This window comes from Puma concolor, chromosome C1 (genome assembly GCF_028749965.1).
Source record: "Puma concolor isolate L17-30 chromosome C1, mPumCon1.1.hap2, whole genome shotgun sequence".
NCBI lineage: Eukaryota > Metazoa > Chordata > Mammalia > Carnivora > Felidae > Puma > Puma concolor.
The window spans coordinates 17,876,540-18,017,031 of NC_141674.1; the positions used below are offsets into that span (position 1 = coordinate 17,876,540).

The window sequence follows — 140,492 nt, forward strand, 5'->3', positions numbered from 1 at the left end:
GTTAATAATGACACGAAGTTTAAACTCAAGCCCTCTGACTCCTCTCCAGAATTCTTATCCGCTCTTTCCACTGGCTAAGCCAGGTGTGTGTTTGGTGCAATGCTTAACAACTGGCTCCCCAGAGGGGGAACGAAAGGCCTCGATTTGTAGCATTTGTCATTTTCTGCAGTGTCAAGATTTTCACCTTGGCTAATTTCAAGCCACCTATACGGACTCGTTGAACACAAGAGCTGGTCCGAGCAGGCTCCAAATTTCCATGCTCTCTGCTCTCTCTCAGGCTTGTGGTGCTGGAGGCTCCAGCCTCTGAGAGCGTAGCTGTTGCCAGAACGCGCTAAATTCTGGCGATGAAGTGATGCACGCAGCTATAAATAACAATAAAGGATCCCAAAGGGATGACCTGCTGAAAATATGACAAGATGGAAAACGTGTATGAATACAGAGTGTTGTTCATTGTCATGCGTTAGAACCAAAAGCCAGCGATAACCTCCACAAAGATGAGTTAATGAGCCAGAAATACAAGTCCCCCGCAGCTCCTCTTGGTAGATTTTCTGATTTCTCGCAGGCAAAAATAATTCCTCCTTCCTAGGAGTTTCGATATATCTATACTCAGTCGCCTTTTTATTTTTAGAATTGCCTACAGAATATATCCAAACTCCCTCGCTTGGCAGAGGGACCTTTTCCCAAGTAGTTTCAAAGGAGGTGGGGTAGGGTGGCAGGAAGAACACAGGCTTTGGGGCTTGAGCAACTTTGGGTTCAACTCCTGCCCCACTGCTTAGCGCTCTGAGGTCTCAAGCTGGTGTCATAACCTCCCGGCCTCAATTTCCTCATTCTTAGATACCTTCCTGGTAAGGTTCATACAAAAGTGAAACAACATAAGACATGTCAGGTACCTAACACACCACCTGGCATGTGTTAAGGATACAAGAAATACCTGTTCTCTTCTTTTACAGGTGAAGCATTTCCTGCCTGTTCAAATCGTCATTACATTTTTGAAGAGCTTGCTTTCCTGTGAATGAATTAGTTCATGTATTCAGTCTCCTAACAAATACTTGGAGCGAGAGAGTTTCTCTGTGGACTCCATCTCTGGTTCCATTGTCTTTATTATCTAGTGGTTTTGCAGAACTAGGACAGGGGTAAGCTCTTGGGCTCCAGGGTCGGGGAGGCAAGGTAAGATCCAGTGAAAGGTGTTCTTAGATATGGACCAAAGTGCTAAGGGGTGGTAATGAAAAATGTGTTCGTGATTACGTCTCACCAAAGGAGAGCTATAACTGTGAATAACACTAGTGCCCCCACTAAGGGCTGGGGACTTAACCCACAGCCTTAAGCCCACTGCTTTAACCTTCACGCGAACCCCATGGGGGTAGAATTATCCCCATTTTGCTTCAGAGCAGTCCGTGCACTCTATAATGTTCCTTGTGCACCTACCAAGTGCCAGGCACCATTCTAGGCACTGGATGGAGCATAGACAAAACAGACAAAAATCCCCGCCCTCACGGAGCTGATACTAACAAGGCAACAAACAGGATAAACAAGTAAACATGGTGTGTCAGGTGGTGCTTAGCAGCCATGGAGAAAAATCAAGCAGGGCAGGAGTTGAGGGTGGAGGGGAGGCTGCAGTTTGGTCTAAGGTGATCAGGGAAGGTCTCCTGGAGAAGGGGAGACAAGGAGGAGAGGGGAGGGAGTGGGCCATGTGGATAACTGGTTCAGAAACTTGCTGAGATTGCCAGGAAGTGACCTAGGGCACCAGACTCGGTTTGTCAGGCTCAGAAGCCAGTGCTCCTATTGAACCAGTACTCTGTGTGTGTGTGTGTGTGTGTGTGTGTGTGTGTGTGTGTGTGTGTTTGAGAATGTGTTACATTTCCCTGGGCTGATCCTGCTGTTGGGACTCAAGATTCCCTACTGACCCCTTCCAGAGGCTGAGGCCTCCCGCAGTTGATTTTCATGGAAACTTGGCAACTTCCTAGTTGCCCCGCCCAGCCCTGCACCACATTCCTATGGCTTTATTTGTGTGCTTTGGAGCTCTGCCAGGGCTGGGCCTGGGACAGGTTGCCATGGCGATCTCCCACTCTTTCCAGATAGAACTTCTCAGGGATGTTGCCCTTGGGCCTGAAATAGTCCAGGCCTGCTCCCAGCCCTGCTCCCAGCCCACAGCAGGATGAACTTTGGCATGGCGAACTGAGTTAGGAAACTGGGACCCTGGGTGAGAAAGATTTCTGGGGAGTGTGCTGTGGGGCCCCGCAGGTTTAGAGTTGGGGATGGTTTTCCTTAGGCCGCCGGGACAGCTCCTTCTTCCAGTTGTTACATTCCAGGTGTTAGATTCAGAGCCGGCTTCTGAGAGCCCTGCTGAAACAGAAGCTGTTTTAAGAGATCGACCTGGTGGAGGTATGGATCGCACATGATAAAATGCACCCATTTCGAGCGTACAGTTTGATGAGTTTTGACAATGCATACACTGGGGTAATGACCACTACAATGAAGGTATAAAACTTTTCCGTCGACCCCCAACGTTTCTTCTGACGCTTTGCAGTTATACCCCCTCCCCCCCTCCCCCTTGCCACCCCCCCCCCCCCACTCCGGCCATGGCTGATCTGTGGTCTGTCACCACAGATTCTAGAAGCTCTTACAAATGGACTCATCTAGCGCATACACTTGGGTGGTGGGCTTCTTTTCTTAGCGTGTGTTTGAGATTCATCTGAGTGGCCACACTCCACGCTCCACGCCTTTTCATTGCTGGTTCCATTGTGCGGAGTGGCCGCCATTTGTCTGTTCTCTTGTTGATGGGCATTTGGCTTGTTTTCAGGCCTTGGTTACCGCAAATCCGGTTGCCAGGTACATTTGTGTACCAGTCTTTGTGTGAACACATCCTCTCCTCTCATGGCCCTGGGTAATACCCCAAGGAATGGCTGCGTCCATGTGGTGGCAAATGCATACTTACCTTTTTAAGAAGCTGCCAGACAGCATGTGTGGAGGAAGACATGGGGGCAGTTAGGGGTTGCTCCCAGGGACTGGAACAATCAATGGCTCCTGAGTCTGATGCAGGGGGATTCCAAGGCAGCAAGAAGGGAGACTGGGGTCCTTTAATGATAACTTGCCTGTTTACTTGGGGAGGTCCATGAACACCTCTTGGTAGGTGATGAGGTTTTTGGGGTGCTAGTGGGGTTTTGTGGGGTCCAGAGCCAACGGCCAGGAAAGAATTCTTGAAGACGTCTTTGGTGCAAAAAAGGTGATTTTTTTAAAGAACGGGACCGGACCTGTGGGCAGGAAGAGCTACCCGCCTGGGACCACGAGGAGAGACTAGTTATATACTATGGGGTTGGGGGAGGTGAAGTCCAGGGGAAGTTTCCAGTGAGGTTTTCATATGCTAAAGAAGACTCTGGATACTGGAGGCCTAGCTGTTGTCAAGCTAAGGTTGTTTTTTCCTCTAGCAAAGCATTAGCGTTAAGACAGCAGGGAGTTCCTGGAGACTCAAGTAGTTCTCAGTGGGCTGCTGGTTATAAGGAAATTTGATTTTATCTGCCATTTTCTTCTACCTTTGTTTCTCAAATCAGTAGGTAGCTGTGAACAGGGCCAGGTAGGGAAGTGGCCGCAAGAAGTAATGTCTGAAGACAATGGCCCGCGACTGGGTGAAGGGGGGATTGTGGGGAATTTAGAAAGATGTGGTGGGGGGAGCAGGATTCAAGGTCACATACACCAAAATCTCAGCACAACGTCTGGTGTTCAGCTCTTTTCAGGACAGCTTGCTTTTCTGTCCCATTTTTCACTTTGTTCTATCTGCTCTTGTCCAGGAGAAAGGAAGGCAATAGAGCGGAACCCACGTTTGCCACTCGGTGCTGGGTGCTTGACACACCTATTTAATCTTCTCAGTGACTTGGTGGGGTCTGCGGTCTTCTGGTTTTTGAGACCAGCAGTGGTTATAGAGAATTCTCCAAGGAGAGTGCTAGGTGGAGTCATTGTTATTCATAGAAAAGGGGCAGCCGGACCTGGGGGCTAAGGCACCAGGGTAATCAGTAGCTGAGAGAATAAAGAGAGACTGGAAGATGAGAGAGAGAGAGAGACTGAGAGGCAGAGGCAGAGAGAGAGACACACACACACACAGGGAGGGAACAACTGTGGCCACTGCCAAAGGGAGAGAAATTTGAGGAAAGCACTGAAGGCCAGCGCAACATGCTACCCCAATATATGACGGTGGGACCTCAGGACCTTCCACCCTCAAATACGTTGCTTTGGCATATTGATTATTTTGAGCCATAGGCACTTGAAAGACAACACAAGCAGGGAGAGGCTTTCTCTGAACTCTTCTCATCTGCCTGAAACTAAGTCTTCCAAAAGGAACTCAATTGTCGTAAATCCGCTTCCTGGGAGCTCCATCAGTCAGAAAAGATTGAGTGGACTCTTATCACAGGAGAGACTAGAAGTGACATCGCACTAGGAAAGCTAACGCGTCTCCCGTGTGTTCCTCTAAGGGCCCGTTCAGCTTTCTTGAAAATCACCCTCTCTCCTCTCCTACATCCCCTCTCCCCTCTCCCTATTAAGATGGTGTTTAATCCTGAAGTCTAAAGCTAACTCTTTGGTGGCTTTTTTGTCTCGTTAATCTTTCTTGTTAGTCTTTCATTACAGGGATCTCAGCCAAGAATTCAGAAGTGTAAAGGGAAAATTGTTTTTCCTCCCTTACAAAATCAAGATGTTGGGGAAGTTTTCTATGTGATATGTACAGTGATTCCCTCCTCCAGGTAGTGAAATAGGACGGAGTAGTGAAATAGGAAAAAACACTGAATTCAGAAAATTGAGTTCAAATCTGGATCCAGGGGTACCTGACTGGTTCAGTCGGTAGAACATGTGAGTCTTGATTTCAGGGTCATGTGTTTGGGTCCCACATTGGGTGTAGAATTTACTTACAAAAAATTTTTTAAATACAATCTTTTTAAAAAAATCTGGATCCAGATGTGGGATCTTGGGCACTTGAAGGAAAAACAGGACCACATTATTCATCTTTGCCTTTGCAGTTGTGTGTGTGTGTGTGTGTGTGTGTGTGTGAACATTTAAATTTTTAAAAATGTTTATTTATCTTTGAGAGAGAGAAAAAGAGAGAGAGAGAGAGCAAGTGGGGGAGGAGCAGAGAGAGACAGAGACATAGAATCCAAAGTAGGCTCCAGGCTCTGAGCTGTCAGCACAGAGCCCAATGTAGGGCTCGAACTCATGAACCATAAAATCATGACCTGAGCCAAAGTTGATGCTTAACCAACTGAGCCACCCAGGCACCCCTTAATGTGATTACATGTGGGATTGACTTTAAGTCTTGGGTAGGTCCAAGGACGCTTAGTTACATTTGAGTGACATGTCAATGGAGAAACCAGGAATAATTGATTTGAGAGAGAATAATTTGCCCAAGAGCCCACATCTGGATCCAGATTTAAAAAAAAAAGACTTTATTAAAAATTTTTTTGTCAGTAAATTCTACACCCAATGTGGGGCTCAAACCCATGACCCCGAAATCAAGACTCACGTGTTCTACCGACTGAGCCAGCTAGGTATGCCTGGATCCAGATTTGAACTCAATTTTCTGAGTTCAGTATTTTTTTCCTATTTCACTACTCAGTCCTACTAAGAACTTGCCTTGGATGCCAGGGCAAGACACCATCTTCTGTTTCATAATTTCCAAATTTTTCCACGATTCCAACTGCAGGTGCCATGTGGCTGGTCCATATAACCTGTGAAGGACACCAGAATATGTCGCCCTAGAACAAACTGAGGGTTGATGGGGGGTGGGGGACAGGGGAAAGTGGGTGATGGGCACTGAAGAGGGCACTTGTTGGGATGAACACTGGGTGTTGTGTGGAAACCAATTTGACAATAAATTTTATCTATCTATCTATCTATCTATCTATCTATCTATCTATAAAAGAATATGTCACCCTAAAAGATGCCTCTTTCATGTAAGAATTATTTTGCACTAAAGGCAATTAAGAAACCACAAAATCAGGAAAAGTTCTCTATACCTTCCCCTTTTTTGCCTTAAGATAGGATATAAGTTTTCTTTTACTTTAGACTCTTGTCAGCCCAGAGACGGCACCTGAGGAATCCTTACTCTGTTAGTTACTCTTCATTTATTTATCTTCGTACAGTTTGCCACCCTTGGAAGCCTGAAGCCATTTTCCTGTGTCCTGCCATTTCTCTTTGTTGAAGATGCTACATAAGCCTGAGTTCTAAGCCACTCTTTGAGTTACTCAGCCCTGAGTTCCTCCCACATACACATGTTAATAAAGTTCTCTTTGTTTTTCTCTTGTTAATCTGTCTTTTGTTATGGACTTAGAACTTAAAATGGGTAGAGGAAAAACGTTTCCTAGCCTACACCTGACATCAGAAATTCACACATATGGCATCTGAATCACAGAAACACAAAATAGTATTTGCCTGCAGATGTCTGATTAAGAAACTCATATTTTTAGCTCTGCCCACATATTGAGCACCCCCTAAATATGGGGTTAGTTTTGGAATTTGTGCTGTGTGAGAAGTATGCCACCTGTGCAGAGAGAGAGAGAGAAGGTGAAGGTGTAGAGCTTCAGAACTAGAAGTGGCCCTAAGATAATTTAGCTTGATTCCCTCATTTTGGAATGAAGATCCAAAGCCCAGATAGGGAAGTGCCTCCCCCAGACCACCACCCAACTCTCAGGCCCTCTCCCAGTTTGCTCAATCAGGACCTAGTCATTTTTAAGGCTCCCCTGTGGACTATTTCAGTCTGTCCTGTGTTCAGTGTTTTCATTTCCCGCTCTGTCCCATAGCATCAGTCATGTGCTTCTTTTGCCCCTCCCGCCGCCCCCCCCCCCCCCCCAATCACTATCACAGTGTCTGCATGACTCCACTGGTCTGTTTGCATGTCATCACACTCAGGCTTGGAGCTTCCTGAAGGGAGGAATGGTGTCTAGCTCATTTTTGGACCCTAACGCCTAGCATAGTGCCTGGTACATAGCCAAGTACTCAGTGAATCTCCTTTTATTTAAATGTAATGCACATTTGTAAACACCTAAACCTATTGGGAGTGTGCTTACTTCCCCCACAGCTCCCATCTCTAACCTCTGGTCAGTCTCTTACATGATCTTCCAGATATTTTCTCTGCAGATACCCAGAATGCACACCTTTAAAAATAGAAGTCTCATGCTCTAGAAGTGATTATATTATTTATTTCTTTTTCCCACCAATGTTTTGTCCAAATTCACTATATCAGTTATCTGTTTCTGTGTAATCAACCACTCTCAAGCTTTGTGGCTTGTAACAACCATTGTTTTGTTTGCTCTGGCTTCTGTGGGTCGGCTATGTGGCCGGGTAGGGCAGTTCTTCTGCAGGTCTTGCCTGGGATCACTCTACAGCTGCAGTCAGCGGGTGGGTTGCTTGGGCCCTCAGTGAGGATGAATCACTGCTCCTTGTGGTTTTATCCTCAAATAGGCTGCCTGGGCTTCTTGGCATGGCAGGCTGGGGTCCTTGGAAGTCTGCTGCTTTCCCAGGCTCTGCTCAGGAGTGAAGTTCAGGGATCTTCAGGGGAAGATCCTGGAACTTATGCAGTTCTGGGGGCCTTCTCATGAAAATTAAAAAAAAAAATTACTACTATAAAATCAGGCACAGGACCTTGGAAGTCAGGGGCCCAAAAACTTGAGCTTCATGATCCCCTGGTACATCCACTTATGGCCTTCTCTGCTCTTGGGCCCTCAGTGAACCTTTATGGGATTCCACTGTCATTCCCATTCTTGGGAAGGGACCAGAAACTGAGGGTGGCAGGGGGAAGGGCCCCCATACGTTTCCCTGCTGTCCTCGCAACCCTGGGCCTGGAAAAACTTCTCTTACTTTATTTCACATGCTTCTGAATTTCTTGAGATATAAATGTTATGCTCTGAATCTTTCATGACTAAGATTTATTTTTTTTTAAATGTTTCTTTTTGAGACAGAGAGAGACAGAGCATGAGCGGGGGAGGGGCAGAGGCAGAGGGAGACACAGATACCGAGGCAGGCTCCAGGCTCCGAGCCATCAGCACAGAGCCCAGTGTGGGGCTCGAACTCGTCAACAGCGAGATCATGACCTGAGCAGAAGTTGGACGCTCAACTGACTGAGCCACCAGGCGCCCCTTTCATGACCAAGATTTTAAAATTCAACATCCTCTTTCCCTCACCTCCCTCTGCCTGCTTTTTTTTTTTTTCTCCTTCAAATATGGCCTTGGCCATGAATTTCAAGGTCTATTTTGAAACTCGAAAGCTAAGAATGGAGTCTTTGTTCTGCTATATCCTCCATCACTTCCCAGAGGGAGAGCTTCAAATGCCCTGGCTGCTTCTTGCTGAGGGGAAGGATTCAAAGATAAAATCCACATCAGATTACACTGTAAAGTAGGAGGGAAAAAAAAAAAAAAAAAGTACCCGCTGCATGGTTAGAGCTGTTTATGTACGTAGGCCTAGGAGCGCCAAGGGAAATAATTTGAACTTTGCTCTCACTTGGGATAGAATTTGTTTGGGCTTATTTGGTGGGGGTGGGTGGGTGGGTGGAGTGGATTGGCAGGGAGTGGATGAATTCACTGTAGGTGGACTATGTTCCAGGGAGAGAGGTGACAGTGGGGAAGAAGGAATCTGGCCCCTCTGAGCTCAGATTTGGGGCCTTGGGTGGGATGTGAGCAGTGGCTCTCTGCCCAGGCTGAGGCTGTATCTGGAATCCCTTGGTGGTGGCTCCTGGTTACACAGGACAAGGAGAGTGCTCTGGGCAGAAAAGCTGAGAGGGTCGTAGCAACGGGAGGCCAGCCAAGCAACAGAGAAAATGGAGTTCTTCCCCTGCCAGCAGCACACTGGCAACAGCAGAGACAGATGTATAAGTGGCGACTGGTGGTGGTGCATTTGGCACCTTGTAGGCAGGAACAGAGAGAGGTTGGAGGCAGGCAGGCACGTAGCAACAGCAAGGTCCGTAGCCTGAGGGTGAGGATCTGGGTGATGGGTAGTGAGAGTTGCAAGAAATTTTGGCACACGATAGCTCTGTCCAAACCTCTGCACTTTGAGACCTGACCAACCCTAGCAGGGCTTCTAGAAGCCTAAGGTGGAGTCTCTGGGTTGACCCAGCCCCCTTTTGAGGTCCTGTCTGGAAAAACTCAGGGCTGTCAAAAGAAGTTACTGTGTTCTAGCCAGAACCTGGCATAGGCTCTGACCTCTTTCTTAGAGCATTTACTAAAAAGGGCTTAGAAGTCCTTCTTCTGTCCTTTTGAGATGTGTAAGTATTTCCTACAAGTCAGGAGTGGCTTTCCCAAGGTCCCAAGAGCCATTCCTTTGGAAAGTAATTGTCAGGAAGGATAGTGTCCCAGTGTCTTCCCTCCCTACTCCCTCCTCCTTCCTTTAAAACACCCAGTCACCTCTGCACAAATTGGAATAGAGCTCAGAAATTTTCCCGGCTGTCAGTGGTTACTGAATAGACTGTTTTTGCTGCTTTAGCTCATGTCCAGCTTTGTTTGACAGTTGCTAAGGAGGTGGCAATGGTTGTGGAGAACCCAAAGCCAGATAAGGGGCAATCAGAGCTGAGCTGGGTGTTCAAGTCAATGTGACGCCAGTGGGGAGGTGACCAAGGGGACTGGTGCCTTAGGGCAAGAGTGGTTTGGGCAGTGTTGGCGACCACATTAGGGGTCACTACAATGGTGCACAGGGGCTTTGGTCGGAGAGGGGCAGCAAGATGTTCAGTCAGAGAGGCTCGATGTGGGCTGAGGATATGAGAGACACTCCCTGGAGAGATCCAGTAGGGGGCCAGGAGCCCCAGAGAGGAGGAGCTGGCGTCTTGCCCTATCACACGTGTTAGCTGGTGAAACAGCAACCTTTCTATCTGTTGATAGGCCTTCATATGTGCGCACAAACCACAGAAGCAAACCCCCATGTGTCACTGTGGCAATTCTGGGAGATTCCTGTTCACCCATGAATCTCTTTGTTGGGTATCTTTTCTGGAGGTCAGAGTCACTGACCTTTTGACTGAAAGACTTTTTTTTTCTTTTTTTCCAGCAGGAGAGAAAATTTCCTTTTGAGGAGGAAAAAAAAATGGTGAAAAGAAAATTCTAGTAAATGGGAAATGATTTGGAAGGCTTCCTCTGCTCTTGGAAAATATAAGAGGGCTCCCAGGGTGAGGTCAGACTTTTGGGAAATTAAGGAAGTCCCGCCAGGGGGGAAGATAGCTGGAAACAGTATGAAGCCGAGAGCTCAGGATGGTGTGGGGTCTTGTATGGGTTGGAGGGGCCACCAAATGTGGGGTCCTCCAATCAGGTGGAGGCCTGCAGCATGGCAGTGAAAGAATTCACCGGAGGCAGAACAAAAGCAATAGAAGTTTTTGAATACACTGCAAGGGAGCAGAGGGCAGGATAGCAAAGGAGACTATTCACCATGTGGTGGTGGTGAGGGGCTATAGTTATAGGGCAGAGTGGGGGAGTATGGGGACGTATGGAATTTTCTCTTTTTTGGTAATCTTAAGACCTGTGCCTGTCTGTAATTGGTCAGTTAGGGCCTATGGCTATTTTGAGGTGGGTTCCTTAAAGAGCCTGTATGCATTTTGCTAATAGTCACTGTGAATTTGCCTTGCTCTACAGACAGGCAGGAGAGGTCCTTTCCTGCCCTTTGGGGATGAAGAGTGATAATTTCAAGCCTGGATTTCAGTGATCTTCACGTGTTATATGAGGACTTAATGTTTGTGATATTACACAACTAGGTTTCCTTCTATATTTTTGTGCTAGGATGAACTGTTGTTCCAAATATTTTTTCCCAGATAAGTGGAGCTGGGCTCATGCTAAGTGAGTAGGTACCCAAAGTAAATGGTGCTTCGCTGACACAAGGGCTTCTGCTAGAGGAGTTCAGCCAACCTATATTCAAAAGTTAGCTCTGTTTTTTAGATTTAAAAATATATTTAGGGTTGAGGGAAAGAAGCAAGATAAGCACAATTTTGCACTTGATATGAAGTTCAAGAGCAGGTAGAAACTGATATATGGTTGTAAGAGTCCCGAACAGTGTAACCTCTGAAGGGGCTTGACCAGCAAAGGTTCATGAAGTCTCATGAAAAAAACTGGGTTGATAAAAAGGTCCTACTGTTACCCACACCTGGGTTCACCTCTTGGTGGGTGTCGAGCCAAAGACACAACCAAGCCAAAGAATAGGAAAAAGAGGTTTTCCTTGCAACAAAGACCACCAAGGAAATTTCCCAAAGCGGTGTCTCCTCCAACAACAAAACTCGGGAAGGTGCACATGTATTCATGCAGGGGCTGCACGATGGGGAATTCAGCATGGCATTGGGGCGAAAGTCATCTTAAGACGACAGAGTCTAGGTCGAAGTCACAAGGGCAGTAAGGGTCAACACCATCAATTTTCTGGCTTCAGTTGGTCCTGTATCTGAGTACTGAAGGGGGTTTAAATCCTGCAAAGATAACTTAGGAATGTGTTATCAGGTCAACCTTTACTTTTGAATCAGCACTGGGAGTTTTACCACTGACTTACTGTCCCTGATGTGATTAGGTCATCTCTTGGCCTGACAGTGGCTGTTCTTATACTCTTTTGTTCCCTTAAAATCACTGACTCCTGGGATCTATTCTTTTGCAATGTAAACATATCCCAGGAAATTCTGTGCTTTGGGAAAGTAGTGCCGGTCAGGCATAGACCTCTGTAAGATGTCCCAGGGCCTAAAATGACTTCTCTTATGTCAAGAGAGCTATGTCTCATCTTTCTTTTTCTGGGGACTCCTAACCCTTTCTACTTGTTTTTGGTATTGGTATTATTGTTTTATATATTTGTCAAAACTCATCAAACTGTACACTTAAGACCTGTGCATTTTTCTGCGTGCAAATTATACTTCAACAATAATTTTTTAAAAATCTTAAAAAGGGGGCCTGGGTGGCTCAGTCGGTTAAGCGTCTGACTTCAGCTCAGGTCACGATCTCGCGGTCTGTGAGTTCGAGCCCCGCGTCGGGCCCTGGGCTGATGGCTCAGAGCCTGGAGCCTGCTTCCGATTCTGTGTCTCCCTCTCTCTCTGCCCCTTCCCCGTTCATGCTCTGTCTCTCTCTGTCCCAAAAATAAATAAACGTTAAAAATAAAATTAAAAAAAAAAATCTTAAAAGACACAGTGAGCTCCCAAATTTTAAATGGCAAACTAGTTTGGGTTGCCATTGTAACCGAACCCAAGTTCATGAGCCCGATGTGCAGCAAAGCTGATCGCGGAGACGTTGAATGTGCCGCAAGGAAAAAGTTCATTCGAAAGGCTGCCAAATGAATGGGGTGGAGGGGGTGGGGGAGTGTTGAGGACACAAGCCTCAAATCCGCTTCTCCAAAGGGAAGAGTCACGGATTTTTTAAGGGCAAGCAGAAAAGGGTCTGGCTGAAGGGGAGAAGAGCTACTTAATTCAAAATCAGATAAAAGAAGTCACTAAGTAAAAGAGGGTTGATTTCTTTTTTTTGTTCGTTTGTTTTTTGTTTTTTGAGCTCAAAGAGGAGGTCACTGGTCCTGACTGGTTCTGGTTCAGTCTGGCTGCTTCTCCTCCTCCTCCTCCTCCTCCTTCTTCTTCTTCTTCTTCTTCTTCTTCTTCTTCTTCTTCTTCTTCTTCCTCCTCCTCTTCCTCTTCCTCTCCTCCTTCTCCTTCTTTCTCCTTTCCCTCCTCCTCAATACAATGTGGGACATTGTATTGCTTCTTTAAAAATCAAATGCTTTGGGGGCCCCTGGGTGGCTCAGTTGGTTAAGCATTAGACTCTTGATTTCAGCTCAGGTGATGATCTCATGGTTTGTGGGATCAAGCCCTGGGTCGGGCTCTGCTTTGACAGTGCAGATCCTCCTTGGGATTCTCTCTCTTCCTCTCTCTCTCTCTCTCTCTGAATGTGGGGAAACTTGTGTAGCTGACCAGCTGTCTGAAAGATGTTTGCAGTTGAACTGGCTTTTGTCGTCAACTTGGTTAGGGGGCTTCAGATATTTATATCTTATTGTGGAGTCAGAGGAGCATAATTTAAAAAAAATTTTCTTAATCTTTATTTATTTTTGAGAGTGAGAGAAACAGAGCGTGAGCAGGGGCTGGTCAGAGAGAGAGGGAAACACAGAATCCGAAGCAGGCTCCAGGCTCTGAGCTGTCAATACAGAGCCTAATGCAGGGCTTGAACTCACAGACCGTGATATCCGTGACCTGAACTGAAATCGGACGCTTAGCTGACAGAGCCACCCAGGCGCCCTGAGAAGTATAATTTTTGAAATGTTTGCCCAATACCGAGTGCCAAGCAGACCTCCACACTCTCCTCCATTATTCCAAAGAACAATTACCAAATTATAGTTGGATAAGCATTATATCAGAACCATTTCTGCCCCCTTCCCTGTTTGGATTTATGTATATATTTGGTTAACTGCCTTTTCTTTTCTTTTCTTTTCTTTTCTTTTCTTTCTTTCTTTTTTTTTACTGACTTTTTGAGTGGGACCAATTTTATTTGTCCATAGGAAGATTTAGGGCATTGCTATTTGCCATAAAAAAGGAAGGTGGCTCAGTCGGTTAAGCATCAGACTCTCCATCTCAGCTCAGGTCTATGTCTCGGGGTCATGAGTTCAAGCCTCGCCTTGGGCTCCTTGCTGGGTGTGGAGCCTACTTAAAAAAAAAAAAAAAAAAAAAAAAAAAGGAAAGAAAAGAGGAAACAGACATAAAACTAACAGGATACTTTTTAGTACTTTGGGGATTTTTCTTCTTAGCGTCTGTCAGTGGCAACTGTCCAGTTTGTGCAGCTGCCTAGAATAACCTTTAGAGGTTTTACAGCAGCTTGAAATTGTTCTTTATCATTGGCTTTGATGTGTCTATCTTGATTTATGAAGCCACATCATATTTGATAGATTTGATAGATTTAAGCCTGTACTTCTCTTTGAGCAGTCAGCAGATGATTAGACTATTTAATTTCTTACCATGCTTCTTAGGAAGGATGCTGGCCTCCCTCCCTTCCTCTCTTTTTCTTTGTCTTTTTTTTAAGTTTATTTATTTTTGTGAGAGAGAGAGAATAAGAGTGGGGGAGGGGCAAAAAGAGAGGTTGATAGAGGATCTGAAGTGGGATCCTCCCTGACAGCAGAGACCCTGATATGGGACTCGAACTCCCAAACCCTGAGATCATGACCCAAGCCGAAGTCGGACGCCCAACTGACTAAGTCACTCAGGCACCCCTCTTTTTTCTGTTTTCTATAGAGGAATAGCATACGCCTTACAAAGTTCATAGTCTGTACTGACCCTAGGTGCTTAGTGGATTTTTACATATGGACACATCCTTGTCGCCATCACCCAAATGAAAATGGAGAATGTTCCCAGCAACACAGTGAGCTTCCTGTGTTTTTTCCCAGTCTACGCCACCCCACTCCTGGGGCTACCTACAATTCTGACTTCTATCCTGTTTTACCTGTTCTCATGTGTGGACTTTTGTGTGTGGCTCATTTTGCTCAATATTCTGGTTTTGAGATTCATCCATGTTGTTGAGTGTACCCATGGCTGTTGGTTGCCGTTGAGTAGTATTCCCTTGTGTGACTATACCAGTTTCTTTTTTTTTTTTTAATTTTTTTTAATGTTTATTTATTTTTGAGACAGAGAGAGACAGAGTATGAACGGGGGAGGGTCAGAGAGAGGGGGAGACACAGAATCTGAAACAGGCTCCAGGCTCTGAGCTGTCAGCACAGAGCCCGACGCGGGGCTCGAACTCACGGACCGTGAGCTCATGACCTGAGCCGAAGTTGGACGCGTAACCGACGGAGCCACCCAGGCGCCCCATATACAAGTTTCTTATCCATTCATCTGTTGATGCGTTTGAATTGTTTCCGGTCATTGGCTATCAGCATTCAAGCTGTTCGGAACATTCTTTTACGTGTCTTTCTGTGCAGTTACTTCTCCTGGGTGTATACTTAGGATTGGCATTGCGGAATGCGAAGGTAGGCATGTAGTTAGCTCTAGAAAAATCTGCAAAGAGGTTCCCAAAGAGGTTGTAGCATTTTATATTCCCGCCAGCAAGATATGAGCACACCAGTTGTTCTAGGTCCTTGCTAACACTTGTCATTGTCACTCTTTTTGATTTAGCCGTTCTGATGGGTGTGTTATGATACATCCTTGTGGTTTTAATTTGTTTCTCAAGAGGCTACTTGATTCTGTGGCTCATTCTACTCAGGCTTTTACTTTTTGTCTGAAAAGCCTTCACATTTTGTGTAGTGGAATATGCCCATTGTTTAAAATGATTTTGAGATGACTAGACTAATTTACCAATTTGATTATTCCCAGTCTTGACATCAGTATTCTCACAGCCTGAAAATGCATGCATACACACGCGTGTGTGTGTGTGTGTGTGTGTATTTACACCTGGCAAGTCTCTGTTTCTGAGAACAAGCTTTCTCTGGAACGTTCTTGGCGTGTGGAGTCCTGCTGGGTGTTCCTGGAGAGTACCGGACGGTTACCTTGAGGGCATTGTTGTTAGAGTAGTAGTAAATCTCATTACTCTAAATTACACTTCAAGCATCACCTTCTCAATGAGGCCCACCCTGATTGCCCTGTTTATTTATTTATTTTTTTTAAAAAAAATTTTTTTTTCAACGTTTTTATTTTTTATTTTTGGGACAGAGAGAGACAGAGCATGAACGGGGGAGGGGCAGAGAGAGAGGGAGACACAGAATCGGAAACAGGCTCCAGGCTCTGAGCCATCAGCCCAGAGCCTGACGCGGGGCTCGAACTCACGGACTGCGAGATCGTGACCTGGCTGAAGTCGGACGCTTAACCGACTGCGCCACCCAGGCGCCCCGCCCTGTTTAAAAATGTAACCTCGTCCCCCCGCCCCCCACATTCCGGATCCTTTTTCCCTTCCTATATTTCCCCCCCACAGCCCTCACCATTCTGTAACATAATTTACTTACTTATTATTGTGCCAACCCACCTTCCCATATTCTTTCTGCTCTGGGATTCTGAATCAGGAAATTTCTGCTTTGCCAGCTGTTACTCTCTGTGGAAGCTGGAGGGAGGCGGCAGGGGAGGAAGAAGGGATTTGCTGCTGCTGGTTTGTTTCCTGCTCCCATTGTTGGGAAAATAAGTGAAGTTTTGTACCATAAGATGGCTGACGGGACTAAAACAAGCTCTAGTTCCCAGCTTAGAGACTCCTCTTCTGGGTTCTTCCTGCCCTGTTTGCCGCGAAAGCTGTCACGAGTGCAGAAGATGATGCTATAAATTACTCTTCCCACCTACATTCGGGGCTCAGATATTTGGAGAAATGGTCTCCTCTGAGCCCACTGGTGTTAAATAAATCTCCGATCCACCAAGATCTCTGAGGGCCGCTTGGTTTTTCTGCCAGCGTTCCAGACTGGTTCCGTAACACCATGAGCTTCTCCCCAGCAGCAGATCATCACCCGAGTGCAGCAGGTCCTTCGTGGGGCAGGCTTTGGGGTGTTTGTAACCCTTCCAGAAGCAGCTTCACTCACCCCCTCCCAGACCCCAGCACCAGCCTGGTAGCGCCCCATCCTTAGAGGTCTGAGTTTCTGTGCTGTAGGGCCTCCTATAAACCTCTCCAGAGTGATGTCCCAACCTCCTCCCTGTGGCCCCCTGCCCTGGGGGTGGGAGCTGCTTCCCAAAGTTGCAACCTCCACGATATCTTGAAATCCTCTTAGCACTTTAACCCCTTACTGACCTTGACAATGACTTTATACCTAGTTAGCAATTCCTTACATAAGTTCTCTCTTCCAATCTCTGGTGCAGTTTCAGTCTCTTGAAACAATTCAGCATATTGTTTATTGCCTGTCCCCTGCCACCCCCCCCATTATCACCCCACCCCTGCTCCCCACTATAATGGAAGCTTCATAAGAGCAGGGAATATTGTCTTTTTGTTCACTGTTCCAAGCACCTAATAAAGTGCCTGACACTTTGTAAGTGCTCAATAAATATTAAAGGACTGCATGAATGGGTGGGTGGGTGGATAGGTGGATGGTTGTTAGTTTATGATTTTATTTGAATTATTTGTTTGACAGAGCATTCTATTTAGATTTTTGTTAGGTCTGAGCCAAGATTAACTGCAAAATGAGATTTAAATAAGTTATAGTGCTATGTTCTTTTTGGAGGTAGAAACAGTCCCCAGAACTTGAATATTTCGACCTCAGTTTCATCTAGTGAAATTTGGGGAGCCCCCTGGATTGGCAGGTACAGAAGGAGGATAAGACCACTAACGACAGGGACAACAGAACACTACTGTGGTCAGCAGTCAGCTCAGGACATCAATATATTTAACAAAATATGCTTGAGGCAAACATCGGAAACTAGTGCTTTACAGTCTGTGATGTGGAGACTCAGAGCCCAGCGAAACCAGGCTTTCATCAAGGTTCTTGCAAGAGCAGGTGTCTGACAGATACACTCAGGGCACTTACGGCAGACAATTTATTTCCTAGCATGCAAGTCCCTTCTCTGGTTCCTCATTGGCTGAGTGCTACAGAGGTTCCGGCTTTACCTGGACATCGACTATGCCCAGGTAAGGCAAAAAGTAGCCTGTCAGTCCCTCCTCCCTTTGTTCTTTGGCGCGTGCTCATTAGCACAAGTAAGCCCTCTGAACAGGCGAGGGGAAGAAGAACCAAGAAGTGAAGTGTCTAAGGCTTTGGGACTCCATTGTGGGGGTGGGAGGTGGGGGGTCCATCCATGTCTCCAATAGGTTGTAAATCTACTGTTAACTAGACAGTACAGCTTTCACTTGGCATTTCTGAAAATGAATCATCTCCCTCACTGCTCACACAGTCAGGGCAAGATGGCTGTGACAGGCTTCCGGAATAGAGAACAATCTCTTCGGCTAGAACCACCAAGACCTCAAGAAGTCATGGTGGCAATTAGTCCAGTCAACAGACTTAATGCATTGGTTTTCCATGGGATCAGAGAACATGTTGGGTCGTTAAGATCCAAAGGTGTCTTGAAGGGACACTCAGAAAGTCACTGTTTATTGAAATTATTTTTTCACAAGTTTTATAAACACTGTCACAGGCCGCAGGGACAGTTTAGTCTGAAACTACACCACTCACCAGCAGCACAGATCACAGAGTTATTGTTTTAAGTTTCGGCCTCCCGGAGAAAAAATGTGATCACTGAGTGAATTTGGGTCAGTTTTTTTTTGGGGGGGGGGAGGGGGATGGTAAAATTTAACCTAGAGTGAGATTGCATAGATATATGTTCGGTGCACTGTCTTTTATTATTAGGGTTATTATGTCTATTCAATGCTTTAAAAAGAGTCTGGTCCACTGGGTCTTTGTATGGGATAGCTATCTTCTTATGGAGTGACTTGAATAGGCACGCTGTAAAGTCCTGGTGCTTCCGGCAGTTTCTGGGCTCAGGAGAATGAGGTAAGGTCTCTTCCAGGATGAATCTAAAAAAAGTTTTCCTTTAGCAGTCCTGCAAATGGATCTATCAACCAGGGTATAAATTGATGGCAGAGACAGGGAAGGATATATGGAATTGTGCTGTAGTGCTGTGAATAATATTTCACAAAACCCATAAAAACTCGGCAGGAACTTACAACTCCATGAGTGCTTTTGAAGGTCTTTTTGTTTGTTTGTTTGTTTGTGTTTTTGCTTTCTTTTTTAATGATAAGGGTAAGCCAGGGTTATTTTTTATGGGTCTTCTTCTGACAAGAGGGCATGAGCTCAGATTAATTTACCTGTTGGAGTTTCTGCAATATTTATTAGCCAACGGGAAGCAATGTAAGCCATTTGATATTCGTCATGGCAAGTATTTTGGCTAAACTTGTCTTTAAGGAAAAAAAAATTAAATTTCTTCTGAACTCTGAGGATCATAGGGACAATATAACCTATGGTGAATCAGAAAGAATTTTGAGATTTTTGGAAACAATCTTCTGGGACGCCTGGGTGGCTCAGTCGGTTAGACTTCGGCTCAGGTCATGATCTCACGGTTCATGGGTTCGGGCCCCACATCGGGCTCTGTGCTGACAGCTCAGAGCCTGGAGCCTGCTTTGGATTCTGTGTCTCCCTCTCTCTCTGCCCCTCCCCTGTTTGTTCTCTCTCTCTCTCTCTCTCTCTCTCTCTCTCAAAAATAAATAAAACATTAAAAAAATTTTTATTTTATTTTTTTTTTTTAATTTTTTTTTCAACGTTTATTTATTTTTGGGACAGAGAGAGACAGAGCATGAACGGGGGAGGGTCAGAGAGAGGGAGACACAGAATCTGAAACAGGCTCCAGGCTCTGAGCCATCAGCCCAGAGCCCGACGCGGGGCTCGAACTCACGGACCGCGAGATCGTGACCTGGTTGAAGTCGGGCGCTTAACCGACTGCGCCACCCAGGCGCCCCAAACCCCACCTCATTTAATTATGAAAGAGATTGATAGGAATCAGCCTTAGGAAATTGAATAAATGTCATTTGGAGGTGCAGGAAGGGACCAAGAGGCATTATCTCTATGGGCTTAGCCTCATCGTGGGTTTGGCAGATGGGTAATAAAAAGTCTAGTCCAGTCCGATACAAAAACCGCAGACTCTTGTCCAATTTAAAGTTTCTCTTTCCCCAGGCTTGCAATCCTGCAGAGTGGGCAAGGATGTCTGGTAGGCATCTTCTCTCTTTCTTCTCCCACTTCCTTCCTGTTCGCTGGCTGCTGGTTTGGGTCTCTGTATGGTTGGAGCAGGGAGGGGGGAAGGTCTTTCATCCGGAGTTGGTGCCTTTGGGCGGAAGTCCAAGGAGAACTGTCTTGCGAGGCGATTTTGTGGACATTTTTTGAGGTTCTCCATCTACAGTTCCATGGAGAGGAGAACGCCCCCTCTGGCTGGCCACCCCAGCTTGGCTTCCATGTTCGATAGTCCAATATCCAGCCTCTTTCTGCCAATGACACCTGGCTTCTGGCAGGAAACTCTGTCGGTCAGATTTCCTTTTGGGCACCTCACCCCTGGCAGTCCCCTTGGGGTCTGCCCATGGAAAGCATGCCCCTTTACCCTGCTGTACGTTAAATTTCTCTCCTTGGAGATCAATACTTTCTCAGCTTCTTTTCTGTCCTTCTAAGGACAGCCTGTGTTACCGTTTGTGATGCCAGTTAACGATTTATTGTGTCTTAGCACGAAACCCACCCTTTAACGCCCTGCTTTGTGTTACTGAAGCCGGAACCCTGCAACTATTTCTCCTGTGCTGGTGGCCATCATGTGAAGCCTTGTCTGTAGAGTATACTGGAGGGACACTGCCGGGGGAAGGGGACTTCTCGTCCTGATTCCTGTGTTCTTCTTTTCTTGCTCCTGTGATGCATAATGGGCAGCAGTGTTTAGTGGCCACTGGCGTGTGGGACAACCAGGGCTGCTTATGCCTAGTGAGTTTTAGAGTCACCCCCGTGGGCTTCCCAGTGAGTTTCAGGGGCATCTTAAGTGAGTTCTGTTGGCACCTAGCAGGCAGCTTCCCAATGGTTCTTCTCGACAAGCAGTTTCCCCCCCGGGGTTTTGTTGATGCTCAAGAGGGCAGATTTCCACTTGCCAGCCCCGGCCTGTGTCACGTCAACGAACTTCTCTGCCATCTAGTGGGGCAAGCCACATCTTCTCCAATGGGGTCTGAATCTCTTTCAAATTCAATCGTTACCTATAGTAATGCCGGTCTCCTAGGTCAGCTCTTGTTTCATTCTTTCGAGTTCTCTTTACCACTTAGTAACTAACCCCCTGTTATTACTTACTGAGCTTTCCCTGTTCAAATTACTGTGTGGCTTCTGTCCCCTGACCAGACCCTGACTAATACATTTGTCTATTTCCTCCTGATCTTTGGTAATTTTTTGTATATTCAGAATCTTAATGCTATGTTATATATCTGTCATGTATCTTTCCCCAGACTCTCATTTATGTAAAAAGTACACATACGTATAATTTAATTTTTTTTAAATTTATTTTTTATTTTTAAAAATTTACATCCAAATTAGTTAGCATGTAGTGCAACAATGATTTCAGGAGTAGATTCCTTAGTGCCCCTTCCCCATTTAGCCCATCCCCCCTCCCACAACCCCTCCAGTAACCCTAAGTTTGTTCTCCATATTTATGAGTCTCTTCTTTGTCCCCCTCCCTGTTTTTATATTCTTTTTGTTTCCCTTCCCATATGCTCATCTGTTTTGTCTCTTAAAGTCCTCAGATGAGTGAAGTCGTATGATTTTTGTCTTTCTCCAACTAATTTTGCTTAGCATAATACCCTCCAGTTCCATCCACGTAGTTGCAAATGGCAAGATTTCATTCTTTTTGATTGCCGAGTAATACTCCATTGTATGTGTATCCCACATCTTCTTTATCCATTCATCCGTCGATGGACATTTGGGCTCTTTCCATACTTTGGCTATTGTCGATAGTGCGGCTATAAACATGGGGGTGCATGTGTCCCTTCGAAACAGCACACCCGTATCCCGTGGATCAATGCCTAGTAGTGCAATTGCTGGGTCGTAGGGTAGTTCTATTTTTAGTTTTTTGAGGAACCTCCATACTGTCTTCCAGAGTGGCTGCACGAGCTTGCATTCCCACCAACAACGCAAAAGAGATCCTCTTTCTCCGCATCCTCGCCAACATCTGTTGTTGCCTGAGTTGTTAGTGTTTATAATTTATTTTTTATTATTATTTTTTCAATGTTTATTTATTTTTGGGACAGAGAGAGACAGAGCATGAACGGGGGAGGGGCAGAGAGAGAGGGAGACACAGAATCGGAAACAGGCTCCAGGCTCCGAGCCATCAGCCCAGAGCCCGACGCGGGGCTCGAACTCACGGACCGTGAGATCGTGACCTGGCTGAAGTCGGACGCTTAACCGACTGCGCCACCCAGGCGCCCCAGTAGTGTTTATAATTTAATTCTTAACTGTAGAGCCAACTCTTGTGTATCTTCCTACCCTAAGTCAAGAAGTACAACATTGTAAGCACCCCAAAATTCCTCAGCATGCCCCCTCCCATTCACAATTCCGTCTTGCTCTCCCTCCGTCCCGCTCCAGACAACTACCACCTGTATTTATTTATTTATTTAAAGGTTTATTTATTTATTTGTTTTGAGAGAGTATGCACACGACTGTGTATGTGACCTGTGTGTGAGGGTGGGGGAGGGGCAGAGAGAGAGAGAGAGAGAGAGAGAGAGAGAGAGAATCCTAAGCAAGCTCCATGCTTGGAGCAGAACCTGACATAGGGCTCAGTCTCACGAACTGTGAGATCATGGCCTGAGCCAAAATCAAGAGTCAGACACCGAACTGACTGAGCCACCCAGGCGCCCCTGGCCTGACTTTTATAATGATAATATCCTTGCTTTTCTCTGTCGCTTTAGTACATGTTCGCATCCTCAAACGATGTAATCATGTCTATTTTTAATCCTCTATGAACACCGTCTTACTCGATGTGTTCTTCTATAACTTCTGTTTGTGAATTCATTGGCCTCATTGTGTATAGCTCTAACTAGTTTTTTTATGTTGCTGTAAAGTATTTCATCGTGTGAATAGATAACATAGAGTGTATCCGTTTTACTGGTGGTGGACCACAGCCTTGTCCACAGTTTTTGGCTGTTAGGAACTATGCAACTAGGAATGTTTTTGAACAGGTCTCCAGGTATGGCTGGGAAAGCTTTTCTACAGTACATACTTAGAAGTGGAATTTCTGGGTCAAAGGAATAGAATATCTTCAACTTCATAAGATAATTCCTCTTTTCCAAACTGGTTGCACCAGTTTACATTTCCACCAAAAAAGTAGGTGACATTTCTCTTCCTCTACAACCACACCAATACTTGTTATTACCAGATTAAATTTTGTTGTTGTTATTATTATTATTATTATATTTTTGGCTATTTTGGAAAGTATGTAAATAGTATCTCATGGTTTTAACTGGCATTTCTCTGATTACTAATGAGACTGAGACCCTTTTAATCTGTTTATTGGCCATTTGTATTGCCTTTTTGTGTGTGTGTGACATTGTATGAAAAGCTCTTACCTATTTTTCTCCTGGGGTTGTCTGTCATTTTCGTAATGATTTGTGGGATGTATTCATTTATTCTGTGTCCTAGTCTTTGGTGTGTTTTTTTTTGTATTTCAAACACCTTTTTCACTCTGTGGCTTGTCTTTTCACTCCCTGTATTATACGACTTGACAAACAGAAGCTTTACATTTTAGTGTTATCAGATTTATCCATTTTTTTCTTTATGGCTATTGCTCCTTGCGTGTTTTTTAAAGGAATCCTTCATGACCCTGAGGTCATGAAGATATTCTTTCTAAAATCTTTTTCTTTTTTTAAAGGTTTTATTTTTAAGTTGTCTTTACCGCCAACATAGGGCTCGAATTCACAACCCCGAGATTGAGAGTCATATGCTCTACCAACTGAGCTAGCCAGCTAGCCAGGAACTAAAATCCTTATACTGTTTATTTTTCATACTTAGACTTTTTACGAATGCCGTACAGACAGTCAATTGTCTAGCACCATTTATTGAAAGACTGTCTTCCCACTGATGTGTGTTGTCACTTTGTCATCTATTAAGGCTATATGGAAGTTCAAGTATGTTTCCAGGCTCTATAATCTGTTCCATTGGTATGTTTGTCTATTCATGTAGCATCAATTTGTAAATTTTCATTTTCTTATCTTTTTCTTAAAGTATGGTTTATACCCAACGCAGGGCTCAAACTCACAACCCTGAGATCGAGAGCCACATGTTCTACCAACTGAGCCAGCCACGCGCCCCCAAATGGATTTTTGTATATGTATTTTCTATCCAGAGACTTCGCTAAACTTTCTGATTGACTTGAGTAGTTTATTGGAGGTCATTTTGAATTTTCTATGTATTTACAATGTAGACAAATAGACCAATGGAATGGTTTAGAGATCCCAGAAACAGACCTAAGCTTTTATGGACCCTTGATATATGACAGGATTGACAATTTCCAGTCCTTATAAGTCCTATTTCCCTGTTCTGCCTAATTGGCTTACTGCGTTAGCTAAGACCTTCAGTACATCGCTGAAAGGAAATGGTCATCCTGGGCCTCTTGGCCTTCTTCCTGATCTCAAACTTTTCACCGTTGCATATGATTTATGCTGTGGGTTTTGTTTTAAAATAGATATCCACAATCAGATTAAACAAATTGCCTTTTATCATAGCCTGCTAAGAATTTTTACTGTGAAAAGATGTTGACTTTTACCAAATGTATTTTCTGCACCTATTGAGATGATCGTATGACCCCCCCCTCCCAACACGCACACACAAACTTGCTACTTTTTGTACTTCTAGTGCCTAGTAGAGAGTCTGGCACAGAGTGGATATTGAGAAAAATGATATTTGAGTGAAGTAATGAAATACTTGCTGAATAAATTAGGGGACTTGTGACAAGTAAGTAACAGAGCCTTAAGATCTAGGATTTTGGATTTTTAGTCCCAATATAGTTTTTCAACCCCTACCCCTGTCACCACGATTTTCCCGAGGCCTCTCATATCAACCTCCCAGCTGGGGAAAATTGTTAGAAAGGTGACTTTCTTTTTTTTTTTTTTCAACTTTTTTTTTTTTTTTTTTTTTTAATTTATTTTTGGGACAGAGAGAGACCGAGCATGAACGGGGGAGGGGCAGAGAGAGAGGGAGACACAGAATTGGAAACAGGCTCCAGGCTCCGAGCCATCAGTCCAGAGCCTGATGCGGGGCTCGAACTCATGGACCGCGAGATCGTGACTTGGCTGAAGTCGGACGCTTAACCGACTGCGCCACCCAGGCGCCCCAGAAAGGTGACTTTCTAACATGGTCTTAATACTGTGCTCAAAAACCAGTCTAGCCTCAGGAGACATGATACTAAGCTTACCATGGATGATTGGCAAGGCTTTCCTGCTCATATGCTTGCTGTATTTCACTGCAATCTACTTGGTGACTACAAGATCGATGACAGTTGGTGACCCCAAGAAGCTTTATGTCTTCACAGAGAATCTGAAGTTATTTACATAGAGTGTGGGACCTCATGAGGCACGCGGAAAATTATTAATTAAGGAACAATTGGTAAATGACTTTTTAGAAATGGCTAAATTACTTGTAGTTCATTGTGTTTTGTGGAAATATCATCTGGGTTACTTTTCCATTTGTGCCTCAACCCCTGCAGTTTATGATTAGGTTAGATTTTGGATGTAAAGTCACCAGTTATATTTATCTCGGCATATTTCCTTTACCACAAGCCGCGCTGTCACTCAAGGCTCCTCTGTGCTCATGGTACTAGGGCCAGTCAGTTGGCCTAGAACTTGGCCATAGATACTATGGATGCCCAACTCATGTTCTGGACCCAACCTGGAGATGATCTGTAAACCATTACTGCAGGATAAATGGCTTCCTATTTCCCCCACGCCTGAAGATGCCCTCAGGCCTCAGGAACTTGCTTGGCCTGTGCACAGGAATACTAGAAATGGTGGAGAGTTAGTGCCCAAGATGAGGGATGCCCTGGTTAATAAGGGATGGAGTTGGGATGAATACCCCAGCCTTGCCCTTTGGGTGGACAACTCTGTGTGCTACGTAGTCTCTCAGAGGATCTCTCAGAGGGTCCCCGGGTCGGTCCCCACCTGGCCACAGCAGCAACCTGCTCCTTAACGCACCCTTTCTTGGCTTCCTCCCTTCCCTCTCTCACTTGCCCACTCCCCTACTGGTGCTTCCTGCCATCACCTCTCAACTAAACCACTTATACCCAAATTCTTGTCTCACGGGCTGCCTTTGAGGGAACTCAAACTAAGACAAACGTTGTTTGGTCCTTTCCTTCTGCCACTCATGAAACTGCATTGGCTCCTTCCCATCCACCGAGTAGAGTCCAAACTCTGTTCCCTGGGGTTGGATGCCATTTGTGATTGGCCACCTAATGTCGCTTTCAACACTCCCGCACCCCATTCTCCAGTTCAACCACTGATCCCTACCCATGCTGTGCGTGTGCCCATCTCTGTGCCGGAGCTTTCTCTTGTTCCTCGAGGGATGCCTTTTAATCACCTGCCAGTGTTCTTTTCTCTGTCCCGCTGGACACAGCTCCCCAGAGACCAGCACATAGTAGGTATGAAAAGGATTTGTAGAACAAATCCGTTAACGATTGAGATGTCATTTTTAGCCCGTTAGACTACTGAACTATTACAGAGTTTGATAATAACAAGGATTGGTTATTGGTGTTGGGATGTACATATATCCTGTGCTGCAGTAGGGGTATAAATTCGTAAGTCTTTCTTAAAGGACATGTGGCAGTATCCGTCAGAAATGTAAATATGCCTAACATTCAACACAACCGTTCCAGAAATACTTTATCCTGCAGAAATACTCTATTCCTTAGAAATATTGCACGTGAGCCCACTGGTGTGTGAATGAGGGTCACACACCGTGTCTATCATCGTTGTTTGTAAAGATGAAAAAATAAGAAGCTGCCTAAGTGTCACTGATAAAAGAATGGCTGTACATTGTTGAGTTCATGGTATAAAATACTCTACCTCAGTTAAAAAGGATGAGGAACGGTCATTAAAAATCTTTGACACTTATGTTCAAAAAGCAAGTAGAAGATGCATAGCATGATTCTATTTATATAAAAAGAAAGGTACACATGGGCATATTTATATATATATACACATATATATAACATGGGTATATTATATATATGTATATATTATATATTTATATGAATGTACAAAAAGACTGGACAGATACACTCCAAACTGTTAACAGCGTTTACCTCTGGCAAGGGAAGTCTTGCGTGTGTGACCCTGGACAGGGGATGGAAGGGGAGACCTCTGCTTTGAATTTTAGGCATTTTTGTTCTGTTTGCATTTTTTACAGCGAGAACATAGTTTTTCCATTTACAGTTACAGCAGCGGGCCTATAACCTATCTCTTTTAGCCAAGACCCTTGGTGGGACGAAAAAAGATCTCCACTCAGATCCCCTTTGCAAACATTCTAGTAACCAGAGCTTCTGCTAAGCAAACAAATGGTATTTACTTGTGGAAAGATAATAGTCTTTATCTGTAAAATGCATTTCGATCTGCCTAGATGGTTTATTGTGAATAAACCCGGGAGTTATGGGTTTACGAGGGCATAGCTTGGTGGAAAATGTTACCCATGCTGTGTAATTAATGGGTCATAAAAAGAAGATGATGCATAACCAATATGCTCCCTCACGTAAGTGATGGCACGTGCAATTGCTTAATTGCTTAAGCCTTACATGTGAAATCCAAATCACAATGTGTGCCTTGTGGGAGAGGAAGAATTTATGGGGAGCTGTGGAGGTGGTCTCAGACTTCTCCAAGGAAGGGATGTTTTGCCAATGTCTTTCAACTGCTGTAGACTTTGAAATAGTAGTGTTTGGTCCTGAGTAGGCTCTGCGGTGCATGTGAATCTGATTTATAAATCGGCAGATGGAAGTTGGATAACATCAGCAAATAAATGCACTTTAAGGCCACGGAGCTTGGGAGAATAATCTGGGCTGAGGGCATGGATAGGAGAGAGAAGATCTTAGACCACCGGGATAGCCTCTAACCTGGTCTCCTGGCCTCAGGGCTCTTGACCTCTCCCCAACTCATTCTCCACTGCCTGACGTCACCCTTTGAAACTTGGCAGTAGTTTGCCAACACCTTCAGAATAAATACAAAATCCTCACCATGCAAACAGGCTCCTGGTGACTTCTTGGGCTCAACTCCTGGTGCTTACCCCGTGTGTGCCAGTGGCCCTGCTAGCCTGGCCTCCCTCGACTGCCAGAGAGCCTCTCTCTGGCGTTGCCTCTGCCCGCAGGATCCTTCCCCTGGGACATTCTCTGTGTGGCTGGCATCTCTCATGTTTCAAGTCTCAGTTCCAATGTCACCCTCTCAAGACTTGCCTTGATAGGCAACCTAAAATAGCTCCCTTCTCGGCCCCAGTCTCTCATCGCCACTCCGCGTTCACAGGCTGCTATCTGAAATGGTTGTGGCTTTTGGACAGACTTTTTTTTTTATTGTGGTAAACTCTACATAACATCAAATTTACCATTTTCATCACTTTTAAGTCACAGTTCATGGGCGTCATATGTAACATTCACAGTGTTATGTAACCCAACGCCACTATTTTCCAGAACTGTTTTCATCCTCCCCAGCGGAAACTCTGCACCCCATAAACAATAACTTCCCATTTCCTCCTCCTCCCAAGTCTCTGGCCACCTCTAGCCCACTTTTTGATTTTACGATTGCCTATTCTAGGTTCCTCCTGTAAGTGGAGTCATCCAATACTTGTCCTAGCTTACAAGACTCATCTATGTTGTAACAGGTGTCAGAATTTCCTTCCTTTCAAAGCTTGAAGAATATTCCATCGTATGGATAGACCACATCCTGTTTATCCATTCACCTGTTGACGGGCACTCGGGTTCTCTCTACCTTTCAGTTGTCATGAATACTGCTGCTATGAGGCGTACAGGTGTCTGTTTGAGTCCTTGTTTTCTACTGTCTTGGGTATCTACTCAGGAGTGGAATTGGCGGTTTATTATTGTTTATTTGTTCACTTGTTCATTGTCTCCTTTCCACTAGAATACAGACCCCCCCCCCCCCCCCCCCACTGCCCGGAACAGTGCCTGACCCACAGGAGGAGTTTAATACATATTTTCAAAAGGGACATATTTCTCAGGTAAACTGAACAGGGAGTCATAATCATCACCTACTTCATAGGGCTGTTAAGAGGATGAAATGCAGACACTCACGTCCTAGCACGGGGCCCCAGCACCTTGTCACAGTTCAGGGTATGGTGGCTGTAAATGAACACTTCACAGCTCTAGTTCCTGACCTTCATAACTGCTATTTTGGCTCTGATTTATCTTCCCGTGGCCAGCAAAGTGATTTTTTTTTTTTGACATTCTCTAGCTGCCCAATGCCATGAAGGCACTAAACATCACAAGGATCGAGATCTCGCCCCTGTCCTCAAGCAGCTTATAATCTGATTAAACTCAGAATATAGCCTTAAAAGCGGGCACCAGAGGAAACGGTTCGTGGAGCGAAGCGGCTTGTTTCAAATCGCATCCAATTAGTTTCATAATTGACAACGTGACCTGGGAGTCCTATCCAAAATGGGTGAAAAGAAACCGAGAACGAAAAGTCGCCCCCGTGTTTATACGCTTCTGCCGTGTATGATGATCCCAGCAGGACCTGAAGTTCTGGGCTAGAAGCGGGCACCCGCCCTTCAGGTTTTCTCTTCACCTGTTGCGTGTCGGGGGGCAGGAAGCTGCTTAAACGTTCGCCAGCCTATACTCTGATTTCATGCTTCTTGGAATTGTAATATGTGAATCTTTGGGGGCAAGTGGAGAGAGGAAGGAAAAGGACGCGGGAGCTGTTAGTAATGGACTTGAAACAAATATCAAACCACCAGAGGGTTCTTATTAAGTGCTGGCTATGTGCTTCTTACAGTGCAGTGAGAATAGGGGTGGGGGCAGAGGGGAGTTAATTTACTGTCACTTTGTCCTCACAGAGGTTATAGTCAGGAAGGGGCAGGTAGAACTCCTGGCTGAGAAACCCCCACCAGACAGAGTCGTAAGTGCTGAGAGATAAGGGGGTTACAGGTACAAACTTAGACTGTCAAGATGGAAGGGCTCATTGAAATAACGAGCTTGTCCCTCATTTTAGAGGGGAGAAACCGAGACTCAGAGAGGGTAAGTGATTTGCTTAAGGCCACACAGCTAGATGATGTCAAAGGGAAGACTTGAAACTCGGGTCCCCCAACTTCTCCACCACAGTGTTTTTTTCTGTTGTGCCACCGATGACTCAGTGGAACAGTCAAGCTCGGCCGTGTCCAAGTTCTGTAACATGAGCCATATATAGAATTCTAAAATTTTAATGTGGCCACATTAAAAAAAATTACAAAGAGACAGGTAATTTTCGTAATATTTTGTTTAACCCAATGTACTTGAAATATTATCATTTCATGTACAAACAATATACAATTATTAAATGAGATATTTTATAATCTCATTGTATTAAGTCTGAGAGATTGATGTATGCTTTACGTTTTAGTGCATCTTTATTTGGACGAGCCACATGCCAAGTGTATCATAGCCACATGTGGTGAGTGGCTGTTGTGTTGGCCAGGGTTAGCTAGCTATTTGAATTTGCTGATTGATGTGTGACGTTTTCAGGGGAAACATTGAAGAATGTGGAAGGCGTTATGTAGACATCAAGGTGTATAGACGAAAGAGTCTTAAAGTTGGCAGCCTGGGGTTTGGATCTCGATTTAACCTCTGAGGAGCGGAGTAGACTCTTGGCAAATCACTGAACCTCCTTGATCTCCCTTTCCCTAATTGGTTTCTACGCGTCAAAGGGCAATTGTAAAGATCTGTTGAGCAGCATATACGACATATACATGAAAATTATTCGCTAGTATGGCATCTGGTACTCAGAGTATTAGTTTTATTCCCCTAGAATACAAACGATTTTGGAATGCTGTCATGTGGTGAAACAATTTGATCAAGCGTCTTTAGTATCCTGTGAAATCAGTCCAGAAGCAAGCGGGAAGCAACTAAAGATGTCACGGGATGTTGAGCTGGGAAAGCCAGCTCATCCGGTCAAAGTCAGGAGGTGGCAATCTTTCTGAGTCCCCGGTCTGTTTGCCTCCTGGGCCCAACCCCAGATGACAGCCTGTGGAGTCACCACGGTCAGGGAGATCTGAGCTCTTGGGCCGGCAAACCGAATGCTTTTGTAATCTGCTATGTTAACATAGTCACTTAAATTTAGGATGCGGAATTAGATGGGGAAAGTTCTGCTAGAAGCTGAACTGCCTGAGAGCGCAGTCCCAAGCCATTCTCCGATACCGGAGAGCACCCCGGTTATCCAGGTAGGTAAGCATGTTTTCATCACCACTTGGCCCATGAAAATACTGAGTTCTGGAAATTCAGAAAATATTGAGTTCCGCGGTGATTAGGCCAAAACAAACAAGCTGAGATTTGAACCCAGGTAGCCTGCCCCGGAGGCTGCGTTAGGGACCAGAGATGGGTATTAGAGAAATACTAGATGAACTGAATGTGGCGAGTGGCTTTCCCTTCTTCAGAAAGCAATCTGGAGGCACCGCTTTAGTTTTATTTTCTCTTTTTTGACTTTTAATTAGTTAATTAATGAATTCTTTTTTTACCCTAAATATAACTTATCGCCAAGTTAGCTAACATACAGTGTATACAGCGTGCTTTTGGCTTCGGGAGTAGGTTCCCAGGATTCAATGCTTCCATACAACACCCTGTGCTCATCCCAACAGGTGCCCTCCTCAATGCCCATCACCCATTTCCCCCTCTCCCCCGCACCCGCATCCACTCTTAGTTTGTTCTCTGTATTTAAGAGTCTCTTATGGTTTGCCTCCCTCTCTCTTTGAAACTATTTTTTCCCCCTTCCCTTCCCCCATGGTCTTCTGTTAAGTTTCTCAAATTCCACATATGAGTGAAAACATATGGTGTCTCTCTTTCTCTGACTGACTTATTTCACTTAGCATAATACCCTCCGGTTCCATCCACGTTGTTGCAAATGGCAGGATTTCGTTCTTTCTCATCGCCGAGTAGTATTCCGTTGTATATGTAAACAACATCTTCTTTATCCATTCATCAGTCGATGGACATTTGGGCTCTTTCCATAATTTGGCTATTGTCGATAACGCTGCGATACACATTGGGGTACGTGTGGAGGCTCCACTATAAATGAGTCTGTTTTTAGTTCGTTAGTGGCTACCCGTATACCTCTAAAGATAGGTTTGTGTGGTTATTTCTCAATGTATTAATTTTAGACATTCCTATTGACTTCCCATTGTGGGTTATACAACCTCCTTTCCTTCCTTCTCGTTCTTGTGTTGATGCATTACATGCATTTAAGCTTCATAAACCTCTTTCCTTTTCCTCCAGCTTTCCACGGTTACCTTTGGCTTCCAGTAAACAGAGTTTACATATCATCGTCGTGTAAGTAGAGCCCAGTAATGTTCTGACATGGCCTTTCCTCCTCTATTAACTTAATGCCCCCGGAGTCAATTTCAAAAGGATTCCTCTTTCATACACATCGCCAATTGTTTAAAATCATGACATGTTTTACTTTTGGATTATGTCTTTCCCATACCATTTCTTCCCTCTGGCATTTCTGAGCCTCTGTTTTCTTGTTGGGAGCAGCTAGTAAAGATTACTAATCTTTTTTGAGCAATGACATGCTACACACATTACTGAGTGCTCTACACGTAATAATTTAATCCTTGCAGGTACCCAAAGGGGAAGGTGTGAGAGGCCTGAGAAAATTGAAACTTAAAAGCTTAAGTTACGGGAAACTGAAACCTAACCAAGCTTAACCAGCTTGTTCCGCTTCTGTACAATTGCTTGGCGCGCCCATGTATTCCTGATCAATCATTATTGCCTGGCACATCCGTATATTCTTTTTATTTTTTATTTTTTTATTTTATTTTTTTTAAAGGAACCTTTAAGCATTTTATTTATTTATTTTTTTAATTTTTTTTTCAACATTTATTTATTTTTGGGACAGAGAGAGACAGAGCATGAACGGGGGAGGGGCAGAGAGAGAGGGAGACACAGAATCGGAAACAGGCTCCAGGCTCTGAGCCATCAGCCCAGAGCCCGACACGGGGCTCGAACCCACGGACCGCAAGATCGTGACCTGGCCGAAGTCGGACGCTTAACCGACTGCGCCACCCAGGCGCCCCTGAACGTATATTCTTGATCAACCATTGTTACTTGGCACATCCGTGTACTACTGATCAATCATTGTTGCTTGGCACATCCGTGTATTCCTGATCAATCATTGTGATACCTGTACCCCGGTTGTGGTCTGACCTAAAGGCAGGAACCAATCGAATACTGTTAAGTGTCCAACTTTAAACACCAACCAATCGCAGCTCTGTAACTGTGGAAAATTCCTGATTTCCCCATGACTTGTTTGTACCTGTCTATAAAAGGGGTGTAAAAACCTCTCTCAGGGCCTCTTGGCGTCACCGGCAACGGGGGCGCAGAGGTCCAGGTTCGAACCTGCAATAAATGACCCTTGCTGCTTAGCTTTGACTCTGGACTCTGGTGGTTCGTTTTTGGGGGTCCCTTAGACTCTGGGCGTTTTAGGTGCAAGAACGTCCCCATTTTACAGATGAGGAAATTGAACCACAAAGACGTTAAGAGATGAGCTGGGATTTAATGCAGACGGCCTGGCTTTATATGCCTAACCGATACACTCTTCTCAAGGGACACATGCCACTGTCACCACCTCCCTACTCCATTCTCGCCCCCTACTCCTTCTGTGACTTGCTTCCTTGTCTTAATCTAGATCTGTTTCCTTGCATTTAGACCATGTCTTTCTTGTCCAAGTATTACAGCTTGTTTCAAATAGACATCTTTGGGAGTCCATTGCTCTGTTTCCCATACCTGCGGAAGAGGTCCATGTAGGTCCTGGAAGTGAGTTTGGAGACTTTCGGTCAGGGAATTCTGGTTTCTGGATACTGGGTGCATAGTTTACAAAAGAGGGGTATCACAGGCTCTGTGTGGCCATGTTCCCTTGGCTCAAAGGACTCCTTGACCCATAGAGAAGGGTGTAGCCAGCAGAGGGTCAGAGTAGTCACTAAAAAAGCATGGGGCCCACAAAGGAGACCCTCTTGCCTGGGTCTAAGGCCAATACTTTTTTCCCCAAGAGGTTTTTAACAGCTTTGGAAAATAAACCTATCCTCAAAGCTCAGTGATTCACTACCACTGAAATGATTCAAGAGAATGTACCCTAAGTTCTGACTGTCCAGTTGTGGGTGGCCATTTGAGGTCAGACCTGCTAGACAATCTCTCCAGCGCCAAGGCAAAGGGTGCCCAACCCGATCCCAAATCTGTGTTGCAGATCGAAAGGCAGATGTCAGAAATCCCTGGGGCATTTCCCAGAAGGAAGGGCTGCCCTGAGAGGCATGTCCTCTTGGCCACGTGGGCTCATCACCTAGAAGGGGCTACTGAAGATTGAAGAAAGGCCAGCAAGTCACAACGAGGAGCTGCACTTACGGTATGCCCAAGGAAGCTCTAACTAGACTGATGCTCCTGCAGACGGCAGCTATTAACTTCTGCTCTGTGTACCTCGTCCCCACCCCCCAGCCCCCCATTTACCTGAAGCCCTGGAGAATAAGCAAAAACAGGCAGATCCAGGAAAGAAGTTAACACTTGGAAGAAACGAACACAGGATGAGTTTCTAATTATTTTATGGCTTTCAGCATACTGCAGTCAGCACGCTTCAAGGATGGCTAACATCCCAGTAGAAACCCTACAGTGTTTCTGGCCTGAAAACCCAGAGGACAGAGTTGAGGGCATCCACAGCCCCTGGAAAGTGGCTCAGGTGCCTGGGTGGCTGAAGTCAGTTGACTTCAGCTCAAGTCATAGTCTCGTGGTTTGTGGGTTTGAGCCCCACATCGAGCTCTGTGCTGACAGGTCGGAGCCTGGCGCCTGCTTAGGATTCAGTATGTCCTTCCCTCTCTGCCCCTCCCTTACTGCACTCTGTTTCTCTCAAAAATAAATAGACATTGAAAAACAAAGCCCACAAAAACCCAGCTACCATCTCCTTGGATAGCCATCTGTTAAACGGCATTTCCCACGCGGGCAGGCTCCTTGTCTGGTTTGTTCATCACCGTATTGATAGCACCTAGCACATCGCCTGGAGTGAAATAGCTGCTCAATAAAAACATGTGTTGGCTGATCAACTAACTTCTAACCTGTGCCCCTGAGGGGAAGGCCCTGGGTACCATCACTGTTTGCTGGCTTGCATCCTTGCCGTGTGGCTAGTCTGTTTTTGATCCAATAACTTATGCTCTTTGACCAAGCAATTCCTCTTCTAGAATCTGTCTTAAATCTTTTAGAGATGTAGGCAAAGATTTATACATAAGGATGTCCATCCGAATTTTATTTATAAGAGGGAAAATTGAAATAGTTTCCATGATATGGAAATATGGGAATGACACATAACTACATGATGGATAAACACAAATATGGGGTTTTAGAGTGCTTTTTGATAATGTGAAAAAATCCTCACAACGTAATGGCATATGAAAAGCCCAGGATGTAAAATCATAAGATTTCCCAACTCTGTTAAGACTAGCAGGAAAGATACCAAAAAAATATTAACAAATGGTATGTGAATTGGGAAGGCTTTCAGCTCTAAGGAACTCAAATCCTGATGTATGGTGCCTTAAACACAGAGGAGTTTATTTTTCTCTTATAAGCCGTCTAGAGGTTTGAGGAAGTGGAGTTAGCAGTGTGGTGATGTTAGGTATGGCACCCTGTGATTTTTTTTTTTTTCTTTATGGTCACAAGATGGCTGCCACAGCTCCAGGCATCACGTCTACATTTGAGGCAGGAAGGAAGAAGGGGAGTAGCCTGCAGTCTCTGTCCCTTTTATCAGATACATCTAGAGCCCATTGAGGTGCCCCAGCAGATTTTTGCTTAGGTCTCTTTGACCAGAATTGGGTCCTGTGGCTGTCCCCCATCTACAAGGAAGCCCGGGACGGGGAATATTTAGCTTCCAAGTCTCCAGAGTGGAGGCTGCAATGGGGAAGGAGTAAGGATATCTGTTATGTTAATAAACAGTGTCTTTTACGCTGCTTATTTCTGGTTGGTGGGCTTATGGACCTTTTTCCTTCTTTTTGTGGTTCTTTTCAGTCTTGTCCAACTTTTCAATGACCAGCCTCTATAATTTTTATCATTGACAAGAAATACAACAGACACTACTTTAGAAATCCCTTGTGAGTACAGAAAGCATCTGTATTGTCATCAGTCACAAACGTGCAGAAGCAACTGTTGAATTCTGTGGGAGCTGGACTGACCCATCTATTGTCCCACCCAGCAGACTGTGACCCGCCACCCCCCTTTCCCTCCTCCAAATTAGACACTGTGCTAGTTACTCGGCAAGCATCCCTTCACCTAATGCTCACAGCAGCCACCTTTTCCAGAGGAGATGCAGGAAGGTTAAATAATTAAGTCACACAGACTAAAGCAAAGCTGGGTCTCAGAAGATGGCACCGAGCTTTAATTTTGTATGTTCCTGCCACGCCGCAGGCTCAGTAAAGACTGTGTTGAATGAATGCAGAGCAGATGAATCATGGGCATGTGCAATTTTTTAAAAAGATGTTTAATGTTTATTTTTTAGAGAGAGAGAGAGAGAGAGAGCACGAGCAGGGGAGGGGCAGAGAGAGAGAGGGAGACATAGAATCCGGAGCAGGCTCCGGGCTCTGAGCTGTCAGCACAGAGCCTGATGCGGGGCGCAAACCCACAGACCGTGAGATCGTGACCTGAGCGGAAGTCGGAGGCTTAACCAGCTGAGCCACCCAGGCGCCCCTGGATGTGCAATTTTTTTCAACTACAGCTATTACTTGAGAATTATTTCTTGTAGTGCATCTATGTTACCCCTAGCTCTAGCGTGATCGAAAAATAACGGGCTGTTACAAACTGCCTGCAAGAGAGGAGCTCTGCTCATTACCCTGTATTGAATACCCTTGCCTGAGTAGCTGGATAAATAACTTGGTATGACTCCAGGTGAAAAGTCAGCTGAGGATTTATTTCTCGTGGAGCCTTTAAAGAGTTTTATCATGACACGTTTCAAACATAAACAAAAGCAGAGAGAATGGGAATTGAACTGCATGTGCCTAGCACCCAACTTCAAGAATCATCGCTTTGCCAACTTTTTCATTTATCTTCCTCCTTCCACTTACAACAAGACAAAACTGGAGGATTTTATTTTATTTTTTAGTTTTAGCTTTAGTTTTCACTTTTTTAAAACTCACATCCAAATTAGTGAGCCTATAGTGCAACAATGATTTCAGGAGTAGATTCCTTAGTGCCCTTTACCCATTTAGCCCATCCCCCCTCCCACAGCCCCTCCAGGAACCCTCAGTTTGTTCGCCATATTTATGAGTCTCTTCTGTTTGGTCCCCCTTCCTGTTTTTATATTGTTTCCCTTCCCTTATGTTCATCTGTTTTGTCTCCTACAGTCCTCATATGAGTGAAGCCATATGATTTTTGTCTTTCTCTAATTTCACTAAGCATAATACCTTCCAGTTCCATCCACGTAGTTGCAAATGGCAAGATTTCATTCTTTTTGACTGCCGAGTAATACTCCATTGTATATATACCCCACATCTTCTTTATCCATTCATCCGTCGATGGACATTTGGGCTCTTTCCATACTTTGGCTATTGTCGATAGTGTGGCTATAAACACGGGGGTGCATGTGTCCCTTCGAAACAGCACACCCGTATCCCGTGGATCAATGCCTAGTAGTGCAATTGCTGGGTCGTAGGGTAGTTCTATTTTTAGTTTTTCGAGGAACCTCCAGACTGTTTTCCAGAGTGGCTGCACCAGCTTGCATTCCCCAAAACCGGAGTATTTTAAAGCAAACCCAAAGGTTCATTTTATCATGAACATGTCTATAATTGGAATACAAAGGCTTCTGGGTGACCTCGTGTTTCTCTTTCTTTAGATCTGCTCACATGGGAAGCAGTGACATGAACCTCAGCCAGCCCAATGACATTGAAGGGGCCCAGGAGGGACACATTCCTTCCAGGCTGTGCAATTTGCTTTCCCTCCAACCCAGGCCACTCCTTTGCTGAAACTCCTCTGGCCTCAAGATTTATACTTTTCTCAAATGCTGAAAATATCTGGCTTCCTCTAGCTAGAGACATCTGGGGAGTGTGGCTTCTGAAAGTATTTTTGGCATGAAAATGTCACCCAAGTTGCTGGAAGTGATTTGGAGATTTTAAGGTATTGAAAGCATCTGACTGGCGTGGTGGCTGAGGCCAAGTGGGGAGAGGTTAATTGTAATAATGGGCAGTCATTTCTCTTTAGGGCCCTTGCTGCCTATGCTCTCCCTGTTTACAGCTCTTAAAAATAAAAGTTTTTTTAATGTTTATTTTTGAGAGAGAGAGAGAGAGAGAGGGAATGAGCAGGGGAGGGGCAGAGAGAGAGGGAGACAGAGTTCCAGGCTCCAGGCTCTGAGCTGTTAGCACAGAGCCCGACGCGGGGCTCAAACTCACAAACCACAAGATCATGACCTGAACCGAAGCTGGACGCTCAACCAAGCCACCCGGGTGCCCCTCCCTGTTTACAGCTCTTAATGCTTCAGGCCAAGGATTGCACCCAAGGCCGGTATGTGAAAGATGACCGAATAGGTGTAGGGGATGGTGGCTGGTGGGGGGATAAAGGGGGACCCCACTGCTCCCTGGAAGTCTGGCACGTTGGGAGACCCACCGAAGGCTCCTGGGGGATGCTGGGATCACGTGTTTGCTGATGGGCTCCGTCAGATAAGACGGATGAAGCTCTGCCTCTCTGAGTCCCACATAGGGTACCAGGGATCAGGCTAGACCAACAGATGTTTCCCAGGAAGAGCCATTAAAAGAATAATAAGGAGCAAGAGGGAATCGTAACTAAGGAGGAGCCAGAGGGATCCAGGAAGCAGGCGCTGAGAGCAGTCTAGGCTGGGGCAGGAGCAGAGGCCACTGGGAAGGGTAGAAGACGGTGAAAGCCAGCGGTTTGGACATTGCTCAAGGGCAGTGTGGCAGAGCAGAACGTCCTCTGGACCAGGACCCAGGGACTCTTGTTCTTGTCCTGACTCTGCCATTTACCATTTGGGCTCTCATTTGCCCGGTGTGGGAAAATGGAGCCTAGGATGCTGTCCCATTTGATCTGATTAGCAATGAGGTATGAGAATGCTTCATAATCTTTAAAGTGGTTATTTTTAAAATTTTTAAATGTTTATTTTTTGAGAGAGAGAGAGAGAGAGAGAGAGAGAGAGAGGAGCACGCAGGGGAGGGGTAGAGAGAGGGGGAGACATAGAATCTGAAGTAGGCTCCAGGCTCTGAGCGGTCCGCACAGAGCCCGACGTGGGGCTCGAACTCACGAACCGCGAGATCATGATTGGAGCCGAAGTCGGGCGCTTAACCGACTGAGCCACCCGGGCGCCCCTGAAGCGTGGTGTGCGTGCGACCATCGTGATCTCCGCCTACCTCCTCCCTGTGTTGGGATGATCTCGTGAAGGAGAAGTGCTTTGTGTCATGACCCAGGACATACATGAGCAAATGTGAGGCTGTCACAGCTCTAAGCAGAAAGTGCATGGACACTGTGCTTTCTGATTTCTTTGAAGCAGGTGACATTTTGCAGTGACACGTGAAAGAACCCAAGTCCCCGCTCCAAGTACAAGAGCGGGAGCAGGGGCTAGCATACAGCCTTCTCTTCCACCAGTCACGGGGAAAGCCAAGCCAAAGGGAGTTAAGTTCTGGGAGGTAATACAACTCTTAGTGTCAGCCAGAAGGCCTTCAAAAGTGATCTTTCAGCTTTCTCGTGTTACAGATGGGATGCAGAGAGAGGCCCAGAGAAAGGGAAAGAATCGCCCAAGGGCACATGGCCAGCCTGTGGTTTCAAGCCCGGGCGTGTTTGCCTCCAAGATCCGCACAAGATATTCGTTCTCAGCCAGGGACAGTCGCGTTCCCCCTACACCCCATCCCCCCCCCCCCCCCCCCGTTCCCCTTGCCGAACACCCATTCTGATCGCACCACGGAGCCTGGAACGCGAGCCTCTGGGGGGGGGGGGTATAAGTTAAGCCACCCTGCGTGCATGTGTAGGTAGTGGGTGGAGGGGTGATTCGTTTCATCCTGAACTTCAGGAGCCATTTCAGAAATCGGAGGCGGGAGTTATCTCCTGCTGTTGGGAGTGTTGATGATTTTTATTTTCTCCTCTATCATTTTCAGGGTTTTTCCAAAATATTACAACAAGCATCTCATCTATCATTTTATAAACCCCACTCCCTCCACACCTCATTTTTAAAAAAGAAGGAGATTGGAGCGCGGCGACACGACCGGCTCTGTGCTGAGGTCCAGCCGACAAGGCCAACCAGTATGGGCCGCGCCAGGCAGAGGCCCCAAGCTGGAGGAGGTCCCGAGGTTCTCCATCTCTCCAGCCTGGAGGCCAAGGCCACCGAGGCAGCGTCATCCTGAAATGTCCTCCTCTCAATACCGTGGCCAAATTGGACTCACTTTCCAGTGTCCAACTCCAATTCCGCTAGTCCTGTGAAGGTGTTTTAAAGCCCACCTTCCCCCACTGGGACGAACACCTATCTCCCTCCTCTGACCTCTGGGGGCACTTTCTTTGGATCTGTTTTGTCATCCTTCTCTGCCTTGTCCTGGAGTCTTTTATATCCAGGTCTGTCTCTCCTGCTGGGCTAAAGCCTCGAGGGCAGGGCCTGCATCTCAACTATCTTTGTGTTTCCTGGGATATTCTCAGCCTGGCACATAGGGACCTCAGAAGAGTGTTTGTTGAACTTCAGTGAATTGAAACTATAGACCCCTAAGGGGGGACGTGGCGATCTATGGGTTTATGGCAGGACTCATGAACCTTGGCACCACTGTCCTTTGGGGTCTGATAATTGTATGTGGTGGGGGGGGGGGCGGCTGTGGTTTAGCAGCGTCCTTGGCCTCTACCTACTAGATGCCAACAGACGCCCCCGGTTGTGACAACCATAAAGCGTTTTCATAAACAATCCCTCGGAGTAGGAGTTCCCATTTAGCAGATGAGATAGGCAAGGTGCACGGCGAGTTTGGACTTGGAGTGGGGTCTTGTGTGTAATTCTCCACTCCAAGTCCAGTGCCCATCTCGCTACCCCGAGACCCCTCGGGACCCCAGCAAGGTCTTGGCCTCTGCGCTTTAGTGTACCCACTGCACTCACCCCCCCCCCCCCCCCCCGTCCTGGGTTCCACCCTGTCCCCTTCCCCCCTGCCCGGCCCAGGGGCCTGTGCCAGGCTGTGACCCACGGGTTGACCCTCCCGGGCCATGCACACTAGGCCTCAGGCTGTCTCTGAACACGCTCTCTCATTGTCTCTAGCACCTTGGCCTCCTCCCCGTGTTTAAACACGCTGATGGTGACCTGGCCCGTCTCGGAGCCATACTTGTTCTTGACGAAGACGCCGTAACGCCCGCTGTCCTCACTGTTGACTCTTTCGATGGTGATGGTGACCTCCGACCCCTTCACCTCCATGTGGTAGTGGTCAAGGAAGGTGACAGGCTGGTCGTTCTTCAGCCAAGAGATTTCAGGGGTGGGGTCTCCCGAGATGACACAGGTCAGGCACAGGGTCTGGTGGAAAGCACAGGAAGGGAACACTCAGTCTGGCCTCCCCATACTAACACTTGGCGTTCATCTTCACTATCCCCCCCCCCCCCGCCCCACCGGAGAGCTCCCAATACGTTTCTCTTGGTGATAAATGTATTACATGTGTTCTCTTGTGACCCCTAAAAGGATAACAGTAAAATGGGAGAGGCAATGTATTTTAATTCCGCATCCTTCATACCTCAAGTTTTCTACAGGCACATTTACCTGTTGGAATTTCAGACCATTGTTACCCTAGCAAATCTGCCCCAGATTGGCCTGAATTTTGCTTTATTGTTTTTTGTTGCATATCTGCCGTTAGGATTTTACCATGTAAAGAAGACTATACTGCTTTAATACAAAGATTTATGAGTTGGCTTTGAAACTTCTTTTTGTTTTTAAATGTTGATTTATTTGTTTTGGGGGGGAGGGAGAGGGGGAGAGGGAGAGAGAGAGAGAGAGAGGGAGAGAATGAATCAGCGTGGGGCTTGATGTCTCAACTTTGAGACCATGACCTGAGGCAGAATCAGGAATTGGACACTCACTCAGCCAGGCGCCCCTGAAATTCCTTGAACAAGCTCTAACACAGAGCGCTACAGTTTAACAGTCAAACACTCAGTGGGGAGCTGGGCACACATGCAGACTCTGAATCTCAGCCCTGCCCCTTCGAGCCGTGTAACCTTAGGAGAGTCCCTTAACCTCTCTGGGCTTCAGTTTCCTCAGCTACAAAGAGGGACTAGGAATAATCCCGTTTCATGTGGTGCCTTGATGGTTAAACAGACTGAAGTATGTGCACGTAACGGAATAGTGCGTGGCACAAAGTAAGCACCATGAAAACATTAACGATCATTTTCTAGAACACTAGACTTGGGTATTTTCGGGTCTAGAGGGGCTTTTAGGGATCACCAAGTAGAACTATGGAAACAGAAGTTCGCTGACAGAAGGCTGTGACGCCCAGGGCCACCCAGAGAGGTGGGGTGAGCACCCCCACGGGCCCGACACTAGGCTCAGTGTCTCTCCTTTATACTACACGTGCCCAGTAACTGTGGTCACTTGGCCAGACTCGGGTGGATCCGGCTCCTTCGGCTCTTGAATCCACGGTGCTACCTTGTATCAAGATCTGTAATGGATATGAGAGGGGGCATAGCGAGGGACTGCGGGCCACGGGCGGGGGCTCGTCAGTACCTTATCTTCCATGATGGTGGCTACATCTGGCAAGCCCCTCACCACCTTGGCACGATCTGGAAGGGAAAAGAGAGACCCCCGGTGATGAATGCTTTCCTGCCAGCTGCTTCCCGGGATCAGGTTCCACAGAGCAGGGGTTTTATTTTTAAGCAATGTTTCTTTTCTCTATTTTCATCATTTCGGGTAGAAATCTTTAAGTCTGTATTATGTGTTTCTTTGCCTTCACAAACAGAAGACAGGGACACGCTGTGCTTCTGTTATTGACTTGAAGTCACCCTTATGACCGGTGGTGCCTGAAGGTGACAGTGAGGTGCCCCTCCCCCTCCAGAACTGGGGAGGAGGAACGGGCCGGGGTCACCTGATGAAGGTAACGTGTGTGGACTTGGTGGTGGCATCCTTGCTGCTCAGAGGCCAATTCACGTCCCTCTGGGGTTGGGGCTGTGTCCTGGGCTGCAGGAGGCCCCAGTGCCCCAACAGGCAGAACCAGCTTCGGCTTTAAGGCCGTCCCCTCCCCGGCCCTCACCCCTCACCCGGAAAGCCCGCCCAGCCTCCCTCCTGTCTATCCCTGCCTTTCAGGCCCCGGCTGCTGCACCTGCTCAGTCCACACCCACACATCAGGCGTCCGTGGACCCCTTACCCATCCATCTGCCGTCGTGTCCCTGCCGCCCACAGCCACACAGACCCCATGGGCAGCTGGGACCTCAGAGCCCTGCCAGGAGGCACGAACTCACGGGAAGCTGCCCCAAACTCAGACGTGAAAATAACAGAAATACGAGTGGACTTACTCTTCTCGATGATGGCCAAGGCTCTGAAAAACAGACATGGGGAAAAGGCTTGAGTTCCATTTGTTAAAGGACAGGCCTGCCCGGGGTGGGGGTGAGGGGGCGATGAGGGAAAGGCAGAGCTGGCTGAGGCTCCCAGGAAGGGGTCCTGTACCCAGCTCGTGCCAGACCCCAAGGGGCCGATGGTTCACACAAGAAATGCAGGGGGCACTTACTTCAGCCTCTGGTGCTCAGCCAAGGCGTCGTCAAAAGCTGCCGGAAGGAAAGAGAGGGAGGTGGGGGAGGGGGGGAGCGTCAGAGCCTCGGCCCCTGTGACCTGCAGGTTACAGGGCTTAGCGCTGCCTGTTCCTCCACCGTCTTCCCATCCCTGTGTTCTCTCGGGGCAGTGCCAGGATTGGGTGGCGAGATGGGAGTCCCCTGCCCCCAAAAGACCACAGGATTTTCTAAACAGGTTTCTCTGCAGACAGACGGATGGACAGCTCACCTTGTCCCGAGAGATCAGTTGAGAGCTGCCGGGTATCCTTCCCGGCGGCTATCTCCAGGGTGTATTTGCCCTTGTCTGAGTCCTTGGGGTCCAGGATGTGGAGCCAGATCTCATCCAGGGTGGTGCCAGCCCTCACCCGATCACCACTCTCCAGGCGTTTTTCTCTGGATATGAGGGCAAAGAAATGTTGAACACGGCTCAGCCCGTCAGTGCTGCCCTGCTCGTCAGTGCTGGCTGGCTAGGGGTCTACAGGCACCCCCCCCCCCCCGCCCCCGCAAACTCCTCTCCTGGGGTTTTGTTTCCAGATCTGTGGGCTGACCATCCATCATTCATTCATTTATTCGTTCATTCATTCATTCAGCAAATTCATGGCACATCAACCATGTTCCAGTGCTGAGTCTGTATTTGTGATGTGTCCTTCAGCCTGGGACCTTAAAGAAACGGGGCTCTGGGGTCAGTGATCCCCACGTCCTCCACCCCCGGGGATCACTTCCTCACCTCTTCATTTTCCTCAGCTTAAACCCTCCCAGCGTGTCTTCCCACCATCATCCTTCCCTAGTCCTTAAAAACCATATCGACTCCTTCCCTTCTTTACTTGTATTTCATTCCTGGAGATGCCCGGTCCATGTCCTCAATGTTGTGTTGCAGAAGTGACACCTGTGGACCTGGTCACAGGGCTCAGAAACTCTGGCTAGGAAAGGAGCCCTTGGCTTTGACTCTCACTCATTTGACAAACTTGACCAAGTCAGTCTAGCCTTCTCCATAGGATGAGTGCAGCAATGTCTGCTCCACAAGGCTGAGGCATGCAAATGGTAAGCAGCACCGGGAAAATAATGCTCTCAAACTGTCTGCAGTCCCTTAGCTCCCGGCTGAGTTTCTGTGGGTAACTTACCCATCCTGCCTTCTGGCCCTGGCACGCAGTCCGTTGTCAGCCCCACACATCCCTCTGCCTGCACCTATCCCCTCAGCCTGGCTGCCTGAGTTTGCCAAGGCTGCAAAGACCCACAAAGGCGCCGTGACCCACCCGACCATCTGGTCCTCCCTCATTCTGCATCCTTCCAAGATGCTTCTCGAAGACAATGATGCTTCTGTGGCCATGGATGTGCTAGAAAAATGGGTTTACCACCAGGGTTCCTACCTTCCCTGGGGAACCTCCCTTCTGTACCTTTCATTGCTCTTCCCTATCCCTGATTCTCTGTGCACAGCGTGACTAGTGAGAGACCCTGTCTCTGCCACCCCCGTGGGATTGGGCTCTGGGACAGATGCTGTCTGTCCTCCCCCACCCTCTACTCCCCCACCCCCAGAGCTGGGCTAGGGCTCTAGGGAAAGGCCAACTTACTTGTGGAACCAGGTGGTTTTCATGTACTGGATATTGTAGTACTTGACCTTGCTGAAGATCCGGATCCCCTCTTCGGTTCCCTGGATTTTCAGCGGGGTTGCAGAGAGGGCTGGGGAGGCAAAGGAGAAGGCCAAAGCCCTTTGGGCAGCACATCTGGGTGCCAGCCAGCTCCCCCACCCTGCTCTACACGTGCGGCGGGGGAAATGCAGCATTGTGAGGAGGTACGGACTTCTCCGTCGATCTTTGAGGTTGGAAACTAAACCTGTGCCTGGCAGCCAAGGCTGGCTGGAGGTGCGTTGGAGGCTATTTGGCATCAGAACAGGGCTGAAAAAAGGGTGGGGGGGCTTGCTTACCACCAATCCTGCCCAGCTCAGTGTAGATGGCATCCAGGGCTGGAGGGAGACAGAGAGATGGTCAGCTGACATAGGGTCCTTCGAGGGATGTGCCAGGGGTAGGCACGTCCCTGGGAAAGCCTGGTGGACCTCATGAACAGCTCAGGGTACAGGGAGCTCCACAGGATGTCCCCTCACTGGCTTGGATCTGGGGCACAGATTGATGGGACGGGGGGCACCACGGACGGAGGACAAATAGGGCAGCCTGACAATTTTCTTGGAGGCTGAGTCAACCAGCCTGATGGTTGACTGAGCCTGGGGCTCGGTAGGGGGTGGAGGGGTGAACTCCGGCTTCGGGTCTCGAAGCCTAGGCTCACGGCGGTATGCTGCAGAGAACCCGGATTTCGGTATCGCAGACCAGGTCCCTGCCACCCGCCCGCTGTGCAGCCTTGGGCAGGTCCCTTAGCTTCTCTATTGCCCCAAGTGATATGGTGATCTCATAAAATTTTACCCTACAGGTCGTATCACATCTTGTGGTTCTGTGTGATCCCTGGGTCCTCCTGGCCCATCTCTCACATCGCCAGCTCCTACCTTCACCTGTGAGGTCCAGTATGGTGTCATCCTCCCCTCGATTGTCAGAAACCGTTGCTCTATAAATTCCCTTGTCCTCTTTGGACAGCTGGAAAGAAGCATGAGAGAATGAGGGTGTTGGCATAGGTTCTGGAAGGAGTGCCAATCAGCCTGGGCTCCAGGCCTGCCCCTAACTCTCTGTGTGATCGCAGGCAAAAACTCTTCTTCTCTCTGGGCCTCAGTTTACCCATCTGGAATGGGTGATTTCTAAGGTTTCTTCTACCTCTGGAGCTCTTTGATTCCAAGTTCAGGGCTGGTCTGGGCCGGGGGGCAGGTAGCGGGAGGTGGGGGGGGAACTGAGGGCAGAAGCAGACACCCCACCTTTAGATTCACAGGCAGCTGCACCGAGAAGGACATGAGGACCTCTCTTTGCAGGGTTACCTGAGCTGCCCTGCTCCCTGGAGGCCCCGGCTGGAGGGACCCCTCTGCACTTCTCCAGAAGGAAGCGTGCTATCTTTTGGCCAGGACAAGGGGCTCCTTTCTGGCGCGTGCTCGTCAACCCCAAATAAGGCCGAACTGACACTCAGCAAAGCAAGAGCCTGGGTTGGGCTCCTGAAGCAAGGTCCAGCTGTCACAAGTGACCTCTCCTTGCACAGCATCTCCTTCGGGCCCTGGGAGAACTATCTGCTTCCCTGTCCCCCCTCAAAGGGTCTCTCCCACTCCGACCATCTCTCCATAGTGTGTTTTGAGGCAGAATCCAAGGCAGAGACAACCCTTAACCTGGGGATTGGAGAGCTGAACCCCAACAGACCTCTCCTGCTTGGCCCCCTCCTCCCCCAGTGGAGGCTCCAAAGTCCCAGCTAAACCGGGGGCGGGGGAGGGTGATTGTGTCTTTGCACTTAACCCCTCGGAGCCTCCATTTACTCGCCTGTAAGATGGTGGCATAATCCTCGCCCTGGCCATGGGCTGTCGCTACAAAGGGCGGTAACTCTTTGGAAGCCAGAAAGCCAAAGATAATCCAACTGATTATTACAACAAGCCTCGCGAGCTACGAAGCGCCTACTTGCCACCGAGCCCTGTGCCAGGAGCTTGCGCTGTGGCGACAAAGGCCGGTTGTGGCATCATCCTGGCCGGGATTTGGGGAAAGACCCTGAAGTCATTGTTCCCTTCCTGGTCAGCAAACTCACATTTGCTCCACTCCTCCGTGGCACCCCGTGAGGCCACAGAAACCAGCCGCAGGGCAGAGAAGCATCGAAGGTTTGAGCACAGGCCTTGTGTTTCCATCTTAACCAGGCCACCCACCCTCTGAAGGCCAAGTGGGCTGGAGAACGAAGCCTCAGGCCTGCTCTGCTCTGCCCAGACCCGCCTCACATAGCGATCGCCTTCCGGCCCTGAATCCTACACTCTCGGTCGGGGCAGGAACAAATCTTTGACTGAGCGTCCCTTCTGACCCATTCATGTTACAGACGAACGCTGAGCTCAGAGGACAATGACTAGCCCAAGGTCACACTGCTAGTGGCGGGGCCAGAAATGCAATCCAAACAAAAGGAAATATTAGTATCGCTGTTCCTGCCTTTACTTAAAATGCTTCTATTTTCCCCTCCGTGGACTTTTTTTTTCCTTGCATTAATTTTGGTTCAAAAAATACTGCGTGAAATGTTATTTATCTTGATTGCTGAGTTTTTAGTGCCCCTTAAATTCTGTGCTCGAAGTGAGTGTCTCACTGGCCTCATCCTGGTCCCAGCCCCGCTCCTGACTCCGTGCCCAGTGCTCTTGACTGCGTGCCCAGTGCTCCTGGTGCTGCCTGGAGGGTGTGAGACCTGGGGTTGCACCTACCTCCTCGATGCACAGGATTCCCACTCCAGTCTGTGGGTCGTACTGACCGTCCGGTGTCTCTTTCTTCTGGAAGAACCACTGGAAGCAGGTTTCCTTCTTGGTGTTGGTTGCCTGAGGGAGGCAGGGAATGAAGAGGCTCTCTCAGGCTTTCTCTTTTTAAGTAAGAACTCAACTCATCAGATCTCTCCCTCTCTTTTTTTCCCCCCACAAACTTGCGTCTCCCTCACCCCCATACTCGCTCGTAGCTAATTCCTTCTTGGATCTCAACTAGTCCTCCCTTCACGCCGCATGTCCTCTGCTCGCTCCACACTCTGGATTTGATCTCTTCTCTCCTCTATGTTTCCTTGTAAGCGTCTGTGCGTCTTACAGATCCTACCCTTCTCCGGGCATCTAAAGAGGCTGCAGGGTGCTGAGAAGGAGCACCACCCTTGGAGTCAGACTGCGTTAAAACCGCGCTCCAGGGGCGCCTGGGTGGCGCAGCCGGTTAAACGTCCGACTTCAGCCAGGTCACGATCTCGCGGTCCGTGAGTTCGAGCCCCGCGTCGGGCTCTGGGCTGATGGCTCAGAGCCTGGAGCCTGTTTCCGATTCTGTGTCCCCCTCTCTCTCTGCCCCTCCCCCATTCATGCTCTGTCTCTCTCTGTCCCAAAAATAAATAAACGTTGAAAAAAAAAAATTTAAAACCACGCTCCAGACTTCACCTCCTACCCCGTGGTCTTGAGCTGTTTCTCTACTTGTCCTCCAACCCACGCCTGTCTCACAGATGATTGTGAGGCAGATGGGTGCTGAGCACAGGGTCTGGCAAGGCTACTAACAAACATTAGGGAATCCCCCTCCATATATAGACCCCTCACTTGCTCCTGGCCCCCCTGGCCCCACAGAACCCCTTCCTGGAACAGCTGGGAGATCTAGCTGAAGGCTGGTGGGACCCCCACTAATTTGGCTCCTGGGGCTCTTCCAGGGAGTAGCTTTGTTTTCTAGTTACATTGGTCCTCCTGGGGCTACTTCTCCTCGGGATCAGCCAAGCACAGGAATTTGGGAAAGCGGCAAGGACAGCCACCGGGCTGGGGGGGACGAGCCACATGCTCCCCGCACTGGGGAGGGGGGGGCAGGGCTGGAGGCAGGGGCGGGGATTTGCCTTGCATGTCAGCAGCACTTGGCAGTCCTCCGTGACCTTCCACTGCAAGGGCTCCTCGAAATAGGGACCTGCGAGCACAAAACAAACACGCCCACCGTCAGAGCTCCAGGCTCCGCCAGGGCGCCACCTGGTGGTGAGATGGGGGGCAGCCCGCGGGGGAGGGGCAGCTAGAGACCACAGGTCCCTCAGATTCTGCCGCCACCAAGGCAGGGACGGAGGTGAGGCAGGAGAGGTGCCTGGTGCGCCAAATTTAAGCAGGTGTCACTCTCAGGGTTGGGCTTGACCCTCAGGGGTGTTGCTCTGTGTCTTGTTCTTGCACCGGGACAGAGCTGCATTGAATTGCAGTGGCCCTCCCTCGGGGACCCAGTGGGGCTGAGGGACCTGTTAGCCCACCCGTCCCGCAGGTCCCTAGCAGGTCCCCAGCACTGACCGCTGGCTTGGTGGCCACGGCCTCTGAATTTCACCCCAGCAGTTCTTACCCTGTTTTCTCTTCCAGTCTCTCCTCTTAGCGTCCGCTTTCCGCAGAAGTTTGTCAAAATCTGTGAACACATCGGGAGGAAGAGTTGTGAGCCGGGAGGAGCGTGGGGATGGACACAGGCCCCGGAGCTGAGAGGCCAGGTTGGGCGTGTGGGGCGGGCAGGGCGCCGCTGACCGTCATCCACCAGTGCCAGGGTGATCTGGTTTTTGGCTTTTCCATCCTGGAGCTGAGCAGTATAGGATCCTTTGTCATCCTCCGACAAGTTCTGGATGATCACTTCCACCAGGCCCTTCGCTCGGTCAAAATTGATTTTGCGGTTCTGGGGAGAATAAAGCCGGAGAATCTTTTTTGCCCTTTTCCTATCCCAGGGAATTGGTACTGTGGGACACAAATCAGGGCGTACCTGGACTTGAAGGGGTGGGGGGTGCGATATGTGCAGAGTTAGATGCCTTCAGAGACTGGGGAGGAGGCCCTGGGTAACTCTGCTTCTCCTATAGACCCGGGCTGTGTCACACCGGCCCTGGGAACACCCTGGGGCCCAGCGGGCACAGGAGAGTCTTGGGTACTTGAGTTAACGGCAATTAATAATAAGCCCAAACCCCCTGTGCCATATTTTCTACAAATCCCCATACAAGTTTAAAGGATAACATAAAAAATGCCTGTGTGCTTGCTACCCAGAATTAACACTCATTTACATTTTGTCACGTTCTAACAGTTTTTAAAAGTTTTATTTTCCACATTTAGGACTGTCTTCTCTCTGGACTTATTTGTATGTATGATTTGAGGGAGCCATCCAGTTTTATTTTTTTTTTATAATTTTTTTAATGTCTATTTATGTTTTTGAGAGAGAAAGAGACAGAGGGTGAGTAGGGGAGAGGCAGAGAGAGAGGGAGACACAGAATCGGAAGCAGGCTCCAGGCTCTGAGCTGTCAGCACAGAGCCGGATGCGGGGCTCAAACTCACGGAGTGTGAGATCATGGCCTGAGCGGAAGTCGGACGCTTAACCACTGAGCCGCCCAGGTGCTTCCCCCGCCCTTTCTTCTAAGTTTATTTTGAGAGACAGCAAGTGCAAGCAGGGGAGGGGCAGACAGAGAGAGAAGCAGAAGCAGGCCCTGCACACTGTAAGTGTAGAGTCCCACTCTACACGCGGGGCTCGATCTCACGAATAGTTTTATTTTTCTGTAGGGACAACCAATAGTCCCAATGCCATGCACTCAAGAGGGCAGACTTTTTCCACACTTCCTCTACCATGTGCCAAGGTCGCTGTTAATCTTTGTGTAGAACTTTCATGTCTATTTTCTCGTTTGCTTCTTCTGATCCCGGGACAACCAGCCCCGTTGTACAGATACAGAAACGGAGGCACAGAGAGGTGCAGAGGCCTGCCCAAGGGCACACAGCCCACAGGTAGGAGTCCCGACATCCAGCCCTGAGCAGATTCTCCTCTGTCAGAACCAGTGCTCCTTTCTGTAACACATATTGTCTGATGCCCCCTTTGCCATCTGAAAATGCAATTTGCAAACAATATGGCAGCATGATCGAATCTCTCCTGAGACTGAAATTGCCATGTTTGTAAAAACAGTTGACTGTGGGCAACTCATGCTTCAATCTAATACAATCTATCGACAGGCGTGATTTTTTTTTATACCACAACTGTAACGCGAAGAAGAAATAAAAATCATATGCATTTCAATAGTAGATGCTCAGTGATAATCTGTCTTGTTGCACTGATTTATGATGAACTGGTTTGAATTTAAGAGAAGTTCGGTAAAGCAAAAAGATCAAAAGCCATTTTGTACAAAAAAGAACAGGAAAATGAACGAAAGAGTGTAGGGTCAGGTGGCTAACGGAGTAACTTGTCTATTCGGTGTATATTAAAACTGCACAAATACTTTGTATCACAAGGTGAGGGTCTAGGTTCAGAGAACTGTAAGCGTGAATGTAGGTTTTTAATCTTAAGAATGTCTAGTAGGACAATCAAAAGTTGGGGGGGGGGATGGAGAGTCTTTATCCGTGGGAGTGTTTCTCGCACTGGCGGGCCCTAGCCACCAGGTGTCCCCACCCCCATCTCATCGCTGTGACAAAGCATGTGGCCGTTCCTGAAATGTCCACTAGGGGGTGCTGTTGGCCCCGCCAGACGCCGCGTCCCGGACGGGGGGGGGGGGGGGGGGGGGGGGTGGGGGAGGGGGGGGGCACCTCCCCTAAGAAGTCTGAGCCCCCGGTTACCGGTGAGCTGAAGATCTCCTTCTCGTTGAAGATTAGATGCAGCTCAGCGGCGGGAGATAACTTTTCCACTTCCAGCCACAGGCGCACCTCTCCTTGTTCGAGGATGTCAACGTTCCAGCCAGAGATCAGCTTGATCACTGGAAGGCGGAGGACACGAAGGGGGTGGGTGGGGCACCCGGTGGGGCACCCGTCTCCCCTCTCCACTCCCGACCAGCCCCACCGTGAGCACACCCTGGCCATTGAACAGGCAAAGCGCTTCAAGAGTCTGAGGGCCACGCCGCTGGGATGGGGGTCCGGGAACGGTTTCCACATTCAGTCCCTCTAGATGCAATTCATCTCAGAGAAGCGTCCCGTCTCCCTAGGGATCTGAGGCCATGGTTCTCACCCTGGCCGGGCACGGGATCCCTGAGGATTTTTTAAATTTTTTTTTTAATTTTTTTTAACGTTTATTTATTTTTGAGACAGAGAGAGACAGAGCATGAATGGGGGAGGGGCAGAGAGAGAGGGAGACACAGAATCGGAAGCAGGCTCCAGGCTCTGAGCCATCAGCCCAGAGCCCGACGCGGGGCTCGAACTCACAGACCGCGAGCTCGTGACCTGAGCTGAAGTCGGAGGCTTAACCCACCGAGCCACCCAGGCGCCCCACCCTGAGGATTTTTAAAAAGGCGAATGTCTGGCTCCAGCCCCAGAGGTTCTGATTTGTCTAGGGCACGGCCTGGACACTGGGGCTTTAAAAGTTATCAGGGTGACTCCTAGGTGCACCCAGGTGTGTGACCCCTGCTCCGGGGACCACACGCTACTGCTAAGCAACGGAAGAGGGCGGAGGTTGAGATGATCCAAAGTCCACAGGACGGAAGAGCCAATTATAACAATTACAAGAGGACGAAGCCATCTACTCTGCCCTCCTTTGCATTCCATTCCCTTCCCGCCCTGCTGGCCGCCCTTTTCTCCTTTGCGGACCGCAGACTCCCCAGGCCTCTAACCCTGCAGCCCCGTGATGCTCCCGTCCTCTGTCCCCTCTGCTGGGCCCCAGTCAGCTCTGCTCCAGACACCCCCGAGGGCCCAGCCTACCTGGGTTTCTGATCTCATGGCTCAACTTCTTCAGCTTGTTCAACTCTGGGACCGGGAGGCGCAAGGAGAAACAAAACAAAACAAGGAGAGTGAAGTGCCCGGGGCCAGTGGGTTCATGGGAGCCATCCTATAGCGTCCCGTGCTGGGTGAAAGTCCCAAGAGACCCCCACCCCCCCAGCCTGGAGTCACTCGCTACACAGGAGGTGAGGGTGAGGGACAGTGTTGCAGGCCACCTGAGGCATGCTACCTCCTCGGGGAAGTTTTACCCTGTGCCGGGCTCCGCGTGCCCTCACCCGTCCTCACACAGCGCTGTGGGGTGAGCACTACTGTCCCCTCTGACCGCTACAGGCCCACTGGTGGCCGGGGTGGGGCCCACACTTCATTTTCCCTTGTAAGCCCCAGAGCCCTGAGTATGGTGAGTCTCGACTCATGGCAAAGTGAAAACAAACGTGGCTTTCGTTTGCAGACAGTCAATCACCTGACTGTATCCGCATAACATTGTTTCTGCTGGGACAGCCCCGGGGATTATAATCTCCCTTTGCAGACGAGCCAACCGAGGTCCAGAGAGGCGACGTGGCTTGCTCCACCTCAAGCAGCCGGCAGATTCTGGAAGTGGACTCGGAACCCGAGCCTGTGTGGCTTCTGCATCTTAACAAAATCAGAGGGCCTCACGAGCAAGCGCTCAGCCGGGGAGACGGTGGCCCGTCGCCCCTCGTACTCTGGGGACAGCGGAGCCGGAGACTTGTCCGTCAACAGCACTGGCTCCAGTTCTGTCTAAGCCATCAAACGTGGCTGACCCTTGAGACACAGCATCCCCTCTCTGGTTTGCCACAGTCCCCGCTGCTCCCTATCGTCCTGGTTCCTCAGACCAGCGGCCATTTGCAATTTGCCCTCACCCTGCACTGTGGTATTTCTGGGGCGACAGAAGGAGGTGAAATAATTCTGGTACCTTTGCTTTGTATCAAAAGTAGAAAAGGGAAAGAGAGACAAGAAGAACGTGAACTCTGCCGAGCAGGGATTTTTGACTGTTGAGTTCGCAGTGCCCAGGACAGTGTCTGGAGTATGGCGGGTGCTCCACAGATACGCGTCAATGGACTGGCTGACTGAATGGGTGGGTGACGGCCTACTTCTCCGGAAATCGCTGCTTTATCAGTTTTTGTTGCTCCTTGCCAGCCTCTGGGGACATTTGTGTTCGGGACTCTTGATGTGGGCCTGTCTCTCTGGGGGAGGTGGCAGTGGGGCAGGGGCATTACCTTCCTCAGTCAGCGTGTGGCTGGCCGAGATGTCTTCGTCAGCATCGGTGACCACTACTGAGTAGGTGCCCAAATCCTCAAGGCCAGGCTCTTTCAGGATGACCTTGGACCTGGCGGAGAGAGGAGAGCAGAGACTCGGTGAGGAGCCTTGTGCCCTGGAGGCCTGAGAACTGCAAGCCCGGCACCCCAGCCCCACCCCTGGCCACGCCTCCTTACCCCCCCCCCCCCCCCCCGGAGTGCCCTGCCCAGGGTAGCTCTGGCCTGGCACCTTCAATGGCCCCATTAGCCAGGCTTTCTGGCACAGGGTCTTCCTACTGGCCACACTGCCCTCTCTCTTGCCCCCCAGGGCTCAAGCCATCATCTGGACAGGGCCGAAGCCAGAGCTGCTGGGGGTGGGCGAGTGAGACATGGGGACGTTTGACCTCTGGTCCCAACCCCTCTTTTTACACGTGAGGACGCTGAGCCCAGAGAACTTTCGAGAGCAAGCCGCTGGCACCCAGGCTAGAAACCACGTGCTTAGCGTCTCCTTGGCAGCACAATTCCTTGCAGAAGAAGAATCTTTAGTGAATGTTGCCATTTTTGCCCTTAAATGCATCGTCCCCTCATTTCTACCTAAGGTGGCAGCCGGCGTCCTTGGTGAGAGACCAAGCAGCCCCAGCCAGGCCCACTATCGTGAGTTCCCCCCCCCCCCCCCCCCCCCCCCGGTGGCCTTGCCCCTGAACTTCTCCCCACTCGCCTGACAGCCTTTGGGACCTGTGGACTAGTTACACCGCCCCTCTGCCCTCACTTACTTGTTAGCTTTCTCCTCGATCTTGACCCTCTGGGGGTCTGGCGGGCCCTTGTAGTCCTTGGACCACTGAAACTCTGACGAGTCAGGGGCCTCGGGGGCTTCGAAAGCCAAGTAGATAAAGCCCTCTTCATCCACACCAACCTCGATCTCTCGGGCATCTGAGGGCAGGACCCAAGGCAGGGCACCAGACGTTGAGAAGCAATAAACCCAAGTCACTCGCCTTCCTGCTTAACCCTTTCCACGGCTGCCCATTTGCGCTCGAATAAAATGATAAACCCCAGTCTCCTTGCCCGGGTCTCCAAGGCCTTGTGTGATCAGCTCCTTCTCAGCTCTAACGTCACACCTCCTCAGAGAGGCCCTCCCTGACCACCCTGGCTAAAGTAAGCCCCGCCCCACCCCATCCCCCTGTTCATTTCCTTTACAGCACTTACCACCCCTTTAAGTCATCACCTTCGCATAATCCTTTCCTTGTTTACATCCGTCCGGCCCCTCCCCCATGCTAGGGCAGGGGCCCTGTGTCCCCAGTGCAGTGTGGGCATCACCAAATATTTGTGGAATGAACGGAGAATTGAAAGACTGGAAAAAGAATGTGGCTTATAGGCCACAGAGATAAGTGACTCCGTCATGTGCTAGCTGCGTGACCGGACCGGTTAACTTCTGAGCCACGGCAGAATCAGTTGTGAGTGGGGGCAATGATCCCTCACCCAGGGGCCTGTTGGGAGGGCCGGGCCGTGTGAGGACCTAGTGTAGCACCTGGCGTGTGTGGCAGGAGGGGACCTCGGGAGCTGTGGTTGCAAGAGCGACAAAGCCTTGTGTGGTATCTGGGATGGAGCTGGGTGTTAAATATCCACGAGGAGTTGTGGGAGTTTATGCATATGGCACGTGAAAGAATGGAAAACCCCATCGAATAGGAAGCAAACGTATGTTCGTATCTTGGGGTCCCACAGAAATGAGCAGGAGTGGGGAGTGGGCGAGAAACAGGCAAGAGGGAAAGGCGGAGCCGGATGATGTGCAGGGTGGCGGTGGGAGGGGGGCCCTTCCTGCCGCACATCTGCATGCTCCTCCTGACCCTCCGCTCACCTCTGCCTGTCCCTGATGGCACAGCCCGGCCTCGTGGTGCCTGCGCCTCCCCCTGCCCTTACCTGGCTTGTCTTCCAGGAGTATGGGGTCGGTGGGCATGGATGGCTGTCCCGGACCCGCTGAATTCACGGCCTGAACCTGGAACCTGTACCTCTTTCCCGCTTGCAAGCCAGAGACCTGGGGGAGGTGGAGGGGTGGGCCAGGGTGAGCACTGAGGACAGCAAAGACTCTCCCTGGGGTGGGGGGCAGGCCAGGAGCACCCCACTCTCCCGAGTCCCAGTCTGCAGTGGGCTCCTGCACTGGGATTACTTCCCATGCCTGTGACACGTGGAATTCTGCCCACTTAACTCATCACCCGCCTCAACAAGAAAGCACCCCATCTCTTCTCCATCCATCACCCCAGAGAGAAGCCTGGGGATCATCTTTGACATCTTTCTCTTGAGCCCTACACTTCTCATCACTGAGTTCACACTTCCCCAACATTTCTTGAACGTGGCTACTCTTCTCCACGTCCCAGCCGTGGCCCTGATTGAGGCTTTATTTCTCCTCACCTGGATTAGTCCAACAGTTCCCCGAATGGTGTCCCTGACTCTAGATCCTTCTTCCCAGACTTCCCCTCTGCCAGTCCTTCCAAGATGCTGGTCTGATCATGCTTAGCATGCTTAGCGCAACATCTTCCTAATCTGGCCCTAGCCTTCTGTGTCTTCTGTGTTCTTGCCGTTCCGTGTGGCCCCTTCACTCCATGACTCCTTCCGGGTGCCCAGAGTCACCTGATCGGTTTCCCGTTTCACGTCTTCCTGCCTTTGTCCTTGCTGAGCCCTGTGCCTGCAAAGCCCTCCCCTTGTTCTTGGTCTAGCCAACGCCAATTCATCCTTGACCACTCAGCTCAGCTCAGGCAGATTTGAGGACTCCAGGAAGGGTCTCTTACCTTCCTCCTTGGAACCCCCAGAATCCCTTTGGGCCTCCCCCTCAATCATACAATACACGGTAAGGTAACTGCTTGCTGCCCAAAGACCGCGGCTTATTTCGCTCTTTACGTCTAGGATCCGGTTCCAGACCTGGCACTAAGAAGGCACCAAGAGGTGTTCAGTAAACGGCCAACCACCCACAATGCAAAAATGGTGCCAAGTCACCAGGGCCTGCCCAGCCTGGCCTGGGCCAAGCTACGTGGGGAGGCAGAAGGACCGTCCCTCTCGTGTGGCTCTCTGGGACCAGCTGTTCGGTGCTGGCCGACTCTACTGCAGGGGGCCTGACCCCGTGGGGCAGAAACTGCAGAATCGCAGAGCATTCCACTGGCCAAGGCCTGTCCTCCCCGCTCGTTTCCAGTGGCCTTATGGTTATTGTTTCAAAATGAAAGGTTTTAACTGTTTTGATTCTAAAAGAAAGACACACTAGCTGGGAAAATATTAAAGCAATAGAGAAGAATGTAAAATGAAGGGTTAAGCTCTCCTGGCAGTCCCACCCCCACAGACGACCAGAAATAACAATTTTTTTTTTTCCCCAAAACAAATCTGGCTTTACTTTCCAGCGGAAGCCGATCCTAGATCTAACACTGCACAAGGTTTCTTGGACGATGACCAGAGAAGTCCCTTTACACTGCCTCGCTTTGCCAGAGAATCCCCGTGGAAGGCTTCGCCAATCTGCATGTTGTCCTCGTGCTGGGACCATTGCTCATCTTCTCTGATGGTCCCAATTTTAGTATAGGTGCTGCCGAAGCGAGCACCAGAAATAACAATTCTGTAACACTCCATTTGGGCTTTGAAATGCACATAAACCATGTAGAAACACGACAGGCGCCACGTTTGTTAGTTTCGCATTCTTTCCACATTGTTTGGGGCATCATGAACGTGCCTTCCTCTCTCTTGGTGCTAACTGATGGGACGCTAATGTGTGGTCTTGAAAAGTGAGTTGGGGAAGACACATTCCTCCTTTCCCTAGAGCTCCAGAAAATAGAATCTAGTCCACGTCACAGGACTATCCTCACAAATGTTCCTCAAACACAGGAGGCCCCGGGGGGACTTGGTGGCTGCAGAGATGGGCGCTGGGTGTGTGGAAACAGCCTCAGGCACCGGGAAGTCTGGGATTCTGACGGATTGTCTAAGGCAGTGATTTGTGCCCACTGAGAACGCTTCCTTGACACTTTGTTTTCTGGCCTGTCCAATATTGGCCAGTTGGTGGAAGTTCCAATGACCATCACAGGTGAATAAAACCAATGATTCTGCTAGATTTCTTATTTATCCAAAAAGTTTAGAGTTTGTTTCTCATTTAAATTAGGAAATACTGGGGCGCCTGGGTGGCTCAGTCGGCTAGGCATCCCACTTTGGCTTAGGTCATGATCTTGCGGTCTGTGGGTTCGAGGCCTGCCTCGGGCTCTGTGCTGACAGCTCAGAAGCCTGGAGCCTGCTTTGGATGCTGTGTCTCCTTCTCTCTGCCCCTCCCCCATGTGCACTCTGTCTAAGAAAAATAAACATTAAAAAAAAAGAGAAATATATATCTATGTATATGTTTGTTAATGTATAATATTATATATATACATAGTATGTTATCAAACATATAAATATTCTACTTTGTATTCTGCTTTTCTTAGCCACAGATGATGGATCTATTTTCATGTCTGTACATACATGTAGGTACACCTCATTTTTTGTACTATTGTCACTCCTTAAACTATCATCGCCTTTCAACTACCTGGCACAGGATTACACGCTAAGGATACACTGATTGATTTAAGCAAACCCCCTACCAATGGACATTTAAGTTGTTTCCAACTTTTGCCTGTATAGGTCTTTGTGCACTTGCTTAATTATTTCTCTGCAATCCAATCCCAGGGCAGAATTCCTGGCTCAAGGGAAAAGGCCTATCCAATGCTGACATACCTGGATGACTGTGAGTGAGGGTTTAGGGAGGAGTCTGCCCAGCTTGGAGCAGTTTAAGGCAACCGGCCAGCGGGTCAGACTGCCAACTTGCTGTGTGACCCTGGGTATGCGACTCCCCATCTCTGGTCCTGTGCTGACATTAAGTGAGAGCAGTGATCTCTGAGGGTCATCCCAGCTCCGGTGTTCTGTAGTCCTGCTATGTTCAGTGGCAGGGAAGGCTCGGGGTGGGGCAGGGGGTGAAGGGGCAGGGGACTCACCCTCAGGTGGGTGCCAGAGATGCGGTCTGGGGTGACTGGCTGCCACTGTTCAGAGCCTTCTTCCTGGACACTGACGAGGTAGCCTGTGACCGGCCCAGCCCCGGTGTAAAGGGGGGGCTCCCACTTCAGCATCAGGGAGGTGGCCCGCACCTCGAACGCCTGCACGTCATACGGGGGGCCTGTGGGAGGTGGGGTAGAGGAGGAGTCGGCCAGCCAGCCAGCTAGGCAGCGAGCCGGTAGATCTGTCATCAACCTTGTCAATCTGGAAGCGTCTGCTCTGGGCATAGTGGGGACCTGGTAGGACTTGGCTTCATGACAAACTTGGTCTTGGTCTGGGCCCGAGAGAGCGTTAACTTTTCAAAATGTGCTCAGCATCACTTCTTCCGGAAGCATCCACGATCTTCTCCCTCCCTATCCCAGGCAGCAGTAACCCTTCTAATGTCTTTGCTATTTCAATGATTAGTGTAGGGGCTACGGCATGACCCCCAGAGTCAGATCCCCGGGGTTCGGGCCCCAGCTTCAGGCTTTGGGGCCTCTGCTCAAGTTCCTCAACCCCTATGTTCCTGTCTCCTCATCTATAAAATACAGATAATGGTAATTATTATAATCTAGTGTTGCTGTGAGCATGAATGGCATGACTTGTGGGATCTGTCCACACATGGTAAGTACCCAATAAATATCAGTTGTTCATAATTACTGTCTAAAGCATCACGCATACTAATTATCTACCATTTAGTTAAAAATAAAAACCAGCACTGAGCTGAACAGCATGATGGAAGGTTGTGATCCTTCCTTCTTGGGGAGGAGGTGGGGGCTCATCTGAGAGAAAGTTAACGGGGTTGTGGGGAACGGCGTGCAGGGTGTCAGTCACCTTAACAGCGTGCTTCTGGGGTCTGACACTGGCCTGCGGCCAAAATCAGAGCTCAGATGGTGTGCTGAGCTAGGGGATAGTTTATGCGGAGGGTGCAGAGCCAGTTGATGGCCAAGGTCAGGGGTCCTCTAAGGTAAGGTTAAGACTGTCTGTGTCAGAGATTATAGGGTTTGTTGGTGGAAGGGACCAGGGGTCTGAGGTCTGGGGCCAACAGAGCAAGCTTGGATGCACAGAAAGCTTGGTGACACCCATCCCATCTACTGGTTGGATTTGGGGGACGGGGTGAAGGCAGGTGCTGGGCTTCGGCATCTTTAGACCCCTCACCTGGTTGGGGCATCGTCCACTCTTTGCACTCAAACAGGCTGCTGGGCGCCGACAGCTCGCCAACACCTGCCCAGTTTGCCGCCCGGGCACGGAACTCGTAGAAGTGGCCTTCACGAAGGTTACTGATCTTGAAGAGCAGAAACAGACAGTGAAAGCCAAGGCTGAGGCAAAAGGGAAAGGGGTGTGGCAGGGGCAGCACGGAGGTCAGAGCAGGAAGTCCCTGGGGCCTTAAACAAGGTTGGTCAAGTGAGTCTGCATTTGAAAATTAGCCAGATTATTGAGTCCAGGGAACCTGAGGCCTTCTTGGCTTCAGGAGCTCTAACAGTGACCTCTGGTCTCCACCTGCACAGGCCAGGACACGAGGCGGTGGCCACATTCCAGGCTTACCTTGCAGACCCGGGTGGGGATGGGCTGCTGGTTGACCGGGTGCCAGTCCAGCTCCTCTGAGTCGTGCTGGTCCAGGAAGTAGCCCAGGATCTTGCCGCCTCCACGACGCTTGGGGGGCTTCCACCCAATGACCATGTCATTTTTCCCACAGCTCAGGAGCGCGAAATCATATGGGGCAGATGGCGTGGCTACAGGGAGGAGGGAGGTGAGGACAGCCGCTTCCTTAGGGGCGGCCACATTGGGCAGTGGGGCCCGAGGGAGCCAACATGCGTCCTCCAGTGGATGCCCACCTTGCTTTGGGGTACTAATTTAGCCAACAGCATTTGCCGGTAATCCCGACTCCACTCCCTAGAGGGCAGCTGGGCCTCAGAGCTGGTGAGACCTTTGCCCCATAGCCTCAGGCCATTGTCATTTCCTCCCCAAAGGAAAGGCAGGGAGGTGCTGGGGGGGGGGGGGGTCAGCTTTAGTTCCCCTCAGAGGACTTATGCCCCCTTGGTCTCTGGGACTAGACCCTCCAAGATGTGGTCGATAAGCCCCCACTCTCTGCCCCACCCAGGGCTGCCCCCAGGAGACATGCAGACTGGACCTGCCCTTTGGACTTACCCAGAGCCTGCTTGACCCTGATGGGTTCGGTGGTCGCTGAGCTCTCACCTACCCCAGCCTCGCTGACTGATCGGACACAAAACTCGTACTGTTTCCCCGTCCTCAGCCCAGGGACCGTAAACCTGGAAGAGAAATGTGTAAGCTTTCAGGGAGGGTCAAACAACTTGCAGATGTCCTCAACTTTCTAGAACAATCTTGTGGGCTAAGTGGCCACCAGAGGTAGGAGTTGAGGTTTTGGGCCAGTTCTTTGTTTGTTTGTTTTTTTTTTAATTTTTTAAAGTTTATTTTATTTTATTAAAAAATTTTTTTCAATGTTTATTTTTGAGAGAGAGAGAGAGAGACAGAGTGTGAATGGGGGAAAGGCAGAGAGAGAGGGAGACACAGAAGCTAAAACAGTCTCCTGGCTCTGAGCTGTCAGCACAGAGCCTAACGCGGGGCTTGAACTCACGAACTGTGACATCATGACCTGAGCCAAAGTTGGACGCTTAACTGACTGAGTCATCCAGGTGCCCCTTAAGCATATTTTTTATTGATTTTGAGAGAGAGGCAGAGAGAGCGAGTGGGAGGGGGTAGAGAGAGAGGGAGAGAAAGGATCCCAAATAGGCTCCGCACTGTTAGCACAGAGCCCAATGCAGGGCTCGAACCCATGGATCGTGAGATCATGACCTGAGCCGAAATCAAGAGTCAGACGCTTAACTTACTGAGCCACCCCGGCCCCCCTAGGGCCAGTTCATGCCTAAAGATTATTGCCTCTGCCTCCAGAGTGATGCCCGCACCCTGGATGGTGAGTTATTAAGATTTTTAAAGGTTGGAGGAAGGTGGTCAAAAGGTACAAACTTCCAGTTATAAAGTAAATCAGTACTCGGGATGTAATACACAATGTGGGGACCACAGTTATTACCACTGTGTGATATACAGGAAAGTTGTTAAGAGAGTAGGTCCTAAGAGTTCTCATCACAACGAGAAAAATGATTTTTCTTTTTATTGTACCTATAGAAGATGATGGATGTTAACTAAGCCTATGGTGGCAATCATTTCATAACATACGTAAATCAAACCACCATGCTGTCTACCTTGAACTTACACAGACAGTCACGTATGTCTATTATCTCTCGATAAAACTGGGGAAAAAAAAGATGTTAAAGGGTGTGGCTCTTCCAGAGTCCACCATTAAAATGCAGATATGCTGGGAAAGCTACCCCCCGAAGGCCCAGGCAGCCAACCCCTGAACTGTGCTATCTGGTGTATGTCCAGGACTTTGGGCCTCGTCCTTGAAATACAGCAGTGGTTCATATTATCTGCATGGATTCTGTGATTCTAAAACACAGAATCCTTTCAAAGACCCAGAAAGAGGGGCGCCTGGGTGGCGCAGTCGGTTAAGCGTCCGACTTCAGCCAGGTCACGATCTCGCGCTCCCTGAGTTCGAGCCCCGCGTCGGGCTCTGGGCTGATGGCTCAGAGCCTGGAGCCTGTTTCCGATTCTGTGTCTCCCTCTCTCTCTGCCCCTCCCCCGTTCATGCTCTGTCTCTCTCTGTCCCAAAAAAAAATAAATAAAAAAACGTTGAAAAAAAAAAAAAAAATTCAAAGACCCAGAAAGAGAATTGTCATCCAGAGACATACATCCAGAGACACTCTGGTTTAGACAAAAATGCCCCTTCCTGATAAAACCCAAATGGCAGACCCCTTTTTCTCTCTTTCCACTTATCGACAGTTTCCTGTAGCAAATCTTGCTCTACAGGGAGCTTCTCTCAGCCAGCTGTCCCGGATGAGACCTGAGGACCTCAGTCAAGTGTTGACAGCTGACACAGCAGTAAGTTCCCTGCTCAGGGACATGCATGTCTCATGGGGAGCACACCTCAATGAGAGGGATGGAGCATGGAGGGGGGGATGTTGCTCAGGGAGCACCTGGTCAGGGGAGGCTGGGGGTGGCTCCCAGGACCAGCCCCTGCTGACAACAGATGGTGACCATGACAGCAATGACGGCAGCCACGCCCTGGCTTTCCCTATAATCTACGTAATCGCAGGCTCTTGTCACAGCACCCTCAGAAGAAGGTACTGTTGTTACCCCTGTTTTGGAGGTACGGATGAAGTTGAATGTCGGAAAGCGGAGGGGCCCTTACGGATCAAAGGGTCCAATTTCTGCACTTTCCCGGTGGGGAGGGCCTCCCCCAGAAGGAAAGAGGAGAGCCAAGGGCACCCGGCCAATTAGAAACACCACCTGGACCATAGCCCAGGCCTCCTGAGTCCCAGAGCAGAGCCTGCCCATTCGTTAGTCATCCGTTAGGACATTCAGACACGGAGCATACAATGAGCCGGGTTCTGTGGGGCCCGGCGGTATGGCAGACCGGACCCCCACAGTCCAGCGGGGCTCCCTTTATGCCATCACACAAGGCAGCTACTCCTGGGTAGTGGTGGTTAGCCTCTTTCCAGCCATGACATATGTAACCGTCAGCACGCACACGTGTGATGAGTTCTCTGGACGTTCCAGAAGAGTGTGCCACTCCTCATGTGTGACGTGTGTCGCAGATGTGTCAATACCTTGAGTAACTCTCTCACCACCCTTGCCTCCCCTCAGGGAAGCACATCAAATGCAAGTTGAAGGAGAGATATTATTCTAGGGACAACCTGGTCACATTTGTCAAAATTTGTCAAAAATCTGATGGTTCTCCAACTTGGGAAGTTTTAGCCATAACGAATTATGAGTGACCCCTCACAGCTGACCACGAGATACCAAAGACTTGTGGGGGTCCCAGGTCCTGTCCCTTTTTCTGGGTAAGATAATCAAGGGGCTGGTGGCCAAGGGGAGCCCAGCCAGGTGTGCTCAGGGCCCCCAGGCAGTCATCTGATGGAAACGGAGGGGAGCCCCTGACCCCACAGAACCTCAAAACCGACAGAAGTCAGGAGCCCAGAAGCTTCGAGGTTCACTGTGACTGCCAGGACCAGGGCCACCGAGTGAGGAGGGAGCCTCCGCGGAGAGGAGAGTCTGGTCCTACCTGCCCAGATGACGGATGAGGAACCCAGCCTCAGAAGAACGTACGGGTACCCATGCCCGAGCACCAGGCAAGGGAGGGGTGCGTGCAGAATCCGAACCCAGGCCTCCCGGGCTGCACCCTCTGCCTCTCTCTGTCTCTAAGCTCCCGGACAGACGAGACCCAGTCCGTCACCTCTGCAGGCAGCAAGCCCTCAGCCAGCGTTTGCTGAGTAAGAGCCCATCCGGTCAAGTTCCAGTTTTCCACTACTAGCTAAGGGACTTTGACAAGTTACTTAAGAGCTCTATGCCTGAGTTTCTTCATCTGCATAGTGATGAGAAAAACAACAGTCCTAAACTCAGAGCATTGCTGTTAGAATGAACTGACCTAATATAGGAAAAGAGCTTGGAATAGTGCCCAGCGCCCAGTGCCATATTGTGAAACGGCAGGTGCCACGGTCCTTATGGCCCCTCCTTGCAGGAAGGCTGGGGCAAACTCACTTGTTGCCCTGGATGGGTTTGTTGTTAACTGTTTGCCACTCAGATGATCCTGCTTCCCGGGAGTAGATGTAATAGCCCAGGAGCTCTGGGTGGCCTTTCACCGGGTCCCAGGTCAGGGACACAGAGGTCTGCGTGTCTCGGAACGCTTGAACTTGAGCTGGAGGAGGCAGAGTAGCTAAAAAACAGAAACGTGGGTGATGTGATGCTGCGGGGGAGGGGAGGGATGTGGGGAAAGGCTGGGAGGAGCCCCCACCACAATCAAGAGTGGCAGGGGGGTGGCAGTCATGCCCTGGGGCTTTGGGTATTCCCTCCTGGGCCCAGGGGCAGCCCCAGACTATTATTCTCAAGTTCCCTCCCTCTTACCTCCGAACATCTCTGCTTCCTCATGAAAGCCTCCATTCATTAATCCTTAGTCTCCGTTCCCTCCCTCCCTCACCACTGTCTCTCTTTGGCGTGTGTGTGTGTGTGTGTGTGTGTGTGTGTGTCTTCTCATTTGGTATAATAATTTAACTTTTACAATACAGACAAATGCTTTTTTTTCTTCCTCCCTTCCCTCCCCCCTCCCCTCTTTTTCTCTCCTCGCCTTTTCTGAACTATACAGGAACTTTGCCCTGACACTGCCTTCTGGTCCAGAGACTGCTCACATCTGATCACAAACCGCTCACTGGCCAGACTCTGAATCATGTCTACATGTTACCTGGGCCACGACTAAAGAAAAACACCACTTGTCCACCAATCCATCCATACTTGCTATGAGTGTGTGTGTGTGTGTGTGTGTATACACGTATATATATATATATATATACTTCCTAACTTAGTGAAACAGATCAAATCTAGGACTTTGCTATCTTCCCCAAAGGGGCCCTGCAGCACTTCAGGCTTTTATTGGATAGGGCGTGCTGCGGCTGGGTTCCTTAAAGGGCTAGTCAGTCGCGACAGCTGCAGGGAACCTTCTGATCTTATCAAAACCAAAGAACCCCAGAATCCGGGGGCCTCAGAAGAGGGAGGGGCCCTGCGAGGTTGGGACCAGGATGGAGACGCAGCTGGGAGACTCCGAAAGGGGCCGGAGGCGGGAGCGGTACCTAGGCTTTCAGAACACCAGGTTTGGCAGGTGAGGACGCCAAGGCTTGCGGCTAGGAAATGACTTGCCCAGGCCCGTGCTGTGTTGCTGATGAGAGGCGCCCTGCCTGGGGAGCCAGAGCTTGGAGTGGGACAGCGTTAGAACTGAGGGACCACTTGTTCGCACTCAGCTCCTGTGCTGGACCAGCTGGATTCTGCAACCTGTGAATTGCTGATCTGGAAAAAGTCTCCATACTCTCACGAGCTCCCCACCCAGAGAAACGTTGATCCTGATGTTCTGAGATCAGGGCTGAGATCATGCTGCTTGTCAGCTTCGTGATAGGCAGAAGGGGTCAGGGACAGGGAATGGAGCATGGCTTTGTCTCTGCAGCGGTGGAGTCCCCGCTCTGGATGCTGACGGCCTGGCCTGGCTTGGTCTGCCCCCCTCTCCTGCATCACATGGGTACCTGGCTTCCCCTTCAAGGCGATGGGCTCGCTGGGCTCCGATGGATCACTCATGCCATACTGGTTTACTGATCGCACTCTGAAGACATAGGACTTCCCTTTCTCCAGATCCAAAAGGGCGAATCTTGGAGATTTCACAGGAGTTTCTGAGCTGATGGCCTCCCAGGTGCCACTACCTATGACCGACTGTGACAAAGGAAAGAAACCCGCATTAGTTAAGCAGTTGCTTGGGACCGGGCTCTGTGCCCACACAGCTCTCATTAACTTCTAACCCCCGGCCCAGGCTGCCCCTGAACACTGAGTTCTGGATCCCCTATCCCCTCAACATCTCTGCCTGGATGCCTACTGAGCATCTCACCTTCAACATGTCTAGAACTTGCCTCTGGATCTTGCCCCCAAACCCGCCCATATTTGGTTGGTGGGACCCATCCTTCTAATTGCTCAGGCCAAAATCCCTGAAGCCATCCTAGGCTCCTTCCCTCTGACCCTCACGTCCCAAATATGCTCTATCAACAAATTCAGTTGGCTCCCCCTTCAGAATCTATCCAGAAACCAACATGGTGTATCACCTTATTGACCCCTGCTACAGCCTTGATCCAAGCCATCAACATCATCATCATCATCATCACCACCATCATCTCTCACCTGAGCTACGTCACTCTTTTCTCTAAATGACAATCAGAAGGATCCTTTCAGAACACAAGTCAGATCACATCCCCATCTGTCCATCTGACATCTCCCTCAGGGTGGAAGCTTCTTCATGGCCTGACCCTTGCTACCCATCTGGCCACATCCACTTCTCCCTTCCCCCTGAGCCTCCCTGATCTTCCGGATGGCAACAGGCCCAGCTCTTGCCTCTGGGCCTTTGCACTTGCTGGTGTCTTTGCCTGGGATGTTCTTCCCTCCAGAAATCTCTGCTAGTCTCCTCATTTCTTTTAGGCTTTTATTCAAAACTCACCTTCTCAGAGAGGACTCCCCAGCTCCCCATCCAAAAAGTCAGCCAACCCTCCCCCAAATACTTCAACCCCTCTCCCTGCTTTCTGTCTTTCTCCCTAGCACCTACCACTAGTTAATGTGCTAAGTATTTTCCTGATTTATCTTCTTTACCGCCCATCCTGCACCCCCTACTCAAATCTCAGCTCCACGAGCCAGGGGTTTGTCTGTTTTATCCACTGCCAAACCCCCAGGGCCCAGAACAGCACTGGTACATGGGAGGTGCTCAATCTATGTTTGTGGGACCAACAAGTGAGGCAGTGAATACATTCTCACAATAACCCTGCAAGGTACGTGTTAATTTCCCCACCAATGAGAAAACTTGGGTTCAGGGAGTTTCGGTCACTTGACTGAAAGTCACGCATCTAATAACTGGTGTGTCTGAGTGTGGGTGCCTCCAACCTGCTTCCTCTTCACAGCATAAGGCTCCCAAAAGGCAGCCATAGATGCTGCGTCTCTGGGCAGATAGAGGGTGAAGGGCTGAGGGGGGCGGCAGGTGAGTAAGACGCCCAGAGGCCACTACCTCTGGGTATGGCAGTTAAAACCCGGAAGCACTGGGGGAGCTCACTGACTCTGCCCTCTCTGTGCTTTCCCCTCCCAAGGCCCACCTGCCTGTCAGTAGTCCAGAACCCAGCTAGGGGAAAGAAAATCACAATAAAAACCAGGCAATGTTGCTGAGCACCTACTGTGAGCCAGGTTCTATTCTAGTCCTCACGTACTTTAATTAATTTGATCCTCATATTGGTTCTCTAAGGTGCGTACGGTTATTAGCTCTCTTTTACGGAAGAAGAAACTGAGGCACAGAGAGACTAACTAACTTGCCCAAGGTCACACAGCTAGTAAGTAACAGAGACCAGATTTGAACCCAGGCAATCTGACCCCAACATTTTAATCATCACATGGCTAGAGCCTCACAAAGCAAGTCCTCAATGATGCATGGCTTTCCTATGTGGGAAAGACAGGATCACCCGTGCGCGTGCAAAGAGAGGCCCATTTGAACAACCCGAACTTTCGCTAACCCTGTGCTGTCCCCCTACTACATGCCGGGCCGTGTGCAGCAAGTAATGAGAAGGTAATTCTGGTCTCTTCCTTCGGGGGAGTCGGAGTCAAGAACGTGTCCCCGGGACGTGTCTACAGGCCCAGAGCCGCGGGCCCAGCTGTGTGCCGCGTCTTATTTCACCCTCTGTTCGATGCCGGAGGAAACTGAGGCTCAGGGAGCTCAGGAAACTGGCTCACACAGCAGAAGTCAGGATTTGAGTTGATCTTAACACCACGCTGTTTTCCACTCTGCCAGCTGCCTCCCCTCCACTGTGAAATCCACTCCCAATGAGCTGCCCGCATCCCCAGACACCTGCCCCCACTTTGTCTGGCTGAGAACTGCCTCCAGCGCTACCCGCCCCCGCCCTCCCTGCTGAGTGAGTGCGGCTGGCCGTGACCCTGGCTCCAGGGTACCCTCCCCGTGTGGCCCTGGCCAGGAAGAGGGGCTTGACTGGATGTGTGACTCCATGCCAGCCAGACTTGGGGGCGGGGAGCTACCCCGGAAATGGTGGATTGTACTTCTGTTATTGTGGTCTGTGTCCCTTAATTCTGTGTATTTCCATGAACGGCCTCGGGAGCTGCCGCCAGTAACTGGCCTGGGAGGGCTGAGGTCACGTCAAAAGGTCTGCCCCGGTGTAGGGCCAATCTCAGCCCTTCCAGGCAGGGATTCCCTTCTAGGGGACACTGCCTGTGGTCTCTCGGTGCTTCTCCCAGCTCCCCCACACCTCCCCGGGTGACAGCATGCCTACTCTTCAGCCTAGCCTGGGGCTGGGGCCCTTGGAGTCTCCATACCTTCTCCAGAGAGTATGTCAGTGGGGCTTTGCCCCGAGGCCTTGGCTCATCCCAGCCCAGAACCACGTAGGCATCACGGATCTCACTGGCGTGGACATTGGTCGGAGGTAAGGGGATGGTCACAAAGTCTGGAATCAGAGTCATCAAGGGGCGGAGACGGGTGGGCCGTCAGAGACCCCTCGTTTCACAGAGGAGGAAACGGGCCCAGAGAGGGGTAGGAACTTGCTCCAGGTCACCCAGCAAGGCCAGGCACAGCCAGGGGGAGAAGCCAGGTCTCCCAATATCCTCCCCAGGACTTTCCCCAACATGCTACCTCCTCTACAAGGGGCACAGCAAGATGGGCCACCGTCACCTGAGAACATTGGCCTCCTCCGACTGGACCTCACCGCCCTCCCCTCCCCACACCCCACAGGTGGGACAGCTTCTGCCTCTCTGCCAGTTTGTGTCCCAGAGTTTCCAGAACCAAAAGGAAGCTGGAATCGTGAGGCAAAGGGTTAGGAGGTTCACACGTACCTTCAAAATCATCTGTGCTGACCGTGATCTTGTTTCCCAGGTCAAAGGGGATCTCTAGGGTGGAGAATGGAGCACGTTGGGGAATGGAGCATGTTGGGGGAGAAGTAGGGGGTGCAGAGGTTGTGTGTGGCGGGGGGCTAGGGCAGGAGAGGTCAGGGCAGGACCTGCCAACTCTGGGAGCTGATTCCTCGCCCTGTTCCCAGTCCTGGCTTCTGAGCTCCTCCCTGTTTGACCTCAAGCAGGTGCTGTCTGACCCCCAGACTCTCAGGGGTCTAAAGCAGAACACTGCTGTTCTAGACCCTGAGAGGTGCTCTGTCTTCTTGGGGCAAATGGGGACAGAAGGGAAGTAATGTGTCTGGGGTCGGATTCCTAGGGCACGGCGGAGCTGGAGGCAAACCCAAGTCAGACTGACCCCTCAAGGCTGGAAGGGCAGTGGGGGGGCCCCCACCACATGCCCCCAGGCTGACAGCTCCTGAAGCAGGGCTGTTTTCCTCCTTCAGATTAAGGGCATCTGAAGAAGGTGTTGTGGTCCTTCCTCAGTTTAGCATCTCCTGTGGGCAGATTCATGTTCCTTCCATCAGACTAGCTATACCTTCCCCTTTGGGCTAGGGCTTCCTGAGGACAGCACTGCACTTCCTCCAACAGCCTAGGGGTTCCTGAGACTGTGTCTCCTCCAACAGCCTAGGGGTTCCTGAGACTGTGTCTCCTCCATCAGACTAGCAGTTCCTGAGACTGTGTCTCCTCCATCAGACTAGCGGTTCCTGAGACTGTGTCTCCTCCATCAGACTAGCGGTTCCTGAGACTGTGTCTCCTCCATCAGACTAGCGGTTCCTGAGACTGTGTCTCCCCCATCAGACTAGGGGTTCCTGAGACTGTGTCTCCTCCATCAGACTAGCGGTTCCTGAGACTGTGTCTCCTCCATCAGACTAGCAGTTCCTGAGACTGTGTCTCCCCCATCAGACTAGCAGTTCCTGAGGGCTGTGTCATGTCTCCCCCTACCCACCTTGGAACAGGGCTTGGAATGGGGGCTGTGCCACCTGTGTCCTGCATGAGGCAGTCCTCACTATGCCCTGACTGATGCTCTAGAATGTCCCTTCAGGGCCTCTGTACCCACCTTTCTTTCTCCGGGCTTCGTCATGGTCGCCCATGACAACCAGTTCTGAAGCCTTGGAGGGGAGGCTGGCACCCGCTCTGCTGACGGCTCTCACCCGGAACCGATAGCTCTGGCCTTCGATGAGGCCTTGGATAGGGCACCGGCAGGTCCCACTGGGGGCCTCGTGGCAGGGCACCCACTGCCCAGACTCGCCCTGGCACCTGTGGGAGAGAGGCCTCAGCTCCAGCCCCAGCCCATGACTCAACCTTCCCGGTGTGAGCCCCTCCGGAGGCCACTTCTCCACCCCAGACTGCCGGCCCAGCTCACTGCTGCCGGTTCCAGTCCCGCTGTCCGTTCAAAAACCTGGCTCCAACCTCGGGCCCCCAGGAGGACTCGCCACCACCCTCGACACCCTCGACAGCCAGTGCCTCCGTGCAGATTTCCCGTGTGCCTGGAGGTGCACTGCACCCTCACAGCCCTCGGTGTCAGGTGGGATTCCCTTCGCTCTACAGACGGGGGATCCACTCTGGGCTCAGACAGTGGGACAAGCCGTGAGTCATGTGGCTCGGGAGTGGCAGTTAGGATTTCACCCAAGGGCTGTCCCCAGATTTGGAGGCATGGACACCCCTCCCTAGCCCCTAAATTATGCAACCTGGTCTACCTCCTGCCCTGCTCCGAGGCCAAGCATGGGGCTCCCTCTTTCCTGTGGCCCCCACTCTTGTTGTCACAACCAGGCAGAGGTGTCCCTGGGGGCTCTGCCACTCAGGAGGCTGACTCACCGCTCGATGGAGTAGCCGGTGATGGGGCTGCCCCGGGTGTCGCTGGGCGGGGTCCAGGTCAGGATGAGGCAGTCTCTGTTCACATTCAGGCAGCGGACGTTCAGAGGGGAGCCTGGGGCCCCCGGCTTCTCGGCTGCCGCATCTGAAACCCAGAGAGGAGGGTTGGGGGGCGAGGGGAAGACGGGAAGGTTCTTCTAGTCCGCGTCTACTCGGCAACTGACCCCTCCCCCTCCCGTCCAACAACCTCTTCCGCTTGAACCCTCCAGGGCTCGGTTTTGGTTTTGAGGACCAGGACCTGCATAATGATGGTCTCCTCCTTTTGAACAACAGCATCTGGGGGGGCTGTGGGAGTGCCAATTACTAGGGGCCCATTCTACTCCAGGCCCCTGAAGGATCAGTGTAATTAATCCCTGAGCCCCGGGGCATCCCCCCATTTTGTGGACGGGGAAACTGAGCCTCAGAGAGATAAAGCGATTTGCCCGAGGCTACCCAGCTAGTGAAGCGGCAAAGCCAGGATCTGAAACCAGATCGAAGACCAAGAGGCAGAACTTACCAGGCGCTAGAGTCATTCTAGCCCATGCTCAGCCCTCCCTCCACAGCTCCCACTGAGTCTGAGACTCAGCTGTGTCCTAGGGTCACAGGATGTAACAGGGATTCTTAGAGACTCTCACTCAACACCCCTACTTATAACAGGGAAACTGAGACCCCAAGAGGGTGCAAAACTCACCTAAGGTCCCACAGCCAATTTGGTCTCTGGGCTCCAGCTACGCTTCCTACCCACCAAGCCCCTCTCACCTCTCACAAACACGTAGGCGCTCTGATCCTGGGGCCCGAAGGGCGAAGGCACCTGGACGGTATAGAGCCCCTCATCCTCCTTGTAGGCACAGGACACCTTCAGGAATGCCTGGCGGTCTGCGTAGAGGATCTGTCGGCGACCCGAGGGTCTCAGTAGTCTCCCTGAGGAGGGGAGAGGTCCAGTGTGAGCTCTGGCCTCATCTGGGAACCGTTAGGTGGTCTGGGGGTTTAGGCAGAGGCATGGCTGACGTGGCTGGAGTGGCTGTAGCCTGTGGCTTGGCTGGGGACTTGGGGAGGGGGTGGTGGCCTCCAGGGCTCTGCCAAGCTAGCCCTGAACTCTCCTCTGTCTTGGGAGCAGGGCAGGGTCCAGGGAAGGGGCCAGTGGGAATGGGAGTTTAGGGAAGCCGTCGGCGGCTCAGTGAGGCGTTGGAGGTGCTGTGAGGAAACAGGAACAGGAGAGACGGGGCCCTTTGTGAGGCCGGTGTCTCTGCGGGGCAGCTGGGGGCTCATTGTGTGTGTTGGGGGCTCAGTGGGTGGGAGCTGGAGGCTCATTGAGGGAGCCGGGGTGTCCGTGAGGAGGGCAGAGGACTCACTGAGGGGGGTAGGGTCAGTGAAGGGAGCGGGGACTCAGTTGTGTGGCTGTAATGAGAGGGATGGGGCTTCAGCGAAGGCACTCTGGGGCTCAGGGAGGGCGTCTGGCCCCGAGGCCACACTGTCGGGCCATCCTGCTCTCCATGCCTCCCTCCTGTCAGGACCTCTGTTCTAGAAGATATACAGGTTTGGGAAGACATCTCAGCCTTATTGCAACTGTTTCTCAGGGCTTCCTGTGGCTTCCCCACCCTTCCGACCCCCTGCCATCAGCAGGTGCAATCTCCCTAGGGGGGCTTGCTGGGGGCTGTTCTCCTTGACCTGTGGCTGCAGGCCTGGTCACAGGTGGGGAAGGAGGTCCTGCCATCCTTCTCCTCCCTGGCTGTCAACGGGAGTGGCTATGACTGTGCTTCAGCTTCCTCCCTCCTCCTACATGAAGAGTCCCTTGAATTCAGGCACATCTGCCCATTCCTGCCCTGGCACCCAGCACGGGGCCTGGCACCCACAGGTGCTTGCTGACCCTCTGTAGGGTGACCAGATCTGAATCCACCTGCCCTCTGTTCCTGCTTTCTTCTCCTTCTTCAGCACTCATTACTCAGCGTGTACTTGGGCAGGGGCATAGCTCAATTCCTCTCTCCCCTGACCCAGGGACCAGTGTTGGGGTGGAGCCATGGCTCTAGCTCCTCTCTGGCTTCCACGGCGGCGTCCTCACCATCTCGGTACCACTGGATGTTCTGCTCAGCATCTAACACATCATCCGAAAATAAGCAGGACAGGGAGAAGGGTTCCTTCTCTCGGGCAAAGACCGGCTTCAGCACCGATGTGAATTCCACGCTGGGGCCAAACATCAGTCCTGGGGTGGGAACAGAAGTGAGGTCAGCAGCCTTCTGAGGCCACCCGCCTAGCCCGGGACATCCCACTCCTCTGGGTCAGGATTCACAGTCTCCGAGGTGGTCTTAACGAGGAAAGAGAGGCCCGGTCCTGGAGGGTGGTGGAGGTGGGGCAGAGATTTCTCTAGGTGGGATCAGATGAAGCAAAATAGTAACTGGCCAGAGTCATGTCCATTTGTCTGTTTGGCTTTGCCTTTCTCACTCAGCTTTGGCCCCTGGACAGCTCGGCAGCTGGGGGCAGCACCTGGGGACAACGCCCCCCCTCCCCCCCACCAAGTCAATGTGCAAGTATGAACAGCTCATATGCAATGACATGCCTTTGTGGGCAATGGGTGGCTAATTGTCTAAAGGGGGCTTTGGAAGGTCTGACGAGGAGCCCAGACCCCCCCCCCCCGAAGGCCGTCCCACCCTGAGCCTCCTTACTTTTAAAGATCTCCGAATCGAAGCCAGCATCCTTCCCCACGTAGGCTGAAAGTCCAAGGCAAATGGAGTTTGAGAAGGTTCAGACCTCACATTCCTACTAGATTAGAGGTGTGGGTTTGGGTGTGGGTTTGAGTCCTCCTGGTGGGAGGACCCACCTCCTGGTGGGTCCATCTTTGGCTGCTGGAAGTTCTTTCACCCCTGGGCCTCTATATGGGCCTCTATTCCTTTCTTGGTAGAAGGCAGACAGTGGTTCCTAGCTGGTGGTCCTGGGGTTCTGAGTAAGTGAGTTCACATAAACCAAGCCCTCAGCCAGAGCCTGACACATAGCTGGTGCCCAATAAATGGTGGCTTTTTCATCCTCTGCCCAAACTCACTGCCAGGATCACACAGTATTCATCGAAGCCAAGTCTGGTCGGACTGGGATTTCTGGTGCAGTTGGGGACAGTCCGCAGGGGAAGGACAGTGCTCAGAGAGCCATGTGGGGGCTCAAGGGTGAACTCCAAGGTGATGTGACACAGACCACCAGAGGAGAGTAACAGCTCTTGTTCATGTGGGGTGTCTCACGTGCCACATATTAACTCATTACATCCTCACGACACCCTGTCTGTTGATGCCGTTATCATCCCCTCATACAGATGAGGAAACTGAGGTGTAATCACCCTGCAAGTACCCCGGAAGCCTGACGCCATGAGGCAACTGGTCCCCGGTAAGGCCCTTCCTGAGTGAGTCCTGGAGAGGGTCAGGAGGCTGCCCAAAGTCACACAAAGTCAGCGACAGACTCAGGATTAGAACCCAGAGCTCCTACCCCCCAACCCAGGGTCTTCTATCAGTTGCTATGGAGACGACAGCCGGGAAGGGGGTGGGAATGACCGTGAACGGGTGCTCCTAGTAGGTGTCTGGCTGGAGTCTGGGGGCCAAGAAGCTGAGTGGATCCTAGGGTTGCTGGCCTTGAGGGAGGGAGGGTTGGGGGTCTGGAAGAAGTGATGGGAAGGATGGGTGGACAGAGGGAGGCAGGGCCCTGATGCCTGACCTTGGCTTGACTCTAGGCACAGCCTGTAAGGACAGCTCAGATTCTGCAGCCAGCCAGACTGGCAGAGGGGACAATTGCCACCCAAGATCTATTTGGGGAACAGGGCAGAGGGGTGGAGAGGGCTGTGAAGGACAGTTTAACAAGGTCTGGTGAGAGGCAGGGAGGGGGACTGGACTCCAGCCTGTCTACTGACCAGGGAGTGTGTGTGTGTGTGCGTATGTGTGTGCACGCACATGCTCACACATGCAGCCTCTCTCTCAGGGCCCTGAAGGCAAGGCAGCATTCTCCTGGGCCCAGAGCTGTGGCTTCCTGGGTACATGCTGCCCTGGTCATGGGGTGGGGGACACAGTTATCCCTTCCCAAAGCCTCCTACACGCCACGCTTTACCTATACCGTCGCATTTAATCAGCCTAAGCACCTGAGCCATGTAGAAGGCGTCCCCCTTACAGGCCCGGCGGCTCAGAGAAGTGGAGTGAGGTGGCCCAGGCTCACTCAGCCAGTCAGTGGCAGAGCCAGCATATGGACGCGGGTCTGGCTGACTCCTGAGTGTCTCCCCTGCTTTACGCTGTCATTTCAGACGCCCCCGGGGGAACCTCCAGGATTGGGAATCACACCAATTGGGAACTGCACAACTGGGAAATATGCACCAGCACCCAGATGGGGCAGTGAGGTCAAGAGGCGAGTTGGTAGGGCTCAGCCTTTCCCCCTGAGGACCCCTCAGGAGAGCTGGCAGGGCCAGGCCACTCTTCCAGGGGTCCTGAGTTAGATCCGGACCCGAGTCCCACCTAACAAGATGAGCACGCTCTTTGGACACTGTGCAGTCTGAGGGAGGCGACTCTCACTTGCTCCGAAGGCCCCAGGGAAGAGAGTCTCTGTGGCTGCCCAGGTCACCTGATCCCAGGTGACCCCCGTGTCAAGGGCCCTTCCTCAATCTGACCACAGGCACACGTCCTCGTCTGCTCATCCCGGGTTTGCTGTGCGCCAGCCTGGCCGGTTGGAATGGGAATACTTACTTCGGACGAGGACCTTGGCGAAGGAGGAGGCCTGGCCGTATGCATTCTTCACCTTCACTGTGTAGGTGGCTGCGTCCTCAATGGTGCATCTGAAAAGGAGAGAAGACACCCCCCCGCCCCAAGATTGCTGGGCTCCATCGGAAATTCAAGTCCCCACGTATGGGTAGGAAAGGCGGGGATTAACACGAAGCCCTCGCAGGGGAGACTTTAGGCTTTAGTTCAGGCCCCACCTCTGCAAAGCTATGTGCCTTTGGGCTAGCCACTGCCCTTTGGCATGTCTCAATGTCCTTCTCTGAAAAACTAGGGACATAACACCAGCCTAGTCCACCTCAGGTGAAAATATGATTGTTATTACTGACTGTGTAAGATCAGAGAGGTTAAGTGACTTGCCCAGAGTCACACAGCACCCAGAATTCAACCCAGCTTCAAGGTGACAAGCTCTCTTACAAGGCATAGTCTCCTGCCCTGTCAACACCTCCAAATCAGAATCCTGGAGCAGCAGCAGGGCACGGACTTGCCCAGGGCATACTGCCAGGCGGTGCCAGAACTGGGCCAGATGCCCAGGTGTTCTCAATCTCAGGCCTGGGTCTCATCACCAGTCAGGCCAACCCTGTCTGGTTCCCAGCGGAGCTTGGGCTGGCTCCATTCCAGAGCCACGTGGTGACAGAGTCATCGGTAGGACGTGGCACATCTGGTCCCATAAGCAAGCCGAGGGCTCCTGGGTGTCCCCGCTCTTACCCTGGCTGCACGGGGCAGGAATCCCTCTTGCTTCTGGAACCAGTCCCGCCTGCCCCTCCAGGCAACCCCAGCCCTGCATGCCTTCCCTGACTGTACAGCCCCTGGGGCACGTCCCTTTGTGGCACTGAGTGGTCAGACATTTACGTCCACGCATCCCCACTTTGCTTCTGCAGGGTAGGATCGATGTCCTGTCCACAGTCGTATCTCTGAAGTCCAAGTTGGCTGAGATGGAGGGACTGGCGTACTGGAAAGAACCCAGGTGGAGAGAACGGCCTCCAACCCGGGCCCTGCCCTGCACGAGCCGTGCAAGACCCCTGACCCTTGGAGCCTGGATTTCCTGTCCCGTAACATGGACATAACAATGCCTCCCTTCAAGAACAGCGGTGGGCATTATCAATCGTATGCGCACAAACCTAGCGCAGGGCTCAGCACCGGAGGCCACCACGGGGCAGCTCGTGTGAGCACTGTAGCGCCTGCTCTGGGGAGGACTGTGCTCAAATCCCCCGACGGCTTCCCTCCATGCACGCTGCGTCTCCCTCTAAAACCATGCTTACGGCTCACCATCTCCTGATCGGCCCACCTAACTGCTTCCTCTTGTACTCGTGCGTGCGCGTGCACGTGCGTGCGTGCGTGCGGGGACGTGTGATTTCCCTCCTCCAGCGAGGAGCGCCCCCAGCATTCCTAGCTCATCACTCAGTCCTTCCGGCTGGCCCCTGATTCCACGTTACTTCTCGTGTATTACAGGCATCAGAATCACGCGGGACTGTCTGCCAAATACCAATCCCCAGGCCCCACTCCAGATTAAGACGTCCTTAATCTGCCTCCTGGGAGGCAAGAGGAGGGTCCCTCCCGCGAATCAGTGTTTTCATAAGCACCCCAGGTTCTTCCGAAGGTGAGGCCGACTCAGAAATCCTGCTCTGGCTTCGGTGCTGGTGGGGTCTGGGGGTCATGGGTCTCTCTAGACCTCACAGTCTCACCTCCTGATCTCCAGCGTCAGCAGCCCATAGTTGTTGGTGATTCGGTACTTTCCCGCGGGGAAGAGGCGGGGATCGATTCGCATGTCGTTTTTGTACCTGTGGAGACACGGTGGTCTGTGGCAGGCTGGGTGGCTCTGAGCGGGAAGGATCTGGAGCCTCTCAGACCTGGATTCCAACCTCAGCTTTGTGCTCTTTACTTGCTTATGTGACCCGAGGCATCACTTTCACTGCACGGAACCTCAGTTGTCCTCATCTGTGAAATGGGAGTAATGAGAGCACTGACCCTCAAACGGGAGAAGATATGCAAAGCTTTTCTCCTGGGCCCTGGGTACTATAGATGCTCCTGGGAAGCAGAGAAGAGGGAACCTGTAATTAGGGGTAGCTGCCCCTTCCCCTACCAGAGGTACCCCCGGGGACCTGGGCCCAGCTTTTTCCTCCTCTCTGAGGGTGTTGCCAAGGAAAGTGCCCCCATTTCTGCCTCCCTCATCAACCTCTCAGGATGGCAATTCTGTACTTGGCGGTCATTATAATCACCGGAGAGAGCTTTGAAAATCTCCATGCCCAGTTTCTGAACACAAGGCTTGGGAATTCGTATCAGGAGCTGCTCATTGGTCTCCAATAGCCGTTCCCCCTTATTCTAAAGGAACAGGATTCATCACTGGGCCACCCAGTGTGTGACATATTTCCTACCCTCTCTTTCTACTAGGTGTGGCCATGTGACTAAGTCCTGTAAAGGAAGTACAAGTGTCACAAGGCTGCTATCGATGACGCTTTGTCCCCTTTTCTGTCATTTTCCCCTCCATCCTACACCAAGAACGTGGCCCAGGTGGCCGGCATCTCGCATCGGGAAAGACTGGGGCTGCCGGAGTCCCTGAGGGATCTGTGAGCAAAGTCGCCATGGCCGCCCCACCCTGTCTACATCAGGCTCGCAGGTGAAAGAAAAATAAACTTCTTATCTTATGTCAGCCGTTAAAAAAAAATCTCCATGCCCAGGCTGCATCTCAGATCACTCTGGAGTCAGAATTTCTGGGGTGGGGCCCAGGCCAGAAGTATTCTTTCAACTCCCCATGTGACTGCCAAGGGTGGCCCAGCGGATTGCCCCAGCCCACTGCACCCTGGACACGGCCCTATGTTTTCTGTGGACTCTGGTGTCTTGTTCTCCCTGCTGTGGGCACTGGACTGTGAGGTGGCCTCGCCTCTGTCCACAGCCCGTTGCAGGGGTTTGGAGGCCTAAGGGGTCAGGGCTGGCACGTGAAAGTCTGTGAAGGCTGGGAGGCCTGGGTTCTTGACACAGCTGGCTGTGTGACCTTGGGCAAGTCAGTCTCCCTCTCTGGGTCTCTGGGTCAAGAGGCTGCTGCATGGACAGTCAGCCCCCGTGGTGGTTGAGCTTGAAGAGCAGGCTGAAGCCGAGAGAGGGCGCCCCGGCCACAGTCCGACACCTTCCTGGGGCCTGGCTACCCCCGCACCCTGTTTGTGCCCATGGCAACCAAACAGTGCCACACCCACACCCCATCACACAGCCCCTGGGCTGCACCCTCTTCTGAAAGGAGCCCAACTAAGTTTCCTTTGGGGAGAGCAGTGCCTAATCTCGGTACCCAATCTTTTTCCACCTCTCCTAAGCCTGGGGGCCAAAGTCAGGTTTGCCCACCCCCCACCTATCAGGAACTTTCCAGACACCTGGGCCCGGCCAGCTTCCATCTTTCCCAGAAAAAAAAAAAAGCAGCAGCTGCAGCTCTGGGCAAGGCCTGGACAGCCAGAGACCTCAGCGCCCATCTTGCCCTCTCTGGGCTCTGGGCTCCTGCCTGAACGACAGGCCCTCGAAGGCATGGGCTGTGCAGATCTCACTGTAAATGGCAGCCAGTCATAAAACAGCATTAAGTGAGACAACAGAGGCCAGGCGCCCAGCCCAGAGCCTGGCTCAGAGAGGCCCTCATAAAAGAGTGAGATTTTTATTCTTTCTCTAAATGTTCTTTCTTCGCATACTTTGGTATTGGATTTTACTTTTTAAGGCTGCTTGCTTGGCCTGGGAGACGGAGTCTGGTATCAGATAGAATCATGGCCAGGGCCCATGTCTGCAGAGTTAACATGGCTAGACTGGGCTTTGCCTAACTTGTCCTGCTGGTGCCCCTGCATTCAGGAAGTGCTCAATGATTGCTGAATGAATGTACTTGCCTGACCAACCCGGTGTGCCAGGATCTTCCTCTTGAGCTGGGGGCTGGGTGTCTGCCGGGGCCTGGACAGAGCCCCGGAGGCCAGTCCCAGGACAGTGAGTGGCCCTGCCCAAAGTGATCGATGATGAAAAACCAGACCCCCCAAACCAGGAGCACCAGGGGCCACCCGAGTCCCTCCTGCTGGAGGTGGGCCTGGCCTTGCTTCCAGCACTTACCACGCTCAGCTCCCTGTTGTGGCAACATTGCTGGGGGTGGAAATGAGTCCCTTTCCTGAGAAGCTCCCACGGAATGCCTTAGATATGGGCCTAAGTGCCAGGGCAGGGCAGGGCTTGGCTGCCAGGCAGGACAGCTGAGGTACTGAACCCCCCCCCCCCCCCCCCTTAGCCCAGGCCAGCTGGCGGGAGCCGTCCTCCTACCTGACCAGCCACTTACAGGCAGGGACTGCCTCGGTCCCCACAGAAATCCAGCACTCAACACGAATTCTAGCCCCTGGCACACTTTTTTGAATGCATGTCATCTGGCCATGACCAGCCCCGATGCCAACTCCCTTAACGCCTTTCTTGATTGGTCCTGGCCCAAGGGCTTCCCATTTCTCTGACTTCCGAGGAATTATTTGTGCTTCAAGGGAAAATAACAATTGCAAGGATGACTTTCCTACTCTCTAAGCCGACTGGGAGGAGGCTGGGAGGAGATCTGAGTTTGAATTCTGACTTAAACTGGCTGTGTGACCTTAGGAGTAGACAAGTCACATTACCTCTCTGAGCTGCGGGTGGCCACAGGGCTCAAACGAGAAGAAAGTGCTGGGTCAGTAAAAATGGGTTCAAGTATAAGATGTTGCTGTTTCCTTTGTGATCCCTGTCATTTGTGTGCTTATCCCCTCTCTCCTACTAGACCACGGTGTATTCACCCTCAAGATCTGGCTTATGTGTTGCCTCCTCTGAGAAGACTTCCTGGATCCTCAGGAGGAGGGGGGATGGGGGAGGCAGCCACTTCATCACCTTTATCTTTACTCTTATTTCAAATTACACCCATGATGGGGCGCCTGGGTGGCGCAGTCGGTTAAGCATCCGACTTCAGCCAGGTCACGATCTCGCGGTCCGGGAGTTCGAGCCCCGCGTCAGGCTCTGGGCTGATGGCTCGGAGCCTGGAGCCTGTTTCCGATTCTGTGTCTCCCTCTCTCTCTGCCCCTCCCCCGTTCATGCTCTGTCTCTCTGTCCCAAAAATAAATAAACGTTGAAAAAAAAATTAAAAAAAACAAAAACAAAAACAAATTACACCCATGAATGCACTTCTCTCTGAGTTGACATTTCTCTTCTGGGCTGAAAGTTCTTTGAGGGAAGACTGTGTGTGGTTCGGGCCTGGGGCAGATTATGCTCCTGGTAACTATTTGTTGAAATCCTTTCCTTCTCCCCCAGAATGTCTGACTCCCTGCCGAAAGACCTAGGGGGAGCTCAGTAAACAGTGGCTCAGCTGCGTGAACGATCCCTCCGGTTAGGACTGAGGGCCCCCAAGCTGCCACGCCCACCTCCGCCTCCGCCACGCCCACCTCCACCTCCACCACGCCCAGTCCGAGGACACCTCCCACCTCCCCGCCCCTCCCTCTACCAGCAAGGCCTAGACTGTAGCTCTGCTATGGTTACAGTCCCAGGAAGGGCATCTTCTGCTTTCCCAGCACCTTTCAAGTTCTGAGGGCTTCCACGTAGAGGTGGCATTAGATCCTCACCACATGCAGGCTGGGCAGGAGGCCTTCAACCCATTTTACAGAACAGGAAACTGAAGCAGGACCAGAGAGGTTGTGGTGTGACGAGACCACCCACTGAGTTAGTAGAGAGAGCTGGGTCTGGACACAGGGCTCTCACTCCAGGTCTGAGCTCCTGGGGTGGGGGGGGGGGGGCTGCCCTCCCCGCCTCCCCTCCTGCTCCTCTGCCCCCTGCCCTGCCTCCTGCCGTCATCCTCCTACCCCCGAGAGGCCCAGCTCAGAGCAGCTGCCTTCTCATGCCACCAGAATCATATTTTTACAAGTGCTGGCTCCCCGGTGGCCCAGTCTTCCTGCCCCAGGCTGGCTGGGAGGAGGCTAAGAATAACTCGGCCTGAGCCTCCCAGCAGCTGCTGCTCTCTGGGGGGTGGGCAGAGCTCAGGGTCTGTGGGGCTGGGTTCTTCTCAGGCAGCAAGAAGTTCTGGGGGAGGAAGTTCGCTCCTGGGAGAGAGGTGCTGGGCTGTAAAGAACTCACGCTCGCTCGTTTAGCCCTGGAGGCTCGGAGCACGGGGGCAGGGTGAGGACCCCTTCTCTCCTGCCCCGGTGGCTTACCAGGTGACCTGGGGTGGAGGCGAGGCCTGGACAGTGCAGGTCAGCAGAACTGTGGTGTGCTCCCAGACGGCATGGGAGCGCAGAGGGATCCAGAACCAGGGCCCCCGGCCGGAACACAGCTCTCTCAGCTCCTTGGCCTCCCGGACCTTCTCCTCCGTCTGGAGGCGGGAAGGGATCTGTGACTCCCATGAGCCAGGGGATCACATCTCCCCCATCTTTGCTGTCACCTTTCCCCCTGACACTCAGGCTCTGGAGTCACACCCACATGGACTGGAGCCCCCCAGGCACAGGCAGCTGAGAGGCAAGGTGGCACAGAGGGCAGGGGCCTTGGAACAGCTGGCCTGGGGTCAAGGCCAGATTCTGCCACTTCCTACCTGTGAGACCATAGGCAAGTCCTCAGTTTACTCATCTGTAAAATGGGGATGATAACAATATCCCCCCACCTTTCTGTGGGGTTGTAGTGAGGATGAAATGAGCTAATACGTGAAAAAACATGGGCACGGAGAAAGCCCATGTATGTATTAGCTGTGGCTCTCTTGCCCTGGGGAGGGGGCACGGAGAGTGGCTTCAGCTCCCTGATGTTTGTCAGGAATAGTGTGTCCTGAGGCTCCTCTGTGTTCTCGGCACTGGCAAGGTCACTGAACAAGCTTAGTCTTGTTCAATGGCCACCCCCACCCCGAGAATTGATACACCACATACATCAGTTTCACGGATGAGAAAACTGAGGCTCAGCAAGGGGAAGCTGCTTGCCCAGGGTCACACAGCTGGAGGGCTGGGACGCCGGGATTCAAACTGGGTCCAAGACCAGGGCCTAGACTCTTTCCTGAATGTTCAGCTGCCTCTGGAGAAGGGGGTAGATGAGGTGGGCGGCCCGTGATGGGGTGCAGGTCCCAGGACTCCTCACCCGTCGTCTCAGTGCCTTTCGGTCGCGTCTCTGGCGCAGCAGCCACTGGGTCCGAAGGAAGGCGATCTCCGTCCTCTCCCAGTCATTGCCGAAGCCCACCCGCTTCTGCCCTCGCTCCTCCAGCTCCACCGCAGAGGTCTGGCGCCTCAGCTGGGCCTCCCTGTGTGGCAGAGGCCATCAGGGGCCGAGGGCCCGGGGTTCGTGGGGGCACCCCAGCCAGGGCCACCCGTCCTCCCCCACACCCGGCATCACCAGCTGCTCTTTAAGCTTCTTGAGGACAAGAGCGGCTTTTAATCCTCTCTTGCCCCCAAAATACCCGAAATGGGCCCTGCTTACAGTAGGTGCATAATAAGTACTACGGATACCGTTGACAAGGCTCTTTCACAAATTTTTGTTCCTTTTGTCTTCACGACGACCAAGTGGGCAGGAATAGTCCCCCTATTTTACAGAGCAGGGACCTGAGACTTGGTGACTCGGCTAGTACCAGGACCCAGGCCTTCTGGCCCAGGACAGCCTCCCGCTGCTCTCAGGTGAAGCCTCGTGGTGAAGTGGGGACCCCCACCCTCTCCACTGGGGATGGTCCCTCACTACTGCCTGTGGACCCATCCGGAGTGTGGTCTGAGCTCTTGCGCTAGACGTGGAACTTTGGGCAGATTCTTTAAGTCCAGTGTGGCAGTGTAGTGGAGGCAGGGGACTGGCCAGGATGGCCCATTCTCAGCCCAGTGTTCGCCGCAAAGGTCACCTGACTTACCAAGATGTCTCTGAGGAGGCTGTCAGAGCCAGGGCTGCTGCGAGGGCGTAGTCTGCGGCGGTGAACTGAAACTCTTCCTCGCTGTCGTGGGAAAGGGGAGTTAATGGTGCCTGCAGGATTGCCTGGGGATCTGGCTGGGACATCACTGAGATTAGAGCTGCATCTACCTATCCCTGTCTCAGTACACTAGCAGGCATGGCTGTGCCTCCCCACTGGCTGATCTCTACAAAGCAGGGCTGTGCCTCCCCCCTCAGACTGGGACCTCCAAAAGGCAGGGCTGTACCTCCCCCCTCAGACTGGCATCTCCATAAAGTAGGGCTGTACCTCCCCCCTCAGGCTGGCATCTCCATAAAGCAGGGCTGTGCCTCCCCCCTCAGACTGGCATCTCCATAAAGTAGGGCTGTACCTCCCCCCTCAGACTGGCATCTCCATAAAGCAGGGCTGTGCCTCCCCCCTCAGACTGGGATCTGCATAAAGCAGGGGCTGTGCCTCCCCCCTCAGACTGGCATCTCCATAAAGTAGGGCTGTACCTCCCCCCTCAGACTGGCATCTCCATAAAGCAGGGCTGTATCTCCCCCCTCAGACTGGCATCTCCATAAAGCAGGGCTGTGCCTCTCCCCTCAGACTGGGATCTCCATAAAGCAGGGGCTGTACCTCCCCCCTCAGACTGGGATCTGCATAAAGCAGGGGCTGTGCCTCCCCCCTCAGACTGGGATCTCCAAAAGGCAGGGCTGTACCTACCCCCTCAGACTGGCATCTCCATAAAGCAGGGCTGTGTCCCCCCCTCAGACTGGGGACCCCTAGCGGGTAGGGCAATGGCTGGGGTGGGGTCCCTGATGATCCCACCTGGTGCGGAAGGTTCTCCTCCGCACTGAGGAACCCATGTGTAGGTGGTGCTGCCGCTCCTCCTTGTGCGCCTCCTCCTGGCGGTGCTCCAGCCGGTGGACGACCTCCACGGCCTGGGGGGGCCGGGGCTCCCCCACATTTCCGGGGCTGTGGGGCAGAGTCATGGCTGCGAGAGCAACAACCTGTGGAGCCAAGGTGCGCGGTCACACCACCAGGCATCCGCCCGTCCCTTCCCCATGTGGTCGTCCCAGCATCCCTGGGGGGGTGGTTTGTGGGGTGGGCGTTCATGCTCCAGTGGGCAGAGCGGGGCATGGAGGCCGGGGCGGGGCAGGGACCTGGCTAACGGGACAGCGGCAGGCTTCGCACCCTGAGCCTGCCTAACGTCCCGCGTGCAGCTGAGCGAGTGCAGCCCCGCGTCGCGAGCAGCCCCTGGCTTCTAGCTGCAGCCCAGCCTTAGTCTCTCCCGTGACCTGCGCCGAGCCCTCCCTTCTCTGGGCCTCAGTTTCTCAGGTGATGAGCGATCGGACACTGTGATGTCTGAGGGCTGTGCTATGACTCAAGATGGGCAGATGTCCTCACTCTTCCTACCTGTGCCCGCTCAGCCCCACTTTGCCTGCACTGGCGGCCTGGCCTCTCTTGGAGAAACCTCTTCCTCCTGGCCTTCCTAGCCCCACTCAGGCTTCACAGCCCAAGTGGAAAATGCTTCCATTGGCACATTGGTCGCGCGCGGAAACTCTGGGGCGCGGTCCCGCTTCTCATGCCAGTTTCCAAGTGTGTCCCCTTGGGTGAGACTGTGTGACGTGGTTTTCTCATCTGGAAAATGGGTCGACTGGCCTCCCGGGGTGGTTGTCAAGGTTGGATGAGTGCTTGGAGCGTAGTAATTCCCATGTAAATGTTAGACATCAGCATTAGTTTTCTAAGAATCCCTGCTGAAAAACTATAGGCCACCTAGAATTTTCCCTGCTCTAATCCTTGTTATGCTTTTCTATCTCCACTCCAGTTTAGCTCTGATTCAAAGATGCCTCCTCCTCCTATTTAATGACTTCCTATTTATACATCTTGACTCTTCAACAAGATTATAAGTGAATTAAAAGTAATAACAGTGAGAGGCGCCTGGGTGGCTCAGTGGGTTAAGCCTCCAACTCTTGATCTCGGCTCAGGTCACGATCTCTTGGTTCGTGAGATCAAGCCCGGGTCAAGTTCTGCGCTGACAGTGCAGAGCCTGCTTGGGATTCTTTTTCTCCCTCTCTCTCTGCCCTTCCTCTGCTTGCCCGTGCGTACTCCCTCTCTCTCTCTCTCTCTCTCTCTCTCTCTCTTGCTCGCTCTCAAAATAAATAAACATTAAGCAAAAAAAAGTGACACAGTGTTTACTGTGTGCTGTCCCATTGTCACCCCATTTTTTAAAATAACTTTTTTAACGTTTATATTTATTTTTGAGACAGTGAGAGACAGAGCGTGAGCAGGGGTGGGGCAGAGAGAGAGAAGGAGACACAGAATCCGAAGCAGGCTCCAGGCTCTGAGCTGTCAGCACGTGGGGCTCGAATTCGTCAACCGCGAGATCATGACCTGAGCCGAAGTCTGATGCTCAACCGACTGAGCCACCCAGGCGCCCTGCATTATTACCCCATTTTACAGATGAGGAGGGAAAGTGCTTGCTCAAGGTCACCCAGCTGGTGGTGGGGCCATGACTGGCACCCAACTCTGAGCTCTCTTGACCTCTATGTCATGTGTCTACTCAAGGCCAGGCCTTGGCTGTGGCAGGGGACACAGCGGGCCGCACGGCCTTTCTTCTTGTAAGGGGATCACAACCGAGGGATCCCCCTTTTGCATTCTCGAGGCTCAGGTCTGGGCCACAGGTGGTGGCCGGTAGGGTTGGATCATATCGGTGTGGAGGAACCTGTGGGATCAGGGAGCGAATCCATAGGTATGGAGAGGCAGGCAGGGAGAGCAGGAGGCCCATGAGTGAGCTGACTTTGGATTCTCGCGCCAAGTTCTCTCCCAGATCTGGGCCTCGGTGTCACCACCGGGTCTCTGGGTCTCTGAGGGCCCCTCTGATGCTGAAGCTCTAGGATGCTTGATGGAATCCCTGGTGCCTTCCATACCTCCTCCGGGGGGAATTCTGGCGGGCAGGCCACTGACCTGGGAGGGTCCTTGCCGGGCTTAGGCCTGAAGTCACCCGTGGCTCCAGCCTCCCCGGGGGGCCTCCCGGCAGTGGTGGAATGTGTGTGTATGCCGGATTCTGACTTGGGTGGGAACATGGTGCCTGGGAGACCACTTCTCTAGGTCCATAAGCCGGGAGATGGGCCGCCGGCCTCATCGGAGCTCCGTGGCCTGAGGGGCCGGTTATGGGGAGTCAGGGGGGCTCAGGCTGCTGAGGGGCGATCTTAGTGGACCTTTACTCCTCTAGTTCTGAAAAGCTCGTTCCCTTTCAGTGTCTGGATTACTGCAGAATGTCAGTCAGGACCAAGGGCCGCACCGAAACTTCCTTGGCCTCCTGCAGGTGGCCTCAGCAGGACGTCACGGGACCGTCACCCCTTCAGCTTCCCATCTGGCCCCTCCTGAGGAAAAGGGTCTGCTGGCACCCAGAGGATGGCTGGCCCTGCTCGTTCTGCCCCTCCTTCCTCACAGCCCCAGAGGAGAGCTCTGGGTACCACCCAAGGAGGGACACCCTCCCCCCCCCCCCCCCCCCCCCCCGCCACCACCAGCTTTTCTGGGACACCGTGGCCCTGGCCCTAGCAGCTGAGGAACGTTCCCTGGCGTCAGCTGCTGGCTCCCTTCCTCGGATGCTCAGTTCCTGATTAGCACCGTCCAGGGGTGTGTGTGTGTGTGTGTGTGTGTGTGTGTGTGTGTGACTGGCACTCATCCTTGACCTCCTGGGCCTCCCGCAACCAGACCCCCAGCTTTAGTGGATGAGGCATCAGTTCTTTTTAAAGCACTGACTGAGGCTTGGGATTAAGAAGCAGTGGGAGGGCAGCGCCACGAGTGCCTGGCGGGGAGGGGTCGGCGGGGTGTGTGCCCGCAGGGAACCCCCACCCCCACCCCGCCCTCCCCCGGGGGCGCAAGGCCTGGGCTCTTGGTCCCGCAGCACGGCCTCCGCTTTTCTCCCCAGCCCCCGTCTGCTTCCCTCCAGGCCGTCTGACAGGCAATGCGGCCTCTGCCCCTTTCTCAGGAGGGAAAGAGAAGGACACAGAGGCTGAGGGACTCACGGAACCTGATGGCAGAAAGCTGGGTCCTCTGAGTGGGCCGTGCTCCACCAGCTCCCGAGTCCAGAATTCTGACCCTGCCACTGAGTAGCTGGGGCCACCCCTTCCCGGTCTGGGCCTCGGGCTCCTGCCAGAGAGCCCAGGCTGGACGCGTGCCCTCCTGGCCCTGAAATTCGGGCCTTGAGGGCTTACTCCCTTTCCCTGCCCGCCCGGTGGGCCAAGCAGGCCTCCGCCAGCGCTGCTCCGGCTTCGCGGGACCTGCCAGCGCGCCCGGCCCCTTCCACTTGTCAGGCACCCGCGACGGTCTCTTTTCCAGCTTTCACATCACAGAGGGCTCAGGCCAGAGGACCGAGGGCCACGCAGGACAGTGAGAGGGGGCAGGGGTCTCCAGAATCCCCTCCCATTTTTACTCGGAGTGCTGCCTAAGTACGTGTGTACTTTCCAAATCCTCCAGGGTCCTTTCCCAACACACACACACACACACACACACACACCCCACTTGCTAATGGAAAGCTGAGGGTCTTACTTTCTGAAGGCGTCCCTCCCCACCTCTGATCCCTGGAGGTAACTCACAGAAGCAGCTGTGCCCACTTAGGCGTCTCTGGCGAGAAGATTCCAGAGGATGAGAGGGACCTCGGTTCCTTCTTGCCCTGGGCTCAGCGGGGACTGGAAGAAGAATGTGATCCTGGAGCCTGCATGGGCCTTAAATATAGCAGTGCTGAGACAGTTGATGACAATGGATGGGAACTATGGGGGGGGCACAGAGAGGAGGGGCCGTCCCATCAGGCCAGCGCTGCTCAGGCGGCAGCAACAGGTGGAGCTGTCCCCACCCCCACCCCAGCCTCCGCACACAGCTCCTGCCCTCTGCGTGATCCCTTCTGCCCAGTTCTAGCCCCCACCCCCTAAGTGCGGTAGAAAGAAGGTAACAGCTCTGGCCTGGTCACGGGAAAAGCAGATAAGGGCTGGGGCTGCTGGGGGCTCCGACTGGTGCCTCCGACTGGGGGAAGACCCCCAGCTTCTCCGATCTGATCCCCCTGGGAAAAGTGGACACGGTGAGACTGGACACCAGTCATGAAGACAGTGGAAGGAATGTGACCTGAAGCGGGTGTTTCGAGCTTGTACGTTATCACTGGCCGGAATGGAGGCATGTGGCCTCTCATGCCAGCAGCTACTGGCCTGGCCCTGCCCAGCCACGGTCAGCGGGGATGGGGCAAGGCCCGGGAGGGAGAGGAGGGGGAAGCTACCTCTTCCTGCACCGTCCGCGTCTCTCAGGCTTCCAGAGTGGCCACGACAGGACCCGTCTTTCCAGCCTTTGGCACACCCCTCCCGTACCTCGGTTCTTTCCCCCACGTTCATTCACACCCACCCTTCGCCAGGCAGAAGGGAACAACACCCATGATGTGAAGGAATGGGAGGGAAATTTAATCTAGGCGGGAGACAGGCAGTTAGAGCAGGGGGTGAATCGGGAAGGTACACCCGAGCCAGGTCTCAGGGGTTAAGCAGTTTTGAGGAAGCGGGTGCCGGCTCCGTTCCAGAGAGCACAGTTTCCCACCCCGGCCTCCTCCCGGGACCTCAGGGCGGGGTGGGGGGAGGGGGGAGGGCAGCAACACTACATCTGTCACTTTTCCTAGCGTCTCAGGGACTACTCATGTGAAAGGGGAGAGAGAGAGAGAGACAGAATGCAACTGAGCTCTTTAGCTACCATGTTAATCTCCTGCCCTATTTGAAAACCCCTTTCTAGGGGCGCCTGGGTGGCTCAGTCGGTTAAGCGCCCGACTTTGGCTCAGGTCATGATCTTGCAGTCTGAGTTCGAGCCCCGCGTCGGGCTCTGTGCTGACAGCTCGGAGCCTGGAGCCTGCTTCAAAATTCTATGTCTCCCTCTCTCTCTGCTCCTCCCCTGCTCATGCTCTGTTTCTGTCTCCTTAAAAAATAAAAACATTGAGGGGCGCCTGGGTGGCGCAGTCGGTTGAGCGTCCGACTTCAGCCAGGTCACGATCTCGCGGTCCGTGAGTTCGAGCCCCGCGTCAGGCTCTGGGCTGATGGCTCGGAGCCTGGAGCCTGTTTCCGATTCTGTGTCTCCCTCTCTCTCTGCCCCTCCCCCGTTCATGCTCTGTCTCTCTCTGTCCCAAAAATAAATAAAAAAAAGTTGAAAAAAAAAATTAAAAAAAAAAAAAATAAATAAATAAAAACATTGAAAACCCCTTTCTAAGTATGCCTGTGTCCCCCCCTTCCTCCCTGGCTGCAGTGTTAAAAGCATCTTTTGCGGGGAGAACATTTGGTGGCTCTCTTCCATCTTGTACTCAGTCAACCTCAGACGGCCTTCCCAAGACCCACATGTATACATTCTCCGTGAGGTGTGAGAGTGAATCGGACGTAGAGCAGGGGCGGTGTGGGCTTCTAGGCCAGCAGGAGACAGGCATTTAAATTTTTTTTTTTTTTAACGTTTATTTATTTTTTTGGGACAGAGAGAGACAGAGCATGAACGGGGGAGGGGCAGAGAGAGGGAGACACAGAATCAGAAACAGGCTCCAGGCTCTGAGCCATCAGCCCAGAGCCTGACGCGGGGCTCGAACTCACGGACCGCGAGATCGTGACCTGGCTGAAGTCGGACGCTTAACCGACTGCGCCACCCAGGCGCCCCAGGAGACAGGCATTTAAACTGCTCCTGGGGGGCGCCTGGGTGGCGCAGTCGGTTAGGCGTCCGACTTCAGCCAGGTCACGATCTCGCGGTCCGTGAGTTTGAGCCCCGCGTCAGGCTCTGGGCTGATGGCTCGGAGCCTGGAGCCTGTTTCCGATTCTGTGTCTCCCTCTCTCTCTGCCCCTCCCCCGTTCATGCTCTGTCTCTCTCTGTCCCCAAAATAAATAAATTAAAAAAAAAAAATAAAAATAAACTGCTCCTGGAACCCCCTTCCCCCCAAGGCAGCCTGTGGACCAGGTGGCTGTAGGACCTTAGGGACATCAGTTAACCATTCTGGTTCTGTTGCCTATACAGTGGCGTCAACTATGCTGGCCTTGCAGTGTGACTGAGAAGGTTCCGGTAGGGAAGGTGGAGCCGGCAGCACGGTGACTGGCACCCACAGAGGCCTGTGAAACAGGAACTCCACTGATAACTCCACAGCAGTCGGAATGTGGGAGCTCACCCTCCTTCCGTGTGTGGGATTCCCATTCACCCCAGTGATGCCCTCACCCCTCATGGGGCTGTCACCTCAGGGAGAGTCAGATGTGCCGTGAAGTGCACACAGCCAACCCCGCAGGTCACAAGGCTGAGCAGAGGTGAGGCTTGGAATTACATAAACCTGGGTTTGTTTGCTTGTTTATTATTTTAAAAAACGTTTATTTATTTTTGAGAGAGAGAGAGACAGAGCATGAGCAGGAGAGGGGTAGAGAGAGAGGGAGACACAGAATCCGAAACAGGCTCCAGGCTCCGAGCTGTCAGCACACAGCCCGACGCGGGGCTCGAACTCACAAGCTGTGAGATCATGACCTGAGCCGAAATCAGACGCTTAACCCACTGAGCCCCCCAGGCGCCCCTAAACCTTGGTTTAAATCCCGACCTCTGGCACCTGCACTCACTCATGGAGGAACTCTGGCCTCCTCTCTGGGCAATACTTATCCTGCAGAATGATTGTCAGAGTCAAACGGGGTTAAAATGCATACATTGCCCGACAAAGTCCCTGGCTGGCGGCCAGCGCCCCTCCATATTTCCTTCTCTCCTTTCCTTCTCATCTTCCCCCTTTTTTTGCGCTCCCCGGATGTATGAACATTAAGGACAGCCGTTTAAATGCGCCCAGCAGCCACCCTGAACTTCCGTAGCACTTTTTCAGACCACAGCCAAACTGTGGTTTTTGGGGGGGATGGCTTCACCTGGTGGCCAAGCAGAGTGCTGTCTGGCCCCATGCTTTCTCTCACCACCTCCTTTCTGCCCGCTTGTCTCCCATCCCTCCCTCTGTTGTTCTCCTCCCCACCCCCTCAGTTAATTCCAGGTACCGTTCTTGTCACACTTTCGGTCTAAGTGTATCTTCCTTATGCCGCTTCCTCCTTAGAGTGGGAAAGGAAAACGGGCTCAAGCAGCCCAGGGGCTGAGCAGGGGGCTAGGGTCTCAGGGCTGTGACCCACCAGCAACAGCAGGTGAGGCCATTCCTGTCTCTGTCCCACTTTCTGGAAGCTGGGGTGGGGACAGCGACAGGGGACAAGCCTTGGCCCTGACATGTGGTCATAACATCCTTGTTCAGGCTGACACTCAGACCTGGGAGGGGCACAGAGGGATCCAGCCTCGGGGACCCCAGAGGGGTCCAGTCCCAGGGGCCCTATTCTCTGGGTAGGAGACTCAGGCAACCCCTGTATGTTCCTGGGGCCGGGGGCCTTGAGAGGCCAGAGGTCTGCGGACTTCACAGCATGTGCTACCCGAGTAGCCTGGACCCCCACCCCCACCCAGGGGATGGGTGACTCCAGGGAGGTGATTTGAGGCTATGGACAGGGAAACTGGTGGTGTGAGGGCATTGTTCCCTCCACCTGCCCGAGAGGAATCGCCGAAGGTGTTTATTAGAAATACAGATGCCCCAGGAGCGGTGGATTTAGCAGGGCTGGGGTGGGGCTGGGGAAGCTGTGTTTACTCCTGGGCCGGGCTCTGCTGTGAACACTGGGCTAGATGGGGCCAGGCTATGGGGAGTCCTGGTAATGGGGTCAGGGCCTAGGACACTCAGGGATGTCAGTGCCTCATCCCAGCTCCAGGGGGCCTCAGACACTCTGCCTTCTAGCTGCTTCCAGCCCTATCTGCAGGTCTGGGCTGCCTGCTTGGGAGACCAGAGACCTGGTGTCTGTCCCTCAGTGGGGACAGGGCGTCCTGAGGAGGGTCACAGGGCTCAGAGCCATTCATCTCTCTCCTCAGGCACTCAGACGCCACCCTCCGAGAGTCAGGGAGTAGTTGGGACATCTGTCTGTCACCCTGAGTTGCTTAGAGACCTTCACAGCCCGGTGAGTCAGAAGAGGTGTTTACGGCCTAAAAAAATCATCTCTGTGACTCCTCAACCCTCTTACCTGGTGAGAACACTCAAGCTGTTTCTCATTACTGAACAAGGTGAAGAGAGTCAACCTTTGGCCAAGTTCACTTCAAGGGACAGAAAGCAGACTTGTTTGCAGTGTGGGGGGAGGGGAACAATCATTGGAGCCACCTCAGCGGCTGCTGAGAGAGCGGGCTGGGGTCATCAGGAGGGTGGCCCACCCTTCTGTTATGGAGATATTGGGTCTAGACCAGTGACCCCGAAGATGTTAAATATTAATTACAAACAGATAACAGCACCAGCACCTGGTGCTGTGTTGGGGGTGGGGGTGAGGAAGAGGAGGGGAGACATATCCAGGTACAGAGCAGAGAGGACACTATATTCGGGAAGGTCATGCTCAGGCAACCCGACTTTGGCCCTGTTTCTCAGAAATATTCAGAACGGGCTTTGGGACAGGAGGGTGATGACAGGTCCTGGCCCCTTAAGGACCCCATTGGGGCCCCCTTCTTGAATCCCCGTGAGTCTCATCTCTGAGCATCCAAACCAGTGTGGAAAGTTCCTTCTCGTGATAAGGATGAAAAGCACTAGGTTTGAGCTCCAGCTAAGTCATGGTGCCCCTCCCCGAGTCCCTTCTCTCTGGGCCTCGGTTATCTTATCACAGGGCTCATCTGAGAGGGAAATGGGACAAAGGATGTGCCAGCCCCCCGCGGCATGAGCAAGGAGCCCTTTCCTTACGTAGGAGCAGGAGCAGGAACGGCCATGGGGGCAGAAGGGCAAGAGAGATGTTCACTGCCTCTGGTGAGCTGTCCTCTGGGAACGGCACCCCCACCCTTAAACAACTTCCTCCTATAACCTCAGCCAGAAGGTTCCCTTTGTCTTCAGACCCTGTTTCCTTCCACCTCCCCCAGATAGCCCAGCCCCTCTGGCCTGGCCCAGAGCAATCCTGAGAAGATCAGGGTGATGTGAGCCCATGAGAAAATGCCCAGCGTGAAGCCACATCCTGGGGGCGGGGGGGGGGGTGTCACTCACTGTAAAACATCACAACAGGACATTTCCTGGGCACTGTGCATGTGCCAGGCACAATTAAGTACTTTATAGACATTTCGTTAATTAATTTCATCCTCGCCACACCGCCGTGAAGTAGGTGTTATTATCTCCACCTTACAGATGAAGAAACTGAGGTTTCGAGTAGTGATTCATTTGCTTGAAGTCAGACAGCCGGTAAGTGGTAAGGCTGGAATTTGAACCCAGATGAGCTAAGTTTCCAAAGCTGTCAAGTAAGTGCACTTTGTTGTTGTGTCTACTTCAGGGGCCACATGACCCCGTGTTCCTTACAAACCCTGCTCTCAAGACAGGGTCTGAACCCTCGTCGTCCGCCGGCAGGAAAGGCTTGTGTGTGTCCTCCCTCCCTGGGACCTGCATTCCAGGGGAGGGGGGAAGCCCCCCGGCAGGGGGATGAAATTGAGATGGTGTGATTTCAGGCAGTAGCCGGGTTGGAAGGAGCCCCGGGCCGCGCCCCTCCCTCGCGCCACCTCGGCCTTGGCAGAGTGCAGGTTGTTCTGGTTCTGCCCAGCCTGCTATGAGGCGTCCTTCCCAGACTCAGTTTCTCAGGATAGGGGAACCACAGAGGAAGTAGAGACCTCACTCTCTGTCCAACTCGTTTACGAATCTGGCCAGGAACGGGATGGGGAACTTGGTGTCCAGCATCTTAGGAGAGGGGGGCGCTGGAACTCCGTGAAGCCTCCTGCATTAACTCCCCACACTGCTTCTCCCCTCAGGGCTCTGCTTGCACACGCTCATTTGCATACGATGCATACCCAGAACTCCCCGGCTGCAGTCCTTATCATGCCGTTTTGCTCCAACCATAGCTCACCCATGGCAGGGGCCCCGTGTCCTTCTTTCCTTCGGTTCTTTCAAGGGCACTCACCTGCGGCCGGGCTGCATAGTGTGCAGCATGGTCGGGTGTGGGAGTGACAGCCAGTGATGGGAGGTAGGGCGGGGACAGGGAGGAAGCCCCAGGCCCGCCCTGTTCTCCGCTCAGGCCTCCCACTGCACGGTCAGGGCCAGGTCTCTGAAGAGAGAGTCCAGTTCTGTGGGCTGCTTCAGGTCTGATGCCTGAGGGGCCGGGCTCTGGGCCTCAGTCTCAGATACAGGCTCCTCGTCCTTGGGACACACGAGGGACTCCAGCAGGCCCCAGGGACTTGGTTCCTGGTCTGTGGGGGAACAGGGGAGGGAAGGAGTGTTCAAAGGGAGGGATACAGGGTGGCCCTCGATCTGGACAGAGGAGAGGAGGGGGAGCTGGCCCTTCAGGTACGACGGTGTCCCTAGTTCCCCTCTGTGTAGCACACTGGGGTCAGGTACTCTGTCCGTGTGAACTCCCAGATGCTGGTGGAAGGAATTTGCTTCCTGGGGGTCCCCCATATCCAAGGAGGTCATCCCTTGCAGAGAAAGGCCATCGGGGATATACCTTCCAGCTGGTGCCTCTTTCTGAAGCTGACATTTAGGCCTGAGGTGTTTGGGACTAGAGAGTGTCACAGGTGGGGAGTCTTTGCCAGAACCTTCTACACACATCCCATAGGAAGAAGGCCAGCTGTCTGGAGTAGTCTGAGGAGTGTAGGAGGGGGGCTGGACCTCAGAGATGGCCTGTGCCATGTATGATGGAGGTTTAGCTTCGGGGGTTACTTGAGGTGCATAGGGTGGGGGCCTAACTTCCGGGGAAGCCTGGGGCACACAGGACAGTGGAGAGAGTGCCTGGTGAGGCGGCACTCCAGAGGGCCGGAGGACGGAAATGTCTGGCTGCCCGAGGTAGGTGGTCTCAGACAGGCTGTGCAGTGGTGGGGCTCCCGGGGGCTCCCTGGGCCCGGAGACCTTGACTTGAGAGTACTGGACGGGCTGGGCCAGACTGTTGGGGCTGCTCAGGTCAAAGACAGGGATCAGCACGTGCTCCTGGATGAACCGCAGAGGCTGGAAGGTCAGGACTCGCTGGACATTCTGTGCAGGGACGACAACAGTCTACCTGTTAGGGCACGTTCTCAGCTCCCTGAGGGTGCCATGGATGGTTGGGGTTCTCCAAGGAGAGGCAGAGGGGATGGGGTAGACCACCTGAGGCACCATTCAAAATGCACGTGCCACACACCCCCTTGGCTTTCCAGAGATTTCTCTGAATGCTGGGCCTCTGTGAAGGGACAGGGCTCCCAGTTGAGGCTTTAGTGGAGGGCCACTTCTAAAGTCTAGGCTATCTGAAGGAAAGAGAGCGGGGCTGTGCTTTCTCGAGGAAGTAGGTAACTCACATTGGGGGTTACCTTGGGGGTATGCTCTCGAGGTGGTGGCCCACACTGTTCGTCACTCACGAGTCCCCAAGGGCCTGATATAGGGGGCCAGGTGCAAAAGGATGGAGGCAGGGGAATTCTACAGGAAATGGCTCATCTGGGCTTTGACATTGCGAAATGCCCTCAACTCCTCTGTCCCTCGCATAAACGAGAGCCGGCTCCTAGAGCCCCAGACCCATCAGGTCGGGCCTCTGCAGCAGGACCTGTGGCTTTAACAGAGAGCCGGCACTGGCCGCCATATTGGGGCATGACTTGGGGGGGCTTACATAGGGCCTAGAAGCCCTGGCTACACTGGCCCGGATTCCAGGGAGGCCCATTTTGACAGGATGTGAGCTCTAGGGCTCCCCAGAGTGCCCACCCGCTGTCAGCCCCTTGTAGCTGCCTGCTCTCCTAGGTTACCTGCCTGGACGTGGATGCTTTCAAGTCACGTGGGTTTTCTTTACCAAGCCCACTGTCCCCCATCGCCAACCCTTCTCCAATACACCCTGCTGGGCCATGTCTTTGTCGGCTTTAGGTTGGAGAAGAGAAAGGAAGTCTAATTTTCTGCACTATGTGCTTCTCCCTCCCCTTCAGGGAGAGCCAGGGGTCCCTGGGCCCATGCCCCTGCTGCTTTGGGGTCCCCCCTGGACCCCTCCTTCCGGCCCCAGGCGCAACTGCTCACCAGGGAGTTGGGAGGCGGAGGTGGCTTGGTGACATATCTGTAGCTCAGGTAGCAGAGCCCTGCGACGAGGAAGCCCATGGAGAACAGGAAGGCGCCCGAGAAGGAGTATGTCCACGTCCGATCTGGGGGGGGGGGGGGGGGGTGGGTTGGGCAAAGGGGCCAGAGCAGGAAGACTGAGGCTGGGATCTGGTCTGGGCCAGATCCCATGTGGATGCTGCAGGCTGGGTGCTTTCCCTGCCCTGCCCTCTTGGGCCAGGCTTGGGAAGGTCTCTCCTACTCCCAACGTGTGCAGGGCGGGGTCAAGAGCACAAGAAGGGGGCCACATACTAGATGCCTAAGTATCCAGAATTTATAAATCATTCTGACACTAAGTAAAATATGTTGTATGCTCCCACCCCGACGGATATATTTTTCATAACAACCTGGCTCAGCGCAGAGCCTGCTTGGGATTCTCTCTCTCTCTCTCTCTCTCTCTCTCTCCCCCTCTCTCTCTCTCAAATAAAAAGTAAATTAAAAAAATACATAACAACCTGGAAGGCTAGGTTTGAATTTTGGATTCTTAGATTCCTTGGGAGTCCCCGTGCTGAAATGTGGGGGTGCAGGGAGAGCCTGTCACAGGCCCCTGACCCACCCTGGCTCTATCCCTCTCTGGCAGGGGCCTTGTGCACATGGATGTGGACTCCCCAGCCCACACAGCCAAGCTCATCCATGTGCCCCCCCCCCAAACAAATAGCCACAAACAAACGGCCATCCTTTGGGCTAAGGGTCTGCACATCAACAGCGTCTCCTCTTGGGAGGAAGGACGCAAGGAACAGATCCACTAGACTGGACACAGGCTCGCTCAGGGCATTTGTACAGGGGATATTGGGGTCCCAGGTACTCAGAGTGTGGTCTAGGAGGTCACAGGCTCCGGGGGAGAATCTGTGCATTTGGACCTAAGGACTCTTCACCTTGTGGGGAGGGTCATGGCCAGAGTATGGCCGGAGCAGAGCCTTCTAAAGTGACCTCTGTTGCCTGGGTCTGAGGACAGCCCTACCTCCCTAGCAGGGCGCTGGGGGCAGAGGCAGAGGGGGTTGTGTGGGGGGAGGTGGCAATGGGAGGGGCCTGTCCTCTGTGCCTCCCTACAAAGGTAATGGGCTGGGTGTTTGGGAAGCTCTTGCTCAGGAGGGAGCCCGGGAGGGCACCACCCTTTCTAAAAGGGAAAGAGAAGGACGACTAAGGGCTTTAATGTAGAGCCTTCTCCCAGTGGTCCCGCATCTTTGAGACTGATGCTGCCAGTTCTTGGCCTGACACACTTCCTGTCACCAGCCCAGGTGGGACCGGTAGGGGGCGTGGTAAGAAAGCAATAGTTGGGGTTTTGCGAAAACTGGTGATTTGTGTTCTCCAGGGGTTTTGACCCTCCAGGCCACCCTCCTTCCATTCCCCCATGTGGTGGGATGCTGATTGCCAGCTGTCAGTGACCTTGACAATTGCTGTGAACCCTGGGAATCCCTGGAGCCTCCACTTCTAGCCCACTTCTCGCCCTTCCCCAGCTCTGACTGTTGACCTCTCTGGGTCAGCTTCCCACCTCAGTGATAACCCTGTCCCCTGTCACACGGTATTCCTCTTGGTGCTCTGGAATGTGGGGTGTTAGAGGTCTGGCTCAGCCACTGACATGCTGAGAATCCTTCTCTCTGCTGCATGACCCTCTCTGGTCTACTATTTATTTTTATTTTTATTAAAAAACTATTTTTTTCACACTTACTCATTTTTGAGACACAGAGCATGAGTAGGGGAGGGGCAGAGAGAGAGGGAGACACAGAATCCAGAGCCGGCTCCAGGCTCTGAGCTGTCAGCACAGAGCCCGATGTGGGGCTCGAACTCACGGACTGTGAGATCATGACCTGAGCTGAAGTCAGACGCTTAACTGACTGAGCCACCCAGGAGCCCCTCTGGTCTACTATTTATTAAGAATAAGAGCCAGCAATTACTGAACTCTTACTATATGCACGGTGTGGGTGCTCTGCCTATGACATCCTACCAAACATTGAGGGCCAGAGATGCTCCTTTCTTAGGGATAATGAAGCTGAGTCTCAGAAAGGCTAAGTGACTTGGCCAAGGGCACACAGCTGCTCGGTGGAGAACCAGGATTGTCATGTTCAACTACAAAGCTCTCCTCATAGGCACTACACAAAGATGCCTTAAGTTTCCCCATCTGTAAAAATTGGATATGGGGTGAAATGACCCCTAGAGTCCTTTCCAGCATCAAGATGCTCAGATGTTGCTCTGTGACCCTCCCAGACATCCTGAGAAGTAAAGTGGAAATTCTGGACTCTGGGATAAGACAGACTGCGTGATACGGGGTCAAGGGCAGGACATATCACTCTGAAATGGAAATAAGAGACATAAATGTGCAGTAGAGAGGCCTAGCCAAAAACAAAATTGCAAAGTGCTGGTTAGAGCCCAGGCTTCAAGATTAGATGAACTGACCAGCTGTGCAGTTGCTGGTAAGTTGCTTAGCCTCTCTGAGCCAGAGTTCCGCCTCTGTGAAATGGGGGTGAGGCTACCCAACCCACAAGATTGTTATAAAGATTAAATGGGATAATGCATGTAAAGCATTTTACATAGTGCTTGGCAATGGAGTGGGTACTTAACAAATGGCGGGAATTGTTGTTAATATACTTAATTTTGAAGGATAAGGTGACTTCTAGATGTCAGGAAGAAATAGCCAATAAGAAATGTGACTTATGTAAAAGTATCTACGGTCTTAGAAAAAAAATAAAAGGTATCACATCATGACCTAGACCGTGTAAGGACAAGCCAATAGAAGGATAAGGGTAGAGGGGGCTGCACATTGGCAGAAAGTGGGGTGGGGCAGGGGTAGGCCAGGAATGGGGGACATTTGTCTAGTCCATCCAGGGGAAAGAGTCACAAATCATATACATGCCCCCAGCTTGGTGCCTGTACAGTCGGTTTCCTTTTCTAGCTCTGCCCTTGCCAAGTTCTATTCTGGTGTCCCCGTGGCCCTTCCCCAGGAAAGGCTTGCCCCGCGCAAGTGGCCAGTGCTGGCCTTTCGACCAGGCATCTTTTCCCCCGAAAATTAATGCACTGGGACTTGGGTGGAGACAATCAGTCTCTTGTGCATTCTTGGGGCGACTGGTGAGTTGAGTTTCTGAACAACACCGGGGAGGAGAGCTTCCCCGAGGATGATTCTACCCAGCTACAGGCATGCCCTACGGCCCAGCCTCTGGCAGCTGCCTCGCCTCCTCACTAGCACAGAAATCACCTACTGACATCATGAATCTGAACCTGATGACTAAGGAGGAGACTCTTTTTCCAAATCCATCCGACGCCCTCCTATCACTTGCATCTTCTCAACTTGCACCATCTCCCTGAGCCAATGACTCAAAACGATTTCTATAGTAGCGTGGTGATGAGAACATGGTCTCCTGAATTCAGCCTTGTTCTATCCCTCACCGCCTGTGTGCCCTTGTGCAGGTTACTTAACCACTCTGAACTTTAGTGTCTTCAGTAAGACAGGGTGATAATCGTACCTGTCTCATAGGTAGCTCATGAGGATTGTGGTTAGTGGTTCCTGGTCCCTGGCTAGCACTGCAGAATAGCTAGTTCTTGGGGTGCCTGGGTGGCTCTGTCAGTTAGGCGTCCGACTTCAGCTCAGGTCATGATCTCACGGTTTGTGGGTTCGAGCCCCGCATCGGGCTCTGTGCTGACAGCTCAGAGCCTGGAGCCTGCTTCGGATTCTGTGTCTCCCTCTCTCTGCCCCTTCCACACTTGTGCTCTGTCTCTCTCTGTCTTTCAAAAAAAAAAAAAATTAAAAAGAAAAGAAATGCTAGTTCTTATCACTGTTACTGTTCTTTGACTTTGGAAGATACTGAGGGAAGTTTTTATCATCTCTGCTTTCCCTTCTGCAGATTATTTCCCAGTAGATCTCACCTGGGTTAATATTACGGTGGATTTGCCAGGGTATATACAAAGCTGGTCAGAGAGAGGATATCCAGCAGGTTGGAGGGTAGGGATTAAACACGTTTAATGACAGCCCATCAGCTAACTCAATGATGGATAAACAAACATTGACTTTGGCAATACGCTAATAATCCTTCTGTAGTTTTTGGTGGGCCACCAGACCTCACCTTGGTTAGAGGGAAGAAAGCACAGAGTCAAGATTCGAATTCAGGAGTCCCACCTCCCTCTGGCTCCAGTTGAACTTACCTGGCAAGGTCTTCACTCGGCACATGTAGGGGTCGCTCTCTCTGACCAAGGCTGGAACAAAAATCCTGATGGCTCCAAGGAACTCTGTGTCGGGGGTCAGGCCAATGAACTCGTATTCCCTCTGCTTGCCTCCAAGGTGCTGAATTTGATAGAGAACGCAGAGTGACTCCTTGTACACACTAGTCTCCATATGGGGCCCAAGCAAGCCTGTGCACCCCTCTGCCTGGGTTACTGCACTCAGTATGGTCCACCAGCTACCCACACCAAAAGCTGGTGGTTGGTCCGCAATGCTCCATTCCTATTCCCCTACCCTCTGCTTTATCTGCAAACCCAATCGGTCACCGAGCAACACGTGCTTTCACTAGAACAGGGTCTGGCCCACGAAGCACTCTTTTTAGGCTCGCTGCTGTTACCATCACCGCCTCCGCCAACATCACCATTATCTCCCCTTCTCCTAGTTTTTCTCCTCCTCCTCTTCCTCCTTCTTTGTCAAGTATCAAAAACCCTTGAATATCCGTCCCTCTCTTGCCTTCCTCATTGCTTCTGCCTTAATTGGGCCTCAAAAGCTAAGAATTTTCTTCTTCGTTCTTTGCCTTTCAGCTACATCTTCCCCTTTGCAGGCATGTGGAGGCCAGGGTTTAGGGTTATTTTTATGTTTATTTTTGGAGGGGCGTGTAAGTGTGTGAAGGAGTGTACAAACGGATTTTACAACTCACTGTTTTGTGCAACTCATACGGTTGAAATTGCACACGTTAAATATCGTGTGATACAAGTCCAGCAAGTTGCCAAGGCCCAAGATTCCTCCTTCCCCAGATTTTTTTTACTGCCGCTATCGGCACAGAGCCCGACGCGGGCTGTAATCCCAGACCGGGAGATCATGACCTGAGCCGAAGTCGGACGCTTAACCGACTGAGCCACCCAGGCGCCCCATCTCATTCACTTTCGTATTCGATCTCTCTTCTTTTTGCTCCCAGTAATTTATAGCTTCTTTGGACTAACCCTCCCTAAAGCATCAACTGTAAACTCTGGCCAAAATAAAAACCACCTGTAGGCATTAGAGAGTAATCAAAAGCAGGCAGATACTGGAGAAAGCAGAAAAGGAAAGGCATTAGGTGGATTTGTCATTTTTTTAAAATGTCTTTTAGCTTGCGGTGTGGTTTAAACCTAAATAGAAACCTTGTAATCTTACTGGTTTGAATAATAATAAGAGAGAGTTCTGGGCAATCAGAACAGCTAAAAGTGAGGGGAGAGACCGCAGAGAGGACTGGTCCATAGAGAGGCAGGAGGCCCAAGTTCTGAGTGTAAACCTGGCCCAAATCCCCAGCTGGCCCCTAAAGTGAGTAGGATAAACTCCAAGCAGTCCAGGTAAAGGTCAAAGAATGGGACTGACATTTTGGAGTTTGAAGCCCAGCCAAATTACCTGCCTGCTAAAATAAAACAGAACAAGTCAATTACTCTTTGGAAGAAAAGAACAGAATCCAGAGCCCCCCCAGTATACCATTCACAACATCCAGGATACATTCTAAAATTGTTAGACAGGCAGAGTAAGAGAAAATGTGATCCATACTCAGGAGAAAAAACAATCAGTGGTAACCTCCTCCAAGATGACGCAAATCTGGCATTAACAGGCAATGATTTTCAAGCAGCTAGTAGAAATACGCTCAAGGAAGTGAAAGAAAATGTGCTAAAACTGAGTGACTAGGAAGTCTCACCAGAAGAGAAACTATGAAAATTGGAAACTTTAGAACTGAAAAATACAATATTTGAAATAAGAATCGCACTGGAGTGTTCTTAATAGCAGATGGGAGGTGACAAAAGAGTCAGAGAAGTCAAAAACAGATCAATAGGATAAGGAGAATTAGCGTGATGGTCACACAACTTTTTGCATGTATTAAAAGCCATTGAGTTGTACACTTTAAAAGGAATGATTTTATGGTATGTGAATTATATCTCAAGGAAAAGGGCCAAGATGGTCAGAATGCTGTCTTCAAGAGCATTTAAATATGCTCATTAAATATGCTCATTCGGGCGCCTGGGTGGCGCAGTCGGTTAAGCGTCCGACTTCAGCCAGGTCACGATCTCAAGGTCCGTGAGTTCGAGCCCCGCGTCGGGCTCTGGGCTGATGGCTCGGAGCCTGGAGCCTGTTTCCGATTCTGTGTCTCCCTCTCTCTCTGCCCCTCCCCCGTTCATGCTCTGTCTCTCTCTGTCCCAGAAATAAATAAACGTTGAAAAAAAAAATTAAAAAAATAAATAAATAAATAAATATGCTCATTAAATATGCTCATTAAATATGCTCATTAAATATGTCTCATTTAAATATGAGACAGTGAAATTGACAATAAATGGAGGTAAAAGGATATACGAGGGAGATTAAGTATAAGAAAGCTAGAGAGGGGCGCCTGGGTGGCGCAGTCGGTTGGGCGTCCGACTTCAGCCAGGTCATGATCTCGCGGTCCGTGAGTTCGAGCCCCGCGTCAGGCTCTGGGCGGATGGCTCAGAGCCTGGAGCCTGTTTCCGATTCTGTGTCTCCCTCTCTCTCTGCCCCTCGCCCGTTCATGCTCTGTCTCTCTCTGTCCCAAATATAAATAAACGTTGAAAAAAAAAATTAAAAAAAAAAAAAAAGAAAGCTGGAGAGGCTATATGAGTAACAGGTGAAGAAGACTTCAATACAAAGAATCATACTGGGGAGAAAAGGACATTTCATAATGATAAAAGGGTCAATTTAGGCCCCAATGAGGCCGTAACGATCAGAACTGTGTATGTGTTTGATAACGGAGTTTCATGCACACAATGCCTGGCCAGATTGCACAGAGTTAAAGGGAAAATAGACAAATCCACAGTCTTAGGTGGAGGTTTTATTTTTTTGTTTATTAAAAAAAATTTTTTTTAAATCTTTATTTATTTTTGAGAGAGAGAGAGAGACACAGACAGAGCATGAGCAGGGGAGGAACAGAGAGGGAGGGAGACACAGAATCCGAAACAGGCCCTAGGCTCTGAACTGTCAGCACAGAGCCCGACGCCGGGCTCGAACTCATGAACCACGAAAGCCTGACCTGAGCCAAAGTTGGACGCTTAACTCACTGAGCCACCCAGGCACCCCTGGGTGGAGATTTGAATACTCTCAGCAATTAAAAGAACAGTAGACCTTCCCCAATCAGGAAAGACATACAGCATGTAACACTATCAGCTGCCTTTATCTGATATATTTATAGAGCGCTCTACCAAGCAATGGTAAGATACACATTCTTTTCAAGCACACAGGGATCACTCACCCAGATGGGCCATATGCTGAGCCAGAAAACAAGTTTCCATACATTTAAAAGGACCGCAAACACACAGAGTATGTTTTCTGGCCACAAACTGAATTAAGTTGTAAGATATTCAGTAAAAACCCAAATATCTCCCCACAAGGAGCGTGATAAGGACTCTTCCTGCTCAGTAATCTCTAACTGCTCCCCTGACTGTGGAAATAAATAGAACTTCTCTGTCCACCACCCAGGTTTACCTCCCGTGGCTCGTCTACCTCAGTGGTTGTCCCGCTTCAGGGTGGGTAAGAAGCACTTGGGTTGTTCCCTGAAAATTCAGATCCCAGACAGGCAAGTACAGAATTTCAGTGAGTAGATTGGAAGGAGGCTGCATTTTAAATAAATATTGCAGGAGAGTCTGATGCCATCGATTGGGGGCCACGTTTTGAGAAACAGCCCCCGCGCTCCAGCCAAACCAGACAATTTGGTGCCTGTCAGTAGGGCTTTAAGTTTTCTTGCTTCTGTCTCCGGTCATGGTGGGGCAGCCTAGGCCAGTGAAGGGAAAATGTGGGCTCTGAACAGAGCTGGATAGGAATCTTGACTATGGTATTATTTGCTGAACAATCTTGAGTGAGTGCCTGAAACTCTCTGAGCCTCTGTTTTCTCGTTCAGAAAATGGAGATAATAGCACCTACCTCCTAAAGTTATGGTAAAGACTAAGGGACATCAGAAGCATGCATTACTTGGCACATCTCAGAAATTGGCACTGGCACCAGAAAGTTCTGGGAGTTTTTCCAGAACTCTTTGAGCTGCCATTTCCCCCCTCCCCTCCCCACCCCTGCTCCACCACACACGATACCCTTATTTTCCTCTTTCTATAACTATCTGAATTCTTGTTTTTGCTCCTTCTTCATCTACTAGGTTATAAACATCTTGGGTGCAACAATAGTCATTCAATGGAATTATGGACTCGTGGCACCTGCTGGGAGAAAATAACACGTGTTTCCTGGATATAAAAGAAATACCTTGTATGCGATTTGACCCTTTGTACCCTTGCTTTCCACCTTTCCTTGTTAGTGATCTTAAGACACTGCCTGTATCCAGTTACTGAAAATAGAGGAGAACCAGCAAAAAGAACTGCAGCAGTGGAAATAGATTCCAGCATTTTCCAAAGCGGACACCTGAAGATGTTAATAGAGGTTGCTCTCCAGGATGTTATAAGGCATTAGGCAAAAGATAAAGTTAAAAAAAAATCATGCAAAGTAAAAAGAGCTTCTCTGGTCAAGAGATTTGAGAGAAGTTGTATTCAATGAATTAAAACTGAAGACTTGGCTTTGCGGGACTTGTCAGAGACTTTAGTGCTATTGTGTATGTGATCTACAAGAAGGAGGGCTGTGTTTCAGAGAATGCTAAAAAATACATATATATAGAAAACACATCTCCTTTCTACTTAAAGCGATGCAGATCTAATTGAGAGGGAAATGAGTTTCCAAGGCAGGGAAGGACCAGGGAGACATATACACTTACCATCTGGTAGGTGTGGTTGACCTGGAGCTCTAAGTGGTAGGACAGGTCGGGGAAGACGTCCTCCAGGGTTAGCCGGTGACCATCCCCTGTGTGGATAGGCGTGGTGGTGGGATGGACAATCATCTGGATGGATCTCACCTTGGGGATACAGGTCACATTGGGTGGTTTGATGGTAGCTAGAAAGGGGAGAAGGAAACGCAGAAAAGAAAGGGCTAGAACCAGCCAGTAGTGTCTGAGACTGCCCCGGACCCTCGGACGGGACTGACTGCTTCCCTTCTCCTCCCACCCCAACCCCAGCTATGCTCTGAAAGCATCAGCTACACAAACTCGTGAGAAGACAAAAGTTCTGCAAGCAACTGGTGTTTGGGGTTGAGGTTGGCAAAAGGGTGCCCAGGGGTGAGTGGGAAGCACCCAGGGAGAGGGGCAGTGGCCCCCTAGATTAACCATGACCTTACCCCTGCCTTCTCAATCCCCACCTCGAGTCTGGCCAGAGCACCCTTCCCCAAGTCTATCGGCTATGACAGCTTTGGGGACTGATGGCTCAACTACATAACCTAAATAATGTTTGGGGGGCCTCAAATTATTGATTCGGCCTCAAAGGCCAGACCTAAGACTTCAATCTCGTTCAAGACAAAATTTTCCCAATAACCAAATAACCCTTAGGGGTTTACAGACCTCTTTAAGAATTTGATGAACGCTATGGAACTTCTCTTCCCCAAAATGTACCTACAGATACAGATATTTTCCGCTCGATTTTAGGGATTCATGAACCCTACTCCTCCTGAAGCTAACTTATAAAAATCCCTCAAGGGTCCATTGACCCACCAAGATCAAAAACATCTGAACTAGAAGAATGTGAACTTCAGTTTTGTTTATAAAAAACTGGGTTAAAAATCCTCAAAAAGGGAATGAGGGAAGTAAATGAAGACTACCTCCATCGAATAGATCATTTTGCAGCCATGAGGTGTCCACGTCGTGGAAAAATGCTTAACAACACGGGCAAACGTTCCTGATAGCATTCTATGAAAAACACCTACCAACCAGGTTACGAAAGAGTAGAAAGGGTCCCTAGCAACTATGTTTATGTTTAAGTGTTCAGATTCTTTTGGGCTACTTTCATTTTTGTTTGTGGATTTCTATATTTTCCAGATTTTCTGCAGTAAATACGTATTAATTGGACAAGCCAAGAAAAAATAACTTGTTTAATTTTACTTTTTAATTTTCTTGGACAGCCACACGGCTGTTAAGTCAGTAAGTGAACATCACCACCTGCTTAACTTGTGTGGGGAGTTTGGCAACTCCTACTTCATTCATTCATTCATTCATTCATTCATCAGTTATGTATTAATTCCCACATGCCAGGCCCTATGTGAAGGACCGAGAATACAGGGGATTCCACGCCTCCACATGGAGTCCGTGTTTCACTGGGGAAGGCAGATGTTATACACATAAGCAAATGGTGACATGAGCTGTCGAGACAATGAACAGTTGACTGTGGCAGAGAATAACAGGTGGCGATGTAGTGAAATGAGGTCACTGGGGCCTGAGCGGGGACGCCCACTTAGGAGGTGATATTGAGGCAGAGACCAAGACTGAGGACCGGAAAAGAGTCCAGGCCAGAGTAGGGCGCTGAGTTAGGAGGCCTTGGTTGTAGTCAAGAGGCGAGGTGAAGGCGACTGACCTCGGGAGGTCGGGATGGAGCTGGAGGAAGATGAACAGTGCACATGGGATGCTCTGTAGTTGCAGCTACCTTCCCTAAAAGCCACGTCTCTAACGGCCCCCCAGAGCCCTCCTGGGCCGTCCCCCTCCCCTTCCCTGCAGTGAGGGGCGCCCACTCACTGTGATACAGGGAGCTGAACCGGTCGGTCATCTTGGTGGCCGACGGGCCTCCAGCGCTGATAGCAGTTACGCGGGCATAGTAGTGCTCCATGGGGTTGCCCGTCTCCAAGGTCAGGTTGCAGGATTTCCGGGTGATCCGTTGGCAGCCCTCCTTTGCCAGCCACTCTCTCTCTCCGTACCTGGAGGCGAGGGAGGGACCGGGGCACATGTTCAATGAGCGGGCCTGGCACTGGGCCCGTGGTTTATTAATAATGATAACGATATCTAGTATTTACTTTGCATATTCTGTGTCCCAGGCCCCTTATGCGGATGATCTGTGAGTCCTCATGGTGATCCCGTGAGGTTCATATATCATTCTCCCGCCTTTTCGAATAGGGAAGCTGAGGCTTAAAGAGGCAATATCTGGGCAGGTGTTTGGAGCTTACGCCTGGGGAGCTGGGATTTGAACTCAGCCAGCCTGAGTTCATATTCTGGGCTCGTCGTCACCAAAAGCCTTTGAGGAAGGCACTGTTATCCCCGTTTGACAGATGAGGGATCTGAGGCGCAGAGAGGGGAAGTGACTTGCCGCGGGATAAAGTGGCAGGACCGGCAACGGAACCCGGGTTTGCAGACCCCTGAGCTCACGTCAACCTCCTCCCCTGCATGGGAAGGGAGACGGGCAGGAATGAGGGCACGGGCTCGAGGGGGTGGGCATGACTTTCTGTTGAGCTAGTCTCACTGATGAGAATAAAACAACTATTGGTAGCTTATCATTTTCCAGGCACGAGTGTTCGTGGGTCTATCTTAATTAATCTACCTAACAATCCAATGATGAAGGTCCTCTCACTTTACGGATGGGACACAGGCTTGGTGCCCATCGCCCAAGGTTATAAAGGTGAGAGCCGGCCAGTCTGACCCCGGAGCCTGGAATTTTAACAATCACCATATTCTCCCTTTGCAAAAGAAACCACAAAGCAGCAAAGCTCTATCTGGCAGGCGGTGGTGCAGGCTGTATAACATCGGGTGGGGGTGTGGAGACATACCGCACAGGGGGATTTTCTCGGAAGGGTCGGTTTCAGAGCAGAATCAAAAGAGGTCATGTGGAGAGGGAAGCCTACTTTTTATACTCAACACTGTAGACCGTGTCTGGGGCGCTCTCCGGCCTGCTGTCCCACGTCAGGATGTTTTCGAAGTTGCTGGACTGGAATTTTACGTGTTGAAGAAGATCCGAGGTGTCCTCAGCCACGTGAGCTGCAGGAGGTGGGGGAGCAGCGTGAGGAGATGGGCACGAGGACCCTGCCTCCAGCCTTCCAACAAGCCGTCCGATGAGGGGTCCTACTCACCAGAGACTCTGCAACGGACCATCACCGCTCTCCTTCACTTCTTTTTCTATTCTTTACTGAGCTACCTTTATTGTTGTTATTATTATTTATGATTATATTCAGTATTCATTATATATTATTATATTTACTATTTTCATTCTTCACATCCCATAAAATTCGCCGTTTTATTTTCTTAAAAAAATTTTTTTTAATGTTTATTTATTTTCGAGACAGTGCGAGAGACAGAGTGCAAGCCCCGGAGGGGCAGACAGAGGGAGACACAGAATCCGAAGCGGGCTCCAGGCTCCGAGCCGTCAGCCCAGAGCCCGATGAGGGGCTCGAGCTCACGAACTGTGACATCATGACCTGAGCCGAAATCAAGAGTCAGTCGCTTAACTGCCTGAGCCACCCAGGCGCCCCTCAGACAGGTTTCTTTGCTCAGGGTCACAGTTAGTATATGACAGAGCCTGCAGGACTCATCAGAGTGCTAGACTGGTCATGGGGGGATACAGGAGGGCAAGGAGGGGACAGCAAAGGGCCAGAGCCCCAAGAAGAGGACCAGAGAGGGACCACTGCCCCTGAAGCAATTTTTACTATAAATGAGAGCCTTCACTTCCAAAGCTCTTCCCTCAGCCCTCCACGCTTGGTCTGTGGAAAGGAAGAGGGGTGCAGGAAAATGGCAGCCGGAACTGACAGCTGGCTCTGAGCGTGCTCAGAAGGGCCTGGTTGGCTGGGGTGGGAAATAAACAGGTGCCGACCCACTTGCGCCAAGGCCTTGGGGCCTTGTGTACATATGTGTCTTTGATGTGTGTGTGCCTCCACCCACCCTGGACGTGACCATGACCACAACAGGCCCAAGGAGTGGGTTGTTATTTAGTCCCCACTCTGAGTCTACATACGATATTTCTGCAAGAGGGGTTCATGGGCTTAGGAGGCCCCTGAGAGGGTGGGAAAGAGTGTTAGAACAAACCTGACCCTGCTGTGCATCCACTGGCAAGGTCTAAGGACGCATCCCTCTTTGAACCTGGGTTGGTCAGTCCCAGCAGCTATAGAGATCTTTGTGTTCCAGGTTTTTTGGAGCTCTCAGAACAAGGCCTAGGGGTCTGGGGGTGCAGGGGGGTGTCTTACTGCTTCTAGCCAATGTGGCGGCTATGCTATTGGGCCCCAAGGTGTGGCTGACATCTTGTTTGGATCTGAGTCTGGGCAGAATTGGGGTCTGTTCTGGAGGGAGTGAGCGATCCTGGATTCAGGACTGGGTCTTAAGTTGAGGGAGGGAGTCCAATTTGAAGTCAGAACTGAATGGTGCCTTCTGGTGGGGTGGTAAAGGTAGGGCAAGGTGGTAAAGGAGAGAGCGAGGGTGGATTTGAGAGAAGGTCAGGGTCTGTCTGGGGTGTCTAAGCCACCCCTCGTTAGGGGCTACAGTGGAAAGGTTGCTGGCTGGGGTCAGTATGCTGGTGGGCTAGTTGGGTTGGGGGGGAGCCTGGTGGCTGAGGCTGAGACTTGCTTGGGAGGTGAGGGGCCCAGGCTGGGAGGAGGTTGGCACCATTTTTCAGGAGGGAACTGAAGTTGGCTTCCAGAAATGAGGTGGATGGACCTTGGCTGGATTCTTCTTTTAGGGGGGATTGAGGGCTAACAGGATCTCTCCTCTCCTCCTACCTCACTCATTTCTTTTTCTTCTCAACTCCATCATGCGTTCCCCAACCTGTGTTGTGTCTCACTTCCTGGGTGAAAGTCTACATTGTGAAATCCTGGACACCCATGCGTTGTCTAGGAACTCACAGACCAGTAGCCTCTAGAAAAGGAAGTTCCCACGTTTGCTTGGAAAAACAATTTTATGTCAACAAGTCGGAAGCTAAGGAAAAACGAACAAACAAAAACAATTCAAAATATTCTGGAATCAGCCTCAGAATGCTAGGGCAGAGGAGACCTGGGTCCCGGAGAACCTTCTTGGCTCTGAACAACTCCTAAGACTGTTTCCCTTCGGTCCCCATCTGAAAGGGTCAGGAGCTTGTAAGACTTCCAATCAGAATGGAGTCTTCGGGGGAGGCAACAAGTCTTCCCCACTCATCAAGGGCGCAGCGTGTTGGGAATACCCATCTTGATGCCAGAGTTGGACAGACTGGAGGGGCCCAGGCGGCAGCCGGAAGCACTGTGGATCCCACCAGCTTACGCAGGGGACAGGGGACAGCAGCAGAGGGGGCTGGGAAGCCCCGGCTCTTTATGGGCTTTATCCTGCACTTGAGCCAGAAAGGGCCTTGCAGGGACCCTCCCTCCTGCTCTTCAGTCAGCACTATGCATTCACTTCCTGGGAAAGTTCCCTGAATTGTACTACCCCTCTCCTGGAGCAGAGACACAATCTGGGATCTCACGCATCTGTTTGAAATTTCTCTATAACGGTAAATCAAGAAACCGATTTTATTGGGTTTGGAAACCATGCCTTCTAGTTCTGTTGTCAAAGGATGTTTTAAGACCCGTTAACGTGGCAGGCCTGGCCGTTGTGGGACAAAGCGCTCTCTGGGATCTAGAGTGAGGGGCCGGAAGAGCCCCCCAGCCCCAGACGTGAGGAGGGAAACAATGGCCGCACTCGAGTTTTGTCCCTCTGTTGTTCTCCCACCTCCCCTTGTTGGGCCAGTGAAAGCCAGAAGCAGAGGAAGGGACCATACAGCTATCAGAATGATTCGAGTGGTCCAAGGAGGTCTGCCTCCCTCGGGCCAATTCTCTAACCACTGAGGTGAGGGGATCTGGCACCCCCAGTTCAGACAGCTGGCTGCATCCCTGAGTTTAGAGGTTAGTTGAGTCTCCAGAAGAACCCAGGGTCTGAAGGGCCCTCGCATCCTCTCCCCAGTACCCTGAGGTTTCCCCCAGTTCTCCAGGGAAACTTATCATCCAGTTCAGCCCTAGTGGAGGGGAAACCGAAACTGGCTGGGATGGGGGAAAAGACCCCGATCAACCCTCCCGGGTGTCGGGGGAGGGGGGGCGGGGATCTGACCACAGGGTGATGGGCACTCACCGGCCAGGGATCCCGCGGCCAGGATGGTCAGTAGCGTCCTCATGGGGCCGGGCTCAGGGCCCTCTTTTGGCCTCCGCTCTGAGCAGAGCACGGTCGGAAGACTGAGAGGCTTTGCCGCCTTGGCATCGGGCTCCACCCAGGTGCAGGGGTGGGGAAAGATGGGAGGGTGGGGCCAGAGCAGGGGGAACGAGGTGCAAAGGTGTCTGGTCTGTAAGCTTCAGAATTCCAGGTCCTGGGCGGGATCCGAGGGAGTTCCTTTCCTAGTTGCAGAGAACAGTAATAGCGACAGGCCAGCTTGTTTATCTGGTCTGGTGGCTGATTCAACCCAGGCTGTTCAGTGCTTTATCAGGAAGCTAAGAGACAAAAAAAAAAAAAAAAAAAAAAGGCAAAAAGAATCCATGACACGTAGCCCCATCAGACAGCAATTTGGCACTGTGTCTCAAAAACCTGCAACATGCAGGTAACTTTTGCCCCAGAAATTTCCTTCTCAGGAATTTATCCTGAGGACAATCACTGGAGCAGACAAGGAAGGGAACAGGAAATATGTTCCAGAATGTTCCTGGTGGCAAAGGAAAAGCTGTGACTCCTTGGCTTTGTTCTGGCAGGAGGAGACAGAGGAAACCATTTTCTCCTTGTTGCTGGGCCTCAGGGAGGCTGGAGGGACCTGGACGCTGTTCAGGGTGGACCTGATCAGAGATCTGTGCTCCTGGGAAGAGTTTGGCTCTCCCCGGCCACACAGCCGCAGGCCGAGGCCCAGAGCAGGAGAGCTGGCTCCTAAGGCAGCCAGTGGAAGCATCCAGAAGCCTATGGCTTTTGGATGTCGTAGGCTGTGATACCCAGCAATCTGTATTTAAGTTTTTCTTAAAAACAATTGTTAGAATTGTTTCCTTTCTATCAGCTTTGAGTCTTTGGTAAAGTTTATTTGCCAAAATAGCCAAGGGGCGCCTGGGTGGCGCAGTCGGTTAAGCGTCCGACTTCAGCCAGGTCACGATCTCGCGGTCCGTGAGTTCGAGCCCCGCGTCGGGCTCTGGGCTGATGGCTCAGAGCCTGGAACCTGTTTTCGATTCTGTGTCTCCCTCTCTCTCTGCCCCTCCCCCGTTCATGCTCTGTTTCTCTCTGTCCCAAAAATGAACAAACGTTGAAAAAAAAAATTAAAAAAAAAATAGCCAAATCTCAGCAATGTGGGACTATCTAGACTTCATTTCTAATAGGAAATAGTAAAAAAGAAAGAAAGAAAGAAAGAGGAAGAGCCTCCATATGCCCCACAGTAGAGGGCTTTCTAAATGAATAATGATATGTCCGAAAACGCAAGCTGAGCACAACCTCGCATGTGAATGGTGCTGGAGAAGATGTTTGGCGGCTGAAGATTCCCCATATTTTGCCAAATGAGAGCGAGCATGGCCTATACTATGTACGACACAAGCCTGGTTAAAACAAATACACACAGAGAGGGGGAGAAAGTCTTAAATGATATGATTGTAATATGGAAATATTAATGGAATTATCTCTGGGTGGGAGAATTACAGGTGATTCTTATTCTCTTTCCTTTGCTTATCTGCACTTCCTAAAGTGCTTATAGGCAAGATATTTTTTCTTTTTATATTAAGGAAAAGCAAGGCTACTGAGCAAAACAAAAAGACATTAAAGAAATGCGTTGAGCTAGGCTGTACCCACCTTCTGCAATTCCCTTTCCTCTCTCTTGGCCAGACTCCCTCTTCTTCAAAGCCAGCTGGGATGGTTTCCTCTCCTGCAAGATGCTCTTGACAAGTTTAGCTCCCAGCAGGTTCACTTTAAAAAAAAAAAAAATTATTTATTTATTTGAAGAGAGAGAGAGAGAGGGAGGAGCAGAGAGAGAGAGAGAGAGAATCCCAAGCGCAGAGCGTGACATGGGGCTCGAACCCATAAACTGTGATATTATGACCAGAACCGAAGTCATGAGTCAGATGCTTAACCGACTGAGCCACCCAGGCACCCCAACCACAGGCTCACTTTAAAGGTCCCTTTAGGGCTCTGATTCTGCACATTGGCATTGTCCAGTGTTATTCTTCAGGTGTGCTCCTGTTTAAGACTGGAAAGGACAAGGGGCACCTGGGTGGCTCAGTTGGTCAAATGTCAGACTTTGGTCACAATCTCATGGTTCATGGGCTTGAGTCCCATGTCGGGCTCTGTGCTGACAGCTCAGAGCCTGGAGCCTGCTTTGGATTCTGTGTCTCCCTCTCTCCCTGCCCCTCCCCTGCTCATGCTCTCTCTCTCAAAAAAGAATAAACATTAAAAAAAAAAAAAAAGACTGGAAAGGACAACTCAGGTCAGGGCAAGGTGAGACATTAGCACCATCTTTGAAAAACCCTAACTGTAACCCTAACCCTAACCTGTTGCGTGAATAAGAGTCTCCTTTTATGTAACAGGAAAACGGGGGTGGGGAGGGGAAGTGGGAACACATATTAAGGAGACAAATTCTTTTGATTTAAGGAAATAGCTTTCAGTATGGTGGTGTGGCTGATTTTAGGATGGGCTGCTCTTGGTTGCTGGCGGTATTCAGTGAATGGCTGTGACCACTGGTAGATATTTCATCATAATTCCATTCTTTGGTCTTTAAAATTCAAAGGCTTTGTCTTCCCAGTGAGGGAGAAAACCTTCTGAATGCAGAGATCTTCCACGTGGCTGAGTATAGAGCAACTATCCAACATTAAATTGGCCTTTAAAAAAAAAAAAATTAATGGGGCGCCTGGGTGGCTCAGTCGGTTGAGCGGCTGACTTCAGCTCAGGTCACGATCTCACGGTCCGTGAGTTCCAGCCCCGCGTCGGGCTCTGTGCTGACAGCTCGGAGCCTGGAGCCTGTTTCAGATTCTGTGTCTCCTTCTCTCTCTGACCCTCCCCCATTCATGCTCTGTCTCTCTCTGTCCCAAAAATAAATAAACTTAAAATAAAAAAAAAAATTAATGTTTATTTATTTTTGAGAGAGAGAGAGAGAGAGGGAGAGACAGAGAGAGAGTGCCAGGGAGGGGCAGAGAAAGAGGGAGACACAGAATCTAAAGCAGACTCCAGGCACTGAGTTGTCAGCACAGAACCCGATGCGGGGCTTGAACCCACGAACCATGAGACCCTGACCTGAGCCGACGTCGGACACTTAACCAACTGAGCCACCCAGGCGCCCCTAAATTGACCTTTATAGCAGCAGATTCACCCTGCTGGTTCTCTCTGGTTCAGCTTGCCAGAAAAACGCATTCGTTTGCTTTCTAATAAATTTCTCCAATGCACCTTGCATCGTCTTGCCTCTGAGCCTTTATCCAAGCTGTGCTGCTGCCTGGAATACACTTCACACCCCCCTTTTTTCCTAATTCTGGCTCATTCTTCAGACCTCTTCTCAAATTCTCTTCCTCCAGGAAGCCTTCCCTGTGTGAGCCTCTCACCAGGTTGGGTTAGGAGCCCCAGTTGTGTTCCCCTGGCCTCCTGAATCTCACCCGTCCTCATGTATATCACACTGTAGGATTAGTTTCCTGCTGTTGCCAACTGTGGGGACAAAAGGTGTAATTTGCTCCCCTTGATCTCTCAGTGGATCAGCCGAGAGGAAATAGCCGGTAATATTTTCTCAATGAAAAAAAAAAAAAAAGCACATCTTAAAATGACAAATACTCAGGAACGTGAAGTGCCTGCTTCCGTGCTTCTTCCCTTCTTCCCTTCCCTTCCCTTCTTTCAACACCCAGGGATGCCGGAACCAGTTCTGCAGAAGCAAGAGCATCAGAGGGCAGAGGGCTGGGGGAGGGGGGAGTGCTGTTCCCTTGGTTGATGACTCAGCAGTCAGAGAGCCTGAAGGGGGTCCCTGATCCTTCATGGCGGGGAAGAACGAGGCAGGTGCAAAGCCCTGGTGACCTACCCCCAAGCCTCTTCTTAGAGAAAAGCCTGAGAATCAGACTCACTTTGCAGTCCGTGGCTCCAAGTCTCAGCTGTGTCGACTGGGGACATTGACTTAGTGTCCCAGGTCGGGAGCCTGGGTCTGGTCCCAACCTTGCGCCTGACTCTAGGTGACCTTAGTGGGCCTTGTCCCCTCTATGGGCCTCAGTTTCTCTGTCAGTGAGGAGGCTTGGCCCAGAAGGCCTCTAAGAGCTCTTGGAATTTGAATGGCCCCCGTTTCTATGTCATTAAGGGGTTGGAAACCCAAGAATTCCGTTCATGGCTACTGCCAGTGACACACGCACAGATATCAGCTCACGCCAGTCAGAGTGGCCAAAATGAACAAATCAGGAGACTACAGATGCTGGCGAGGATGTGGAGAAACGGGAACCCTCTTGCACTGTTGGTGGGAATGCAAATTGGTGCAGCCACTCTGGAAAACAGGGTGGAGGTTCCTCAGAAAATTAAAAATAGACCTACCCTATGACCCAGCAATAGCACTGCTAGGAATTTACCCAAGGGATACAGGAGTGCTGATGCATAGGGGCACTTGTACCCCAATGTTTATAGCAGCACTCTCAACAATAGCCAAATTATGGAAAGAGCCTAAATGTCCATCAACTGATGGATGGATAAAGAAATTGTGGTGTACATACACAATGGAGTACTACGTGGCAATGAGAAAGCATGAAATATGGCCCTTTGTAGCAACGTGGATGGAACTGGAAAGTGTGATGCTAAGTGAAATAAGCCATACAGAGAAAGACAGATACCATATGTTTTCACTCTCATGTGGATCCTGAGAAACTTAACAGAAACCCATGGGGGAGGGGAAGGAAAAAAAAAAAAGAGGTTAGAGTGGGAGAGAGCCAAAGCATAAGAGACTCTTAAAAACTGAGAACAGGGGGCGCCTGGGTGGCGCAGTCGGTTAAGCGTCTGACTTCAGCCAGGTCACGATCTCGCGGTCCGTGAGTTCGAGCCCCGCGTCGGGCTCTGGGCTGATGGCTCAGAGCCTGGACCCTGTTTCTGATTCTGTGTCTCCCTCTCTCTCTGCCCCTCCCCCGTTCATGCTCTGTCTCTCTCTGTCCCAAAAAAATAAATAAACGTTTAAAAAAAATTTAAATAAAAATAAAAAACTGAGAACAAACTGAGGGTTGATGGGGGGTGGGAGGGAGGGAGGGGAGGGTGGGTGATGGGTATTGAGGAGGGCACCTTTTGGGATGAGCACTGGGTGTTGTATGGAAACCAATTTGACAATAAATTTCATATATTGAAAAAAAACTCGTAGTATTGTACACTTTAACAAGTGAATTTTACTAATGTAGATTATAATGTAATAAAGCTGACTGAAAAAAATTAAAAAAAAAAAACAAAAACAAGATCTGTGTCTCAAGCTAGAACTGGGGGACCAGTTTCACACACGCCGTGGCAGCCAGGAAGTGAACAGAATGTGGGCTTTGGGCAGACAGACCCCAGTTCCAATCGCAGCTCTGAACCTGAGGTGTGCAGGTAGGTCTGTAGACCGTTTCTGAGGAGGGGCTCTCACGTGTCTCCTCTGTTGCAGAAAGAGGAACCAAAGACCAAGGGAAGTCCTTTAAAAACCTTTACAAAAACCTGGACCCCTGGGTGTGTGAGCATGGGGATGGCTGGAGTGATACACATTCCCTCAGGGTCTGAGTTGCCCTAGCTGGGCCCCGGGGATGGACGGGAGCCAGGGTTTATAACTTCTCATCTCGGCAGCTCACCTGGATGCCTCATTCTTGTTTCTTCTGCACACGGTGCTTTCCTGCTCCTTGGAGAGGGAAACAGGGCCATCGCAGGTTGGAATTTACATGTTCTACACCCAGGCAGCCAAGACTTCTGAATTCCCCGGAAAGGGACTTGTTGGATCAGCTCAGCGTGGGTCTAGCACCTGCCCTGGCACTGGTAAATGGTGACAATCTGCAGGTACCGTGCTCGCCAGTTACCAAGTGGCCTTGGGACAGTCACTGGAAGCTGGGAGCTTCTCCTCGGCAGAGATCTACTGGAATGAGTTCGGGTTTGCAAGGCCAGCCACAGAGGATGTTCTGTATCCTTCCACGGACCACTGTTGCAATAGGGTGTGATGTCAGGGTGGTGGACACAGCTTGGGCCTGACTGTAGCTAGCGGTGTGAGTGTCCCACCCCTGCCCCACGGCACTCACCTTTCTCATGCACTCAGCCTGATGGCTTCCAACTGCACATGTCTATGACTTGTGGGAGAGAGTGGCCCTCTGTATAGGGTTGATGGGCATGGTGAATACATTCCCAGGTCCTGCTCCTGCAGAACAAATCTGCAGAGTTCCATACTGAACTCCCAAAGCCCTCCAGGGGGACTGAGTCCCAACTGCCCAGAACAGTGACCTATCTGGTTATGTACCTGAACAGGCTGCTTTCCTTCCCTGCCTGGCTTCCCACTCCCCTCTTGGTGCTTTCTGGAATCCCAAAACTGCCTCTTATTCCCAAATTCCAGTGTCTGGGGCAGCTGCTGGGGACCCCAACCCAAGATCCTTGTGGGATGAGTGGTGAGGACCCTTTGAGAAATAATAGCAGTACATCTCCATTCAATCCTGTCATTTTCTCTAAAAACAGTAGATACTAAAGACCATTAGGGGATTATTTAAATGTGATGTAAACCTAGAACATTAGAAATAGATACAAACACCTAGGTACAATACATAATCTCAGTGCGCTAAAAATTACAATGTTGGGGCACCTGGGCGGCTCAGTTAAGCATGCAATCCTTGATTTTGGCTCAGGTCACGATCCCAGGGTCTTGGCATGGAGCCCTGCGTCAGACTCTGTGTTAAGCAGGGAGCCTGCTTAAGATTCTCCCTCTCCCTCCGCCCCTCTCCCCTGCTTGCACTCTCTCTCTCTCTCTCTTCCAAATAAAATTTTAAACAATTATTTAACAAATTTTTATTCACTTAAAAAAATAATTACAATGTGGCTTTAGCATAAGGCGTCTCCCCCATAACCTTCAACCGAGGCCGCGGCCCCGGGGCTCACTCTATGCACTTCCCGGCCGCCCTGTACATGAGGGCTCTGTAAACAGTTGAGTGCTGAGCATGCCCAACAAATTATTATACTGAACATCATGCTCTCTCCTAATGCTTCCTATGGCTTTTTGTTGATGACTTAATGACTCTAAAAGAGCTGGCATTGAGAATTACTAAAAAAGCTCGGCCTATCTCAGAAATGAAACTTGGAAAACAATGCTTGAAAAAATAACAAGGCTTAAACACACACACACGTACGCACACACAACAGCAGGGTTTAAGGAAAGGGATCGAATGCTTCCTTCTCAGAAGCCCAAGACAATACTGATGATAGCTTTTGGTTTTTTTGAAGTTACCTCCATGAAGCAGCTGGGTCTCAGAAAGAATGTCAGTTAGCAACCGTCTGGGCATTTTCCTGAAGACTTGGCCCTGAGCCACAGCCTTCCCTAGCTCTGTGGCTTTCAGTGTGTTTTCCCTCCTCTGTGCTCAGGGATGTGGACAAGCCCTAACTCCTGCAGAAATGCATACGTGTGGGTGCGTGCATGTGCACATATGTGGGAGCCCCAGCAGTGGTGAAGGCCTCTTGCCAGTTCAGCGCCCCTCGGAAATCCTTGCTGAGACTGACGCGGCCAAGGGCACAGGGGTTGGCCCAGCTGGCCAGAGACCAAAGAGCTCATCTATAGTAAGAGCACATTTCTTTGTTTGAAACAAAAGACAGGTATTCAATCAAACAAGCAGTGTGCTAACTTTTTCTTTAGCAGGGGAACCCCCTCCCCACCGAGCACAGCCTCTCACGGAAGGCCATGGGGTGGAGCGGGACACTGGGAGACTGCTCTGGCTGTCGTGGGGGTCCAGTAGTCCCTGGCAGCCTCCGCCCATGAAACCCAAGACTGTTTGGGAGCGTGGTTGGAGAACCCCTAGACCAGATTCCCTTTTCCGGATCCTTCATTTAATGTCGTGCCTTCTTGTTGCCTTCAGAACAACAAGCTTGTGTGGGTGAAATGGCTACAAAGATGCTTTTTTCACAAACGTCGAAACATAAGTTCTGGCTACACGGCAGGGCCCAGGTCTCGGAGCCATGATTGTTCGGATGCTCAGCCACAAAATGACAAAAAGCTTGGTCCCTATAGGCGAACGCTCAGCTATGCTCGCCCGTACCCTGGTGGGTATAGGTTAACAAGGCAGTTGTTTGAGAACACCTGTCGTTACCCCCCGGGTAAGGCTAGTCACCTTGTAGGAGGGTTGACAACACTGACTCCATCTTTGGCTCTCCATCTTGTTCATGTCTGCTCCACGACCTTCCTCAGGACTATGTGTCCCGGGCCCTCGGAGATTAATAGATATATCTTAGAAATGCCCACCAAGGCCGGGATGGGGGGCGGCTTGTTTTAGCCTCCCACGAATCCGTTAGAGAGAACATAGTCTTTCTCTTTCCTGATGCACAGGATCTAATTAAAGGCTAGCTGTCAACCTGGGGCACGCAAGCCCTTTGAGGTGCAGGCGAACCCTCTGATCTCACTACAACGCCCTTCTGAGTGTCCCCTGGCCCCTTCAAACCTGCAAGCTGAGGTCTGGATTTTGCAGAGAATTCCGATGCAGCTGCGTGGCTTATCCTTCCCCCAACAACGCCCCCTCCCCCCGCCACACCCCATCAGTAAATTACCCTGAACAAAACTCTGTGAAAACTGCACGGAGTCGCCTGCTTCGTTTCCTGGCCTCAAAGCGCCATCTCGGTTTGGGGGATACTTTACCGTCTCTCTGCCACCTTCTAACATACCTGCTTCCAGGAGACACCGAGTCTCATAATTGGAAGGGAAAATGGGACTTCTTTATAACCAGAGGTCTAAAGTGCGGTCTAAAACAGGGATCACAGACCCAGGAGTCCAGTTCTCTGACGGGTCGTTACCCCACCCCCAACAAATCAGACCCCTTGGAGGGTGGATCTCTCGGTTCTTTCTTTTCTGGGAAAGGGGAGAGCGATCCGGGTCCTTGTTGGCTGGGCTTGGACTTCTGAGAGTGAGGTTTCCTGACCAGGAGGAGAGAGTAAGTGAAGGTGGAGGGCAGGAGGTAGACGAAGGGGAGACCAGAGAAAAGTGAATGCTGCTAGTCAAAGTCACGTGACTGGTAAATGGCACGGCTGGGATTTGAAGCCAGGTCTGTCTGATAATAAAAGCTGTGGAGGGGCGCCCGGTTGGCTTCGTTGGTTAAGCGTCCGACTCTTGATTTAAGCTCAGGTCATGATCTCACAGCTCGTGAACGTGAGCCCCGGGTCAGACTCTGTGCTGACCACGCAGAACCTGCTTGGGATTCTCTCTTTCCCTCTGTCTTTGCCCCTCCACTGCTCATGCTCTCTCTCTCTCTCTCTCTCTCTCTCTCTCAAAAAAAAAAAAAGCTGTGTTAATTCTGTAAGTCAGAGACTATCCCCTGCTTTCTGGGTTTTTCTTCACTGAGGCCCACGCTAGAGGACTCATGAACCAGGAGGCTGAGACTCAGGGGAGGCGGGAGCTCAGCAGGTGCCGGAGAAAGGTATGACACTCATAAAGATGTGCTCCAAACCTCCCTCCCCCCAGATCCAGATGGTCCCTTGTGGCGTCAGCCCTTGGTTGTCTACTGTGACCTGACCTTTGACATTGTCCAGAGATGCTTTCTCTAACTGCCCCGTCACCCCAAAGGCAGTGGGGTGATGTGATAGCCAGTCAGCCTCTGACCTCGGCCCATTCTTGTCCTCACCCTTCTTAGAGCTCGGCCCGAAGCCGGCGAGTCAAAGGATGGGGTGGCTGCTGCGGCTGGGGTTTCTAAAGTGCCGTAAGAGCCCTCTATGGACTCAGGCAGGATGCGCCCAGGCTCTCAAGTCCAGGTGGCATCTTGGGTCCTTGGAAAGCTTAGACTTGGAGGGATGCTGAAGAAAGCTTACCTGGCCATGTAATGCCCTAGTGTCCCGCCTCTGACTTCAGCCTTCTGGAGGCTCTCAGCCCTCCAGTTGCCAGTAACGTCACCCTCGATTTCTGATTCCCTCTCCCCTCCTCCTCCTTCTTCTTCCCCCTCCTCCTCCTCTTCCTCCTCAGGGCTGCTGTCCCAGCAAAAGGTCAGTGTGTGAAGAGAAACTGGGGGCTCCCCAGGGACCAGATTCAGCCCTGGTGATGAAAAGCAGCTGGTCCAGGAGGAAAGGTTGTCTTTCAGGGGATCTTCCAGGAAACTCAGGTCCTGGGAGAATTCGTGGAGGAGGAGAGGCTCCTGACACCCATCCCCACCTGGCCCTTGGCCCGATCCCTTCTTGGCTAAACAACAAGACTCAGGCTCATCCCGGGGAGAGGAGCCCCCAGTGCTGGCCCCGCTTCTGTCTGAAGCATCCGCAGCCGAGGAGCCTTCGGCCTGGCTGGGAGGAGTCCAGGTGCCCCCCACCTCCGAGTGCCCCGGGGTCCGGTGGTCCTGCCCCAGGAAGGGCGGTGGTTCAATGTAGGGCTGGAAGCTGACACCGTCATCTGTGTCCTCCTCATCGTCCTTCTCCTCCTCAGCACTGTCCTCCTCTGATCCTGCCTGGACGGTGGCTGGGGTCCTGACACTAGGGCTCGGCCCGACCCTTCTGGTCAGTTCCTTTTGGGGACAGAGGATCAAGGCATCTGGGGACTCAGGGCCACAGGGCTGAAAGGTTGCCACGGGGCGTCTGTGTCCAGTAAAGTCCTGATTTGGGGAGGGGAGAAAAGAAGGGAAAATTTAGGCTTTCCTGAAGCCTGGGTCCCCCCGGAAACAGACCCCGAGACAAAGATTCAAATGTAAATAGTTCTTTTGGGAAGTGATCCCAGGAAACACTAGCAAGGGAGTAGGAAATTTCAGTGGGGCTGGGGAGAGCCGCCCATAAGAGGGTATCATCAGGCAAGTTACCCCTGGGGTAACTGAGCTGGGGGCTCAGGGCACCATTGGGTGAGGGGCGGGGCGGGGTGCAGAAATGTCTAACACAGACGTTGTCATTCAGTTGGGATTTCCCTGCGGGTCCCAGCGCCAGGGACTTTGAAACCACTCCTGTGTGGCCAAGACACTCAGAATCCATCCTCAAAGCCATCCTGACCCAAGTGCCCACCACACCTCACCTATGGCCCAGCCACCCTCAGCAGACCCTCATTTGAACAAATTGGACCCATCTGACCTCTCCAGGCATCCCCCCTGCCCCAATTGGCCCACAGCCTTAAGGAAGTGAGGCAGCAGGCAAGGGAGGGGATCCCAGGGTCAGCCAAGGCAAGACTCACCCTTGGTTAAACCGTGAACTAAGTGTTGGGACCCTTCTAAGATTTTCCCTTTTGATACCACCCTCTCCCCTTCCCCCTTCTGGGCATCTCTCCTGAGTCCCAAGGCTGGTGGCCCTGCTCTCAGTACCTGACAAACCCGATGAAGTTATTTCACTATGGAGACTGAAGGCACTGCTCCCTCCCATTTGAATTTTGGCGAAATTCAATTCAAATTGAATATTTGCCATTTGAATTTGGCGCCAAAGGAATGAATTACTAATGGTGGAAATTTAAACACAAAGACAGGAGACGTTCGCGGTGTGCACTATCTTGATAGTCTGGTCTGTCCGTCTGACCTATGGTCTAAGTCCAGCCCCATTTCCTTACTCTTAAACAAACCTCCCCCTCTGTTGCACATGCCCAGATTTGCCATACCAGGGCCCATGGCATCTTTGCCTGCTGAAACCAGGGGTTGTCTGTGAACCTCCTCCAGATCACATGGCCTATGGCAATGACCAACAGCAGTGGAAGCAGAAGCAGCAGCAACCCCAGGAATACCCAGTTGGCTCCTAAGGAAGGAAGAACAAGAACCACAGAAACAATGACCATGGCTGTCATCTATCAAGTGCACCTGTGCAGCGGGCCTTGCATACATTATCCCACGTGATCCTCATAAGAATATACCGACCCTACAGATTATGGAAGCCAAGATTCAGAGAGGTTATGTAAGCTACCCAAAGACACACAGTGGGTATGGTGAAGCTGGGATTTTAATTGAGGTGAGTCTATCTCTAGACCCATGCTCTTGACCACCTTATGATAAAGATAGTCTGTCCCGGGGTGGGGGGGTGGGGTGGGAAACCTCACTTCTGTACCACTTTGCACTCACCTGGGGCCCCCAGGAAGAAGCAGATAGGCTTAGAGAACCCACTGTACTTAGGATCACCAAAGGTGTAGATGGTTCTGGCACTGAGGCAGTAGGGTCCACTGGTGTCTGGCTGCAGGGGGATCTGGACTGGCTGGCCACGGGGAGTGGCTGGAAATCGTGTCTGTTCGGAGAGAGAACAGGGGTGGGCAGACCTGCTGTGGGGATGGGCTCTGCACAACCGGGACAGGGTGGGGCTGGCAAGATACTGCCGTGCACATCTTTCCCTGCGTTAAAGTTTAAGCATTAAGGGAGCACCTCCCAGCATCATCTGGCTTCTTTTCCACCGAGTCCTGAGGTACAGATGGTCTGAGCTCAGAAGCAGCCCTGCCACTCAAGGTGCCCCTTGTGTGCCGCCCCCCAGGGCCTGCGGGTCCCTCTTTGAAGGGCAGATTCCGCAGGCTGCCTGCGCTCGGAGCCTCACGGTGTATTTGGGGGTAGGGAGCATGATCCAGCCAACACAGACCCGGAAAACGCTAGGCCTTCCCTGCCCAGTCTGGTGTGGGTCACATGTGGTGACTAGCACTTGAAGTGTGACTCGTCCAAACTGAGATGTGCTCCAACTATAAAATACACACGGGCTTCCAAAGACTGGGTGCGGGGCGCCTGGGTGGCTCAGTCGGTTTAGCATCTGACTTCAGCTCAGGTCATGATCTCACGGCTCGTGAGTTTGAGCCCCACGTCGGGCTCTGTGCTGACAGCCCGGAGCCTGGAGTCTGCTTCAGATGCTGTGTCTCCTTCTGTCTCTGCCCCTCCTCTACTCACATTGTGTCTCTCTGTCTCTCTGTCTCTCTCTCAAAAATAAACCTTAAAAAAACCTCAAAGACTAGGTGCAAAAAGTATGTAAAACATGCCAACAGTTTTCATATTATTTACATGTCGAAATGATAACATTTTATGGGATGAGATAAGTTATTAAAATGAAATTAACTTGGTTTTCTTCATTTAATGAGGAACATTTAAAATGACACATGTGGTTCACATTATATTTTTTAAATTGTTTAAAAATTTATTTGTTTATTTGTTTATTTATTTATTTATTTATTTATTTATCTATTTATTGAGAGAGAAAGAAGGCAGAAGTGAGCAAGGGGCAGAGAGAGAGAGAGAGAGAGAGAGAGAGAGAAGTGGGACTTGTGCTCACCCGATGTGGGACTTGAACTCATGAACCGCGAGATCATGACCTGAGCGAAAGTCAGACACTTAACAACTGAGTCACCCGGGCACCCACTCACATTCTACCTCTATTGGACGGGGGTGGTCTAGAATGTTTGAGTTGTTCTTGAAGAAAAAAAAAAATTTTAATCTTTGTTTATTTTTGAGAGAGAGAGAGAGAGCGCGCGCAAGCGGGGGAGGGGCAGAGAGAGAGGGAAACACAGAATCCGAAGCAGGCTCCGGGCTCTGAGCTGTCAGCACAGAGCCCGACGCGGGGCTCGAACCCACGAACCATGAGATCACGACCTGAGCCAAAGTCAGATGCTTAACTGACTGAGCCACCCAGCTGCCCCTAGAATATTTGAGATATCCTTAAAGGCAGGGACCATCTGAAGACGATCTATATCCCTGGGATCCAGAGTACATATGCAGAGTGTCAGGAGTGTGAATGCTGGTTCGGCAAGACAGAAAGAACAAAAACAGGGGACAGTAAACTACACGGGTCAAATGTGGCGTGCCACCATTTTTGTACACGGCGTTTTCCTAGAACACAGCTGTGCCCATTTATAGACCTAGTGTCTATGGCTCCTTCTGTGCAGTAGACGTAGAGTTGACTAGCTGTGAAAGCCCACATGACTCTCAAATTCAAAAACATTTGCTATCTGGCTCTTGACGGGAAAAGTTGGCCGGCCTCTGCCATCAATAAACATGTGCAGACAGGCACATGTTCGTATGTGAGAAACGAGTCTGGAGCTGGGTATTTGTGGTAGTCTCTGGGTACTTTTAGTTTTCTTCCTAGAGCGCATCTGTACTTTCTGATTCTTTGGTAATGAATCCAGGGGCTTGGCAAGCAGGCTTCCTAGCGCCTCTCATGCTTCCATCAGATATCATTGGGAAAAAAAGGATTTCATAATTAAAAATGAAATATATAGGGGCGCCTGGGTGGCGCAGTCGGTTAAGCGTCCGACTTCAGCCAGGTCACGATCTCGCGGTCCGTGAGTTCGAGCCCCGCGTCGGGCTCTGGGCTGATGGCTCGGAGCCTGGAGCCTGTTTCCGATTCTGTGTCTCCCTCTCTCTCTGCCCCTCCCCCGTTCATGCTCTGTCTCTCTCTGTCCCAAAAATAAATAAACGTTGAAAAAAAAAAAAAAAAAAATTAAAAAAAAAAAAATAAAATAAAAATGAAATATATATATGTATATTGGGTAGAAAAACTGTGCTGTTACCACCTATAATGCGAAGGGGCAGGATACCCTGTACTTGGCCTCTTAGGGGGAAAAGGGCAGGGGTGGGCTGCAGGCCAATCGTGCTGCGCAGAGTCAGGGAGTGACTGCCAGGGGTGGGGGTATGTGGGGAAGGCTTCCTGGAGTTGGTGTGCAGAAAGCAGGCAGGGAGGGTGAGAGGCACTGGGTTTTGGTGGGGCAGTAGGGGACGGGGCGGGGGGGGGGGGGGTCCAGCCAGAGGGCAGGAAAGAGGCTTCCTACCTTATTCTTTGTTCCCTCCTTCCAGAAATCCACCTCGTACTTCAGATCCGGTGGGGGCATGCAGTGTGGCAGCTGATATGTGGCATTGATGCTCAGGATCTCCTCCTTCCGGGTGACTACCAGGACGGGTGGGGCTGGCTCCACTGGCAGAAATAGAACCGGACCTGTCAGCATCTATCCCCCTGTCCCCAGGCAGGTCTGCTCCCCCACCCTCCAACCCCCACTCCCCCCAAGCCCCGCCCCCAGCCCAGAGACCGCTCCTAGAAGGGGGAAAATGGCTCTAGTGTTTGCATCAAGAGCCTTCAAGCCATTTGATTGAAGTCTTGCAGTGACCTTGGAAGGGAGCTACCACTATTCCCATCTTACAGAAGAGGCAAACTGAGGCTCGGAGAGGTCAAATGAACAGGCCAAGCTCACAGCTAACCTGCCTTTCCTCATGCTGTCCCTTGCACCTGGGCACCCTTCCCGTATCGCTGGGCTGTCAGAATCTTGCCCACTTGGTGCCATTATCACCACAGAGCAGCTGCAGACAACACACACACATTATCTCGGTTCTGTGGGTCAGAGTCCAGTGGACTCCGATTACATATTAAGCCCTGGGCAGGGAGCTGGAGGGAACGGGGATCTTGACCTCCAGGAGCTGGAGGAAATTCGGGGGAAATGAAGTATGCAAACTACCGAAACTCAAGCGAGAAAATGACCAGGGCCACAGCCGAGGGCAGGAAAAGGCAGGAAAGGTCATTCCGGCATGGAGTGTGCTATGGGAGAATCAGGAGAGCTTTAGGGAGGCGGAGGCAAAGCCAACATTAATACTACTTACAAAAGTAACCTCCTCGACGCGTCTTTCCTTCTAATCTCTTATTCCTGTCCATCCTGTCCATCCGTCCATCCACCTGTTCATCCTTCGCTCTTCTAGCCTGTCTGCCCGCTCGCCTTCCCACCCTTCCTTCCTTCCTTCCTTCCTCTTCCTTTACACTGTCTTCCTGCCTTTAGTCTAGCCAACCACCTGCTCTCCTGCCATCCACCCTCCCCATCCATCCATTCTTCTTCACTTCCCATACATCTTTCCTTCTTGTCTGTCCCCCCTCCCTTGTTCTCCTTTCCTCCTGTCCTTCCGTCCCTTCCCAGGCAGCCAGTCAACCTTCTATTTGCTTCCATCTAGCCCGTGACCCGTCCATCTGCCTTTCCTTCCTGTTCTCCATCTTTCCCATCCACACATACTTCCTTCCTGGTGAGCATGTCTTTCCATGTAGCCTTCTTCCTTCCCCTCCTCCACCGTGTCCTCTGCACCCCCTCCATGCGTCCTTTCTTCTTACCCATCCGTCCTTCTACCCTTTTCATCCATCCACCCAGCCAGCTTGTACCCAAGTCAGTTCTTCTTCCTTCCTACTCTCCCTCCCTGCCACCCTTCATTCAAGCCCTTCCTCCTCTCCATCGGAGCCTTAATTTGCTCGCAAGTATTTTGAGAAGGCTGGGCAGCAAGTTACAGATCTCAGCTCCGTGAGGATATTGTCTGAGTATTTATCTTCTCCTTCTTACCACCCCGCCTCACTCTTGGTCTGGTTCAAATACCGTGTTCAAGACTAGAAAGACCCAGATTCACGTTCCACCTCCATCCCTTATTAACTGTGTGTCCTGGCAATTTCCTTAACTTTTGTGAATCTTACTTATTATTTTTTTTTAAATGGGGCAATGAAAATGAACCCCACAGGTCTGTCGTTAGGATTAGAAATAAAATATATACTGGGAAGAGAAAAGTGCTCTCCTCACTCAGTGTTTGTTTGTTTTTATGACATTTATTTATTTATTTTTGAGAGACAGACCACGAACGGGGGAGGGGCAGAGAGACAGGGAGACACAGGATCCGAAACAGGCTCCAGGCTCTGAGCTGTCAGCACAGAGCCCATTGCGGGGCTCGAACCCATGAACCGCGAGATCATGGCCTGAGCAGAGGTCGGACACTTTACTGATTGAGCCACCCAGGCACCCCAACACTGGTGATTTCTGAATGTGGTACACATGGGGGATGATTTCCTCTCTATTTCTATTTTCTTTGCCCCCCCCCCCCCAATTTCTACACTGTACAGGAGTTACTTTTGCAACTGGCATTTAAAAAAAATTGTTTCTTTTTTTTTTTAAATTTTTTTTTTAATTTTTTTTTTTTCCAACGTTTATTTTATTTTTTGGGACAGAGAGAGACAGAGCATGAACGGGGGAGGGGCAGAGAGAGAGGGAGACACAGAATCGGAAACAGGTTCCAGGCTCCGAGCCATCAGCCCAGAGCCCGACGCGGGGCTCGAACTCACGGACCGCGAGATCGTGACCTGGCTGAAGTCGGACGCTTAACCGACTGCGCCACCCAGGCGCCCCATCAACTGGCATTTAAAAAAAAATTGTTTCTTAAAGAGAACTTTGAACATAAAAAATAGCACCAAGCATATGCCGGCAGAACTCCCCTGACACCCTGCCACGATGCCAGGCTACGTGGGGCTGCCTCTGCTTTGGAGAAGTGGAGACAGTGGCTGGGACAGCAGGGCCTGGACAGGGAGCCTCCCACCTGGTCCCTTAGCCACAGACCTACCGTCAAAAAGGTAATCCAGGTACTTGGACTCCACCGGGGGGGACCTGGAGCCGGTAGAAACTGCCCACACACGCCCCTTGAACTTGTTGTACAGGTCTTGTTTCTCCAGGCACATCAGAGAACAGGCCAGCTCTTTGGTTCCCGCACACTGTTTCACTTTTCGCCACCGTCTGGGGGTCGGAGCGCTGAGGGAGGAGACGGGAGAGCGTGGGCTGCAGACTCAGCCTCTGGGGCCAGGGAGCTTGGAGAACACCGGCTCCCTTGTCCCTTCATCCGCCTGATCGTCCACCCGTCTGCCCTATCAGCCAGCCACGGGCTGGGACAGAATGAGAACAGTCCGGTTAGGAGCTCAGGCTCTGGAGAGAAGCACGCGGTGGGATCCCGGCTGCGTCCCTCACTAGCTCCGGGGCCCCCGGCAGGCCAGCCTCCCTCCTCCTCCTCCTCCTCCTCTTCCTGCCTCCCCAGGGCTGCATGGTGCCTGCCATCACTGGTACCAGCATCCACTGCCCACGTTCTTCTCCGCTCAGGCCTTGTGGGCCACCTGCTGTGTGCCAGGCATCGTGCTGGATGCTGCGTGGCTGTCAGCGGGGACCCACAGGCCTGTGATGCGCGTGTTCTGAGAACACCGGGGTCCAAAGAAGGGACCAGCACCCCGGGCATTATTCCTGGGGAACTGGCAATGCCGGGCAGGTCCTGCCCTCGGGAGCGTGATGGGGAAGGGGTGAGAGGCAATCATCACATCACTGAGGTAAATCCGGGAGCAGGTAGGTGCAGTGACAAGGGGGAATGGCATGGCAGGTGGGGGGGGGGGGGGAGGGGTCGGGGGGAACTCCTTTCCACAGGTGGCTCAGGAAAGGCCAGGAAGGTAATATTGAGGCCGCAATGGCAAAGCAGCCGGGTGAAGGCCTGGGGGAAGGAAGTGTCCAGAAAAAAGCAAGGAGGCCAGGGGGGCTCAAGGCCAGTGGGTGAGGCGGGGAGAGGTGTGGGCACAGGGGTGGGTGGGAAGAGCAGGCAGGGCCTTTCCGTCTTGCCAAGGAGCTTGGATTTTATTTCAAGTGTGCTAGGAAGCCACTGGAAAGTTCTGAACGGGGGGGGGGGGGGGGGGCTGAGGTGACCTAATTTCTGTTTTTGAGAGCGCGACCTCTGATAAACCAGCCGGGAGGCCGCAGCAGTGGTCTAAGAGAAAACAGAGGTGAGGATGGCAGGAATGGGCTGGACTGGGGTTATATTTTGGAGGTAAGGCCAACAGGACTTGCTCGTGGACTGGATGTGGAACATCGGGCAGGGAGAAACCAGAGCGACTCCTGGGTTTGGGAACTGAACGACCCGTGAGTGGAGGAGGCTAGATGGGGGCAGCAGAGAGGACGGATTTTTGGAAAGAACTCCTGTTTTGTTTCTTGGTGGAGCTACAGTATATAAACGTTAACAATAAAATGAAACCTGGTCTAGTTATATTCAATTTTTTTATGTGTATTTATTTTTGTGAGAGAGAGAGAGAGAGAGAGAGAGAGAGAGACAGAGCACGAGTGGGGGAGGGGCAGAGAGAGAGAGAGGGAGACACAGAACCCAAAACAGGCCCCAGGCTCCGAGCTGCAGAGCCCGACGCGGGGCTCGAACCCATGAACCGTGAGATCATGACCTGAGCCGAAATCAAGAGTCAGACACTCCACCAACTGAATCACCCAGGCGCCCCTATATTAACATGAGACAAAATATAAACTTCAAAGTCCAAAGAAATACTAAAGGGGAAAAGAATCACCACATAATGAAAAATTATTCCGTTTACCGGGATGATATGAAAAACACTCTCCCTGGGGCGCCTGGGTGGCTCAGTCGGTTGAACGTCTGACTCTTGATCTCGGCTCAGGTCATGATCTCATGGGTCGTGGGACTGAGCCCTGCGTCTGGCTCCACGCTGAGCATGGAGGCTGCTTAAGGTTCTCTCCCTGCCCCTCCCCCACTCACACTTTGTCTCTCTCAAACTAAATAAACATTAAAAAAAAATTCTCCCTGAGTATTATGCTAAGTGAAATAAGTCAGTCAGAGAAAGATCAATACCATATGTTTTCACTCACATGTGGATCCTGAGAAACTTAACAGAAGACCAGGGGGGAGGGGAAGGGGAAAAAAAAGTTACAAACAGAGAAGGAAGGAGGCAAACCATAAGAGACTCTTAAATACGGAGAACAAGCCTGTTTCCGATTCTGTGTCTCCCTCTCTCTCTGCCCCTCCCCCGTTCATGCTCTGTCTCTCTCTGTCCTAAAAATAAATAAACGTTGAAAAAAAAAAATTTAAAAAAAAAGGGGCGCCTGGGTGGCGCAGTCGGTTGGGCGTCCGACTTCAGCCAGGTCACGATCTCGCGGTCCGTGAGTTCGAGCCCCGCGTCGGGCTCTGGGCTGATGGCTCAGAGCCTGGAGCCTGTTTCCGATTCTGTGTCTCCCTCTCTCTCTGCCCCTCCCCCGTTCATGCTCTGTCTCTCTCTGTCCTAAAAATAAATAAACGTTGAAAAAAAAATACGGAGAACAAACTGAGGGTTGATGGGGGGCGAGGAAGTGGGGGATGGGCATCGAGGAGGGCACCTGTGGGGATGAGCACTGGGTGTTGGATGGACACCAATTTAACAATAAATTATATATTAAAAAAAAATTCTCCCTTATATGTGCCTGCTAAATAGATACACACTCTAGACAGCAAAACCAGACAAAACTATAGGAAGAAACAGAAAAACCACAATTATAATAAGAAATGTTTAATATGCCTCACTCAGTAATTGAAGATTGAACAAGTAAAAACAATTATTAAATACGTAAAGCACAAAAAAAAAGAACGTAATTATCAAAGTTGGCTTAATGAACATAAATAGGACTGAAAAAATTGGTTGAGCCACACGTGAACCATCAGCAAATTATTATTTTTTAAAAATTTTTATTTATTTTTGAGACAGAGAGAGACAGAGCATGAGCAAGGGAGGGGCGGCGGGGGGGGGGGGGGGATACACAGAATCTGAAGCAGGCTCCAGGCTCCCAGCTGTCAGCAGAGAGCCTGATGCGGGGCTCGAACTCACGAACCATGAGATCATGACCTGAGCTGAAGTCAGACGCTCAGCCGACTGAGCCACCCAGGCGCCCCAAACCATCAGCAAATTATTAACCGAAATATTAATACATAGTCCTATTGGCTTAGGGCCCCACCCTTATGACCGCATTTGATCTTAATTTCTTCTTGAAAGGCCCTATCTCCACGTACAATCACATGGGGGGTTAGAGCTTCAGGCTATGAATATGAGGGTATACAATTCAGTCCGTAATAGAGCTATTATGAATTACAGTGCTATGAATGTTCATGTACAAGTCTTTGTATGGACATGTTTTCATTTCTTTTAAATAAAGCTTTAGGAGTAGAATCTGGGAGATTTGGTAACTGAAGGGGAAACTTGACAAGAAACTGTCAAGCTGATTTCCAAAGTGACTGTACATTCCCACCAACAATGCAGGAGAGTTCTAGTTCCTCCACAAGCTTGTCAACACTTAGTATTGTCAGTCCTTTTAATTTTAGCCATTCTAGTTGGTGTGTGGTTGCGTTTCATTGTAGCTTTAATTTGCCTTTCCCTAATGACTAAGGTTGTCGAACATCTTTTCATGTGTTTATTGGCCACTCCTTATTGGCCACTCGTGCACTTTTTTGTGAAATGATTATTCCAGTTTTTTTCAGGTGATTTGTCTTCTTATTGAGATGCAGGAGTTCTTTATCTATTTTGGATACTAGTCTTTTTCCAGTGTATATATTGTAAACATCTTTTTCTCAGTGGCTGGATTTTTTTCATTTTCTTTAAGCTTTTTTTTTTTTAAAGACTAAAAGTTTTAAATTTGATGAAATCCAGTTTATTAGATATTATGGACTAAATTGCATTCCCCCCCAATTCAAATGCCAAAGCCCTAACCCCCGATGACTGTATAGGCTTTTGGAGATGGGGCCTTTAACGTTTTTTTTTTTTTTATTTATTTTTGGGACAGAGAGAGGCAGAGCATGAACGGGGGAGGGGCAGAGAGAGAGGGAGACACAGAATCGGAAACAGGCTCCAGGCTCCGAGCCATCAGCCCAGAGCCTGATGCGGGGCTCGAACTCATGGACCGCGAGATCGTGACCTGGCTGAAGTCGGACGCTTAACCGACTGCGCCACCCAGGCGCCCCGAGATGGGGCCTTTAAAAAGGTGATTAAGGGACGCCTGGGTGGCTCAGTCAGTTGAGCGTCCGACTTTGGCTCAGGTCATGATCTCACAGTTTGTGAGTTTGAGCCCTGCATCGGGCTCTGTGCTGACAGCTCAGAGCCTGGATCCTGCTTCAGATTCTGTGTCTCCCTCTGTCTCTACCCCTCCTCCACTCGTTCACTCTCTCTCAAAAATAAGAAACATTAAAATTTTTTAAATAAAAAGATAATTAAGATTGAATGTGGTCATAAGGGTGGGACCCTAAACCAACCGGACTTAATAGTTAAAAAAAATTTTTTTTTAATGTTTGTTTATTTTTGAGAGAAAGACAGAGCATGAGTGGGGAGGAGCAGAGAGAGAGGGAGACACAGAATCCGAAACAGGCTCCAGGCTCTGAGCGGTCAGCACACAGCCCGACGCGGGGCTCAAACTCACAAATCGCGAGATCATGACCTGAGCGGAAGTCAGACATTTAACCGACTGAGCCACTCAGGCACCCTGGACTTATAGTCTTTAAAGAAGAGGAAAGGCTACCAGGCATACTCTTACACAGAGAAAAGGTCATGTGAGAACAGAGAGAAGGTGACCGTTTTCCATGGCCAAGGAGAGACGCTTCAGGAGAAAGCAAACCTGCTGACACCTCGATCTTGGACTTCCAGCCTCCAAAACTGAGAGAAAATAAATTTCTGTTGTTTAAACCACTCAGGCTATAGTATTTTGTCATGGTAGTCCTAGCAGACTAATACAGATTTTGGTACCAGAAATCAGGTGCTAATGTAAGAAATAGCTAGAAATGTGAAAGTAGCTTTGCCCCTGGGTTTGGGTAGAGGTGGGAAAGATTTTCAGGTGCGTGCTAGAAAATGCCTAGAGTGCCTTGAAGAGACCATTGGTAGGACTATGGAGCCAAAGGTGGTTCTGGGGAGAGCTCAGATGCAAAGGAGGAACGTCTTACTGGAAACTGGGGGAAAGGCGATCGTTGTTATAAAGTGGCAGAGACTTGGCTGAATTGTGTTTTGGTGTTTTGTGGGAAATAGAAGTTGAAAGTGATGAACTTAGATATTTAGCTGAGGAGATTTCTTTCTTTTTTTTTTTTAGAGAGAGAATGAGTGGGGAAGGGGCAGAGGGAGGGAGAGAGAAAGAGAGAGAGGGAGAGAAGGGGGGAGAGGGAGAGAGAGAGAGAGAGAGAGAGAGAGAGAGAGAATCTTAAGTAGGATCCACACTCAGTGCAGAGCCCAATGCAGATTCGATCTCACAACCCTGGGATCATGACCTGAGCAGAAATCAAGAGACAGATGCTCAACTGACTGAGACATCCAGGCGCCCCAGCTGAGGAGATTTCTAAGCAAAGTGTTGAAGATGTGGCCGGATTTCTCCTTACTGCTTATGGTAAACGGAGAGAGGAAGACAGGCACATAGAAGGGACTGTTAAGCAAAAAGAAACCAGAAGTAGAAAATTCTCAGCCTATGCATATGGCAAAAAATTAGAAAGAATGTTCTAGAAGGAACACCATGGGTGTGGTTGAAAACTCATTTCATAAGGAGATCATGGATGGGGCTTGCTGATTTAATCACCCATCTCAGCAGAAGCCAGGAACAGAGGTGGAATTATAGTTATCTATCTACCCATTTCACACTCACTGAAAAAACCTAAAGCAATAGCTAAGTAGTGATCAGCACAGCTAACATACACATCGTATCCTTTAAAACCATTTTCTAGGGGTGCCTGGGTGGCTCAGTCGGTTAAGCATCCGACGTCGGCTCAGGTCATGCTCTCGCAGTCTGTGAGTTCGAGCCCCGCATCGGGCTCTGTGCTGACAGCTCAGAGCCTGGAGCCTGTTTCGGATTCTGTGTCTCCCTCTCTCTCTCTCACCCTCCCCTGTTCATGCTCTGTCTCTCTCTGTCTCAAAAATAAATAAAACGTTAAAAAAAAATAAAAAAAAAACACACCATTTTCTACTAAGTGGACAAATGGCTGATTCTGGTTTTAGGTCAGGAATTGTGCAAATGATCCTGGAACATCTTGTTATAACAGCAATAATCAAAACTACCAGAGTCAAATTAAAAGGACTCTGGAGCCAACCTGAAAAGATGTTTTGCTGGCCAGAGATGGGACAATTCAAGTTTTAATGAGTAGACAGGTTGCAATGGATTGAAACCATCAGATATGTTTAAGCACTCGAGTTCATAATGATTAAAAAAAAATTGATCACCTTTGGGAGATGAAAAGGAATTCAATTCGTGATCTTGAAAACTTGAGAAAAAAAAAAAAAATGAAGGATATGTCCCATCTCGCCCATCTGAAGAGTACCACTGAATATCACATACTACAGGAGAGGAAGCATGTCTTTGTAAAATAATTCCAACTAATCCATGAAAAAAAAATGATACAATTAGAATATCATCATTTTAGAATCCTCACAGGTGTTTAAAAGCGTCAAGGGGAAGGAAAACATCATAAAGTCCAGAGGATGGACTTTCAACCCTAATCAGTTTATTCTGGCTCCACTATTCCCAGCTATGGGGCTTTGAGCAAAATATCCTCTTGCAGAAGGCCTCGGCTGCTCCCTCCTCACAGGGCTGTGTGTCAGTAAAGACACTTAATGTGCCGACACGGTACATGTTAGGTGTTTTCGGCCTCCTGATATATTTCTGTACAGTTCTTTTTTTTTTTTTTAAGTTTACTTACTTATTTTGAGAGAGAGCGCACACGAGCAGGGGAGAGGCAGAGAGAGAGGGAGAGAGGATCCCATGCAGGCTCTGCACCGCCAGCTCAGGGCCCAACGCAGGGCTCGAACTCACAAACCTGAGCCGAACTCATGACCTGAGCCGAAACCAAGAGTCGAATGCTTAAGTGACTGAGCCCCCCACACGCCCCCCCCCCTTACAGTTCTTTTTTTTTGAAAGCTTGCTGGCCCGTGTGCCCTTTTGCAAGGCAGGCCCCCATCGCTCGTGTCTGGACGCTACAGAAGGAGGGACCATGACAGAACAGGAAGTGCACGAGCTTTGGGGTCGGAGGGACTTGGCTGTTCCTTCTGGCTCCATCCTTGGTTTCCTGGGGTAAGTCACAGCACCTCTCTGAGCTCAGGCTCCTCGCCTCTAAGATGGGGGAAATGCAGGCATGCCTGGGGATCCAGGGAGCAAAAAGTGAACTCCTCACACGAGACCTTAGCGCTCAGCCTGGCACAGGCGGGTCCCGCGTCCACAGCGCTCACCTCCCCCTTCCTGCTTCCTCCTCCTCGCCAATCCTAGAGGAGTCCTCCTGCCTCTCTGCTTTTATCACCTTACCCTCCTCAAGTGACCGCAAGGTTCTTGAGGAAAGAACCTCAAGTGACTCCCATCTGGGTGCAAAGATGGCAAATTTGCTTCCACTTTCAGATTCCTCTGGGTTGGCCTGGACTGCCTGTTGGGCAGGACCTCAAGTCGCCGTAGGGGGAAGGTTGTGGAGCGACACCTAACACAGGCTCTGCAGGAGATACGTGTGCCCTCCCTTGTCAGCTGGCACAACTCCAAGCACCTCCCCCAGGCCCTGGAGAATTCTACCACTGGGCCCTCGTAGCTCTCCTCAAGCCGTGTTCTGACTCTTCTCAGAGATCGTCCCCACCCCCTGTGGGCCCATCACCTGTGCCCTGTGCCCTAGTCGACATCATTCTCGCCGCCAGACCTTTATCTCATTCTCTCCAGGTAGCTGCCCATGCTATCTCCCCCGGGACACAGGGAACCGGGAAGACGGCCACACCCCGCAGCGGGCCCACACAAGCCCCTCCAGCCTCGGCCCACCTCCTCAGTCTCCCCGAACGCCAGACTGGAGGCTCCCCTCTACCTTTGGTAGGCCACAAAATAGGTCACGTTCTGGGAGTAGCCAGGCCCTGGGAGCCATGTCAGGTACACACTGAAGTTCCGGGAGAGCAGCGTCACGTTCTGAGGAGGAGCCAGATGGGGCCTCCCTGTGGGAGAGAAAGAGGTCCTGAAGCCTGGAGCTCCTGGCTGCTCTTGACGTGGGCCATTTGGAGCTGACCAGTGGCGGGCTGGGCAGTCGGGCGCTCACTGAGTTTGAGAACCAGGAGTCATCTGGGGTGGCTAGAGCACAGGGGACAGGGTGTCAGCTGGGAGCCCAGGGTCAGGATTCCAATCACGGCCTGGCCACGGACCGGCTGTATCGCAGGCCCTTCCCCTCCGTAGGCCTCAGTGGCTGCTCTGTCCTATGGACAGGAAGCTCCTGCCCCTTCTGGCACATGAGGGTTTCAGAGGCACACCGCAGGACAGGAGCCACCTACTGGATTTCCTGGACTCCAGGAGGGAACAGGGTCTCAGGAGCAGGGGCTCAGCTCTGTTCGTAGCCATGTCCCCAGAGCCTGTCTGCAACGGTCCCGGGCTCAGAGTAGGTGCACAATAAATATTTGTTGACTGAATGACTACTGTGATCATTTGGATTATTCCAAAGGCCACCCAACTGGTCTCCCTGCTTCTAATCTTGCCCATTGTCCACAGAGCAAGCAGCAAGGGTTAAGATGAAAGTCAGATCATGTGGCGTTTCTGCTTTAAACCCTCAACTGGCTTTCACTTCATTCAAGGTTAAACCCAAAGTCTTTATAATCCTCCACAAGATTTACCTAATCCCAGCCACCGCTCTCCCCGTGCTCGCTGCTCTCCAGCCACACTGGCCTCTCTGCTGTTTCTGGAGCCTGCCAGGCACCCTCTTCCTCCAGGCCTTTCCACAAGCTGTTCCCTCCGCCTAGACTGTTCTCCCCCTGGATCCCTAGCAGGCTCGCTCCTTTGCTTCCTTCACATCTCTGCCCAGATGTCACTGTCCCAGCGACACTTTCCCCTACCACCCTTAACTGGCTTCTGCTTCCCCTCTTCGGCACCTCTTCTTCACTGCTAACCCTCATCTTCTGAAATATACACCTGATGACACCTCTTCCCAGTTCTATGCCCTTCCCTCACCCTTAGAAAAATGTCCACGCTCCTTAGTGAGGTACATGACCGGCCATCTTGTCAACCTCTCCCCAGTCGGCTCACTAGGCTCCAGCCAACCTTGTTTCTTGCCCTTCTCAAACTACTGCGTTCTCTTGGGTACCTCTGAACCCAGGGGTCTTCGACTGCCTGGTGTTTGTTCACCTTCTAATTTTTTTTCACCATCTAATCCTTTAAAGACTTGATTCCAAAGTCACTTCCCTCGGGGAGCCTTTCCTGATATCTCTAAGAAATGGTAGTGGTGACTGATGGTGGGACACATCTGACTGACGATGATGACAGCAGCTAATGTGCTTTGCATCCTAACTATGTGCCAGGAACTACGCTAAGTACATTGGTTGCATTTCTTTGAATCCTCCCCACATCCCTAGGATGTAGGTACTAACTGTGACCATCACATTACACATGAGGAAACAGGCCTTCTCAGGTAATAAGCTGTAGAATCAGAATTCACATCCAGGCCTAGCCAACCCCAAATTCTGAGCTCCTGATCATACTTCCTCCTCTACGTTCTCGTGGGGCCTGTTCAGCTTTATTCTTCCAACATCTGTGAACCGCTATTGGCCAATGACATCTGTGCCACGAGTTTCACAGGGGAACACAATTCCATTCCTGCCCTTTAGAAGCTCGTGGACCCAAGGGAGAATTCAGCGCCCTGAAGTGTCACACGGGCCATGGTGGAAATCCATACAGGTTACAGAATGGCATCAGGGTGGAGGGTGGTTGTACCAATGGCTCTCAGCATGGCTCCCCGCTTCTGGTCTTTTAACCCAAATGTGGGTACCTGCTTCCACCCCATCCTGTGATCTTTGGCAGGAACTGGGTCACTGGGGTACAGGTGCTATCATTGTTCCCAGCTTTCTGGCTGGTGACCAGCAGAGGCCAAAGTCTATCTGCAATTTTTTTTTTTCAGCTTATAAGGTATCTTGTGGGCAGGACAGGCCCAAAGTCTGAACTTGGCCACAGTGGAGAAATAGCCACAACAGTAGTTACCTTATTTACTGAGCCTTCAAAGGGTGGGAGGCCCTGGTCTGGCACTTTATCCACAAAGCCTCATTCAACCCTCAGGACGAACCAGCCTATAGGGTAGGTGCCATTCTCCTTCTGTGCAGGGGCACTAGATTCACAGACAGACAGTAGGCAATAGGCCTGAGGCTACACAGCCAGTTTGCGTGGGGGCCAGGATCTGAACCTGGATCCGGCTGACCTTCACCCTAAACTATCACACAGTTTGTGTTGGGTACATTAAGTGTTCCTCCGGTAAAAGTAGCGTTAGGCCCAGATGGGAAAACTATTGAGTTTGACAGCGAAACAGGGGGACAGAGGACCCCCACCCCTCACACACAGGTACACTATCCCTTACCAGCTGCAACAACAGTCACTGCGCAGAGGTGCCAGGGGCTGGGGCATCCCTGAGCTGACCCAGGTGGACGGACGGTCCTGCTCTAGCCACCCACCCCACGGCCAAAGCTGGACGAGCTTGCTTCAGCCTTAGCCTTCTCTTCAGGGGTCTCACCTGCGCTTTCCTTCCTGGGCCATTCCCCTCAGTGCCCTGGGCCTCAGCTTCCCCATCTGAAAAGGGAGAAAATAGACCCTACCTCATAGAAGGGTTGGGTTGTTTCGCTTTAAATAGGGTAATGTGCCCAGCACAAAGAAGTCTTAGTATTAATTATCAGTATTAGCTTGTGCCCCAGGGCCCTTCTGGGTCTTAAATTGTTAGCGGAAGACTAGGAAGTCTAAGACTGGGGGCAATATTGGGACCTTCTCCTGATTGGTTGGGGTTTGGCGGGTGGGTCCTATCCTGGGGTGTTTTGTACCCTGCCACCTTATTTACCAGTGGGAGCTCAGAAAAAAAGGTGGCTTTCGTTAGAGTAACAGCAGCACACAGACTAAGCCAGAGCTCCCTCCCCTCAGGTCTGGGAGGAACTTCTGAAACCGCCCAGGGGGAAAGGATGGCGGCTCCGGGGGAGGGCAGGGCACTCCCCTGACTTCCCCGGGTACCGAGGATCCAGCGTCCTGTGAATGCAGAGGACAGGGCTCTCGGGGAAACCTGAAACAGCACTCTGTAAATCAATGCAGCTGCGTTTTAAACTGCCACCGTCTTTTCCTGTTCACCTGGAGCTGGATTGGCAGTAGGAATCTGGCTCTGTTTCCTCCCCGGAAAGCAATTGCAAAGAC

General features: G+C 51.1%; 3 protein-coding genes and 1 non-coding gene across 8 annotated transcripts in view; all 4 read right to left on the reverse strand.

Annotated features, from left to right (window-relative positions):
• Positions 1-39,576: 39,576 nt before the first annotated feature.
• Positions 39,577-88,823, reverse strand: MYOM3 (myomesin 3). Of its 4 annotated transcripts, XM_086716036.1 has the most exons (38): positions 88,312-88,823; positions 87,012-87,093; positions 84,536-84,717; positions 83,690-83,770; positions 82,939-83,098; positions 82,035-82,192; positions 77,556-77,651; positions 75,841-75,929; positions 73,798-73,842; positions 73,197-73,337; positions 71,897-72,058; positions 71,102-71,243; positions 70,344-70,543; positions 69,230-69,283; positions 68,717-68,844; positions 65,896-66,079; positions 64,370-64,544; positions 60,902-61,023; positions 60,299-60,486; positions 59,912-60,038; positions 58,717-58,895; positions 55,646-55,760; positions 54,505-54,661; positions 53,714-53,823; positions 52,461-52,505; positions 51,390-51,526; positions 49,341-49,485; positions 49,168-49,227; positions 48,689-48,756; positions 47,553-47,663; positions 45,738-45,825; positions 45,168-45,206; positions 44,815-44,923; positions 43,476-43,639; positions 43,207-43,243; positions 42,995-43,017; positions 42,210-42,265; positions 39,577-41,012 (listed from the first exon to the last, which is right to left on the reverse strand). In XM_086716036.1, the coding sequence occupies exons 3-38, from the start codon at positions 84,697-84,699 to the stop codon at positions 40,719-40,721; spliced, it is 4,353 nt and encodes a 1,450-aa protein (XP_086572162.1). In that variant the 5' UTR covers positions 84,700-84,717; positions 87,012-87,093; positions 88,312-88,823; the 3' UTR covers positions 39,577-40,718. The 4 variants fall into 4 exon arrangements, with proteins under 4 accessions (XP_086572162.1, XP_086572161.1, XP_086572163.1 ...); XM_086716035.1 differs by lacking the exon at positions 87,012-87,093 and having other exon boundaries at positions 88,312-88,822; XM_086716037.1 differs by lacking the exons at positions 82,035-82,192; positions 82,939-83,098; positions 83,690-83,770; ... (1 more) ...; positions 87,012-87,093; positions 88,312-88,823 and adding an exon at positions 79,942-80,735.
• On the reverse strand, positions 57,200-57,306 carry LOC112849116 (U6 spliceosomal RNA). Its single transcript, XR_003222549.1, has one exon. It is a non-coding gene; the product is annotated as a U6 spliceosomal RNA (small nuclear RNA).
• Positions 88,824-93,789: 4,966 nt separating the features above from the next.
• Positions 93,790-112,155, reverse strand: IL22RA1 (interleukin 22 receptor subunit alpha 1). 2 transcript variants are annotated; one of them, XR_015254540.1, is made up of 8 exons: positions 111,860-112,155; positions 108,646-108,778; positions 107,549-107,727; positions 105,710-105,885; positions 100,938-101,076; positions 96,729-96,850; positions 94,666-95,729; positions 93,790-94,008 (listed from the first exon to the last, which is right to left on the reverse strand). XR_015254540.1 is itself a non-coding variant. In XM_025912431.2 (7 exons), the coding sequence occupies exons 1-7, from the start codon at positions 111,900-111,902 to the stop codon at positions 94,776-94,778; spliced, it is 1,746 nt and encodes a 581-aa protein (XP_025768216.1). In that variant the 5' UTR covers positions 111,903-112,155; the 3' UTR covers positions 94,384-94,775. The 2 variants fall into 2 exon arrangements, 1 of the variants encoding a protein (XP_025768216.1); XM_025912431.2 differs by lacking the exon at positions 93,790-94,008 and having other exon boundaries at positions 94,384-95,729.
• Positions 112,156-121,128: 8,973 nt separating this feature from the next.
• The window catches only part of IFNLR1 (interferon lambda receptor 1), a 19,861-nt gene continuing 497 nt past the window's right edge, over positions 121,129-140,492 (reverse strand). Inside the window, exons 3-8 of the mRNA XM_086720232.1 lie at positions 137,161-137,284; positions 129,133-129,317; positions 126,552-126,694; positions 123,880-124,039; positions 123,426-123,559; positions 121,129-122,448 (exon numbers count right to left, since the gene is read on the reverse strand). Of these exons, the coding sequence (XP_086576358.1) occupies positions 121,678-122,448; positions 123,426-123,559; positions 123,880-124,039; positions 126,552-126,694; positions 129,133-129,317; positions 137,161-137,284 (1,517 nt within the window). The 3' untranslated portion in view covers positions 121,129-121,677. The remainder of the gene's footprint in view (positions 122,449-123,425; positions 123,560-123,879; positions 124,040-126,551; positions 126,695-129,132; positions 129,318-137,160; positions 137,285-140,492) is intronic.

Excerpts from the sequence above, each read along its gene's own strand:
- MYOM3 (XM_086716036.1), bottom strand. The coding sequence starts at position 84,699 with ATGACTCTGCCCCACAGCCCCGGAAATGTGGGGGAGCCCCGGCCCCCC. Across the intron at positions 55,761-58,716 it reads TCTCTGGCACCCACCTGAGG|GTCTCTGGCTTGCAAGCGGG; the intron begins GTGAGTCCCCTG and ends CACCTCCCCCAG. Across the intron at positions 43,018-43,206 it reads GCTGAGCACCAGAGGCTGAA|AGCCTTGGCCATCATCGAGA; the intron begins GTAAGTGCCCCC and ends TCTGTTTTTCAG.
- IL22RA1 (XM_025912431.2), bottom strand. The coding sequence starts at position 111,902 with ATGAGGACGCTACTGACCATCCTGGCCGCGGGATCCCTGGCCG. Across the intron at positions 108,779-111,859 it reads GGCCGCGGGATCCCTGGCCG|CTCACGTGGCTGAGGACACC; the intron begins GTGAGTGCCCAT and ends CACCTCCTGCAG. Across the intron at positions 95,730-96,728 it reads CTCCGCCTCCCAACTCCCTG|AATGTCCAGCGAGTCCTGAC; the intron begins GTGAGCAGTTGC and ends GTCCCTGCACAG.